This window comes from Saccoglossus kowalevskii, chromosome 6, assembly GCF_978046115.1.
Source record: "Saccoglossus kowalevskii chromosome 6, keSacKowa6.1, whole genome shotgun sequence".
NCBI lineage: Eukaryota > Metazoa > Hemichordata > Enteropneusta > Harrimaniidae > Saccoglossus > Saccoglossus kowalevskii.
This window is the reverse complement of record NC_140646.1, coordinates 13302889-13447067: the sequence shown is the minus strand read 5'-3', so window position 1 is coordinate 13447067 and position 144179 is coordinate 13302889. Positions and strand designations below refer to the sequence as shown.

The following is a 144179-nucleotide window of genomic DNA, read 5'->3' as shown; positions in this document are numbered from 1 at the left end:
TAATGTGTAATATCGACATATTATGTTGTGTGTAATGTGTAATATCGACATATAATGGAGTGTGTAATGTGTAATATCGACATATAATGTAGTGTGTAATGTGTGATATCGACATGTTTTGTAGTGTGTAATGTGTAATATCGACATATAATGGAGTGTGTAATGTGTAATATCGACATATTATGTTGTGTGTAAAATGTAATATCGACATATAATGGAGTATGTAATGTGTAATATCGACATATAATGTAGTATGATATGTGTAATATCTACATATAATGTAGTGTGTAATGTGTAATATCGATATATTATGTAGTGTGTAATGTGTAATATCGACATATAATGTAGTATGCAATGTGTAATATCTACATGTAATGTAGTGTGTAATATTTAATATCGACATATAATGTAGTGTGTGATGTGTTATATCAATATATGATGTAGTGTGTAAAGTGTAATATCTACATACAATGGAGTGCGTAATGTGTAATATCTACATTTAATGTAGTGTGTAGTGTGTAATATCGACATATAATGTAGTGTGTAATGTGTAATATCTACATTTAATGTAGTGTGTAGTGTGTAATATCGACATATAATGTAGTGTGTAATGTGTAATATCGACATAGTATGCAGTGTGTAATATGTAATATCGACATATAATGGAGTGTGTAATGTGTAATACCGACATATTATGTAATGTGTAATATCTACATATAATTGAGTGTGTAATGTGTAATATCGACATATTATGTAGTGTGTACTGTGTAATATCGACATATAATGTAGTGTGTAATGTGTAATATCTACATATAATGTAGAGTGTAATGTGTAATATCGACATATTATGTAGTGTGTAGTGTGAAATATCGACATATAATGTAGTGTGTAATGTGTAATATCGACATATAATGTAGTGTGTAATGTGTAATATCTACATATAGTGTAGTGTGTAATGTGTAATATCGACATATAATGGAGTGTGTAATGTGTAATATCTATATGTAATGTTGTGTGTAATGTGTAATATCGACATATAGTGTAGTGTGTAGTGTGTAATGTGTAATATCGACATATAGTGTAGTGTGTAATGTGTAATATCCACATATAATGCAGTGTGTAATGAGTAATATCGATATATAATGGAGTGTGTAATGTGTAATATCGATATATACTGTTGTGTGTGATGTGTAATGTCGACATATAATGTAGTGTGTAATGTGTAATATCGATGTATAATGCAGTATGTAATGTGTAATATCGACATATTATGAGTTTGTAATGTGTAATATCGACATATAATGGAGTGTGTAATGTGTAATATCGACATGTTATGTAGTGTGTAGTGTGTAATATCGACATATAATGGAATGTGTAATGTGTAATATCGACATATAATGGAGTGTGTAATGTGTAATATCGACATATAATGTAGTGTGTAATGTGTAATATCGACATGTTTTGTAGTGTGTAATGTGTAATATCGACATATAATGGAGTGTGTAATGTGTAATATCGACATATTATGTTGTGTGTAATGTGTAATATCGACATATAATGGAGTGTGTAATGTGTAATATCGACATATAATGTAGTGTGTAATGTGTGATATCGACATGTTTTGTAGTGTGTAATGTGTAATATCGACATATAATGGAGTGTGTAATGTGTAATATCGACATATTATGTTGTGTGTAAAATGTAATATCGACATATAATGGAGTATGTAATGTGTAATATCGACATATAATGTAGTATGATATGTGTAATATCTACATATAATGTAGTGTGTAATGTGTAATATCGACATATTATGTAGTGTGTAATGTGTAATATCGACATATAATGTAGTATGCAATGTGTAATATCTACATGTAATGTAGTGTGTAATATTTAATATCGACATATAATGTAGTGTGTGATGTGTAATATCAATATATGATGTAGTGTGTAATGTGTAATATCTACATATAATGGAGTGCGTAATGTGTAATATCTACATTTAATGTAGTGTGTAGTGTGTAATATCGACATATAATGTAGTGTGTAATGTGTAATATCTACATTTAATGTAGTGTGTAGTGTGTAATATCGACATATAATGTAGTGTGTAATGTGTAATATCGACATAGTATGCAGTGTGTAATATGTAATATCGACATATAATGGAGTGTGTAATGTGTAATACCGACATATTATGTAATGTGTAATATCTACATATAATTGAGTGTGTAATGTGTAATATCGACATATTATGTAGTGTGTACTGTGTAATATCGACATATAATGTAGTGTGTAATGTGTAATATCTACATATAATGTAGAGTGTAATGTGTAATATCGACATATTATGTAGTGTGTAGTGTGAAATATCGACATATAATGTAGTGTGTAATGTGTAATATCGACATATAATGTAGTGTGTAATGTGTAATATCTACATATAGTGTAGTGTGTAATGTGTAATATCGACATATAATGGAGTGTGTAATGTGTAATATCTATATGTAATGTTGTGTGTAATGTGTAATATCGACATATAGTGTAGTGTGTAGTGTGTAATGTGTAATATCGACATATAGTGTAGTGTGTAATGTGTAATATCCACATATAATGCAGTGTGTAATGAGTAATATCGATATATAATGGAGTGTGTAATGTGTAATATCGATATATACTGTTGTGTGTGATGTGTAATGTCGACATATAATGTAGTGTGTAATGTGTAATATCGATGTATAATGCAGTATGTAATGTGTAATATCGACATATTATGAGTTTGTAATGTGTAATATCGACATATAATGGAGTGTGTAATGTGTAATATCGACATGTTATGTAGTGTGTAGTGTGTAATATCGACATATAATGGAATGTGTAATGTGTAATATCGACATATAATGGAGTGTGTAATGTGTAATATCGACATATAATGTAGTGTGTAATGTGTAATATCGACATGTTTTGTAGTGTGTAATGTGTAATATCGACATATAATGGAGTGTGTAATGTGTAATATCGACATATTATGTTGTGTGTAATGTGTAATATCGACATATAATGGAGTGTGTAATGTGTAATATCGACATATAATGTAGTGTGTAATGTGTGATATCGACATGTTTTGTAGTGTGTAATGTGTAATATCGACATATAATGGAGTGTGTAATGTGTAATATCGACATATTATGTTGTGTGTAAAATGTAATATCGACATATAATGGAGTATGTAATGTGTAATATCGACATATAATGTAGTATGATATGTGTAATATCTACATATAATGTAGTGTGTAATGTGTAATATCGACATATTATGTAGTGTGTAATGTGTAATATCGACATATAATGTAGTATGCAATGTGTAATATCTACATGTAATGTAGTGTGTAATATTTAATATCGACATATAATGTAGTGTGTGATGTGTAATATCAATATATGATGTAGTGTGTAATGTGTAATATCTACATATAATGGAGTGCGTAATGTGTAATATCTACATTTAATGTAGTGTGTAGTGTGTAATATCGACATATAATGTAGTGTGTAATGTGTAATGTGTAATATCGACATATTATGAGTGTGTAATGTGTAATATCGACATATAATGGAGTGCGTAATGTTTAATATCGACATATTATGTTGTGGGTAATGTGTAATATCGACATATTATGGAGTGTGTAATGTGTAATATCGTCATATTATGTATTGTGTAATGTGTAATATCGACATATAATTGAGTGTGTAATGTGTAATATCTACATATAATTGAGTGTGTAATATGTAATATCGACATATTATGTAGTGTGTAATATCGACATATAATACAGTGTGTAATGTGTAATATCTACATATAATGTAGAGTGTAATGTGCAATATCGACATATTATGTAGTGTGTAGTGTGAAATATCGACATATAATGTAGTGTGTAATGTGTAATATCGACATATAATGTAGTGTGTAATGTGTAATATCTACATATAATGTAGTGTGTAATGTGTAATATCGACATATTATGTAGTGTGTAGTGTGAAATATAGACATATAATGTAGTGTGTAATGTGTAATATCTACATATAATGTAGTGCGTAATGTGTAATATCGACATATAATGTAGTGTGTTATGTGTAATATCGACATATAATGTAGTATGTAATGTGTAATATCTACATATAGTGTAGTGTGTAATGGGTAATATCGACATATAATGGAGTGTGTAATGTGTAATATCTATATGTAATGTTGTGTGTAATGTGTAATATCGACATATAGTGTAGTGTGTAGTGTGTAATGTGTAATATCGACATATAGTGTAGTGTGTAATGTGTAATATCCACATATAATGCAGTATGTAATGTGTAATATCGACATATTATGAGTTTGTAATGTGTAATATCGACATATAATGGAGTGTGTAATGTGTAATATCGACATGTTATGTAGTGTGTAATGTGTAATATCGACATATAATGGAATGTGTAATGTGTAATATCGACATATTATGTTGTGTGTAATGTGTAATATCGACATATAATGGAGTGTGTAATGTGTAATATCGACATATAATGTAGTGTGTAATGTGTAATATCGACATGTTTTGTAGTGTGTAATGTGTAATATCGACATATAATGGAGTGTGTAATGTGTAATATCGACATATTATGTTGTGTGTAATGTGTAATATCGACATATAATGGAGTGTGTAATGTGTAATATCGACATATAATGTAGTGTGTAATGTGTGATATCGACATGTTTTGTAGTGTGTAATGTGTAATATCGACATATAATGGAGTGTGTAATGTGTAATATCGACATATTATGTTGTGTGTAAAATGTAATATCGACATATAATGGAGTATGTAATGTGTAATATCGACATATAATGTAGTATGATATGTGTAATATCTACATATAATGTAGTGTGTAATGTGTAATATCGACATATTATGTAGTGTGTAATGTGTAATATCGACATATAATGTAGTATGCAATGTGTAATATCTACATGTAATGTAGTGTGTAATATTTAATATCGACATATAATGTAGTGTGTGATGTGTAATATCAATATATGATGTAGTGTGTAATGTGTAATATCTACATATAATGGAGTGCGTAATGTGTAATATCTACATTTAATGTAGTGTGTAGTGTGTAATATCGACATATAATGTAGTGTGTAATGTGTAATATCGACATATTATGAGTGTGTAATGTGTAATATCGACATATAATGGAGTGCGTAATGTGTAATATCGACATATTATGTTGTGGGTAATGTGTAATATCGACATATTATGGAGTGTGTAATGTGTAATATCGACATATTATGTATTGTATAATGTGTAATATCGACATATAATTGAGTGTGTAATGTGTAATATCTACATATTATTGAGTGTGTAATATGTAATATCGACATATTATGTAGTGTGTAAATATCGACATATAATACAGTGTGTAATGTGTAATATCTACATATAATGTAGAGTGTAATGTGCAATATCGACATATAATGTAGTATGCAATGTGTAATATCTACATGTAATGTAGTGTGTAATATTTAATATCGACATATAATGTAGTGTGTGATGTGTTATATCAATATATGATGTAGTGTGTAATGTGTAATATCTACATACAATGGAGTGCGTAATGTGTAATATCTACATTTAATGTAGTGTGTAGTGTGTAATATCGACATATAATGTAGTGTGTAATGTGTAATATCTACATTTAATGTAGTGTGTAGTGTGTAATATCGACATATAATGTAGTGTGTAATGTGTAATATCGACATATTATGCAGTGTGTAATATGTAATATCGACATATAATGGAGTGTGTAATGTGTAATACCGACATATTATGTAATGTGTAATATCTACATATAATTGAGTGTGTAATGTGTAATATCGACATATTATGTAGTGTGTACTGTGTAATATCGACATATAATGTAGTGTGTAATGTGTAATATCTACATATAATGTAGAGTGTAATATCGACATATTATGTAGTGTGTAGTGTGAAATATCGACATATAATGTAGTGTGTAATGTGTAATATCGACATATAATGTAGTGTGTAATGTGTAATATCTACATATAGTGTAGTGTGTAATGTGTAATATCGACATATAATGGAGTGTGTAATGTGTAATATCTATATGTAATGTTGTGTGTAATGTGTAATATCGACATATAGTGTAGTGTGTAGTGTGTAATGTGTAATATCGACATATAGTGTAGTGTGTAATGTGTAATATCCACATATAATGCAGTGTGTAATGAGTAATATCGATATATAATGGAGTGTGTAATGTGTAATATCGATATATACTGTTGTGTGTGATGTGTAATGTCGACATATAATGTAGTGTGTAATGTGTAATATCGATGTATAATGCAGTATGTAATGTGTAATATCGACATATTATGAGTTTGTAATGTGTAATATCGACATATAATGGAGTGTGTAATGTGTAATATCGACATGTTATGTAGTGTGTAATGTGTAATATCGACATATAATGGAATGTGTAATGTGTAATATCGACATATTATGTTGTGTGTAATGTGTAATATCGACATATAATGGAGTGTGTAATGTGTAATATCGACATATAATGTAGTGTGTAATGTGTAATATCGACATGTTTTGTAGTGTGTAATGTGTAATATCGACATATAATGGAGTGTGTAATGTGTAATATCGACATATTATGTTGTGTGTAATGTGTAATATCGACATATAATGGAGTGTGTAATGTGTAATATCGACATATAATGTAGTGTGTAATGTGTGATATCGACATGTTTTGTAGTGTGTAATGTGTAATATCGACATATAATGGAGTGTGTAATGTGTAATATCGACATATTATGTTGTGTGTAAAATGTAATATCGACATATAATGGAGTATGTAATGTGTAATATCGACATATAATGTAGTATGATATGTGTAATATCTACATATAATGTAGTGTGTAATGTGTAATATCGACATATTATGTAGTGTGTAATGTGTAATATCGACATATAATGTAGTATGCAATGTGTAATATCTACATGTAATGTAGTGTGTAATATTTAATATCGACATATAATGTAGTGTGTGATGTGTAATATCAATATATGATGTAGTGTGTAATGTGTAATATCTACATATAATGGAGTGCGTAATGTGTAATATCTACATTTAATGTAGTGTGTAGTGTGTAATATCGACATATAATGTAGTGTGTAATGTGTAATGTGTAATATCGACATATTATGAGTGTGTAATGTGTAATATCGACATATAATGGAGTGCGTAATGTGTAATATCGACATATTATGTTGTGGGTAATGTGTAATATCGACATATTATGGAGTGTGTAATGTGTAATATCGTCATATTATGTATTGTGTAATGTGTAATATCGACATATAATTGAGTGTGTAATGTGTAATATCTACATATAATTGAGTGTGTAATATGTAATATCGACATATTATGTAGTGTGTAATATCGACATATAATACAGTGTGTAATGTGTAATATCTACATATAATGTAGAGTGTAATGTGTAATATCGACATATTATGTAGTGTGTAGTGTGAAATATCGACATATAATGTAGTGTGTAATGTGTAATATCGACATATAATGTAGTGTGTAATGTGTAATATCTACATATAATGTAGTGTGTAATGTGTAATATCGACATATTATGTAGTGTGTAGTGTGAAATATAGACATATAATGTAGTGTGTAATGTGTAATATCTACATATAATGTAGTGCGTAATGTGTAATATCGACATATAATGTAGTGTGTAATGTGTAATATCGACATATAATGTAGTATGTAATGTGTAATATCTACATATAGTGTAGTGTGTAATGGGTAATATCGACATATAATGGAGTGTGTAATGTGTAATATCTATATGTAATGTTGTGTGTAATGTGTAATATCGACATATAGTGTAGTGTGTAGTGTGTAATGTGTAATATCGACATATAGTGTAGTGTGTAATGTGTAATATCGATGTATAATGCAGTATGTAATGTGTAATATCGACATATTATGAGTTTGTAATGTGTAATATCGACATATAATGGAGTGTGTAATGTGTAATATCGACATGTTATGTAATGTGTAATGTGTAATATCGACATATAATGGAATGTGTAATGTGTAATATCGACATATTATGTTGTGTGTAATGTGTAATATCGACATATAATGTAGTGTGTAATGTGTAATATCGACATATAATGTAGTATGTAATGTGTAATATCTACATATAGTGTAGTGTGTAATGGGTAATATCGACATATAATGGAGTGTGTAATGTGTAATATCTATATGTAATGTTGTGTGTAATGTGTAATATCGACATATAGTGTAGTGTGTTGTGTGTGATGTGTAATGTCGACATATAATGTAGTGTGTAATGTGTAATATCGATGTATAATGCAGTATGTAATGTGTAATATCGACATATTATGAGTTTGTAATGTGTAATATCGACATATAATGGAGTGTGTAATGTGTAATATCGACATGTTATGTAGTGTGTAATGTGTAATATCGACATATAATGGAATGTGTAATGTGTAATATCGACATATTATGTTGTGTGTAATGTGTAATATCGACATATAATGGAGTGTGTAATGTGTAATATCGACATATAATGTAGTGTGTAATGTGTAATATCGACATGTTTTGTAGTGTGTAATGTGTAATATCGACATATAATGGAGTGTGTAATGTGTAATATCGACATATTATGTTGTGTGTAATGTGTAATATCGACATATAATGGAGTGTGTAATGTGTAATATCGACATATAATGTAGTGTGTAATGTGTGATATCGACATGTTTTGTAGTGTGTAATGTGTAATATCGACATATAATGGAGTGTGTAATGTGTAATATCGACATATTATGTTGTGTGTAAAATGTAATATCGACATATAATGGAGTATGTAATGTGTAATATCGACATATAATGTAGTATGATATGTGTAATATCTACATATAATGTAGTGTGTAATGTGTAATATCGACATATTATGTAGTGTGTAATGTGTAATATCGACATATAATGTAGTATGCAATGTGTAATATCTACATGTAATGTAGTGTGTAATATTTAATATCGACATATAATGTAGTGTGTGATGTGTAATATCAATATATGATGTAGTGTGTAATGTGTAATATCTACATATAATGGAGTGCGTAATGTGTAATATCTACATTTAATGTAGTGTGTAGTGTGTAATATCGACATATAATGTAGTGTGTAATGTGTAATGTGTAATATCGACATATTATGAGTGTGTAATGTGTAATATCGACATATAATGGAGTGCGTAATGTGTAATATCGACATATTATGTTGTGGGTAATGTGTAATATCGACATATTATGGAGTGTGTAATGTGTAATATCGTCATATTATGTATTGTGTAATGTGTAATATCGACATATAATTGAGTGTGTAATGTGTAATATCTACATATAATTGAGTGTGTAATATGTAATATCGACATATTATGTAGTGTGTAATATCGACATATAATACAGTGTGTAATGTGTAATATCTACATATAATGTAGAGTGTAATGTGCAATATCGACATATTATGTAGTGTGTAGTGTGAAATATCGACATATAATGTAGTGTGTAATGTGTAATATCGACATATAATGTAGTGTGTAATGTGTAATATCTACATATAATGTAGTGTGTAATGTGTAATATCGACATATTATGTAGTGTGTAGTGTGAAATATAGACATATAATGTAGTGTGTAATGTGTAATATCTACATATAATGTAGTGCGTAATGTGTAATATCGACATATAATGTAGTGTGTAATGTGTAATATCGACATATAATGTAGTATGTAATGTGTAATATCTACATATAGTGCAGTGTGTAATGGGTAATATCGACATATAATGGAGTGTGTAATGTGTAATATCTATATGTAATGTTGTGTGTAATGTGTAATATCGACATATAGTGTAGTGTGTAGTGTGTAATGTGTAATATCGACATATAGTGTAGTGTGTAATGTGTAATATCCACATATAATGCAGTATGTAATGTGTAATATCGACATATTATGAGTTTGTAATGTGTAATATCGACATATAATGGAGTGTGTAATGTGTAATATCGACATGTTATGTAGTGTGTAATGTGTAATATCGACATATAATGGAATGTGTAATGTGTAATATCGACATATTATGTTGTGTGTAATGTGTAATATCGACATATAATGGAGTGTGTAATGTGTAATATCGACATATAATGTAGTGTGTAATGTGTAATATCGACATGTTTTGTAGTGTGTAATGTGTAATATCGACATATAATGGAGTGTGTAATGTGTAATATCGACATATTATGTTGTGTGTAATGTGTAATATCGACATATAATGGAGTGTGTAATGTGTAATATCGACATATAATGTAGTGTGTAATGTGTGATATCGACATGTTTTGTAGTGTGTAATGTGTAATATCGACATATAATGGAGTGTGTAATGTGTAATATCGACATATTATGTTGTGTGTAAAATGTAATATCGACATATAATGGAGTATGTAATGTGTAATATCGACATATAATGTAGTATGATATGTGTAATATCTACATATAATGTAGTGTGTAATGTGTAATATCGACATATTATGTAGTGTGTAATGTGTAATATCGACATATAATGTAGTATGCAATGTGTAATATCTACATGTAATGTAATGTGTAATATTTAATATCGACATATAATGTAGTGTGTGATGTGTAATATCAATATATGATGTAGTGTGTAATGTGTAATATCTACATATAATGGAGTGCGTAATGTGTAATATCTACATTTAATGTAGTGTGTAGTGTGTAATATCGACATATAATGTAGTGTGTAATGTGTAATGTGTAATATCGACATATTATGAGTGTGTAATGTGTAATATCGACATATAATGGAGTGCGTAATGTGTAATATCGACATATTATGTTGTGGGTAATGTGTAATATCGACATATTATGGAGTGTGTAATGTGTAATATCGACATATTATGTATTGTGTAATGTGTAATATCGACATATAATTGAGTGTGTAATGTGTAATATCTACATATAATTGAGTGTGTAATATGTAATATCGACATATTATGTAGTGTGTAATATCGACATATAATACAGTGTGTAATGTGTAATATCTACATATAATGTAGAGTGTAATGTGCAATATCGACATATTATGTAGTGTGTAGTGTGAAATATCGACATATAATGTAGTGTGTAATGTGTAATATCGACATATAATGTAGTGTGTAATGTGTAATATCGACATATTATGTAGTGTGTAGTGTGAAATATAGACATATAATGTAGTGTGTAATGTGTAATATCTACATATAATGTAGTGCGTAATGTGTAATATCGACATATAATGTAGTGTGTAATGTGTAATATCGACATATAATGTAGTGTGTAATGTGTAATATCTACATATAGTGTAGTGTGTAACGGGTAATATCGACATATAATGGAGTGTGTAATGTGTAATATCTATATGTAATGTTGTGTGTAATGTGTAATATCGACATATAGTGTAGTGTGTAGTGTGTAATGTGTAATATCGACATATAGTGTAGTGTGTAATGTGTAATATCCACATATAATGCAGTGTGTAATGAGTAATATCGATATATAATGGAGTGTGTAATGTGTAATATCGATATATACTGTTGTGTGTGATGTGTAATGTCGACATATAATGTAGTATGTAATGTGTAATATCGACATATTATGAGTTTGTAATGTGTAATATCGACATATAATGGAGTGTGTAACGTGTAATATCGACATATAATGTAGTGTGCAATGTGTAATATCGACATGTTATGTAGTGTGTAATGTGTAATATCGACATATAATGGAATGTGTAATGTGTAATATCGACATATTTTGTTGTGTGTAATGTGTAATATCGACATATAATGGAGTGTGTAATGTGTAATATCGACATATAATGTAGTGTGTAATGTGTAATATCGACATGTTTTGTAGTGTGTAATGTGTAATATCGACATATAATGGAGTGTGTAATGTGTAATATCGACATATTATGTTGTGTGTAATGTGTAATATCGACATATAATGGAGTGTGTAATGTGTAATATCGACATATAATGTAGTGTGTAAAATGTAATATCGACATATAATGGATTATGTAATGTGTAATATCGACATATAATGTAGTATGATATGTGTAATATCTACATATAATGTAGTGTGTAATGTGTAATATCGATATATTATGTAGTGTGTAAGGTGTAATATCGACATATAATGTAGTATGCAATGTGTAATATCTACATATAATGTAGTGTGTAATATTTAATATCGACATATAATGTAGTGTGTGATGTGTTATATCAATATATGATGTAGTGTGTAATGTGTAATATCTACATATAATGGAGTGCGTAATGTGTAATATCTACATTTAATGTAGTGTGTAGTGTGTAATATCGACATATAATGTAGTGTGTAATGTGTAATATCTACATTTAATGTAGTGTGTAGTGTGTAATATCGACATATAATGTAGTGTGTAATGTGTAATATCGACATATTATGCAGTGTGTAATATGTAATATCGACATATAATTGAGTGTGTAATGTGTAATATCTACATATAATTGAGTGTGTAATATGTAATATCGACATATTATGTAGTGTGTAATATCGACATATAATGTAGTGTGTAATGTGTAATATCTACATATAATGCAGTGTGTAATGTGTAATATCGACATATAATGGAGTGAGTAATGTGTAATGTCGACATATAATGTAGTGTGTAATGTGTAATATCTACATATATTGTAGTGTGTAATGTGTAATATCGACATATAATGGAGTGTGTAATGTGTAATATCTATATATAATGTTGTGTGTAATGTGTAATATCGACATATAGTGTAGTGTGTAGTTTGTAATGTGTAATATCTACATATTATGTTGTGAGTAATGTGTAATATCGACATATAGTGTGATGTGTAATGTCGACATATAATGCAGTGTGTAATGTGTAATATCGATATATAATGTAGTATGTAATGTGTAATATCGACATATTATGAGTTTGTAATGTGTAATATCGACATATAATGGAGTGTGTAACGTGTAATATCGACATATAATGTAGTGTGTAATGAGTAATATCGACATGTTATGTAGTGTGTAATGTGTAATATCGACATATAATGGAGTGTGTAATGTGTAATATCTACATATAATGTAGTGTGTAATGTGTAATATCGACATATAATGTAGTGTGTAATGTGTAATATCGTCATATTATGCAGTGTGTAATGTGTAATATCGACATATAATGGAGTGTGTAACGTGTAATATCGACATATAATGTAGTGTGTAATGAGTAATATCGACATGTTATGTAGTGTGTAATGTGTAATATCGACATATAATGGAGTGTGTAATGTGTAATATAGACATATTATGTTGTGTGTAATGTGTAATATCGACATACAATGGAGTGTGTAATGTGTAATATCGACATATAATGTAGTGTGTAATGTGTAATATCGACATGTTATGTAGTGTGTAATGTGTAATATCGCCATATAATGGAGTGTGTAATGTGTAATATCGACATATTATGTTGTGTGTAATATCGACATATAATGGAGTGTGTAATGTGTAATATTGACATATAATGTAGTGTGTAATGTGTAATATCTACATATAATGTAATGTGTAATGTGTAATATCGACATATAATGGAGTGTGTAATGTGTTATATCGACATATAATGGAGTGTGTAATGTATAATATCGACATATAATGTAGTGTGTAATGTGTAATATCTACATATAATTGAGTGTAATGTATAATATCGACATATTATGTAGTGTGTAATGTATAATATCGACATATTATGTAGTGTATAATGTGTAATATCGACATAAAATGTAGTGTGTAATGTGTAATATCTACATATAATGTAGTGTGTAATGTGTAATATCGACATATAATGTAGTGTGTAATGGGTAATATCTACATATTGTGTAGTGTGTAATGTGTAATATCGACATATAATGTTGTGTGTAATGTGTAATATCGACATATAGTGTAGTGTGTAATGTGTAATATCTACATATAATGCAGTGTGTAATGTGTAATATCGATATATAATGTAGTATGTAATGTGTAATATCGACATATAATGTAGGGTGTAATGTGTAATATCTACATATAATGTAGTATGTAATGTGTAATATCTACATATAATGTAATGTGTAATATCTACATATAATGTAGTATGTAATGTGTAATATCTACATATAATGTAGTGTGTAATATCTACATATAATGGAGTGTGTAATGTGTAATATCGACATATAATGTAGTATGTAATGTGTAATATATACATATAATGTAGTATGCAATGTGTAATCATTTAGTTTGTACTTTGTACTTTGTAATATCGAAATATAGTGTAGTGTGAAAAGTTTGTTATCTACAAAAAGTGTAATGTGTAATATCTACAAATAGTGTAGTGTGTAATGTCGACTTATAAATTAGTGTAACTTTTTTATTTAATGGAAAGTTTTCAAATTCGTTCTAATTTTCTCGAACAATTTGTTGATACTGTCGACACGTAGTGGGTTTTACGCTGTTAACGCACCGTGCAAAGTTGTTCAAGGTGGTCGCAAAGTTGTCGCAAAGTTGGTAGATGCATTTGTAAATATGACCTGAGTTGATGGCATATAAAAACGCGCAGTTGTAAAGTCGGGAAATTTAATAAAAGCCCGTTGAACGCAGCCTGTAGATGTTCGTTCACATGAAGTGACTGTAAAATGTTAGAAAACAGCGTGCAAAGTTTGAGAAAACGAAGGAAATGTTGGCGGAGTTGCTTGTATATTTAGCCAAAGTCATTATCATGACAACCCCGCAGTTAAATTTTAAAAGCATTAAGTAAATGTTCTGGGAATGCCTCATATATAAGCAGATTATCACAACAGTCAACCGAGAAATCGACAACAAACTGCTTAAAAAGTCGTGAAAAGCAATTGCAAAGTTGGTAGTTTCATTCGGGATTGTTACCTGTGATATCATATTAACAAGTCCCGTTGTTGAACATTCGAAAATGTGAATAAATATTTCGTGAAATGCTGTAAAATTACCGTAGTGTTACTCCAAGTATGTAGAGGTCATAGGTCAATCTAGACGATACGTGTGCAAGCGATATCGATTTCAAACATCCAAACACATGAAATAGCCGCAAATTCGCCATAATTTCAAATAAGTCATGCAGCTGTGGGGTTAGATACTCGACAAATGTATAAACTAAAGCACATTCTGGCTTGGTTAGTACTTGCATGCGAAACACTCTGACAAATCGACCTGTTGAATTTATTTTGTTTGTTTCAACGTACACATGGAAAAGATATATGGCAACGTTCCGGTATGTTTTTTGTACTGTTTTGTCAAACATTTATAGTAGAAAATCGTGGCATTTTTTTTTAACTTTTTTTAATTAATGGAAAGTTTTCAAATTCGTTCTAATTTTCACGAACAAGTTGTTGATGCTGTCGGCACGTAGTGGGTTTTACGCTGTTAACGCACCGTGCAAAGTTGTTCAAAGTGACACGTGACATAAAACATGGAGTAGCACGCAGTTACTTGCTCTCAACAGCAATCACTTTTTACACGGAGTAAGATAGCTTAAGTCCCGCAAAACATAAATTAATTCACGGTTAAATGCAGTACGACTTAATAACATAATTCGTAAGCTTTAATTATGACTGGGCGAAGCACAAGAGGTTCAAGAAAGAAATCCGGTAAGCAAATCGACATTGTCAGCATGGACAATTACGTAACTACAGTGGAGAGGAATGAAGACGACACTAGTGCGGGTGGGGAGAAAAGCACATTTGAACTATTCGTGCGTCAGACAATGATGCGTTTAGAAAAGAAAATAGACGATTTTGCAAGCGAGCAACATGCGCAATTAGAACAAGTCAACTTGGTTGAAAATAGATGTAAGGATTTAGAAAAGGCCTTGGAATTTAATGAAGAATCTTTCGTCTATTTTATAGTCATATTTATATTTTTATGTACTGTAGTTTATTTTTAATTATGTTATTTGCACTGTTTTGTATAAGAGACTACAAGTTATCTCATCGTGAGAAATGGTACCAAAAATTAAAATTGTGACGTTAAACGTCAATGGTATAAGAAATATCGTCAAAAGAAAGAAAGTATGGAATTGGCTAAAAAGAAAAAAAAGTGAATATTATTTTCCTCCAGGAGACCCATAGTCTCTCCACAGATCAGTATAGTTGGTCGTCGCAACTTAGAGGTCAGGGTTTCTTTTCACATGGTACTAATAGTAGTAAGGGAGTGCTTACTGTTATTTATGATATAGACTTTGATGTTAAAAACACTGTCATCGACCCCGATGGTCGTTTTGTTTTTATACATATGTTAATTGAAAATAACCCTTTCTTGTTGCTTAATATGTACGCCCCAAATGACGAAAAGTCACACTGTTTTTTTCGGAACATATTCAGTCGTGTATCGACAACTTAGATTATGATCCTGACACTAAGATTATCATTTGGGGCGATTTTAATTTTACCTATGATATTAACATTCACCGTCAGGGAGGCAACCCCCATACCTGGTTTAAATCTAAGAAATCATTTTCAAATTTGCTAGAAAAACATGATTTGGTAGATATATGGCGTATCCGAAATGTAGATACTCGACGTTTTACTTGGAGGAGAGGTGGGACCACACCTATTGCCAGTAGGATTGATTATTTTCTTATATCTGACCACATACAAAACATTGTTGACTTTAGCCCAGTTTCATTTAGCGACCATTCGGCCGTTGCTCTTGTTTTAGATTCACATGATTCACCACGTGGAGCTTCCTTTTGGAAATTCAACTGCAGTCTTTTAGATGACGACAATTATCATAACCAAATTAGCGAACGTTTTGTTGAATGGGAAAACAATTGTAGTAACATAAGTGATAAGGAGCTTCTTTGGGATCTGTTGAAGTATGAAATACTCAAAAAGCACGACAACGTCGTTCAAAAATCGAAGAATTGGAACATAAATTGAATGATCTTGATATTTTATGTGGCTTAAATCCCACCCCTAAAAATATTGAATATTTAAACGACATAAAAGCGGAACTTGATTCACTGTATGATTATGCTGTAAAGGGTTTAATTGTTCGGTCAAGGGCCCAATGGATGGAAGAGGGCGAGAAGAGCACACAGTTTTTTCTGGGGCTGGAAAAACGAAATCAACATAGATCTCATATTACGAAAATTATAGGCTCCGACAATAATTTAAAACAATCTAAATCTGAAATTTTGGCAGAATTGAAAAAAATATTATGCCACCCTTTACAGTTCATATCACACAAATATAACTTTAGATGTAAATTTCTTTTCGGGGTTAAGCATACCAAAACTTTCGAATGATGAAATGAGTGAGTGTGAAGGACATATTTCACTCAGGGAGGCGCATCGTTCCCTGTTATCCATTTCAAAAGGCAGGACACCTGGAAACGATGGTCTCCCAGTAGAATTTTATATTGCTTATTAGTTCTTATGTACTTAATTCCATTAACTATGCCTATGACCATGGCTGTCTGTCAAACTCCGAGCGCCAGACTATAATCACTTTGATCGAGAAAAAGGGTAAAGGCAAACAATATATTAAAAATTGGCGGCCAATATCGCTCATCAATGTAGATGCTAAAATTGGTTCTCTTTGTATTGCAAAGCGGATGGAAAAGTTTTTATCAAAACTTATTCACTATACGCAATCAGCTTTCGTTAAGGGGAGGGACGTCACGGATTTAATTAGGTTAATTGAGGAGGTACTGCTTAGTACAGATGAGAATAATATCCCAGGTATTTTAGTTGCCATTGATTTTGAAAAGGCTTTCGATTCTTTAGAGTGGGCTTTTTTGTTTGACTGCCTGAAAACTTTCAATTTTGGTCCATATTTGATTCGTTGGGTGAAATCGTATTACTGAAACGTGGAAAGTTCCATTATCAATAATGGTTTTACCACGGGTTATTTTAAAGTTCAGACAGGGGGACCCTTTGTCCCCTACATTGTTTATTCTGGCGCTGGAAGTGTTTTTAATCTCCATGCGGGAAAATCCAAATATTCAAGGTATTAAGTTGCGTGATGAACTTGTAACAGATGTAACATTTGCTGATGACCTATCATGTTTTTTGCAAGATGAATCTGCTGTATTACATTTGTTTCAGCTTTTGAATTGCTTCCAAAATGTATCAGGGTTAAAAGTAAACACAGAAAAAACTGAAGCCCTTTGGCTTGGGCCCTGGAAAAGTCGAAAAGAAACACCTTTAGGTATTAAATGGCCTAATGAGCCAATCAAGATTGTTGGTGTTTATGTTTCCTATGATACAAATTGGGCTGCTACTTTAAATTATGCCAAGCCAATGGAAAATTTACAGTTAACCTTGAATTTGTGGAAGCAAAGAAACTTAACTTTAATTGGTAGAATACAGATTGTGAAGAGCTTTGCTATATCAAAGTTTGTGTATCTTATGAGAATGGTCTCTGTACCAAAGAAAGTTTTACTTGAGGTAAATACAAAGTGTTTCATTTTTATTTGGCAAGGTCATGACCGGGTTGCCCGCAATGTTATGATCGCAGACATAGGAGAAGGTGGTCTGAAAGCCCCTGATATCTTTACAATGTATGGTACATTTCGTATAATGTGGTTGAAAAGGTACTTTGACCTTTCAGTGACCCATGTATGGAAAAAAAATATTCTTAAAAAGGTTAAAGCCTGTTGGAGGCAACTTAATATTTAGTTGTAACTTCGGACTTGAATATTTGAAAATCAACCTGTCCGAATGTTATCGTGAAGCCTTGGTAGCTTGGTCAACTCTTAAAAATTTATATATTAAAAATCAAATATCACATTATATAATTTGGAATAACAAGGATATCCTAATTGATAACAAATCTGGGTTTTTCCCTACAATTGCCAATAAGGGTATCAGTTGCATTGGTGATTTATTTCCAAATAACACACCCGTTAGTATTGCTGTCGTATCTGCTAAACATAACCTAACCAGACTTGAAATATATCTTGTGAGTTGTGTTTTTAATGTAATTACAAAAAACATGAGGGAAGCTTGGTCACATGTTTCTTATCCTATCCGAAGGTTTTCGTACGATTCAGTGCCAAATATTTGTATTGATGCTAAGAATATACTGACATCTGTGCTTAATAAAAATGGTATAAAAAATAACTTTCTTCGTGCAAAGACTATTCATCCAAATAGTTCAGAGTATTTTATAAAAGATTTTAAACTCAACTTTGATGCAATGTCTAAATATTATGTTTTACCATTTAGGACAGCAATTGACACGAAATCAAGAGAATTTCAATTTAAGTTACTACATAAAATTTTGTTTACTAATTATGATCTTTTAAAAATGAAATCATCAAAAGTTAGTAGTCCCAATTGTTCGTTCTGTCATCAGGAAACGGAAACTACTTACCATATTTTATTATTGTAAATATACAAAAATAATGTTGGTTTGCCCTTAGCGATGTATTTAAAAACATCTTCAGATGCTCTTTCCCTCAGGCAGATCATTTTAGGCTGTACTGATTTTTCAGTGTTGGCGAATTATTTGGTACTTTTAGGGAAGCAATATATTTATAATTGTAAAATGAGTAAGAGTATACCGAGTGATGTATATTTTCGTAAGGTGGTAACTGAAGCATGCGAGATTGAAAAGCATATAGCTATATCTAAAAACAAATTGGAATTACATTTACGGAAGTGGTCTATTATCTCTGATAGTGTGTAAACGTTTTTCATTTCAGTGCATTAGCAATTAACATTGTTTGTTTTGTTTTATTTCTGTCACTCTTGTTTGCTTGTCTTTGTCGTTTTGTATTATGTAATTAATATTTACTGTAATGTATGTAATAAAATGAAATAAAATTTTGTAAAGAGAAAAAAAGAAGTTGTTCAAAATGATCGCAAAGTTGTGCAAAGTTATTGCAAAGTTGGTAGATGCATTTGTAAATATGACCTAAGTTGATGGCATATAAAAACGCGCAGTTGTAAAGTCGGGAAATTTAATAAAAGTCCGTTGAACGCAGCCTTTAGATGTTCACATGAGGTGACTGTAAAATGTTAGAAAACAGCGTGCAAAGTTTGAAAAAACGAAGGAAATGTTGGCGGAGTTGCTTGTATATTTAGCCTAAGTCATTATAATGACAATTCCGCAGTTCAATTTTGAAAACATTAAGTAAATGTTCCAACAATGCCTCATATCTAAGCAGATTATCACAACAGTCAACCACAAAAATCGACAACAAACTGCTTACAAAGTTGTGAAAAGCGATTGCAAAGTTGATAGTTTCATTCGGGATTGTTGCCTGCGATATCATATTAACAAGTCCCGTAGTTGAACATTCGAAAATGTGAATAACTATTTCGTAAAATGCAGTTAAATTACCGTAGTGTTACTCCAAATATGTAGAGGTCATAGGTCAATCTAGAATTTACTTGTGCAAGCAATATTGATTTAAAACATCCATGTAATGTGTAATATCTACATATAATGTAGTGTGTAATGTGTAATATCTACATATAATGTAGTATGTAATGTGTAATATCTAAGTATAATGTAGTGTGTAATGTGTAATGTCTACATATAATGTATTGTGTAATGTGTAATATCTACATATAATGTAGTATATAATGTGTAATATCGACATATAATGTGCGGTGTAATGTGTAATATCTACATATTATGTAGTATGTAATGGGTAATAGCTACATATAATGTAGTGTGCAATGTGTAACACCTACAGATTATGCAGTGTGTAATGTGTAATATCTACATATAATGCAGGGTGTAATGTGTAATATCTACATATAATGTAGTGTGTAATGTGTAATATCTACATATAATGTAGTGTGTAATGTGTAGTATCTACATATAATGCAGTGTGTAATGTGTAATATCTACATATAATGTAGTGTGTAATGTGTAATATCTACATTTAATGTAGTATTAATATCTACATATAATGCAGGGTGTAATGTGTAATATCTACATATAATGGAGTGTGTAATGTGTAATATCGACATATAATGTAGCGTGTAATGTGTAATATCTACATATAATGTAGTATTAATATCTACATATAATGCAGGGTGTAATGTGTAATATCTACATATAATGCAGGGTGTAATGTGTAATATCTACATATAATGTAGTGTGTAATGTGTAATATCTACATATAATGCAGGGTGTAATGTGTAATATCTACATATAATGTAGTGTGTAATATGTAATATCTACATATAATGTAGTGTGTAATATGTAATATCTACATATAATGTAGTGTGTAATGTGTAATATCTACATATAATGTAGTGTGTAATATGTAATATCTACATATAATGCAGGGTGTAATGTGTAATATCTACATATAATGTAGTGTGTAATATGTAATATCTACATATAATGTAGTGTGTAATATGTAATATCTACATATAATGCAGTGTGCAATGTGTAATATCTACATATAATGCAGGGTGTAATGTGTAATATCTACATATAATGCAGGGTGTAATGTGTAATATCTACATATAATGTAGTGTGTAATATGTAATATCTACATATAATGTAGTGTATAATGTGTAATATCTACATATAATGCAGGGTGTAATGTGTAATATCTACATATAATGTAGTGTATAATATGTAATATCTACATATAATGTAGTGTGTAATATGTAATATCTACATATAATGTAGTGTATAATGTGTAATATCTACATATAATGCAGGGTGTAATGTGTAATATCTACATATAATGTAGTATGTAATATGTAATATCTACATATAATGTAGTGTGTAATATGTAATATCTACATATAATGTAGTGTGTAATATGTAATATCTACATATAATGTAGTGTGTAATGTGTAATATCTACATATAATGCAGTGTGTAATGTGTAATATCTACATATAATGTAGTGTGTAATGTGTAATATCTACATATAATGCAGGGTGTAATGTGTAATATCTACATATAATGGAGTGTGTAATGTGTAATATCGACATATAATGTAGCGTGTAATGTGTAATATCTACATATAATGTAGTATTAATATCTACATATAATGCAGGGTGTAATGTGTAATATCTACATATAATGCAGGGTGTAATGTGTAATATCTACATATAATGTAGTGTGTAATGTGTAATATCTACATATAATGCAGGGTGTAATGTGTAATATCTACATATAATGTAGTGTGTAATATGTAATATCTACATATAATGTAGTGTGTAATATGTAATATCTACATATAATGTAGTGTGTAATGTGTAATATCTACATATAATGTAGTGTGTAATATGTAATATCTACATATAATGCAGGGTGTAATGTGTAATATCTACATATAATGTAGTGTGTAATATGTAATATCTACATATAATGTAGTGTGTAATATGTAATATCTACATATAATGCAGTGTGCAATGTGTAATATCTACATATAATGCAGGGTGTAATGTGTAATATCTACATATAATGCAGGGTGTAATGTGTAATATCTACATATAATGTAGTGTGTAATATGTAATATCTACATATAATGTAGTGTATAATGTGTAATATCTACATATAATGCAGGGTGTAATGTGTAATATCTACATATAATGTAGTGTGTAATATGTAATATCTACATATAATGTAGTGTGTAATATGTAATATCTACATATAATGTAGTGTATAATGTGTAATATCTACATATAATGCAGGGTGTAATGTGTAATATCTACATATAATGTAGTATGTAATATGTAATATCTACATATAATGTAGTGTGTAATATGTAATATCTACATATAATGTAGTGTGTAATATGTAATATCTACATATAATGTAGTGTGTAATGTGTAATATCTACATATAATGCAGTGTGTAATGTGTAATATCTACATATAATGTAGTGTGTAATGTGTAATATCTACATATAATGCAGGGTGTAATGTGTAATATCTACATATAATGTAGTGTGTAATATGTAATATCTACATATAATGTAGTGTGTAATATGTAATATCTACATATAATGCAGTGTGTAATGTGTAATATCTACATATAATGCAGGGTGTAATGTGTAATATCTACATATAATGCAGGGTGTAATGTGTAATATCTACATATAATGTAGTGTGTAATATGTAATATCTACATATAATGTAGTGTATAATGTGTAATATCTACATATAATGCAGGGTGTAATGTGTAATATCTACATATAATGTGTGTAATATGTAGTATCTACATATAAAGTAGTGTGTAATATGTAATATCTACATATAATGTAGTGTATAATGTGTAATATCTACATATAATGCAGGGTGTAATGTGTAATATCTACATATAATGTAGTGTGTAATATGTAATATCTACATATAATGTAGTATGTAATATGTAATATCAACATATAATGTAGTGTGTAATATGTAATATCTACATATACTGCAGGGTGTAATGTGTAATATCTACATATAATGTAGTGTGTAATATGTAATATCTACATATAATGTAGTATATAATGTGTAATATCTACATATAATGCAGGGTGTAATGTGTAATATCTACATATAATGTAGTGTGTAATATGTAATATCTACATATAATGTAGTGTGTAATATGTAATATCTACATATAATGTAGTGTGTAATATGTAATATCTACATATAATGTAGTGTGTAATGTGTAATATCTACATATAATGCAGTGTGTAATGTGTAATATCTACATATAATGTAGTGTGTAATGTGTAATATCTACATATAATGCAGGGTGTAATGTGTAATATCTACATATAATGTAGTGTGTAATATGTAATATCTACATATAATGTAGTGTGTAATATGTAATATCTACATATAATGCAGTGTGTAATGTGTAATATCTACATATAATGCAGGGTGTAATGTGTAATATCTACATATAATGCAGGGTGTAATGTGTAATATCTACATATAATGTAGTGTGTAATATGTAATATCTACATATAATGTAGTGTATAATGTGTAATATCTACATATAATGCAGGGTGTAATGTGTAATATCTACATATAATGTAGTGTGTAATATGTAATATCTACATATAATGTAGTGTGTAATATGCAATATCTACATATAATGTAGTGTGTAATATGCAATATCTACATATAATGTAGTGTATAATGTGTAATATCTACATATAATGCAGGGTGTAATGAGTAATATCTACATATAATGTAGTGTGTAATATGTAATATCTACATATCATGTAGTGTGTAATATGTAATATCTACATATAATGTAGTGTGTAATATGTAATATCTACATATAATGCAGGGTGTAATGTGTTATATTTATATACAATGTAGCATGTAATGTGTAATATTCATATACAAAGTTGTACATAATTTGTAATGTATACTTGTAATTCGTAATGCGTAATATTTACATATAATGTTTTAAGTTATGTGTAATATCTACATATAATGTAGTAAGTAATGTGTAATATTCATATACAATGTAGTATGTATTGTGTGATATTCATATGCGATGTAGTATGAAATGTGTAATATTTACATATAATGTATCAAGGAATGTGTAATACTGACATATAATGTAGTATGTAATGCGTAATATCGAAACATACTGTTTGGTATATATATTATCGTTGTATAATGTAGTGTGTAATGTATAATATAGAAGTATGATACAGTGTGTATTGTGTTATATCGAGGTATATAATGTAGTATATATTGTGTAATACTGATATATATTGTCGTGTGCAATACTGATATATTATATGTAACACAAATATTAAAAATTAAAAATATTGTTTGTTTTCTGACAAATTAGTCTGCTTGGTGGATTATGTATATACAAGTGTGATTGATACGCCGTGAAATGAAAAGAGGCTTTCTCTTGCATTATGGATTCACTTTCCACGTCCCCGTTGAGCTATAACTCCACAACACACAAATAATCTTGAAATACAATTACCATAAGCATATAATATTGTTTATTTATGTATTCAATTACATTTCTAAGCTTATCAGTGAACAGACGGATATCCGAACTGGCTTTTTATCACAAGAATTGATATGAAATCAGTAACATAACTTTTCATATTTTCTTTCTAAAACTTCGAGGAGACTTATTTTGTTGTGAGAAAGCATAACAAATGAACACATTAATGACTCTGCTATGGATATTTTTCTAGAGCCACGAACAAGGTCGGGGAATGATGGCGAAATGAGTCACTGAATAATATGTAACAAAACAGTATCACTAACTTTGTTGAGGTATTAAGACAACGAGGGATAGAATTATTTAGTTTGCAAGATGCTACGTTGTACTCGAGGAAAACAGTTGTGCATATGTACACTTCACGGTGTTCATGTTAGTTTAACGTAACATGTGGTTATACTGGTTACCGCACCATACGTAATAAAGATAATCTAAATCTATTTCCCCCCAGTCTATAAAATATAGCAACAGGTAGTAAAGGTACTGTCTTAACCAAGATCCGTATATTCGATATATGTTACACATTCGACCAAAACGTCAATGAGCCCCTAGCTCAGTGGTAGTTTGAGACCAGCAGAATTGATCCCTAAGTTACCAAATAAACGCAAACTAGAATGAATTGAAAACGATGCTGTTGGATTGTTGTCAAATCTGCTTGTGTATGTGACTGTTGAATTGTCAAATAACAAGTATTACAATGTGGCAGGGTAGATCAACAAATCTCCAAAAAATTAGGGGATATCGAGCTTTTTTCCCTACTTTGCTGAAAAGCCGACGAGCAATTGTGTAATGTGCAACGCATGTGAAGGACGCCCTCAATTCCGACATGAATTTTCGAGTGGCCAGTCACGTTGGCACAGCGACACTTACAACATCAACACGATCATATACACGTTGACGCTGTTCTGTAATGTGTATCCGTGAGTCAGAAATGAAATGTAATATAAAGCGACGATAGTAGAAAAGTGATAGTCTGTGTACAGTGATGTAGAGATGAATGTATGAGAGCGCCATCACGGTAGAGGTAGTTCTATCTATTGTTTTTATTTCAATAAACTGTTGTGAATTACTAACACAATTTACAAATTCATTAAATATATTCATATACATTGTAACCACACATATTTAGTTCAGAGTGGTCGATTTTTGAATAATCAACTTTCTCATTTTATATATTAATGAGATCAATAAAATATATTAAATGTTTTATTGTTTTTTTTTTTTTTTAAATGTCGCATTCAACATTATTGTCACATAATTATGCAAACACTATTTTACTACTGTCAGGTTTACGATTTGAAATTGCTACCAGAATTAAAAATATCTATTTTAACAAATCGATTTAAAACTTCAAGAGAGGTCATTTTATTACTGGTTAATTCTTCCGGAAATTGTTGAAAACACCAGTTATTGTAGTCTTCATTGCGTCAACGAATCCTGGATTTTTCAGTAGAATGGCCGACACTGCAATCAAGATGGCGGACGTGGATACGAATCGCAAGACACCCGACACTGAGGGCAATATTTTTTCCAGGGCACTTGGCTCCAGTCTCACTTCCGGGACATCCTGTGTATATTAAAAAATGAAAGAACGAATAAATTCTGTGAGTAGCCTAGTGTAATAGAAAAACCAAAAAAAAAAATGACAGTAAGGCTATTTAACGATTACTATAATCATACCAGTGATTCCGGTTCATCCTGATATATTTCATCTGTAGATATTCGCCCCATTGCCTGCAAAATCTAGGAAAACAAAGGTTAAAATACAGTTGTGGTGAAAATGATCATGTAACCAATTTAAGAAGGATACTCCCAAATAACGTTAAATTGTACAAGCAACATTATCAATTTTATATATCATGGCAGAAATCTGAATAATGTAAAAGGTACAAATAAAAAAAACACTTGTGGGAACTCATGTCTCAAGGTAGCTGCAAAGTATCTGCAACTACGACATACTCTATAACTTAGCATGTATTTTAAGGGAGCAGAGTTATTTTCATTAATTCTTGATAATGAATATGTGTGCAATGCAATACATAAAGAAACAATGGAATACATTTATATTCAATAGAAGTATATTTTATAAGAAAACTATTTAACTTGTTCAGTCACTGTGATATAATATACAGAAAGCAGAAACTATAATGAAATTTGAATATTGGTATTTTAGAGGATGTATGTCAAGTCTATTATTAACACATCCATTAAGTTAGAACATTTACCTCCCTTGCAGCCCTTTCACCAGCCTGTACACCACCGTCCATGTAGCCAGCCCACTCAGTGGCAGTCTCAGTACCAGCAAAATAAATATGACCATGTGGAGTTCGTAAGGTTCTGTTAACAACATTAATATTCATTGTTGTACACATTCAAAAGTTATTGTGTTTTCAGTGAACGAAGAGAATAATATAATATAAATGATGTGTGTTACTTCACCTTCCGAACTGCGTAAGAACACCTGGAGGCATTAAACCAACGTAGCACCCGCCAGAATACTCCTCAGCCAACCAGTTATTATCCATATAGTTTATAGGCTGATCAAAAAACAGAATTATGTGAATATATCGGAATGTGTGTAGTATACATTAATCACACTAACAAACAAAATTATTTGTTATTTATCAAAATTGGAAATAAATGAATTGCATGGGAACAAATGAAGGCCATGCATGATACACTGATCAACAAGCTGCAACTTTAGTTGACGAAAAATGTTGCAATTGAGTGCCATCAATAAACTTGTTGCAAGAAATAGAACATGTCTCAATTTCAATCAACAAGTTGCAGCATGTTGACAACAGTCTGTCAACGTGCAAATGTTGTCAACACAAGTTGTCCCATTCCTATTCTGGCTTTTACTGACAGTTATTGTCTTCCACGAGTTTGTTAGTGTCACACCCATAAGTTGCCTAAAACTAGATTAGCTCAAATCACAGGTGGACAGATAGGGAAAATTTATATGAAGGGCAACTAACTGGTATCTCTACAATAACAACCAGGGATCTCTTACTCCGGTCGAGACGATTCGACAGTCCAGTGGTAAACCGAGGTAACGACGTACATCGAATATTATAATCAAGGAGACATTCACACCATTAATTAACGACGCAGACAGGTCAAGTAAACAACAACTTCTATTCAATATTCATAAAGGTGAACCAAGGTCAACAGTGGGCACATATAATTATTTGTACATAACACAATAATTGGCACCTCGCTCACTGAAGTATAAACTAACAATAGTATGGTAATAAACACTACAAATGCATGAATCGGCAGTAATACACACAATAATAATCACTTCCGGTTAACAGAATTAACAGCAATGTTCATCACAATAATTACTAAAGTTGTATGACTCAATAGTTAAATACACAATGTCCATCAATATACATGTAGCGTAAACACAACAATAACTATAGTGTTATGAAAATCTCTCGTTGGGTAAATACAACAACAGTTAACTGGTACAACAACTCAATAAAATTCTGCATGAACTTTAGTACAACGTACAGCCTAATAAAACTATACATGTCATGAATGTACCAACAGTAAAAGCCCTAACCCTAGTTAACTGATTACATGTAACCTCTAATTAATATTCACTTCAGACGAACATCACACAGATACGCACAATCTTTGCTGTCTTGTAGGGCACAACACACGAAATTGCTAACTTTAACAACAAGCTAAACGAAAAACGTCCCTCCAGGCGCAAAGATTCAAACACACAAAAATCATACAGTCGCGCGTGTACATGTGAGTAACGGAACTGATCACTGTTCGAAATCGTATGACAGTTTGCACAAAGTTAACTTTTGTTAGTCAATAACGAGTATCAAACCTGATCTTCAAGTTCCTTACGGTAACGGCGAGTCCCTCAGTGGCGTACTGGTGTCGATCACGTCAAAATAGCGGCGAAACCCTCACAACTGTAGCGGCGGAGCGTAGGTCCCTTTGACTTTCAAGTAGCCCCACGCGCTTACAGTAGTTTCACAAACTTGACAAAACCAGTTCACTTCACTCGCCCACAACTGCTTCTATCAGTCGTTCGACTCGAAATACTCCGGCCCCACGGGTACCTGTCACTCAGCAAGGACTTCAACTCACAGTCCCATCGGCAATGGCCTTTTCTGGTCGCGCTGATCGGCTCAGGCAGCGTTTCAACCAGTCAACTCTGGACGGCGTGGTTCCACTTTAACGAGCAGCCATTGTTCCCCGTCTTCACTACGCTGACGTCATCCGTTCCACGAAGTGATCACGTGATACTCGCATGTCAAATGTATTCACTCAGGAGCCAAAATAAGTTTCATAACTCCATTACGGCTATCCCTGTTAGTATAGTGTATGCAAAAAGCACATCCACACAAATCACTGCATGTCATGTCCGTCTGACAATCTATAAAATGTTCTAATTACACAATAAAAATACAACTCAATGGCGTCAAATTTACCAGGCGACACCCTCCCTCCCCAAAACATGTCATCCCCTCTCCTCCACTCCCATAGCTAACCATAAAACAGCTAATGGGAGAGAGAGCAAGGGAGGACATGTAACTAACTAACCCTCACCGGGACCGTCTTCTCATGGTGGATGTACCACTGTACTCTTCGTCGTGGCTTTAAGTAATAGCTGAACTTCATCTTAATACAGGTCTGTTACATCATGGCCCAATAAGAGTGCATCTGCTCTTCCCTGGCAATCTGGGAGTCCAACCTGCAAGTAACCACCCTAGCAAACAAAAGTGTACCAGGTATACTCTCTCAGGAGCGAGGCGCAAATACATGCAGTTGTACAGTTACACAATCACACATGTCCACAGATATGACCAAGGGTTCACCAAGGGCGATCCCAATAAGTGTCTTCAGAGTGTCTCCACATACCAATGACTCTGCAAATAAATACAATGTTCAACGTCACACTAGCCTGCTCCCCAGGTACATGTACATTGCACCAGTCGTCACCTCTTCACTATATTGTAGTCCATCTCCCAACTTGTTGAGCCATATGGGAAGGATAATACCAACTCGAAACCTCACAATACGCTGAACTACAACGTGGTCGGAGATAATACCACATATGCGAAGTCCCACTCTCCTCTCAGGTGGGTGTTGTCATTCGGAGTTGCTCAACCAAATCCTCATCCTCGACAACCTCACTATACGACAATCTGGTGACATACATATACCCGTAGCAGGTAGGCATGTTCCAAACGTATCCCGATTACGATTAGTAACACCTCATCGGTTGTCTATCACTAACCGTCGGTAATAGTATTCCTCTCCAATCAGATACTGCTGAATTACTATCCAATGCAAGTAGATCTGTCAGGGAATGTTGCAAATTCTGTACATGTCGAATTCCATATCTCCTACAGCTCTTAGCATCATCTGGCTTACTCAACTTATCTTCTCTCGTGGTCCGCAGACTAGTGAATGGGAGATGATTAGACGCTTGTTTGTTCGCTACCCTGGCTAAAGCTATCTTCCGTGAACACCCGGGTAATTCCCACGGGCACACCGGTCTTCTCCCGCGTTAAAGGATAGAGTCGCGCCCCAAGCGGTTCACCATCAACCATTCGATCGTTCGGTATGAACGTTGGTGTGGCTGCATTCAACCTAAAATCCACGGTGTGATTCATGTCACTAAAGCCATAATACTGTGTTCTTCGTCTATTTCTCATAGGGTACCTCCTCCCTGTCGTTACATCATCTGTCGGTGCCTCAGTTGCCGTTTCACACGGCATCACTCTTTCTTCCGACATTACATCAGCAGAACCCTCCATGTTCTCACTATTAGTATGTGCCAATTCAGCGTCTTGGCTGGATCCAGATGCCTGGCTCGCATCCCCAGTCACGCAGTCTTGGTCATGTACTGAACTTCCCACACTCTCAAGGACGACAGTACCCTCATCCAAAGTGCCACTTCCAATACATGGCATATCAGCGGTTATAGTCCCGTTGTCACTCACTGTATTGTCAAGGCTAACAGTTACGATAGCTGGTGATGCATCTATTTCAGTCACAACTGAACTATCAACAGGTGGCATAACTGTCTCATCCTGTGACCGGTCAGTCTCTTCACTGCTACTATTAGACATCGCCTCTGTCACAGGCAAACCACTTTCGCTATCTCTCGCTCGTGTTCTCTCTAATAATATCAGATCATCAGAAGAACTCTCTATTTCGGTATCGCTAGACTCCCTGATCACTCTATTGGTCTGCCGAGTGCGAGTCCATCTACAATGATTCCGTCTAGGTACGTTTGGTGTACGCATTGGACGATCCGGTGGAACTGCTGGCAGGGCATAGCATGGCATCAACAAATTACGATGAATCGTCCGGCGCTTCCCTCCACCCTCTGGCTTCAGCACGTAAACAGGGATGTCAGGATTTACTCTCTTGACTACCAAGTAAGGCTCATGTTCCCACTTGTCTGCAAGTTTCTGTTTACCTCGGATAGATACATTGCGTATCAAAACACGGTCGCCAGGTTCCAAGTCGGCTTCTTTCGCCTTTTTATCATACAGATATTTGTTCTTCCTCGCTCTGTTTGTCATCTTGCTCCCCGCTATCTTATACGCTGTCTGTAAGTCTCTGCGTACTCTCTCTACATATGTTTCATAGGTCTCTTTGTCCTTGTCACTCGGCTCCAAACCTAGATAGATATCAATTGGCAATTTCGGATGATGTCCATGCATCAAATACCATGGTGAGTAGCCAGTAACTTCATGTGTTGTGCAGTTGTATGCATGTGTTAATGTCTTGACTTGTTGGGCCCAGTTCTGTTTCTGTTGAGGTTGTAACGTACCCAACATACCCAACAAGGTTTGATTGTAACGTTCCACAATCCCTGCACCCTGAGGATGGTACGGAGATGAATGCGACTTCTTTACTCCAAGCAGTGTACAAAGGTGAGCAATCAAGCGACTCTCAAAATTCCTTCCTTGATCTGAATGGATCCTAGTTGGAATCCCTATCTCTTGCATGAAAGTATCCACCAATACCTTTGCTGTCACCCTTGCCGTCTGGTTTTTGGTTGGCGTATTTGGTGAAATGGTCTGTCATGACCAGAATGTCTTGGTACCCACCCTTTGAAGGTTCAAGGGGACAAGAAGTCTATACACAATAACTCTAACGGCATTGTTGTCAATATAGGCACCATGGGAGCAACCGCTCGACCTGTTGCATTCAACTTTCGTCGGGTACACCTCTCACATCGACGAATTCGGTTGATGATGTCATCTGTCATACCTGGCCAATAAAACCGCACACGCATCAGTTCCACACTGCGTTCCTGACCTAGATGACCCATCTCATCATGCAACGCATACATTGCTGTCTCTCTGTGGCTAGGCGGTAAGTACAACTGGTTCACCATATTGCCATTCATGTCAGTCTTCCGCCTATACAACACACCATCACGTATTTGGTACTGTTTCCACTCCCTCAATGCAGCAGATACTTGACGCGTTTCTAAGGCTCGTTGTCTGCGTTCAGGTGGTGTACCACTCAATACATAATTATATACCGTACTAATCGTAGGATCTGCCAACTGTAAGTCCTTCCACTCAGCAGGACTAATCGTGGGTAAAGTCACTGAGCCTTCTGGGATATTATCATCTACGGACAACGCACAATATCTCGGAATGTTCCCAACCATTTCCGCTGCTGGTACCATAGGAGTAAGTTTACTCTCAAGGACTGCTACTACAGCCTGACTGCTGATTACCGTCAAATCTTCAGGTTTTGGGGGAACCCAATCCAACCAGTGGGGACGTCCTTCCTCACCTGTGGTGTAACCGACCTGTGGCCTCCTCGAAAGAGCATCTGCGTCTCCATTGAGCACCCCACTGCGATATGATACCCGAAAATCATAATCCGCCAACCTTGCCATCCACCGATGACCAGTTGCGTCCAGCTTAGCGCTAGTGGTGACATACACCAACGGGTTGTTGTCAGTTAATACCTGGAAGTGGTGACCTAACAGCAGATCAGAAAACTTGTCTGTCACCGCCCATTTCAAGGCTAAGAACTCCAATTTATGCGCAGGATACAGTCTCTCACTCTTTGAGAGCCCGAGACTGGCGTAAGCTATCACTCTCTTCACATTCTTATCTTGTATTTGGTACAACGCTGCCCCAAGTCCCAGCAGGCTGGCATCCGTGTGAAGTTCAAACGGCAGTGAATAATCCGGATACCCCAGTACTGGTGGATTCGTGAGTCGCTCAACTAAGGTATCAAATGCCACCTGGCACCTTTCACTCCACTTGAAATCAGGAGGTTTTTCACGTACCATTTTCCCTCCCTTTGTGCGATGTTTCGAATATAATCCAACGGTCAAGTCGTTCAAGGGCTTCGCTATTTTAGAAAAGCCTTTCACAAATCTACGATAATATCCGCATACTCCCAAGAACACTTTAGTTTCTTTAGCACTGCGAGGTACAGGCCAAGTCCTAATCGCCTCTGTCTTGGCAGGATCAGTCTTAATGCCCTCACGCGACACAACATGTCCCAAAAAGCGGACTTCTCTACGGAAAAACTCACACTTTGAGGCCTTCACTTTCAAATCATGTTTCTTTAAACGTTTCAGAACTTCATCAAGCCTCTGGCAGTGTTCCTCAAAGGTTGCTCCAAATATCACGATATCATCTAGATAAACTGTACACGTACGGTTCACCAGATCCCCCAAACATTTCTCCATCGCTCGCTGGAAGCTACTGGCACTGTTGCAAAGCCCCATAGGCAAGCGAAGGCACTCAAAGTGTCCCACCGGCGTCACAAACGCGGTTTTCTCAATGTCATCTTTGTGCATCAACAGTTGCCAATATGAAGACTTGAGGTCAACAGTAGAGAACCAATCTGCTCCCTTCAAACACTCCATGCTCTCCTCGATCCGCGGCAGAGCGTATGCATCCCGGATTGTCTTACTGTTCAAGCGCCTATAATCAATGCACAATCGTGTTGTGCCATCACGCTTCCCGACCAACACTACCGGTGCAGCATATGGAGAACTGGATTCTCTTATGACGCCACTCTCCATCATGTCTTCTATCAGTCGGCGTAATTCAGCATACCTTGCTGGAGGTAAACGACGATGCCTCTCTCGTATGGGTATGTCATCCGTGAGTCTAATGCGATGTTCTACCAGACTGCATTTACCTAGGTCTCTGTCACCTTTAGAAAATGCATCAAGGTTTCTTCTGAACAATTCACGTGCCTCCTCCGTCTGTTCTCGGGTCAATTGTTCAGTAGCCAGGTTAAACTTAATACCCCTTACAATTGTACCATCAATATCGTTACACGAGTCACTGTTAGTATCAGCCTGGATACTGTTCATCATCGCGTCTGGTCTACTGGTCGATAAGGCCTCTACCTTGGTCACTGCGTTAATTTCAGCAATTACACTACCTGGTCTGATTGTGATATTACGACTGTTGCCATTATATAACCTCACTGGAACTGTTGACTGATCTACTTGACAGCGCATCACTGTAACAATCGGGCTGGCTGTCGCTGTACAGCTGGGTGTCGACGCTGGCTCGACAGTTACTACATACTCATCATTAGCGGTCCCACGCGGTAATCTACCAGTTACAATAACACTGTCCTCGGGACGAATAGTAACAGGTTTCTTTATCAAGGCACGAGCAGATCCCATATGACCGTTAACACCAGCAAAGCAATGTCTAGACCTCAACTTATCATATGTCCTTTTCCCAGGTGTAGACATCTTACCAACTTCATTGTGATTCTTCTTTCTACTGTCCGCAGCAGCTCGCATACATGGCTCCAACACATTTGTACCCAATGTTATTGGTACTCGATTTCCATACTCTGTATCTGGAACTACCACTACCATGGCATCCATGGTCTGCTCTACACCATATATCGACGGTGGCAGTCCTAACTGTACTTCCAATAGTCCCAATACTGGCACAGCTTGGTCACTAGCACCCAGTATTCGCAAATCAGCAGCAGACATGTCCAAGGGAAAACCAGAGAAATGAGCATCATAAAACCACTTACTCAATGTAGTTACTTGTGAACCTGTATCCATTAGACAACGTGCGCTATGGCTGCTCACTGTGATTACTTCCTCATATGCCGGTCCTACGACTCTGCGACGAATATCTGCCTGCATCAGTTGCAGGTTGGGGGTGGAGTCATCTACACTCAGGGGTGTCCTATCATTTCTCATTCTTGGGCGGTTACGTTTCCGCTGTCGAACTCTTCTTTGTTCATATCTCGCAGGCTGGTCACGCGTCTTGCAATCAGACTCACCAGAAGTGGATGTTGTCTGTTTAGCATTATTCTCCTTTTTCTGAGGGCAATTCCTTGAGTAATGTCCCTCCTCTTTACAATAGAAACATCTCTGTGCCTGCTGTTTCTTGTCTGGACAGTCTCTGGCCATGTGGTCTGGGTCACCACACACATAACAATGTCTAGGCACTCTGGCCTTACCTTTATACTGTCTCTTGGAACCGGGGTCATCATTTTCCCGTGTAAAGCCTGTTGTCTGTGTGCCATACTCAAGCGTTGATTTGACTTTCATCTCCAACCTATCCAAGCGTTCAATAACAGACGATAGCGTTGGTTTCAATTGTTCAGCAAATTCTCTAGCTACTCCACTCACAACATCTGTTTCGCTAAACCGCGTCTCACCAGAGTTGTCTTGTGCCTGCATGGCATCATCAGTAGCCATCAGTCGGGTCATTGCGGGTTTCGACCGTGACAGGGGTTGGCATGGTTGGCGTCTCTCATTAACTTCTTCCTGAGCTTCTCTCGCCAGCCCTACCATCTCATCAAAATCATACACTCTGTTTACACGATGTCTGATAGCGTCTCTGACTGCTTCATCTCGCAAACCTCTCCAAAACGTATTTCTCAGGCGTTGGTCCATGGCCGATTTAAGTATACCACCCTTCTGCTCTACTTTGTTTAACTCTTCCTCTAGTCTGTTAGCAAAGTCAGCAATGGTTTCTTTTTCTTTCTGTAGCCCCTTACTATAAAAGTTCGCCAGAAGTGTCTCAGTGGATTGAACATCACCATAGCGCTTGCGTAGCTTTCTCAGTAACTGGTCAAACGTAACATCAGGTCCCATCCCGTCTATGAGCCGAACCGCGCCTCCTTTCAATGAGGCTCTTATTGTTCGCAGCATCGATATGGGGGACTCTTTATTACCATGTAAGTACGTCTTCACCTCCCCTTCCCACGTCAGGAAGTCAACATCAGATGTTCGACCAACATCTCCAGAAAATGTACTCAACTTGTGTCTGTCTCCCAGATATACTGCAGTGTAGCTACCATCTCTATCAGTGCGGGTGTCAACCACAGCGTCATTGGTACCACACCTTCTACCATAGGGGCCCAATGACATTTTCTCATTCTCTAATTCACGATCCAAGCGGTCGATATCGTTCCCAAACAAATCTGAACGACTAGTCTTCCCAGTACCTACCATAGTTCTAGATGACTCAAGTCGCTCTCGTCTAGTGGGTGTATTCTCTCGGCTACGCCCCCCTCGTACAGAACTATTGTTGTCACGCTCATAATCAACATCCCAGTTTTCACCAGCGAGTCTAGACTGTTCTCTATGTCTCCATTCACACTGTTCAGCTTCTCGCTGTTCATACCTTTTCTCTATCTCTTTCTGAAATTTCTCATGTCTCTCATCCTGCTCTGCATGCATGGCCACCATCCAAGCCTCTCTTTTCTGTTGTTCATCTAACAACCATTGACTCTTGGCTCTGTTTAAACGTTCGTCCTCTTCGAGTCTCCATTTTATTTTCTCTTGATCAATTCTGCACAACACTTCTCTTTCTCCACGTATTTGTGCAAAGCTTAACGACCTATCAGCAGTGCCTGTCCTGTCTGGTGACGTATCTACGGAGTGTCTCTCGCCACCATCGCTCACATCACCCCATGCTACCTTGTCCTCCATTATAGTAGCAATACTACTCAGCACTGCAAAATGTCTGCTCCTGAAAAAATACTCAAAATGATCTCATTAACTAACAACTGTTTACCACTCAGACTGGATACTGGATACAATCAAAATCCAGTCAATGCCTAACACGTTGGGCGCCATTTATCTGTCACACCCATAAGTTGCCTAAAACTAGATTAGCTCAAATCACAGGTGGACAGATAGGGAAAATTTATGTGAAGGGCAACTAACTGGTATCTCTACAATAACAACCAGGGATCTCTTACTCCGGTCGAGACGATTCGACAGTCCAGTGGTAAACCGAGGTAACGACGTACATCGAATATTATAATCAAGGAGACATTCACACCATTAATTAACGACGCAGACAGGTCAAGTAAACAACAACTTCTATTCAATATTCATAAAGGTGAACCAAGGTCAACAGTGGGCACATATAATTATTTGTACATAACACAATAATTGGCACCTCGCTCACTGAAGTATAAACTAACAATAGTATGGTAATAAACACTACAAATGCATGAATCGGCAGTAATACACACAATAATAATCACTTCCGGTTAACAGAATTAACAGCAATGTTCATCACAATAATTACTAAAGTTGTATGACTCAATAGTTAAATACACAATGTCCATCAATATACATGTAGCGTAAACACAACAATAACTATAGTGTTATGAAAATCTCTCGTTGGGTAAATACAACAACAGTTAACTGGTACAACAACTCAATAAAATTCTGCATGAACTTTAGTACAACGTACAGCCTAATAAAACTATACATGTCATGAATGTACCAACAGTAAAAGCCCTAACCCTAGTTAACTGATTACATGTAACCTCTAATTAATATTCACTTCAGACGAACATCACACAGATACGCACAATCTTTGCTGTCTTGTAGGGCACAACACACGAAATTGCTAACTTTAACAACAAGCTAAACGAAAAACGTCCCTCCAGGCGCAAAGATTCAAACACACAAAAATCATACAGTCGCGCGTGTACATGTGAGTAACGGAACTGATCACTGTTCGAAATCGTATGACAGTTTGCACAAAGTTAACTTTTGTTAGTCAATAACGAGTATCAAACCTGATCTTCAAGTTCCTTACGGTAACGGCGAGTCCCTCAGTGGCGTACTGGTGTCGATCACGTCAAAATAGCGGCGAAACCCTCACAACTGTAGCGGCGGAGCGTAGGTCCCTTTGACTTTCAAGTAGCCCCACGCGCTTACAGTAGTTTCACAAACTTGACAAAACCAGTTCACTTCACTCGCCCACAACTGCTTCTATCAGTCGTTCGACTCGAAATACTCCGGCCCCACGGGTACCTGTCACTCAGCAAGGACTTCAACTCACAGTCCCATCGGCAATGGCCTTTTCTGGTCGCGCTGATCGGCTCAGGCAGCGTTTCAACCAGTCAACTCTGGACGGCGTGGTTCCACTTTAACGAGCAGCCATTGTTCCCCGTCTTCACTACGCTGACGTCATCCGTTCCACGAAGTGATCACGTGATACTCGCATGTCAAATGTATTCACTCAGGAGCCAAAATAAGTTTCATAACTCCATTACGGCTATCCCTGTTAGTATAGTGTATGCAAAAAGCACATCCACACAAATCACTGCATGTCATGTCCGTCTGACAATCTATAAAATGTTCTAATTACACAATAAAAATACAACTCAATGGCGTCAAATTTACCAGGCGACATTAGGTTTATGATGTATTCCACCAAATTTCATCTCTATGTTAATTTAATTCAAACAACAACAAAAAATATACTTACATGCAATGCCTCATCAGAATCCAACACTTTTGCATAAAATTCACAGAGTTTGTTTTTCCTGTGATATTTAATAAAACCATGGTGATTACATATTATCTGTATTACATGCAACAAAATAAAGTACAAATATTACCATCTATTGTCGTGGATATGTATTATTTTATATCAAAATTAAAATATGTGTTTTACCTCTCTTGTTTAGTCAGTGATGACATCATTCTTGCTTGGTTGCCTGTCACGAGCCTGTACAACAAAACGTGGATCACCATTGTAAACAATTACACAAAGTGCATCAAGGATACAGCGCCCCTTATTTTGCGCAAGACGACATTTTCGTTTTCTGTAATTTATGTATTGTTATGTGAATAAATAGGTGTTGAATGTATCAAGTGTCAGTATGCACACTCAGAAAAACGTTGTATTTCATCAAAATAAATGTTTTTAGACTATAATTACTGTATTTGTTACTGGGCATCTACATTATTGCGGCGGCGTTGAAATTAAATACATCATACAATGTCGTTTCAAGGTGTAGTAAACATCAGCTCGGCTTACTGTTCGACGATAATTTGGCGGAGTAATCAATATTGTGATTGGGCAGTTAACAATCAATGTACATTGAAAAGGGAGAATTAAGTACAACACAGAAGCAGGCCATTATAACTTGTCTGCCTAAACCAAACAAGAACAGATTCTCTTTGAAAAACTGGCGTCCGATATCTTTACTGAACACGGATTATAAGATTGGCTCAGCGTGTTTGGCAAATAGAATGAAATTAATATTACCATCAATTATTAATGAGAACCAAAAGGGATTTATGAAGGGCAGAAGCATCAGTGATAATACCAGACTAATTTATGATGTGCTGTTTCTTGCAAACCAACAAAACATTCCCGGCATGTTACTTCTCTTAGACTTTGAAAAGGCTTTTGATAGTCTAGAATGGGATTTTATTCAAAAGGCAACGATCAGTTTTAATTTCGGGCCAACTTTCCGTAAATGGGTATCAACTATATATGCTAATGTTACCAGCTGTGTAATTAATAATGGACATTTTACTGACTGTTTTCAAGTTCATAGGGGAGTCAGACAAGGTGACCCATTGTCACCATACTTATTTATTCTTGCCATTGAAACTTTAGCAATCTACCTTAGAAATAACGAAAAAGTAAAAGGGATTACCCTGTTAAAAAATGAATATTTGCTAGGGCAATATGCAGATGATGCCTTTTTATCTTTAGATGGAACTGAATGGTCCCTGAGGGAAGTGTTCAATACCTTAGATAAGTTCTCTATCTGTTCAGAACTTCGCCCTAATTATGAAAAAAACTAGTGTTATTTGGATAGGGCGTAAACGACATTGCCTCGATAAGTTTTAACAGACAGAGGTTTAAATTTGACGAACAATCCATTTCAAGTACTGGGGTTCACATTTGATGTGAATCTAAATCTACTGTGTGACCTTAATTATATTCCTGCTATCAATGATATTAAAAGGTTGTTTAAGTCATGGGAAAAGAGGCACTTGACACTCATAGGAAAAGTTACAGTGGTAAAAACATTAGCAATTTCAAAACTGGTTCATTTGTTGACAGTTCTTCCAAACATGCCGGCTAATATCATCAAAGACCTGGAAAAAATAATTTACAATTTTATTTGGAACTCTAATTATGATAAAATTAATAGAAAAAGAATGTGCTTAGAATACAAAGAGGGTGGCTTGAAATTGACCCATTTATTATCATTTATGAAATCTATGAAATCATCCTGGATTTATAAACTACTCAGTGATGACTTTTATACATGGAAACAACTATTTAATAGTCAACTAAAATTTAAACATCACTTGCTCAAGCGTATGGAGGAAGAACAAATACGTTATATTAGACATACAGTATTGAGTGACAATCCATTTTAGAAAGATGTATTTACTGTATGGGAAGAAATTTGTATTACCAAAACAGAAGCAGATTATATTGTAAATCAACCACGTTGGTATAACCCAGCAATATTGGTAGGAAATAACACTATAATGTATAAGAATTGGCATCACAAAGGAATTGATGTAATTGGGGATTTATTGGATGAAAGTAAAAATATTATGTCATTGAATGTATTTGGCCAAAAATGGAATATTACACCAAAGTTTCTTCAATATCAATCTTTAATTGCTGCAATCCCGAAAAATCGGAAAACAAAACTAAAAAAAAATAAACAGACAACATGCAAGACGAATGTCTAGATCTGTTATATTCCCAATGGCAATAAGAAAATATCTAAAACTATTTATAGTTACTACATTCGTCAATTAGGACTAAAAACAAAACCACTTACTGCTGTAAAAAAGTGGAGCGAGTTCTTTTCTTTGCAAAATGAAGAATTTCAAGATATTTTCATTCTGTCATATAAAACTACGGACGATGTATCAATGAGAAATGTTCAATTTCGATTATTACATAGAATTACACCAACTAACAGATACTTGCATTTAAGAAATTTGGTAGAGGATGAAAGATGTTCTTTTTGTGGTCTGTTTGTAGAAAGATGTCATCATTTGTTTTTTGAATGCCCCCATGTGCTTGAGCTTTGGACACAGGTAGAAAATTATTTAGAGGTAAACGGCAATATTTACATAAAATCTTCTCAGAAATATATATTTTTGGGCATACCTTTAAATTCAAACAGAAATCATCTCTGCCTTTTAAATTTTCTGATACTTTTTACGAAATTGTATATTATGCGGTGTAAATGGAAACAGGTGCAGCCAAGTATACAGGCATGGAAAAATACTTTGATTTTAACCTTTAATATTGAGTATTCCAAGTCCACACAGAAAGATTCTCTACATGAATTCAAAAGTACATGGGACCCACTGTTTGATTCAATGGAGTTACTCTAAATTGTTTTGTTTTTTCATTTTAATTGTTACGTTGTTATGTTATTTTGTATTTGTACTGTTTTAATATCATATAATAATAATAATAATAAAAAAAAAAACAAAAAAAAACGTAGTTTTGTTAGTACTGGACCACATATCGAATATAATCCAGTACACTGTATATCTGGGAATCACATATTTCTCAATATAACACAATGTTTCAACAAAAAACACACGTGTATCATTAAACATCTGCATTTCAATCAAAAAAAAAACAATCAATGTACATGTATCTCTCCGCTGAGTTTTCTGTCCGTTCAGGAATTATTTCTTGGCTCTGTGATTCGACTATATAACCACAGATTACACTTATCAATCGATGGTTAAACAAGATTAAACATGTAAAGTAAGTCGTTTGGGTCATTTGAAAATATCATGGCGTTATAACTCTATCTAAATTGACTCATTATGTACAGAAATGAAAAAAACGTGACTGTGATAACTTGCCCAATAATGGATGGATGGGAGCCGTCAGCTTTAGTATCGTCAAATGCCGCACTTACCAATCCATCTGATGCAATCATTCCACAGTATCCTGGAAAGATAAACAGTCAGTATACTGCCGAGTTTATGTTACTCTGGCTAACTTTTTTTTTTAACATGCCGTTTCAAGGCTAGATAGTTACGTTCACATTTTGTAATTCTTGTCATAAGCAAAGAATTAGAAGGTGTGACAGAGAATAGGGGTTACCTTTTTCTCTCCAAAATGCGGTTTTGTAATATAAGTTAGTCTTAATAACAGACCCCATCGGCACACGCTGAATCAACTGGAGAATATAACGACATTTCTTTAGACGCAAATCATTAACAAAAACTATGTATATTTTATTAATTATGATGTTCGATTCAAAGTTGTATTAAAATAACACCAACAGACCAATACAGGCAAAGAATAGCCTGAGCATCGGAAGATGGTAGAACACCATCTCACTGCAAAATGTACGAGGCCCGTTGTCACATATATTCAAGATCAACAAATACGTTTTTTTTTTAGTTGGCAAGCACCAAATATGAAGATAAATTACAAAATCAAACGTATATTCTGTACTCAAATCTGCAAATAAGTTGAAACTAACGATCAATGTAAATATCAATATGTCGCTGTGAACGGAACAATTATATTCGCAAAATATGAAAACCAATCATCGTGCCATGAAATAATAGAGGGAGAACCATTCACGCTACCTGTCATCAAACATGAAAACAATCAATAACGTACATTTGGATGAGAAGTTGAAAAATATCGATTATGAGCTAAACTAATTATTGAAGCTGCATCACCTAAAAGTAATCTAGTTTAGCCAAATCAACGCGAGGGTCAGTTTGGATTGGGCCAATCGCGATTTTTTTTCTGGTATCTCAAGCCCGAAATGAATTTTATTTTAGCCTTGCGTGTTTGGCAAATAAGTCGAACATGCATACGACGGGAAGTCAATAGCGGTTGTGATGGTGGTACCTCTATTAACAGGCACAGTGTTTATTTGGAATTTACTACAATTTTATGTATTTAATAATTACAGTACCTGACTCTTAAGTGGTGACAACGGTGGGTCAAAACTTATCTTGTTAAGCAGGGTGGGACTGACAGCAGACACCACATACTGTGCCTGTAAATAAGGACACCTGTCATGAGTTGACGCATTTATATATAATTTTAAAATAATACTGCTGAATATAAACAATTTATAATTAATATGGAGTGCAATTAACTGAAGTTGTACCTTGATTTGACGTCCACTCGCTGTTTATACTATCACGCCATCGTCATTTTGCTCGATTTTGACAACGGGACTTTTGTAAAGAATTTTATCTGAAATAAAGATAATCATTTTTAACGTATTATTTGTAAATATTCTATCAAGAAAATGATATTGTATAAACCAGGAAAGAAGTTATTAGCCCGTGTATGTAAACACCTATCAATATGTCTGTAACCTGTGGTTAATACATGTATGTTCTAATGTTCATTGCAAATGACAAGACTCAAAAAATGTAAATCACCTTTTCCAATAAGGTCCACTATTTTTTCACAAATCTGTTGTGAACCTCCCACGAATTTTCTCTCCTAGAAAACACAGACAACACGCAGTATGAACAGAAAATATATCACAAAACTGGATGGAAATAAACAAAATTAATAATTTCAATATTTCCGCATTTTTTCAAATATATGTTTTACGTACTTAAAAAAAAGTTTATACATGAATCTAAATAATTAAAATACTTGAACAACATAAATACAATGTTTGCGAAATCAATGATAATATCTCTATTATATATTGTATTTTCGTATAGAGTAAACATTAAATTATTTTTAACACTTCTAACCTGGGCTCCTTTTTCAGTACTTGATATTCTCAACGTTCCTATAGTAACATAAACAATTATTCATAAATGCCGCAATTTGGCAAGTATATATAATTTATCACTACTAAAGAAGACATTCAGCAGTTTTCTAGATTGGTTTATATTATAGAATTTAAAACACAGACAATTGTAACTTTGAAAGCGTTTAAATATACACTAACCAGCTCCAGACTTGATGTACCACAGAAAATAGAGTAACGATAACTCCTCTGGTTCACATGCGTGTATAGAGTGTAACAGTATTCTTATAACATCCTTTGCCGTGTCTGTCCAACAGACTTTGTCAAGCCAAGCCTTAGTCGAAATACTGTCCCATTCTTTGGCTTTCGGGCAATTCCATGGTTCTAATAGAGGGACCTTTGTAAATAAAAATATTGTATCTTTTATTATATTTTTCCAAATGCATGAAGATTGGTAAATGGTAGATTGCGTCGTGTCGTGACATCATTTTATTGTGTTATGTGGTATTTACATTCACAGAGGAAGTTATAAAATCTCAGGCGCTGACGCGAGATTGTCAAGACTGGTCTGTTGTGAAGCGCCCTCTATAGTTGTCACCACGTCGTCAATATGCTATCAGGGAGATAGGATTTTTTAGCTGCAGGAAATGGTAAGGCATGATGGGAAGGCACCTTTTGATTTGACGTAACTACGCACGCGTGACTCTAACGAGTAGAATTTCGCGCACGGATGCACTTTTGAAAGAGTTCAACGCCCAGATTTTATAACGTTACTGTATATCATGAAAAAAAATTAATATAATTCTAAGAGAATTTAATCTTGTAAATATATATAATTGTATAAATGTTGTCTTGCCTCATTTCCATATTCGTCAATGTTTCTTGTCACATTGTTCAAATCCAGCGCAACAATCGGATTGTATATTGGTGGAAGACTACCGTTATATGCCATTTTATTGCCCTACGTGTGAAACAAGTGAGTTAGATTTACTTCAAGAAAACTTCTTTTTATGGTGCAAACAATTGACAACCCACATTCCTTCGTATGCATTGATAGATGTTACAAAGTCATTCAACTAAAGCGGATAATACATACTAATAAGCATATATCAATATAATCACACTGAATAACATGCTGAAATATTACATAAAAGAGTCTTTTTGTGTATTACTACAAAACAGTACGAAATGTTAGACAGTGTTAAATGACGTTCTGCCAAAGCAATTTGAATGTGTCCACGTACACACGCCTCTAGTATAGTTCTCCCCTTCATGATAATACAGTAAGTTTCCACACCAAGGTCTTTTGCCATACGCAAAATTCTGTTCTGTGTTGGGCCAACATAAGCACCGCCTAAATCAACATAGTCAACAGAGGGGTCCTGGAAGAAAGAACAATATAACGTTATCAGTCATAATTCGTTTTCCAAGTACGACGAAGTATACTCTATCAAAATTTGAACAACTTTAAGTTCAATATACTATGCTCTTATATGTGTTTATAAAGAAAAAAGTGAAAACCGCATAGAAAATAGATGATTTTCGAACAATAAATGCAAAACAGTGACAAATCAGCATAGCCCAATCACAATCACCTAATTAGCATACATCAGGTACTATCCAATCATACATGGACCATCCTTCATCAGCAACCACCAACACATTCCACAGTAGCTAAATACCAACACCGAACCACCAACATCAACCAAACACAGACACCGAACCAGCCTGTAACACGACCACGTAACGCAACTAACCATAAACCAACCATCATTATCTAACCAGCCTGCATCGTGTACCCATAAACCAGTCACGCTTCGTAACACAACCACGTAATGCAACTAACCATAAACCAACCATCATTATCTAACCAGCCTGCATCGTGTACCCATAAACCAGTCACACTTCGTAGCACAACCACGTAATGCAGCTAACCATAAACCAACCATCATTATCTAACCAGCCTGCATCGTGTACCCATAAACCAGTAACGCTTCGTAACAAAACCACGTAATGCAACTAACCATAAACCAACCATCATTATCTAACCAGCCTGCATCGTGTACCCATAAACCAGTCACGCTTCGTAACACAACCACGTAATGCAGCTAACCATAAACCAACCATCATTATCTAACCAGCCTGCATCGTGTACCCATAAACCAGTCACGCTTCGTAACACAACCACACAATGCAACTAACCATAAACCAACCATCATTATCTAACCAGCCTGCATCGTGTACCCATAAAACCAGTCACGCTTGGTAACACAACCACGCAATGCAACTAACCATAAACCAACCATCATTATCTAACCAGCCTGCATCGTGTACCCATAAACCAGTCACGCTTCGTAACACAACCACACAATGCAACTAACCATAAACCAACCATCATTATCTAACCAGCCTGCATCGTGTACCCATAAACCAGTCACACTTCGTAGCACAACCACGTAATGCAGCTAACCATAAAGCAACCATCATTATCTAACCAGCCTGCATCGTGTACCCATAAACCAGTCACGCTTCGTAAGAAAACCACGTAATGCAACTAATCTTGAACAAACCATCATTATCTAACCAGCCCGCATTGTGTACCCATAAACCAGTCACGCTTCGTAACACAACCACGTAATGCAACTAACCATAAACCAACCATCATTATCTAACCAGCCTGCATCGTGTACCCATAAACCAGTCACGTTTCGTAACATAACCACGTAATGCAACTAACCATAAACCAACCATCATTATCTAACCAGCCTGCATTGTATACCCATAAACCAGTCACGCTTCGTAACACAACCACGTAATGCAACTAACCATAAACCAACCATCATTATCTAACCAGCCAGCATCGTGTACCCATAAACCAGTCACGCTTCGTAACACAGCCACGTAATGCAACTAACCATAAACCAACCATCATTATCTAACCAGCCTGCATCTTGTACCCATAAACCAGTCATGTTTTGTAACACAACCACGTAATGCAACTAACCATAAACCAACCATCATTATCTAACCAGCCTGCATCGTGTACCCATAAACCAGTCACGCTTCGTAACACAACCACGTAATGCAACTAACCATAAACCAACCATCATTATCTAACCAGCCTGCATCGTGTACCCATAAACTAGGCACGCTTCGTAACACAACCACGCAATGCAACTAACCATAAACCAACCATCATTATCTAACCAGCCTGCATCGTGTACCCATAAACCAGTCACGCTTCGTAACACAACAACGCAATGCAACTAACCATAAACCAACCATCATTATCTAACCAGCCTGCATCGTGTACCCATAAACCAGTCACGCTTCGTAACACAACCACGTAATGCAACTAACCATAAACCAACCATCATTATCTAACCAGCCTGCATCTTGTACCCATAAACCAGTCATGTTTTGTAACACAACCACGTAATGCAACTAACCATAAACCAACCATCATTATCTAACCAGCCTGCATCGTGTACCCATAAACCAGTCACGCTTCGTAACACAACCACGTAATGCAACTAACCATAAGCCAACCATCATTATCTAACCAGCCTGCATCGTGTACCCATAAACTAGTCATGCTTCGTAACACAACCACGCAATGCAACTAACCATAAACCAACCATCATTATCTAACCAGCCTGCATCGTGTACCCATAAACCAGTCACGCTTGGTAACACAACCACGCAATGCAACTAACCATAAACCAACCATCATTATCTAACCAGCCTGCATCGTGTACCCATAAACCAGTCACGCTTCGTAACACAACCACACAATGCAACTAACCATAAACCAACCATCATTATCTAACCAGCCTGCATCGTGTACCCATAAACCAGTCACACTTCGTAGCACAACCACGTAATGCAGCTAACCATAAAGCAACCATCATTATCTAACCAGCCTGCATCGTGTACCCATAAACCAGTCACGCTTCGTAAGAAAACCACGTAATGCAACTAATCTTGAACAAACCATCATTATCTAACCAGCCCGCATTGTGTACCCATAAACCAGTCACGCTTCGTAACACAACCACGTAATGCAACTAACCATAAACCAACCATCATTATCTAACCAGCCAGCATCGTGTACCCATAAACCAGTCACGCTTCGTAACACAGCCACGTAATGCAACTAACCATAAACCAACCATCATTATCTAACCAGCCTGCATCTTGTACCCATAAACCAGTCATGTTTTGTAACACAACCACGTAATGCAACTAACCATAAACCAACCATCATTATCTAACCAGCCTGCATCGTGTACCCATAAACCAGTCACGCTTCGTAACACAACCACGTAATGCAACTAACCATAAACCAACCATCATTATCTAACCAGCCTGCATCGTGTACCCATAAACTAGGCACGCTTCGTAACACAACCACGCAATGCAACTAACCATAAACCAACCATCATCATCTAACCAGCCTGCATCGTGTACCCATAAACCAGTCACGCTTCGTAACACAACCACGCAATGCAACTAACCATAAACCAACCATCATTATCTAACCAGCCTGCATCGTGTACCCATAAACCAGTCACGCTTCGTAACACAACCACGTAATGCAACTAACCATAAACCAACCATCATTATCTAACCAGCCTGCATCTTGTACCCATAAACCAGTCACGTTTTGTAACACAACCACGTAATGCAACTAACCATAAACCAACCATCATTATCTAACCAGCCTGCATCGTGTACCCATAAACCAGTCACGCTTCGTAACACAACCACGTAATGCAACTAACCATAAGCCAACCATCATTATCTAACCAGCCTGCATCGTGTACCCATAAACTAGTCACGCTTCGTAACACAACCACGCAATGCAACTAACCATAAACCAACCATCATTATCTAACCAGCCTGCATCGTGTACCCATAAACCAGTCACGCTTCGTAACACAACCACGCAATGCAACTAACCATAAACCAACCATCATTATCTAACCAGCCTGCATCGTGTACCCATAAACCAGTCACGCATCGTAACACAACCACGTAATGCAACTAACCATAAACCAGCCATCATTATCTAACCAGCCTGCATCGTGTACCCATAAACCAGTCACGCTTCGTAACACAATCACGTAATTCAACTAACCATAAACCAACCATCATTATCTAACCAGCCTGTATTGTGTACTCACCACCCAAACAGACTCCGTAATCCAACCAGCATCACCCAACTCACCCTTCTGCATTGCTAAATTTAACTAGCAACACATTCCACAGTAGCTAAATACCAACACCTAACCACCAACATCAACCAAACATAGACAACGAACCAGCCTGTAACACGACCACGTAACGCAACTAACCATAAACCAACCATCAATATCTAACCAACCTCCATCGTGTACCCATAAACCAATCACGCTTCGTAACACAACCACGTAATGCAACTAACCATAAACCAACCATCATTATCTAACCAGCCTCCATCGTGTACCCATAAATCAGTCACGCTTCGTAACACAACCACGTAATGCAACTAACCATAAACCAACCATCATTATCTAACCAGCCTGCATCGTGTACCCATAAACCAGTCACGCTTCGTAACACAACCACGTAATGCAACTAACCATAAACCAACCATCATTATCTAACCAGCCTGCAACGTGTACCCATAAACCAGTCACGCTTCGTAACACGACCACGTAACGCAACTAACCATAAACCAACCATCATTATCTAGCCAGCCTGCATTGTGTACCTATAAACCAGTCACGCTTCGTAACACAACCACGTAATGCAACTAACCATAAACCAACCATCATTACCTAAGCGGCCTGCATTGTGTACCCATAAATCAGTCACGCTTCGTAACACAACCACGTAATGCAACTAACCATAAACCAACTATCATTATCTAACCAGCCTGCATTGTGTACCCATAAACCAGTCACGCTTCGTAACACAACCACGCAATGCAACTAACCATAATCCAACCATCATTATCTAACCAGCCTGTATCGTGTACTCATCACCCAAACAGACTCCGTAATCCAACCAGCATCACCCAACTAACCATTCTGCATTGCTAAATTTAACTAGCAACACATTCCACTGTAGCTAAATACCAACATCAACCAAACACAGACACCGAACCAGCTTGTATACATACTGGTCAATTATCTTTCTCTAACTGTCTTGTAACTTGCCTTGAGGGTGTAAAGTCGACCTCCCACTCTGTCACGTGCTTCCAAAAGCAAGACATTTAGTCCTTCTTCGTGTAACAGTTTGGCAGACGATGTACCTGAACTATAATTATGCATATTTATATAGAAGTATAGAAATGATGAATCACCTTTTAATTACACTTTCAGTCGCTGTGTGGATAGATATTTCTAGTAATATTTACATTAAATCACGATAAAGGTATTCACGTGTAATCGGTTATTATGATAATTATTATCGTTGTGATATGGAATAAATTTCGTTATTAATTACCATTGATATAGTTTTGAATGGCTCCGTTCAATTTGCGTGTCCGTTACCTGGTCTCTGAATTCTCATTTTCATTATATTAGAGTCTTTTTTTTTTGTTTAATCGAAGTCGAACAAAATATGTACCCTTACTGGCAAACCTTTTTTTCTATATCACTCTTTTATTCTCAAGAGTACACAATGCTGGGTCGACGTCAACTCAAAGTCAAACATCAAATTGCTCACAAACGATCTTAATTTCCCTACGGTGAGAACCATTTAAAGAGCGGTGGTCTTCCCGGCACGCATGCGCGAGATATATGTCTCATATAATGAAAGATAGCGACATTGATTGTTGCGCAGACCAATGGGTACACACCGTGACGTCACCAAACTTGAATTAGGTAATTTCTGCGGTGATTAGAAGGTATCGGCAGTAATTAGTGCACGTCGCGCCCAGGTCAAAACTCGTACTCGTAATTTCCATTAGAAGAGCGTATTGAAATCTGGGAAAGTCATATTTATCAGCAGAAATGGCGCACATGCGCGGCGCGACGACCACCACCCTTTCATGACATGGACAAAAATATATCAAGCAAGTTCATGTGTTAGTGATTCGTAAAATTAGATAGATTTGTCAGAATCATGAAAAATACATTAACCTGACAACTTTTCATCATATTATTGCTAACTGGTGTCCTTTTAAAGTGTTAAAGGGGAACCGCTCAAACCCATGGATTGCACCAAAGAATCGTGGGACACTATTGTTTATGTTGTTTATAATGTTAATCTATCTTTTGTTATCCACTGTTATTTTAATCCAGAAAGTAAATTTGTTGTGAGATTAGGCTTAAGTGGAAGGTGCCCCTTTAAGATAATAATAATTTAGTATCGGTAGCAATGTGATTAAAATCTGGTGTATTGTGTTATGAACAAGAGCTTTCTGTTCGGGGATCTGGGAACTTCGTCTCGCTTGGCTGATAACACTTACACGCAGAGATACCGGATTCGACCCAAATGAATGCACATTAGTTCATTACAGATAGTCCAGCTTCTATTTATCGAAGTCCTGAAATACATGTTTATAGTCTCCACCCTAAACATGCAAGTTGTTGATTCTAAACAGTGCAACGACGTGTGGAACCGAATGTGCGAACGTGAAGTCGCTATCATAACAATTGTACGACGTGAATTTGATTTATTTTATATTTTATTTTTACTATACATTGTTATTATTTTGTAATATGACAGAACTCCACACCCTCCCCGTGGCTTTCGTTGCGTATGGCAGTTATTTCGCTTCGCTCGTGAAAGTACGGCCGCAGAATACACCGCATCTCGAGAGGCAGAGGCAGAGGCGGCGTCATGAAATTTCGCATGAGGGTGCAAAATCTGAAGTCTGGACTCTCTGAAACGCTATTTCCTGCATTTTGAGGGGCAAATTTTGCTGACACAAAGGGTTTCAACTTGACGCCCCCCCCCAATGTTTTTTTCGGGTGGGCGACCGCCACTAACCTGACTAGTTTATGACTTCGTACAGTTTTGCAGCTCCATTCGAACTCCATGCATTTTACGTTTATTTACCTTCATTTGTCCTCGAAAATCCCTGCTCCGAGGCACAATGTTGCCACTTCTACACTGCAATGAGTAAATCCATATAAAACGGAGTATACATACCACTGATACCAGCTCCAATAACAACCACATCGTATGTGTCTCCTGTCATAGCTGCTGCTGGGTTATACCAAAGGGCAATCGGTGTTGATAGTAGTGTATGGCGATATACATGCCACTGAGAGGTCAACACACTTCAGAACTCAGGCCTGTTACCTATAAACACTTACAATCGCCGATTGTCGTGCAATATATCACATACACAAATAAGGTCAAGCTCTCATTTGTTTAATTCATGCAAACCGTGGCCTCCATTACCTCCCTATTTACACTCTGTTCTACGCAAACTCCGTCGCTGATGGCGCGGTTTTCAGAATAGCCCTCAATTATGCAGTAGGTAAATTATTTTATTGCACTTAATCTTCTTACGAATGACTATTTATTTATGTGTAATTAATTGCTGCTGGTTGTGGATGAACTTGGTACAGTATGAACGAATCTATTTTTTGTTGTCCCGTACAATTGTTAATAATATCAGTTTACTGTGTCAATAAATCCTGGAATCTTTAGTACACGATTCTACAAGATGAAGGCGAGGCGTCTAATCACACAACACCTTCTCTTCAACGCATTTTTGGTTTAATAGTTTTAAGAATCTGTGAGAAGATGCCACTCAAATGGATAGGGATTAGTTGCCATGGCCACTGTGCTTCATTGTGCATTGTCGCATACATCATAGGAGAATTTCATCATATTACATTTTGCCAACATTCGCACCACTTTGGTTACCCAATTAAGAATTACAGTTATTACAACCTAGCTCGTACATTAGGTATTCCGATTCGATGTCTTAATAAAGTCGTGCGTTGGCAAACAGCGCCAACTATGGCGAATGCGAGATATGTTCGCTTATAGACGAGACAATAAGAACGTTGGTTAACATATACGATATTCAAAAAAGTGAATTTCACTAAATGAATACATTTCTTTTTAATAATCAAATAAGAGCGCATTTCCCTTTCTATTAGCTGGGTTGTACGCGTTAATGGTTAGCATATTTATACAAAATTGATCAACTAAACCCTAAAATACACTTTCTCTGCGTATCGCTAACTCGCGTAATTTATCATAAGTAAGTGTAACGTTCGATATACAAATTGGTCACAACAATACTGAAATGTCACATGTCTATGTCACATGTCAGGTAATATATTTCTGAAATGGCTTACTTATTTCAGAAAGAGACTAGAAAAATAAAAAAAAAATAAAAATATGCGATATACGAGTGAGACAAACAATCAGCACAACACAAGTAAGTTGATTTATTTACTATAAACTGTGAAACACTTCACTATTAAACAATGCACACAATGTAGTTGTGGCTCGGCCATACTAATGGTACAACTCAGACCCGAACGAAAACATATTCAAGAAGAATTTAGCCTGAAAGTGTTATATTTTGCTTCGGATGAGTTTAATCAAAAGCAGATTTCAAACATTCATTTTGTAAGATTTGTTCAGTCCAATATCTTCTCAACAAAAGGCTTGAAAATCGTTAGTGTGATGTAAACCGCCTTCAGGTCTATTGCGGCCATCTTTGATTCCGTCCAAAAAATGGCTTTCGACGCCATACTGCTTACGAAAATTTACTCGAGAATAATGTAATACAGCCTACTTTAATTCATTCAAAGCGTGAGAGTCGTCACCTGCGCATGCGTCAGATGGCCATAGCGTGTCATTGTTTACAAACAAGCGTGTGTTGTTATCGTCTCTTGGGACTCAATTCCCGTGCGTGCGCAAGTGACGACCCCGCCGCGTTAACTGATCGAGTTGAATTGGCGACATTGTTGTCTTTAAAGTTTGTAATGATGGTTTTCTGTCAATTAGTCCATATAAAGTCCTGTAATGAAGTATTCTGATTAGTTCAGAGACTGTAGGTAAATGTTAAAACCTGATTACGAGTGTGATACACAACATATGCATCTTTCGGATTTCAATCAATAACATATTTTACAATTTTCATTGATTCTGATTTGCTTGATTATTATAGAAACTCGAAACTTCCTTTTCACCATTTAAAATAAGTCTGTCAGCTTATTTTTCACCTGTTCAATAATACTTCGATTTCTCATTAAGATAGCAGCCCCAGCAACGATTAACGTAGACAGTGACAGAAAACGGAGAAATCCAGGGATAGATGGTATGTGCTTCTCTATCAAAGATTCCTCGAATGGCAAAGCAGGGACATCCTAGAAAATAATTGATATACATTGAGCTTACTAGTGATTTATACACCACACGTACGAATAAAGAGATTAGAGAGATTCTGCTACAAGTTTTACGTGTACCCGTGAAGTCACTCATTTCGGTGTTGGCGTCATTGAACACTTAGAATGTCCTCGCGTACGCGAAAACAGATCCTCGGATTTTTCTTGTGGGCAGTTGATTTCACATAACGTGTGCATTTATTTTTTTTTGGACAAAAAAGTGTACACACACAGTTACACAGTTGATTGGTTAATGTCAGCTGTATCTTAGATTGCATTGTTATATACTTAAATAATATCTAATACATAATCAATAAGTATATATGAAACTGTCCCAACATCGACGTTTATTATGAATGTTAACGATGATTGTGTATGTCTCCATATTTAATCTACCGTACCGTCAGAAAGTCCAGCGGTCGCCGCACCTCACCGAGGACATGCTCTCCCAATAACATAATATAGGCCCTCTGAAACGCTGTTTCCTGCATTTTTAGGGGCAAATTTTGCTGTCACAGAGGGTTTCAGCTTGATTTTGGAGGCGCGACGCCCCCCCCCCCCTAATTGTGTTTTTTTTTCGATTTTCCCGCTCCTTTGCCCCCGCCACTGCTTCGATTGACAATCTTGATATGTAGGTCTTCTTGAACCGAAAATGTCCTTAAAGTTGATCATAAGCCATCCTATCCAAATGGAAACGCGGTGCTATGGTTCTATCATAGGCATTGCAATTAGCACTGAAAGCGAGTGCGAACAGTTCACACTCGTATAATGGTGGCCATCATTGTGTCCAATAAATTGCGCGATTTACACTGAACGGCTAGGTCAACGCGTAACCAAACGATTGGTCACCGGGAACGTCCACGTCAACGTGAACGCGGAATCTGCGCAAACAGGTACAAGTAAAGCGTGTAGCAGAACCTGTCTAATATTACATTCGCGCAAATATGACAATGCTACACACGTATAGTGGACGTGCTACCTACCAATGACTCGGGTTCAGATTGCCAGATTTCGCTCTCTTTTATCTTGCCCATCGCATACATGATCTGAAAAAGCGTAATGAATACTGAAATAAAATAGCTCCTTAAATAACCGATTTGTGTGTTTGATATTATTACCAAACGCTTCAGCGTGGTATTAAGAGTTTGTTTTCAGGGGTGGGTGATACCAAGGTGGGAAATGGATGCACATATGGGGTTAATTCCTTGAATTGCAATATAGAGGGTTCAGGCTGAAATACAATATATAGTGTTTTCATGTTTCGTCTGATATTTCTGTGGTATTCTGCTGCTGTAAGTAATGCACCATTTGTTCCGAAATTCAGTATATTGTGTGTATTCCAGGGTTATTCGTTTTTTGCTGAAAACAGTAGGCGTTGTTGCTGTAATTGACACGTGTAGTTAACATGTGCATGTTTATGTTTGTTAAAAATATATTCCTACATATTCCTAGACGTGGGAACATCACCCCAATTTCACACGTCAGATTAGAAATAACACGGTGTTTGAACACACCGACATATTTGGAATGTGCACAACGACAATCATATAGGAGTTTATATATTGATTCGCAACTTATTATTGATTTAGGATGATGTCATATTTCTGGCATGTTGATGAGAGCATTGAACTGTAACGCATCGTGACTAACACCCGCATAATAAAACAAGTTACGGCTGAAGTTATTGTGTTCTGTTGCGTGCATCGAATTAAATACTGCACCGATCATGATTATTTGTGAATTACACAAGTCGTAACTGTATTTTCATACATATTACGCTTCCTATGTAGAAGCCGTACCTCCCGTGCAGCCCGTTCGCCAGACTGTACAGCACCTTCCATGTACCCAGCCCACTCCGTTGCTGTCTCCGTACCAGCAAAGTGAACACAGCCATGTGGAGTACGTATAACACTGGTTTAAAAAAAAACAATAATAATGATAGTGCCACGCTCAAGAGTAGGTGCAATTATCTCCAGTTGTACGCTTCATGAGACAAGCGCCAATGTATTAAAATAGTGTATATTTCTGAACACGCGTGTGACTAATATATGTGTTATTTTATAATATATCAGGATATATTTCCGCACCTTATATGGGATTCAAGTACAATGAATAAGTATATAATAATAACAACTGTGCATGAGACTATTACGAAACAAGTAACCAATACATACAGCTGAACATTCATTGACAGCGAATTACAGGGAGCACTATCTTCTATATAGTCGTGACATACACCTAATATTGTAACTATCATCATGGGGCATTCCGCAAATATAATATTAACCTGTCACTATTTTTTTATTATTGATGGATTACGCTCACCTTCCAAAAGATGTAAGAACACCGGGAGGCATTACTCCAACATAGCATCCACCTGAATATTCCTCACTCAACCAGTCGTTATCTATGTATTCTATCGGCTTGTAAAATAAATAAATAATTAGACAATTAAAATTTACTTTTTGTAAGCAAAGATAATTAATTCCATCAGCTACTAAAAGAAAGAAAATCTCAACATTTCTGTACGCGTATGAAAATATATTTTAGTATCTGGAGACCAACGTTAATAAGTATAATAACTGTGTTGTAAATTGTAATGCAATGAATAGTTTGTGGAATATTATGTTATATGATAATCCAGACGTGTATACGTCCACTGCATTGCATGGGAAGTCAAGCGTAAGTTGTCTTATTTTAGATACAAAACAGTCGCGTTTTGAATGGGTGAGGCACGGGTTAATGAACTGTATTCCGTGGATGCCATATTATAATGAGCATAGTATAGTTTATTTAAATACAAATAACACAGTCTTAAATGTAGTACTCACATGATTAGCTTCATCCGATTCGAAAATTTCTGCGTAGAATTCTGCGAGTCTCTTTTTTCTGTCATGAGATTTAAATGCAAATAATTTCAATTAAAAGTGTCATTTGTTATTATATTTCATTATGTTGATTGCAATTAAACTACATTCATGATTTGAATCATGCAATAAAATGTATTACTTTTCAGTTTTGAAAATATATGATTAACATCTGAGTGTGCATTTCATTTGTTTGTTTGTTTGTTTACCTTTCTTCTTTGGTCCAGGTAGTCATTATCCGTGCAGGTTCACCTACAATTAGTCTGAAACAAACATGATAATTGTATATCATTATACACATACCATAGAGTAGTTTGGTGGCATTGGACAGATCTCTGCTAGAGCAATACAATGAACTTTATTTGATGAAAATCAGAGTAACCGTTCTCGAGATAAGGTACTTTGTAGCTTCAATTAGCATCTCTTAATTTTGGACAAAGGATGACACAACAAAGCACTACTGAATAGTAAAGACAACAGCACCATTTTGGAAGAATAAGCACTAATTATTTAATTGGAGCTGAAATTAAAACTGCCATATCTTTCCCCTTTTTTATCGAATTTTCACCAAATTTTCAACAAATGAACTTTATATCAATGTTTATCTAATGTCATTAGAGAGCAACATATAGACCATCTGTTACCATGGAAACAGGCAATATTCAAATTTCATTTTAAATCATCTGTCAGTGTCAATAAAGATAAACAAGTTATACTTTCGTTTATGTTGCTTTCGTTTTTATTCCTATACAAATGCATTGAAAACGCCATCATCGACCGGCTATGCGTTCTACCAGGCTTTGCTTATTTTTACGCTATAATAATACTTATGAAACAAAAAGCATTGACACGAATAAACAAATCTAAGATATAACATTATAGCATAATATACAGCTTATTTTTTGGCAACTTGGAAAAGAAGTAAGCGTGAAAAACATAACTGGGAGCTGCCCGGAAAATTTGAAATCTCTGTGCATGATCGATCCATTTTTATGCCAAAATAACCAATAAATCATCTCAATTCTACAGCTGTGAATGCTCTAACATGTACAATTCGTTTTACTTTGCATTTACGCTGTATTTTCGACATGTTAAAAACAAAATAAACGTATTTTGCCGTAAATAAAAGTGAAGGAGAGAACGATTCTCTTCGTACATGAGAGTGGCGTCCATGTAAACAAAGTACCGGGGTGGAGGTACCACTTTTAAAATGGGCTTGTCGCACTTTATAAATTGATGTCAAACTCACAAAACCTTGATTTGTGACTATTAAAATATATATTCTTTTCAAATTATGAGTGATAGATATGCCAGAAAGTTGTAAGTCGATACGAAAATTGCCGTTTAACTTTTGTTTTTATTGGCGTTTCGTCAATTTTCGGCCGATTCTCAAAATCGTATGGTCCATTCCAACGCAGGAAAAACGCAGCAAACTTCTCTGGATTTGGAACACCGGGTCAAATTTAGAGGACACGCTCGCGTTCAAGGCGCTTGCCAGGATTGTCAAATGTTTCAATTTTTATTCTCCCGTATTGTCAAAACGGCTACTCGCAATGTGTTGCAATTTTCAGAAAATGACCATAAGATATAGAGCTAGAATTCCTGGTAATGTTAATTTTTTTTTGCCTCTAGTTTTGCTGACGTATTTTGTAGTTTTTGAAAGGGTAGCTGCCCACACCCACTTCTTCCGATTTCATTAAAGAAGTGACTGAAATCCCTAATTTAAATGTGCTTTTGCAGCTGAATATGTTCTTGGGCTATTGAATACGACGGTTATATAACACTCAGATTTTAACACTTTTTTCTGTTTATAAGTGTTTAAAAACAATATATAATTAGACTTACAATTTAAAACAGTATAAATAAATCTTCACACTTTCACTTAAAACATTATGTTTAATTTTGATTTTATGTGAGTAAGCCATATTTTTATCTGAAATTGATGAACCATTCTCGAATGCGTTCAATCAAGGCTAATTAGCATATGGATTGTTGATGTGATGTTGGTTTAACAGTTTGTAGCATATATAGTACAACAGTTGACAAACTTGAAGACAATTTTAGGGCTTGAATATGTTTCAGATGTAACTTTTTTTATTCAAACATGAATTCTTTTTATTTTCAGTTGATCTTCACTCACCCGATGATACATGGGCATGAACCATCTGGTTTTGTATCATCAAGAGCTATGGCTACTAATCCACCTGTGACTGCCATTCCATTGAAGTCTGTAATGACATACATTTTATAAATTACTAAATGATTTCACATTCTTATTTAACGTAGATGACGGAATGGTTAGATTATGTAACTAGCTAACGGATGGAATTGTGTTTTTTTCTGTGTTTTTTGTGGTTATATAAACACACACATGAAAACTAATGTGTATAATTCACACAATTAAGCTTATCGAACTCGTACAGTAATACGAGTGACTTCACTTTTATATGCCATCACTGAATCCAGTTTTGCTACCAAGTATGAATATTTATCATATTCATACAACAATTATGTATACTCACTTTTCTCCCTCCAGAATGTTCTTTTATAATACAAATGCGACTTGACAGCCGAGCCCATTGGTACACGCTGAATAAACTGAAAAAAATGTTTAACATTTCATTACAATTTCTACTCTTGAAAAAAATACATAATCAAAAATGAAATGCTTAATCATCTAATATGGTACGTCTACCTGGATTTTCTTTGGTGGCAGTGGTGGGTCAAATGTCATCCTACCAAGTAAACATGGAGTAACAGCACTGATGGCGTGTTTTGTCTAAAAAAAATAAACGTTCATTACTAGTTTGATATCTATAAGCCAATATATGACATATACAAATACAATGCCTCGATGACGATTCAACCACGTGCACTGCATTAAAAAGAAGAAATATCGACAGATAAATCGGACATCTACTAAATCAAGCCTACGATGGAGCGATCTAGTACATACATATGCTATATGTTACTAAGATAGCTGAAAACACCAACTAAGCTATTAAATGCAGGATTATTTTGTTTCCAAGCTGCTTACCTTAAATTGTTCACCACTTGCTGTTGTTATTATGATGACGTCATCGTCAGTATTTTGTTCAACTCTCACCACAGGGCTGTTAAACTTTATTTTGTCTAAAAGAAATATATGATGATCTTTATATATAGGAATATGTAACAGCAAATGCTGGCGTTGACCTTTGTTTGTGGGAATGATACATGACAGGTAATATTTCGAGAAATTTAACATCGAATTCCACCCACCCGTAGACACGTGTACCAGGTACCGTAACAAATCATGTTATCATTCGTAACATAATTGTAGCACTATTCCGGCATGTCAAAATCTCAGTATCGTGGGATATCAAAGAATAATTCCAGTGGCATGTCTGAATACTGTCATAGTATGTCAATAACTTCGTCTCGTAGTGTGTCGGTATCTTAGTATTATGATATGTCAGTATCTTTAATGGCATGTCAGTAAGTTATCGTTATGGCATGTCAGGAAATTAATCAGTGTTTCAGAATTATGAGATGTATTTTATAATTGTGGTATGTCTTAGTCTTGTAGTAAGCAAGGTCGCATACGATATACCTTTGCCAATACGTTCTATTATCTTCTCAGATATGGTTTGACTGCCGCCAATGAACTTTCTTTCCTGCAATGCAAATACAGATGAATTATACTTTAGCGATGTAAATAACTATTATATTTTGAAGGTACTGTGATCATCAAGTCAAGTGTTTCCTCTTACCTGGCCTCCATTATCTGTGCTAGCTAACCTCATGATTCCTTTAAAATTAGAAGATGATTGATATGCATCAATTAAATATTCAAAAATATTTGTTTTTAAATCACCATAATAACGCAATATATATTAGTTTGAGTGCTGCAAAATGCGCTCACCTTTTCCTGACTGGGTATACCAAAAGAAATAGAGAAGAGATATCTCCTCCGGTTCAGCTGCATATAATAGACGTGTCAGAATTATGGTCCACTCTTTTGCCGTCTTTGTCCAGCAGATTTTATCAATCCATTCCTTGACAGTCATTTTGTCCCACTCTGCAGCTTTCGGACAATCCCATGGTGCAGCAGGAGGCACCTGGTTGAAAAAAATATATTACTTGGAGCTTCCCAGGTTTATATGTACTCGCATGTTACCATTATGCAAAGATGTGATATTTCCTATATATCATGCGCATACTGCCTACCTCATGTGTATAAGGCGTATTAAAAGATTTGCTTTATGATTATTATGCTTCAAGTGCGGTGGTCGTCGCGTTGCGCATGTGCGACATTTTGTGTTGAGAAACATTGATTTTCCCACAATCCAATGCGCTCTTATAACGGAAATCACATGTATAAGGTTTGACCTAGGCGCGACTTGTACTAATCACCGCCGGTGACTTATTCGATACCTTCCAATAACATAAACAAATAATTAAAAGCTTGATAACTTCTTAAGTTTGTACTCGTTGATCTGCGCAACATTCAAAGTCGCCATCTTTGTTTATATAAGATCTATATATCTCGCGCATGCGTGGCGCGTCGACTGCTGCACACAAGACCCACAATGTTTACCTCATCATGCAGCACGCATGACCCCACTCCTTGCCTGTATCCGTTCTGTGATGTCACTGCATATCATGAATAAATAATAGCAACAGATTAGCTGCAAATAAGACCAGTCTGTGGTGATTTCGCGTTCACCACACCTTTCGCAAGACTATTTTTTCCAATTTGTTTAATTGAAAAAAAAATCACCACAGCTGGGTCAGTCTAATGTATGCCCCAACTTTTTCAACGCCATGTCTCTCCAAATGATCTTTATCCGTATTTGCTAGAAATAGATCACTGAATGGGGGTCCACGTGCAGTGAATACATTTATTATGAGATTCAATTTGGACAAGAGAACTGGTGATGGTTGTAGAACCATAACTGCCCCAGCTCAAAGATTGTTATGTAATACAGGGGAATGTGAAGGAAAATGTATTGTAGTGTTACCTCTGTGTAATTTACAATATAGCTGCATTAACCTCCACTGTGAAGGACAATATGGGAGTTGACTTAAGGTAGAGATGCAGTTTACTTGACAGGTATTTTAATTAGTTAATTAGGAAACCAAGATGACCTCCTTTGTCCACAAAACTATATATTTTTGGAAAGCTTATGACTGGTAGAAGCAAGGCTGGTCAAATTTTGCGAAACAGTAGTTTCCAGATACGCAATCAACACATTGTGGGATATCAAAATATAGATGATAATAAACAGTAAGTGATATTTCCATAGATGTACAATGTAGTTGGAATTGAAGCAAAGGAGTGGCCTATTAATCCATGAAACATATTCACACATATCCGTACATATTATCCTGTCTTAATGTGTGTGGGCAAAGCTGTCATGCACATAATCTGTATTACTGTAAATATGTATTACTGTAAATAATTATGAACAATACAAACTGAAATTTAGAAAAACAACAATTAATAAGGAAAATATGTGATTTGCTGTACAGTTTCCAGAAAATTATTACAAGTCCCAGAAGTGCATACGAGTCGTCAGAACGTACAGTTTGGCGACAGTTAAGAATGATACCAAGATTTAACAATTCCATGAGAATATCGCAACGTTCTTTTAACACATGAAACAGATGTGCATTGGTCGAATTTTGTATAGTTTCAATAGGCATTCAAGCAACTGTATATATTTTGACAATAAACCCCTCATTCGCATTGTGCAACTACAAACAAGACATTAAACCTTCTTGATAGTAACAAGTAAGTGTTGTATAATCCCGAATGGAAAGTCTGGTGTCATGGCGAATACTTCTAGCGAGTCACCCCTACAAAAACGTCATTACTGTGCCAATGACATTGAACTTTGCTCTACCATAAAGCAGCAGTTTCCATCTTCAAATAATCAAAATATCCTTGATACCCTGGCGAAGCATGTCCATTGTTTCACAACGACTGTCCCAAGGGATTTTCGTCTTCTCAATGTCTCAAGATAAACGTCCCATGGTGTTTTGTTTACTAGAAGAACATGTTTTTTGGTAGCATTGCTCAAAAAAGTAGCAAATACTGTCACTGAAACACAGGATTTGCATGATGTTTTCTCCCCAACCATTCACGCAAACTGCAAACGAAGTATTTTACCTCATCCATAGTTGTTGACACTTTGCAACCGCCTTGATGGATGTATTGTGACGTATTTTGACCCCGGATTCTGACCTTGCATGCTGGCTAAATTTACTGCCCTTTCATACCAGCTCAATTTCCTTTAATTATTACATCCAAATTTCATGATGTTTAATATTTAAAACCAACCTTTATTTCACAGTCACTTTAGTTGTCACTTTTCTAAAATTATTTTACAGATCAAAAGAATTTTCACTCCCATCATGCAATCTCCCATAGTACTTCCGCAGACACAGTGGCGATCGCCAACATATCTACAATTAACCTCGCTCTCAGGAGCTGAGGAATAACCAAATGTGGCCATTTGATAATTAATTTTATGTGATACGATCCAGGAATAAAACACATTCAGTGGTGAAACCCTAGACAGCATATACGTGAGTTGAACACATATAAGATTAGCAGATAACTCACCATTGCTGCACATTCATCCATTACTTTACATACGTTGTTTATGTCCATGACAACAAATGGGTTATAGAAGTTAGGAATACTCCCTTGGAATACGTATTTCGTACTTGGACCCTACGAGGAAATTGAGTGTTGACTTGGTTATGTGTATTGTATGTATTACATTTGTTCAAACATTGACAAAGGCAACTTAATTAATGTACACATTAAGCGTATTCCATGACATATGAATAGTTGCATTTAGTGGTGCACAAGTGCATATTCGATTGGGAAAATGTTAATAGGCTCAAACATATCACCATATACTTTTGCGCATTATCGCAACACTTCAATATACTGACATACGGATGAGTAACTGATGATAAGTTGTTATGCCATTGTTTGATGAAATAACTCTGTGATAATTACATTCGAATACACAGGTCAAAATCACTATATTATCGATTTAACAGAAATTCTGAGAATGAAAGTTAGTAAACTAAACCAACATTGCAACGAGCCAAATTTGTTAGATATGTTGAAAAAGTTATTGCATGGAAACAAAATACAAAAACCAATACTAAGTTGGACTCTCATTCAACAATTTGACATATAATCGACAGTTCGGCTCAAAAAAATATGTTAAACCTAATTAATGTTGTTCATGAAGACTATTCGTTATTAATGCTGTCATATTCAGGTCACAGGCGATTAACTAGTTGGTGACCACCACCAATGACACTCTGAGATATTATGTTCAAGCAGATGTTTAAGCTCGGGTGCATGTACTATAAAACATGTGACTTCAAGTAGATGATATTTCAGTAATTTATATTAAATGACATAGAATTTTGGAATTACTCACTCCAGCTTGAAATATTGTTCTCTCTTTTACATTCACTCTGTAGGTGTCAACACCAAGATCTTTTGCCAATCGCAGAACTCTGTTCTGAGTTGGACCAATATATGAACCGCCCAAATCAACATACTTGAATGATGGAGCCTATGGGTAGAATTTAATATACCGTGGTTAGAACAACAACACTCTTGACATGTCAATATGTATGTGTTTGCTTGCTATGTGCGAAAATGTTGCTTGTTTTGCGGTTGTCTGAGGTTGCTTTCATTTTTCCTGCTGCTCTATGATTTATGCCGTCGCGTCGTTTTATTTCAATTTGATCTCTCCGCCAATAAGTCCGTTTATTGGCGATCCGCTCCGCTAGGATTGCCCTTATAATCACTTTTGTCGTTTTGTGTGTGTGTGTGTGTGTGTGTGTGTGTGTCTGTGTGTGTACATTTCCAGTGTTCACTATTATTTCTTCTGTAATTTTTTTGGCTTGGCCGATTTCGTTCAAACTTGGCAGGTAGGTCACACCTTAACCCTAGTTATAAGGAAAAATCTGAAAAAATTTTTTGGCCCACCGTTGCCATAGCAACAGCCAAAAAACTGATTTTTGGATAGCTTTGCGCCAAATGTATCTCCTCCTACAAATTTGGGATAAAATACTTGAGACATAGCTCATTCTACTCAGCTTGAGTGTGGGCACAAAGTTACCATTTGAATTTTTGATATCTGTTTTCATTACCGAGAAATTTGACCCTAAAGTTGGGGTAACTTTTCACCAGCAACGGCTTTTAACTCCTCTGTGATTGTTTCGGCTCAGCCGGTTTTGTTCATACTTCACAGGTAGTTCGTGCCGTCACTAATTGGAAAACAATCCTGGCCCACCATTGCCATTGCAACATCCAAAAACTGATTTTTGAATACTTTCGCCCCAAATGTATTACCTCCTACCAGTTTTATCGGTGTCGCTGGGTGTATATGATAAAGGGAAGTTGTGCAACCAAATTTGCCGAGTTCGCAGTTTTTCGCCAATAAAAAAATAACTAAGGCAACAACTCACGGTTTTTCAGCATTTTTGTAATAAAGACATTATTCTCCATCAATAATCCGCCCAAAACAGGAACATTTCTACTAATTCTTGTGTTTTTTCGACGTTTTTCGAAAAACCTGCGATTAGGCTGTGAAAGTAGAACATTCCGGAGGGGGCGAAATGGAAGAGCCATATTTAACGCGTAAAAATAGAACACGTATTTTGACCTCCATGCGGTCGTCGCCAAAGAGCCCCGCGTCCATCGCGTTGCGTTTTTTTGGCTAAAATTTGGGCAGTACTGTCAGTCACGAAAATTGATGAATAAATTAATACACATAAAATATGAATTACGGGCTAATTCAATGGTCACCGAACACTCCACTGTGGCAAGATAGTAGCGTACTGTATATTTGACCCAGATTTGACAAGCGTGGTACAGTTTTTTGCGCGTGTCCTGTAATAACGCGCACAAAGGATTGTGGGACAGAGTCCTTTATTTGCTGGCATTCTTGACTTTTGACTGCAGTTCTTTTTTATATTTTAGAGTAAATGCTTTTGATATGCTCTTAGGTTTCTTAATATCCGTCTGAAATTCTGGACTGTGGTCATATTTTTCGATTAGGAGTCGTATATTTAAATAACTCACCGTGACTAATGTTTTGCATTATGAAGTATATTTTTATGAAGGTCAACACACTGTACTTTAGGTAAATATTTACCATCTCGTTATTTCATTATTTCGCTTTCCAGCATTTACAGGAAACGCTTCATTCTAGAAAATGCTATCGCAAAACTGTTGGAAATAATAAATGTAACAGCAGAATACGTCCTAGCACAGTCACTCGACTAGGAGAGTGATTGTGGTCCTAGTAATAAACTAAGTGACTTCCAAAAACTGAATGGTGTTTGCGAACTTCGTATTAGTTATAAACCGACGTTAGCTTCACGTTTATGTCACACCATGGAAACAGCCAAAAACATGGTGCTTGTTTTTGAGCGGAGCGGATCGCCAACCAGCCTACCGGCTTGTAAATAATAATAGTGATGAAGAATTTCAAATGGAAACAGTTACACTTCCTTGCAACAAGAAAACGTTAAAAATCAAAGCATCTTGATATAGAGAAACAATCTTATTGAACACGCTACGTAATGTAAGAAAATATTTAACGAAGGTAAGAGACCCATTGATAAAATAAAAGATGTCTAATGAAAATATCGGTACCAACTATTTCTTTCATTGTGGTAAGATCTCGCCTAAATCCCTTAGTAGGTCTCGCCCGCCTCGTCGCTTTGTCAGTAAGTGGTTCATGAATCCCCCATCGTGTTTTTTTTAAGTTGTAGTACGAACTTTCAGAAAATTTCAGTGAGGGGAGTGGGGGCTTTTTGTAAGTCTTGAATTTCCCGCGATTTATTTCCTTCATTCTTCCCATGTTGCAACATAAATGACGATTGACAATACTAGTTTATAGCCACTGTAGCCTCAGCGGAAATGGCTAGTGATGATGAAATAAAAAAGAACAGTGAATCTGAGGGAAATGTCATGGCAGATATATCCGCTGTGACTGAATCCCGCACAACCATTGAAGCTGTTAATTTTAATAATTCGAGCAATTTGGTAACTTATAAATGATTCATATTCAACAACTCACTGACACAATAATTAGGGAAATATACACTAATGGGGTCATACTGCTGATTATTAACCGACTCGACTTCTGCATAAACGGTATGGGCTGTAACTTGTTATTCTCTAAAACAAGTTGTTATGGCAACATACATTTATGGAGCAACATAAAATGTTAAACCATATTTCTACATATGTCCTTTGTCGTCTCAAAAACTGGAAAATAAAATAGCCTGTTTTTGTTGGTGACAGTTGGGAATGATACCAAGAGTTAACAATTCCATGAGAACATCGCAATGTTCTTTTAACACATAAAACGGATGTGCATTGGTCGAATTTTGTATAGTTCCAATAGGCATACAAGCACCTGTATATATTTTGACAATAACTCCCTCATTCACAATGTGTAAATGAAACAAGACATTAAACCATCTGCATAGTAACAAGTAAGTGTTGTATAAACCCGAATGAAAAGACTGGAGTCACGGCGAATACTTCTAGCGAGTCGCCCCTCTGAAAACGTCATTACTGTGTAAATGACATTGAATTTTGCTCTTCCATAAAACAGCAGTTTCCATCTTCAAATAATCAAAATAACCTTGATACCCTGGCAAAGCATGTCTATTATTTCACAAAGATTGTTCCAAGGGATTTTCGTCTTCTCAATTTCTCAAGATAAACGTCCCAAGGTTGCTTTGTTTACTAGAAGGACATGTCTTTTGGCAGCATTTCTTGTATTAATTTCCATTGCACAAAAAAGTAGCAAATACTGTTACTGAAGCACAGAGTTTGCATGATTTTTTCTCCACGGCCATTCATGCAAACTGCAAATGAAGTCTTTTACCTCATCTATAGTTGTTGACACTTTGCAACCGCCTTGATGGATGTATTGTGACGTATTTTGACCCCGGATTCTGACCTTGCAGTCTGGCTACATTTACTGCCCTTTCATACCAGATCAATTTCCTTTCATTATTACATCCAAATGTAATGATATTTAATATTTGAAACCAACCTTTATTTCACAGTCACTTTAGTTTTCACTTATCTAAAATTATTTTACTGAGCAAAAGACTTTTCACTCCCATCATGTAATCTCCAATAGTACTTCCACAGACACAGTGGCGATCGCCAACATAACTACAAATAACCTCGCTCTCAGGAGCTGAGGAATTACAAGATAAATGATTTGCTTCATTGAACACAGATAACAATGCATATTTCCACTGAGATCAGTGACCTTTGAATGTGTGTCACCAGTGATCAGTCAAGTAGAAACAGTCAAAACATTTTCTCAATTTGTGCATGATATTTTCATACAGGACATCTGTTGTTCCTACTCAGGGAAGACTTTATACTAATGAATATGGTGACCAAGTTTGATAACATTTGGAATAGAATTAGTAAAGTTATTATTGTGCCATAATAACTATTATTAACGACGACAACGACGAAGACGACAACGCCGGTCAGAAATGTTTCCCTTAATATACCTTTCCCTTTCATCTTTGATGCTACGGGCAAGGTACAAATCACAATACAACACAAAGTAAATACCCTTGCAGTATATGTTCTACCGCCAACTCTGTCTCTTGCTTCTAACAATAGCACATCAAGTCCTTCTTCGTGTAGTAGTTTGGCCGCAGACGTACCTAGAATGGAAAATTACACTATAATATGCGCACTACTGCCATTCAACATATAGACTTCAAACGATAAATTAATTTAACAATACTATTGCAAGACGCCGGGACATTCAAACCCCTCGTGTTGCCCTTATGTATGAACTATGAAGGGATTGTATATTAAGATTAATTAAGGAATCGTCTTTGAGAATGAATGTTTTAATTAGAGCATCTGACGTAATCAGGTGATTTAACAGACTACAGCATATCCTAAGAATTAGCAGCATAGGTAGTACTATATTAACCGAATTTATTTTTCTCGCCACAAAAAAACGTAATACAATTATTTTGGTCTGACAGTTCATGTTCTTTTCATATTATCTTGTTCTTTTTCAGTCACTGTAAAATGACATTGTCCTCTGTAACATGTTATGTAATTGCAATGAGTATACCTTGAGGCCGGAGGCCTACAGTATTATGAATACATTTATTATAGTTAATAACCGAATGAAAGTACACTTAGATAGAAATATTACCACTAATGTCCTTAAAACGAGCGCATTATATGTTGCAGTTACTGTGTCGGGCTAGGAAGTGAATAAATGGACGGTCCCGAACGTAAATATAAAATTAGAATTATAATGTAAATAATACATTATTTATAAACTCATCTCATTGTAACTGATGGTCATACCGTATGGCATCCAGAGTTAGCGAGACCAGTGCAATACAAACGTGACCTTGATAATAGGATTGTGTTCAAATAATAGAAGCTGACATTTTTGGACTAACATTATGTAATTGAAACACAAAATATAAGTATTAGAGGGATTACAAAAGAGGCTATAGTTAATATGGGCAGATGATTTGCTGGAGCTGTTGGTAAATTTATGTAATTGATTTTGCTGTGACAATGTATACATGTATGAACAATTATGTGAATATGGTGTTGTGTGTTATAGGAAGTAGGTGATGTCTTACGTCTTTTGGTTATGTCATTTGAATCAAGAGGGTTAAAGTACTTGATCGGAAAGAATGATTATATTTGTTCTTTGGCAGTGAATGGCTTATTTGTACTTGACTGTGACCCACCCACCACTCGATTGTAATTTGGCCAGCTGCTATTAGACATCACTCAGCATGACTAGTTGGAAGACAACCATGTAAAAATAGTGTGAATAGAATAAACGTCTGTAATGAACAAGGAAACAATATTTTTTTTTTATTTTTTATCTTAACCATCAATATACAACAAGTTTACAAAAAAATTCGAGTAAGAATAAAGTAAAAAGTTGAACCAATAGGAGATACAGGTGATGGTTGAATTATCTCGCCTGGAAGAAAATAATAAAACAAGTGGTAAGGATTATATATTGTAATGAATGATTTGAGTAAGGTGTTGAGTAGAGGAATGTTCAATAGGAAGAACATTGTTGAAATGCTTTGGATATGATTGGACTTTCCATAAATTAAATCTTGAGGCACATTGTAAATAACTAGTGAGAGGATGCTGAAAGCACTACCGTGCATTCAAGCATCCTCTCAATGAAAACACAGGTTATGCACATTATAATGAGGTAAATTAGTGTTGTAAACAGAGTGTCATGATTAAATCTGGTATGATGTGCATGGAACGACATGGTGCAAAAGCAGATGAGTTTCGACGGAAGACCCAAATGATAGGTATCACCACCGACCAATTTGGTAGTAGTCATATTGCCGAAAATACTATATCTTGTTGTTAAGTATAAGTGTAGCAACAATAAACTGTACAAAACCAGTAGTTAACTGTTTACAAGACAGTATTATAGACCCATATCATGCAAAGTTACAGGGTGTTGTACAAATATACCCCCTTACTTTTAGGCTATTGTATGTTCATCCAACTGTCCATTCAGAATGAATAAGAAATAAAGTAGGTGCAAAGAGACTATATGGAATGTAATTGTACTTCATAGAGTTATCAATGATGATATCAATTCCATCAGACTGATAGAACCGGTAAAAGTAATGAAATTATCGCATGGCAATGGCAATGGTAATGTCAACTGACATATAACCAGAGTGAATTGACCATGTGCAAAAACAGCATTGTTGGTTTGCATACGACAGACCACACACATGCTATAAGGAGTAAACTTCTTGTATCACCAATGACAGGGCTGTAAATGAGTCAACATCAAACCAGAAACATAGAATGTAAATGCATGGACCTGTTTGTACAGAATCCCAGTTCATCCCTCATTATTTATGTGGATCATGTTAAAAAAGATCTCAAACCATTATGAGGCCAATGAAAAACAAATTTGGTGTTTCCAGTATTAGGGTAAAAACTATTGGGTAGTTAGGCAGGGATTTTATTATTTTAGATTTATTTTTTTCCCAACATGTTCAGTCTATATCAAATACAATCATTTTAATTTTTTTTTTATACATGATGATATTACTATCAAATATCAATTTTTTTTTATTTTAGAAAAAAGTAACTCATTTCCATAATAATAAAATTAATAACAAATAACAACACATGTCGTTGTTTACGGTTGCGGTGAGTGGCATGAACTGTTGATCGGTGGCACCATTTCAAAAATGGCAGCTGGCAACAGAAAAACCTTCACTGATGTACATGTGTATGTAGTGAGCACAAGGAATTGGCCCCTATCAGTTTCTGCCTAATAAATGACAGTTATGTACATTCCTGATGTGGCCATTTACCTACAATAGCAACATCACAAGCATGATAAAAGCCCCCTGATGTACACATTGCAGCTCTTGCTGTTTCTTGCATGTGACAAAAATCCACCTAAATCACAAGAAACTTGTAGTGAGCCAAACAATGATCATGAAAACGTAAGAATGAATACAGCCAGCCATGCCAATGTGGTGAATCAAATGCAATTTCTTGCATGACTTTCTGCTCAATATTATGGTGTGTGGCAGCCTATGCCGGATAATCAATGGTGTGGTCACAAATGATCATGAAGATTAATCATGATCACATACTTCATATACATTATAACATTACATTAATGGGCAAAGACTATAAATCATATCCATGCCTCTAGACAGCTACATCCGAGGTCATCATTTTGCCAATGCCATTCTTGCATGTCGTTATTGCTGGTTGCATAGACTAGACTATTAATGTACAAGTATTTACACATATCGGCCTTAATTGGTTTTAGATGCTATTTTATTGCGACGCATCGCAACAACTGTGGCCGTGAAGAACCGGTAGGTTAGGTAATTGTTACTAGTCGCACCGTGTACACACATCATATGAGTTCACAGGCCATAGGCATAGTAAATCGCTGTCATCATTTATATACGATGCAATATTTATTTTTGGTCATTAGTTTCTCTGATTCATGACATCATGTGCCAATAAATCCTGAAAATTGGCTTTGCTAAGCGATGAGTCGTTTAGTACAAAACACTGAATGATCATAGCATGGTGTGCAGAGTTTTAGAGGTAAAGCAATTGTTAAGAATATATTAAAATTTGTGAAAAAGGGCAAAGGCTCTTACCTTAGTACAATGTCTGTACGGCGTCCTGGGCAGGCTGGCAAAATAATCACGTCATCGAAAGATGCGTGTACGTGTACTGTAGACAATTTCCATGACGCTGCATTGCATGCGTAGAGTCAACGTCACGATTTTTGCGTATCAATTTTTCTCCGCCTTTTTCAACAAATAATTCACTTTTTTCTCATGGGAAAACGTCGTCAATCATATTTTATTAGTCTGAACTTTGTCTTGACAGTGCAAATTATACCCAAATAAACGTCTTTGGATGATTTCTGGCACCCAAAATTGATTCTCGACTCAGTCCTAATTACGCGTTTAGGAATGACCAGGTGATCCAAAATTGACCTCCGATGAAAATACTGCCGCCTACGGCGGGTCCCGGGATCATTGCGTCCAGGGTTCTAAAATATACCAGACGCTGTCTTTTGAGTCACGTTTAATTACCATATTGCCAGTTCCATTCTTCTTTGAAATAGCATAGCGATCATCGTAATTATTATACTAAGTATGTTTATTAATTAAATAAACAGACACGTTTCTAGTTTTTTGCGAGGGCTGACGTGCGAGTAACTAGCTGTCGTCCTGTGAAAGACCTGCAACTCTTTGCGATTGGGATTTGCATACGTAGCCGACATTTTGTATTCTTCCCTGTTCGATATAACGTCGTTCTAAACCTAATAAAGTGTATTTTAACCGATGTACCTATTCCTACGTATAGCGCTGTGTTGATCGGGCGAACTATGTACAATGCACCTATCGTCTGTCCGTATTGTGATATTAAGCCCCGACACAGTCCTTGTACGCAGGGCTACCGATATGGTATGCCCAGTCATAAATAGTGTAATATTGCATATTCTCCTTCTCAATTGTATTTTTCATGTCGTATTTAAGTCACGACACATATTGGGTCAAGCCTCTTTGAAATGCAGTGGAGATTTCGAGTCACGTCTACAGTCCTTCCGCTTTTATTGCGTTATAAAAAACTATAGGTTACGAGGGAAAGTGTAAAATGTTCATTAATGTCCGTATTCACTCGTACGTTACCGCTAGATGCAATCAGACAGATTAAAAAAACTCACCACTTATCCCTGCTCCAATTATTATTACGTCATGAATGTTATCTGACATTTTGACAAGATCAGAAATTAATCCGAACAATAAGTCAAGTCTTAGAAGACTTGGAACTCTTACACGAATCAACAATGTCGCCGCCAACTAGTGACCTTTTCAATTTATGTGTGCAGCCTAACTAACAATAAGATGACCTACAGAATGTGTGTCACACAATACTTAGGGATGGACCATTTATAATACAGGGGGAACGACCGGTGGGTTTGTTTCAATAAGATATTACAGGGAAGTGTCTTGTTATTATGTACCATAATAGTTATTTTGCAATCGATCGACGTAGCTTTACATTCTGCTGCGTACAAACCGGCATAGATTATATATCGATCATAGATCGGCATATATATATATATATATATATATATATATATATATATATATATATATATATATATATATATATATATATATATATATATATATTCAAAGTATCAAATATTATGCATGACTGTCTGCCTGCAAACCCATGACAACGTGCAAATGATCGCGGTTTTGCGTTGACAAATTGGATATACTAATTACAGTGGAAGCAAATAGATTTGTGCAATTAGTGTAACCATAGAATCGGCACGTATATCCTTTCAAATTATTAACGTACAGTACAAATATATATTTGTATTTCAGACCTGGTTATCACGTGATTGTGTCAGTGGCTTGCATCCATTGGCTTGATTGACATTGCCTCGCCGCTGATATATATATATATATACGGTGGCCCTCGCTAAGTCGCGGGTGTCGGGATCCAAGCAAAAACCGCGATTTATCGAGTACCGCGACTTACCGGGGAACCTCATGAAAGAGGGGGGGGGGGTCGTGCATTGAAAACATATAAACCTATGGTTAGAAACATATTTACAAATTGTATGATTTATCATCATATCTGTCAGGTACTAATATGAAGGATTGCAACCCGCCTGGAAACAGAGGATTGGAGATAGATTTTTTCAATCTGACAGGAGTCTGGGTTGATGACGAGGTTAGTAAATAAACGGTAGAGACGGGGAGTCGGTTGGTAATAAATCTGAACTTTCTGTGATTCGTCTAATACCTCTACAGCGTGAGGGCACCATGAAACACGCCCGCGACGTCCTTTTGTAAAAACAGTCTGTAAATTGTTTATTAAAGAAAGAGTATTTTCAGTAAAATTTCCAGATTTATTTATTCCCCCTCAAATGACATAGTAATGTGTGGTTAGCTACGCCCCACCTACGACAGCCCCCAACGTACTGTGCTTGTTAAAATAGAATATCATACGACGGACAGCGGGTCATAGTCTGTCTTATGTTCGAAATTTGACATTTTGTAGTCGGGGAATTGTGAGCAGCGACACCATGGCATTTATATCCTCACTGCAAGAATTTCAAATCACCAGGTGTAACGCTGTCGCTATATGGCTACTCGCACTGTCCATTACTTTGCTGAGTGTACAAACATAATGAGACTATTTATAACACCTTGTTTATAATTTGTGAAATCTAAGTGATAATTTTCACAAATAAAATAAATGTTGATTTATCAAAAACATTGGGTATAATTCTCGAGGATGCATGGGAGTTGAGTGTTTGTTGGGCATTCTCTGGATTTTCAGCTTAGAGATATATGGTCTGAAGCTCCAACACCATACTACATTGTGAAGCATCCATGATTTAGTATGTAAGCTTTAAACCTTGAAACGCAGTGCATTACGGGGCTCAAATTTACGGGTAAAGGATACTTAAAATCCCGTAGAAGCAACAAAACTCTCAAAACTAAGGCTATTTTTTTAATAAAATTACCACCAATCGCCCATCTTGAATTGAATCATCAAATGCTGACGGTGTGTGTTTGAAATTGAACCAGGTATTATTTACTAAAACTTCCCTTAATTTCTGATAGTTCTTATCATATTCAAGTTGGTTTTCATAACAAATTACAACCGAGAATTTGTATCACAATGCACTGAATGTAAGTGTCAGTGTTTTCAGAATTTTTTGTATTTTTTTAGTGTTCTTTCTATAGCAACAAATCTTGTCGTTATGTTACGATATTCTATTTTTGCTGTAAAATAAATGTATTTTGATAATGCCCAGTTAGCTAGCGAGGCTTGCCCAGCTGCGGAATTAGAATAGTATTGTCATTGCTAATTAATAATATTTTGTTCGTGCTTGTGCAAGACGAACGTGAACACGAGTTAGTCAGTTGTCACCCAGCTTCCGACCAGTGCAGTGCAGTGCAGTTCAGTTCAGTTCAGATGCAGCCAGCGTATGTCTCACGATAATGCCTGTCCAATTCGGCATATAGGCCTAATAGATGCAAGACAGCCTGCTGTGGTTCTGCGCTGTAAAACCAACTTTATTTAAAGACCTGTACATGTGTTTCGCCAGAAAGCATGGTTTGCTGATCTTGGTCCTTTCTCTGCACGGACGGTATGGAAGTCGCGTAACATTACGGTCAGAGTCGTGTAGTTTTGCAATTCTTGAGACCTCGTAGTTTGGAGCTGTAGAACTGATATCGTCGTCGACGTTGCTGTGAATAACTGTACTATCGCTGAAACTACGCAGTACGAGTTCTGCACCTAGGTAGGATAGGCAATTCCGAACTGGGCTATTATCATTGTTATTATTGTGAGCTATATTGCTGACCGGTTTGTGATTTATATTATCCCTGTTAATGATTTACGCTTATTGTATTAAGTTAGTATTATTTGACATGTTCTGGCTGTGTGGTTTGTTTGACCTTTAGTGCTGCGTCCTGGAGTGCGGGATATTGGCGTCTCGTATTCCCGTTCGTAACAGTTGTGAAAAATGTGTTGACGTGTGTGTTGTATTTAGTGGCATACCAACAAAATAAAAGTGAACATCACGAAAAAGATCAGTTTAATTCATTCAATATAATAATTTTGTTTAGACAGGCGTCCCAATTTATCACCGCTGTTTTATGGGGAGAGCCGTTATTTTGAAATATGGGCGTGCTTTAAAAAATATTTCTAGTAACTATTAATTTTACATGGTCAGTTTATACGGTACAGACGTCGTGAATCAGTGATACGTGTAGGGAACATCAATTTCGCCTTTGTATTGTGTGGCTCGCTTATCCTTCTGTAATGAATGTTGTTATGGGGCCATCAGTAACAAAACAACATACTGTCAACTAAACTCAAAGTAAACAATTATCACGAACCTCAGATTGAGTTCAATCGTAAAAAATTCCAAGCAAACAGATCATGGAGATGGGTACATCAATAAACATACTGCAAAGTAGTGATAAATTTGGTATTTTTTTTGAAATAAGTGATGTTAGAGGAATGAGTGTTGCATGTATAGCGCCATCAGTGGTGAGGTAATTGGTTCGCAGAATTTTAAATCTGGATCGAGACTAGATGAACCAACTTGATACAACCCGACCCCCTATATTGATGTCACGCCTGTGATTTGCAACATAAAAGGGAAAAAATAAATTCAATGAATAAATTTATTGGTTTGTTGGTCGCCACTCTATTTAGGGATTTTGCGTGGTAAAGATAGAGAAATCCACGTGTGTAAACTAATAGCAGAAAACAATAACTCTCCCTCCGGCAGCAACTCTCATACAGGAGCTCTTAATCCCAGGGTTCCACAGGGCGGGGTGGAGTAATGCAGCTTGTCAGGGCGAAAGCTCTGAAATACAAGACTACATGCAATGCTACCAGTCAAAAAAACAAAAAAAACAAGGCTGGTTCCCTACAAGTGGAGTAAACACATAACATCAAATATTGCAGACTCTTCACACATCCAACGCAGTGAATAGGATACTTGCCAGAATATTCAAATGCGATAGAAAAATTTACTAAAACATCCGCCCTGCTAAAATCAACAGAAATGCCAGTTGGATCCAACAACAACAAATTCATAATGGGAAACTAAAGTCATGAACAAGCAGTACTGGCTAAATAGAGTCTTTAGTACAGCTAACAATCGTTCAGTAATAACCGTGTTGACACAATAAATAAAAGATATAACTGTACACTCGTCGATAACTCGTCACTGCGTGAAACTGTAAATATGCCTTTTATGGGTCAAAGGTCATCTATATAATCGTTGAAACCACGTGTGTGGACAGAAAGTCAACACGTAAAATAAAATACCTAGAATCTCAACATCAAAGAAGAATAAATGCATATGAAACTCATGATTGCTGTCATTGCCTAATATTACAATCGAAAATACAGCTTCTGTTCACAAAACCTAAATCAAACGATGACGCAATGTCACTCAAAACTCCCCGTAAACAGCAACGACTATAAAATAAAATCTATACGTAACAGCGTTTCCATCCACAATTTAGCTATGAAAAAACTCGCTAAAATAGCTAATTATGTGGGCTAATCCCTGATCGATTGCTTCGAGAAAGGGCTCTCTTACATCAAGTCAAAACGTGTTCGCAGGGAACGACTGAGAAAAACAATGACGCGGCAATTTAGTCACTTCATTCGAAACAACAAAAACACAGCCAAGCTCACTTCAAACAATTTTAACTCACTCCTATCTCTCTCATACGGGTCAGGGGTCTCACCAAAATAAGTACTACCCTGTCAAGCAAATACATAATTATTAGTAAAAGACACACATGACATTGATAAAAGACTCACAACAGATATGTTCATTGACCACAAAGGAATAGCAACACATCTATATTTCTCCCTCTAGAAAACGAGTTGTCACCATTCTGACCTCCACCAGTGCACGCGTTCTGGCGATCTGAACGAAAAAACCTTATAACCCGTCTTCCGAATCCATAAAACTGCGTAGGACGACAATTACATTGTGGGTAAGCTTTACGTGTCTTTTCACCATTCTGCCTCTCCTCATTGGCGGATACACTTGTGTCGTCCTTTAGTGACACTCTGGGCTCAGACAATGCTGCGGTCGCTGTTTCTTTTCACTTGGATCTATTCCCAGAAAGAGGTCTAAGGGTAATCGGGGGTGCTGCCCACGCATTAAATAGAATGGAGAATATCCAGTGACATCGTGTCGGGTACTATTATATGTGCTGACCATGGTCGCTATATTCCGATCCCAGTTACACTTCTCATCTGGATCCAATGTCCCACGCATGTTTATAAGGGTTTGGTTAAAACGCTCACTGATGCCCTGGGTCTGCGGGTGGTATAGGGTGCTTTTACTCTTCTTAATGCCAAATTCACGGTAAAGTTTCCTGAGCAGCTTATTCTCAAAACTACGCCCCTGATCAGAGTGGATTCTCACGGGAAAACCCCCGACAACCTCCATAAGGTCTTCATCAGTGTTGTTACCGTGTTCTTTAGTCTGGGGGCCCAGGGTGAAAATTTTCACAGACGTAGCACACCCCCTTTGTGAAAAGCAATAACCATGTTTTTTTCATAGAAGTGTCCTTTGGGAACTTATTTGGGGGGATGTGTCCCTAAAAAGTGGTAGCAAGGTGTAGATTTCGAGGGTTGTTGTGCACTGTTAAAAAACGATTTTTGACAAACTCTAAATTTCACCATAAAATAACGAAAATTGTTTGGTTTGAATATGGAAATACATATGACTCGTGTACAAGATATATTATAATTCTAAATGATAGCACACAACCTATATAGCTATACAATAATAATGCCATTATCATAACAGCTAATATTACAAGTATTTTATATGTCCATATCCATATCAGAGTCATCCGCTGTATCTGATTCTTCTGGGTCAACACTAATAGCGACTTTATGTGGATTATTACAATCATCACCACTCATACATAAACAGGTATCTATGCATGCCATGTTTTGTCTCGCACAACTGCAGTTTCGTTCACACTTTGTTTTCTTGCACCCACATGTAATGAGTTCTAGAAGAGCTTCAGGGGCAGGTGACTGTGTCATTCGTGTCGGAAACATGTGACCATCGCCACTGTAATACCATCCATTACCAATAGGGGAGTGAATGACTGGCTGAGCCTCCAATGCTTACTTCCATATATCAGTTTGGTAGTTTGCACGTTTGGAATGCTGCTCGAAACTATCAGATGTTGGTGGAAGGGCTTCATTCTTTGCTTGTCTGTGACAGAAAAGTTTATGCCACCAACCATTCACATCTGCCGAGTCAGCTGTCGCATCATAGATAATGGTTATCAGAAGTTCTATCAGAGGTATATCAACATGTGTGCCAAAGTCCATAAGGCTTCCAAACTTGTCTGGGTTCTTTCTGACAAACTTCCATGGCTTAAGTTTGCCAACCCTTGCAAGACTGCAGGTGGAATCACATCCAGTTAATGTGTGCACTGCTGGCAACAGTTTACACAATTGTTGACCTAATGCATCAGATTTGGAATGGGTGGGTATGAATCGAGATTTATCCTTCATACCAGAATGGAACCATAGTTTTTGGATTCCAAGGAGTGATTGAAGTATACACAGAGTACTGCAACATCAGTATCTGGAGACCACACCACGACTCGAGACTATTCTGAAGCATGTGCAACATGAAGTAAAAGCCTGGTATCTGCTTCTTCATGTGATGAGAACAGATCTTCGACATCAACAACTCCACCAGTAGATGCCATGCGAGCAATGAGACCATCCTGCAACTATAATTTTCTCATCTGGTTCAAGTAACAATTGTGCCATTTTGCACCATGATTCTGATAAGAAGTCTACCAGTTGTTTTTTTATTTCTAGGATTACCAATATACTTACTCCACTGTGTTGGTATCGGTGTGTTGGGGCCATGGATTTTAACTTCATAGCTCTGTGAGGATTGCCTTCGGGCTCTCTCGAAAGCCTTGATGGAATCTTTTGCATCGTATCCATCAAAAACGATATCTACTCTTGTACAACATTCATATCTCTGTAGAGGTTGGTGAACTATTTTGAAAAGCACCTCAGCAAGTTCTCTGAAGCAGGATGCACCTCCTTGTTTAACCATCTGCAGAATAGCCATGCCGTCTATCATCCATGCTGTTGGGATGTTGGATGCTGGCAATTGGTGTTGTGATTCCGCTTCTTTCTCTAATTCAGGCAGTAGCTTACTTTTTGTTGTTTTTAGCAGAGAACCATCCGCATGGGCCAATGCATATGGAACAGTGGACAGCTCATGTTTGAAAACATCTTTGAGATTAATTTCCCTTGTCTGAGCAGCCACTACAAGCCGACTAAACAACTCTCTATCTGCATTGATGGCCACTGTCTGCTCTCCACCAACCTTCTTCTTTATTTTCTTGCCCATAGATGCGAATGTGTTTATGTTATGTCTATTGAATGGTAAAAAAATCCTATTCTGTTTGTATTTAGTCTGTCTTCCACAAACTGATCCATTGCTTTCATTCCTATGTCTCGGGCATTTATAAGCAGAGTAGAAATTGCTGGTGGTACCACTATTCCAGGTCCACTTCTATGTCAAAGGGGTCTGCCATGTAGTTAGTGACAGTGCTAATTATCTTCTTGACATCTCCTTCATCACGCTGTATGCGGCCTGGAGTAGCTTCTTTGTGCTTTGCATGTGTTTCTCCCACCATATCACACATCACTTTCATAGAGGTTGTAATAGATGTGCATTCATGAGCAGTGATAAACCATCTAGCAAGGGCTCCTGGTCGTAAAGTAAACCCAACAATCCCACCTTTTACCTTACTATCACGGTTTACTGTTTGTTCGAGTGCCATATCTGTCTAGACTTCACTAAACTTATTGAGCATGTACTTCGGGGGAACAATCTGGTAGAAGCTTCATGTCACTTATATACACTGACACCCATCGGGCATAGTTGGTACGGTCAAAGGCAAAGAATAGTGGTAACATCTCTATAACTGCTGCCAGATGTAGTTCCCAGTTGCTTGCTCATTCAGCTCTTATGAATCGCAATAGTATATTAACCATTTCGATGTAATCTTTCCAGAAAGTGAATGTTTGTGATGATGCACTTCTTGTAATGCAGAATCTGTTAAGTGCATCATGCACAATATTGATGGCGTCACTTAACTGAGAGAGCGCTACTTCCAGACTAGGTATGTTATCATTCAAAACAGCAGACTGACACTCTTGAAGTTTGTCGTAGATGAAGTCAACATCACAATCTATCTCATTGCCTTGTATCCACTTACAAAATGCCTGCTACCTTAGTCTGAACAGGGCCTCAATTACCAGTTTGTGAGCTCTTACTCCACAATTGTAAGTTTTGCCTTTCAGTAGATTACTTGTTGTAGTGCTGCCATACGCCTGTGATTCTATAAGGATGTCTTCAATACCACTGTCAGCATATTTCTTTCTAATCACTGCCAGGAATGTGCTATGTGGAAACCACCCATTGTCAATACTGTTTTGTTAAACTCTTCAGTACACCTCCACTGAATTTCTTTGGCTTTACAGTATATAGCCTTGTCGAATGTCAGGACACTGTAATCTTGCCAAGTATCCTAGTCATCTTGCACACATTTGTCATCACTGTATACACAGTGCTCCATTTAGTAGGTGATGCTGGAAGCATTGGGCAGTACCCAATTGATGTTACACAGTGCTCCATTCAGTAGGTGATGCTGGAAGCATTGGGCAGTACCAAATTGATGTTACACAGTGCTCCATTCAGTAGGTGATGCTGGAAACATTGGGCAGTACCAAATTGATGTTACTTTTGGTACTGTAGAGGAAATCATTGAACTGTAAGTTGTCCATCCAGGGATTTGCTGGGCAGTAAGCCTTTCAAATTCAACTTCAAATAGCTTGATTGGACAACACCTAACAATAAGCCATTGTAAATCAATGTTTGCAGCTTGCTGACATGATTCAATATCAGAAAACCATTTACTGTTTACTTTTCCAAGAAGATTTGGATTAGGACGTCTTCCATGACGATTGTACTGTAGGATTGTGTGACAAATTGTTGGGTTACTAAGTGCTCGTTGTCTAGGTGGTATTATTGTCCCCTGCATCTCAGATGGTACTATTCCAAAAAAGCCTTTCGTAATTACTGGATTCTGGCGCTGATACACTACCATAGTTGTGGCATGGGTTGTGTGTTTCCCATCTAATGTTTCTTCATTGATATCATAATTGTCTGCAGCAAACTGAACAAAATCTCCATGCTGTATATTTGATGGAATTATGACACCATCTGCAGCTGCTTTCCTCTGTTGATCCATTGCAATAGCAGTGTCAATTCTCTCCAGCTCTTCATAACTGACACAGTGTGCTAGCTTGTGTACCATTGATAATACCTGCTTCGATCCTGTCGTATGTCGTATGCACATTGCTAGCGCAACATGTTTAGGGGTACAATTTGCACCTCTGGATACTATATGGATCATGTCCTGACCAACTGATAATATCTGTCTGTGTAGATTCCTGTTGTTGGATGTTCTCAAAGGACAGTGCTAATCTATAGGTTCATCACCATCATTCCCTTTGAAGATCCAATGCAAAAATCTATACACATTATCTGGAATCATGTTAACTGCTTGTTCTAACGTGATTGTGGAACTATCTACTAGATTAATCTCCAACCCCTCACACTTTCTGAATTCTTTGCGAATTATCTGTGATGTATGGAAAAGTGTAGATGTGGTTGAAATCATATCAATATCACTCATCATGTGCTCACAGAAGTCTCATCTTCATATTGTAACTCTGAATGGAATTCGGCAGCAATGTTTATGACATCTTCGAGCAATACTTTATTGCTGTAGACCAATTCAGGCTTACTTGGGTCAGGCTGTTGTTGAAACAAGATGTTTGTACCAAAATAGTTTGAAAGTCTCTATTTTAACTTTTTGCTTTGATAACTTTCACTGCCTGTCACTTTGTCTTTCAGAAGATCACTATATCTATGTAGCAAGTAGGACATAGAAAATGATTTTCTGTTTATAAGAATGTCGTTTTCAACCTCATAAATTAGTTCACAAAAACATTCTTGATATATATCCTCGTCTTTTTTGTCACTGGTAGGTGACAATTTAGATTCTGTGTTTCGTTTTATGGTGAAACTCTTAAAGCAACGAGCTTGCACACTGACTGGAGTCCACGGATATGCTAGGTTCTGCCATTGGACATGGACTGGAACTTCTTCCTTGATGCATAAATTGCTTTAGGTTGGTTTTGCTGCAGTACGACTGGTGACATCGTGCATGATAATGTACTTGTGGCAATGTCAATAATGAATCAATATCCAAAGACTGTAATCTCTGATAAACATGGTCTCTTCTAGCATGATATGCACAATGAAAAGACTTTAGTCCTGCTGGAGTTGCAGTCCTAAGCTGTTCGCAAATTATACACTTAGACCAGTCACTAACCACGACTTTGTCGAGCGGAGCTTATCATATGAGTGATTGTCCGTCATCGCCGTCCGTGTCAATGTTTTACTTTTTCGACTTCTTCTTGAAAACTACAAGCCTGAATGCTTTGATACTTGGTGTATATGTTCCTTGGGTAGACCTCTCTTAGGTTTGTTCATTTCATGTTGATATCTTCAATTCTCGAATTTTTGTGAATATTTTTGTCATTTTTGGTAAAAAGTGACATTTTCGACTTCTTGTTAAAAACTGCAAGTCCAATTGCTTTGATATTACATATATAGGTACTACTTGTAGACCTCTATCAGATTTGTTCAATTTGTAATGAATATTTTTGTAATTTTTGGTAAAAAGTGATATTTTCTACTTTTTGTTAAATAACGCAAGTTTGATTGCTTCTATATTACATATATAGGTACTACATGTGGACCTCTCTCAGATTTGTTCATTTTGTAATGATATTTTTAATTCTCTAATTTTGATGAATATTTTTGTAATTTTTAGTAAAAAGTGATATTTTTGAATTCTTGTTGAAAACAGCAAGTCCCATTGCTTGATACTATACATATTGTTCATTTTCTAATGATATCTTCTGTTCTTTAATTGAAATGTGCATTGCTAACAGCGGAGCTATCTCAGCCGACTGGCTGCTTGTTTTGTTAGAAGGGTCAAGGTCTCAGGAAAGTCATCAGCCATTATTGTATTTCTTTATGTTCTTGCTGCTATCTGAATGGAGATTCAAATAAAACATAGAGTTACATCAGATTGTCATGACATGCAAAATTATTATATTTGTTCACTTATTTCTTATATCATGATATAAAGCCAAACAAAATTTGCTTCGGCATAGTAGAGACAAATGATGATGCCATACATGATGCAGTTTTAATTTGTTTCCATATTAGGATTATTCAATACCTGAACAAGATACATGGGCTACATTTAACATGTATTTTAATAATAATAATAATAATAATAATTAATACTAATTTAAAAATACTACTTTCAAATATATGCCATATCTCAAACAAGTTCGTGGTGACACAGAGCATAACGATGATATACCACAACTAATGGGGTACTTCCGAGTTATATCAAACTTTTGAAGATAAAATATATTGCTTTGCTCAATGGATTTATTTTCATATCACAGTTATTGAAACTATTTTGCCAATTTCCTCAAAAAAATAGCACATTGACAGACAACTGAATGTTGTAACTGTGACCAACTGCACATATGATTTTGAATACTTATCATTGACCCATTATATTACATGTGACTAATTAAAGTCGTCTTGAATTTTTGATTATTATTACATGCATTTAAAAGCTAAATTTTGTACTGCCACACATGTTACCAAACATGGTATATATCTGTATAAAACAAGATCAAAATGGATGCAATGTGGAAGAATTGAATAACAAATTTACTTACCTATACAAGCAGTATACATTAAAAGGTTACAATATCGCCTTCGCACTGTGAATTTAGTGAACAATTTGTGTATAATGAAATATATAGTTCAGTTGGGTAATATTATCTCCGATTAACTGGCTTTAGGTATGTGTCTAAACATGATATTTGCACGCATATACCAAAGGGGTAATCAGTGTCTTACAGGGATAATTTTCATTGGATTCTAGAAATATGAATAAATTGATAAATATGTCATGAAGAATATTGAACAAGTTCACCATTATAAGAAGAGTAACAACGTTATTTAAATAAAAGGGCAGGGCTTCTATGTTTTTATAAACTATATGGGGATTATATATTTTAAGACAGTATTTTAAATGAAAAGATAAATTTAAATCATAATTGAGTCTATAAATTAAATGCACATGATGATAGTATGTACATTGAAAAATCATCGCATTTACCGCATTTTTTCAGGAATGAAAAAAATAGAATTTTCATATGATTCAGAAAATCGTCCATACTTATAATTGTTACCACTGTGACAGACCACATCCACCCTAGATTCACTCATGGGGATCTACACAAACAAAAAAAGTGTCAAACCTTTTTCACAGGGGGGATGCTACGAATTTCATTTTATAGGGGGCTTTGGCGTTTTGGCCCCAAGACTACTTGGCTGTTTGATTTCTGGTGGGTACCGCCATAGCCTACTTCGTAAAATGGTCCATCATAACAAGTATATCCCTGCGCCCCTACTTGATGGTTCTAAAGAAAGGTAATATATACACAGCCGACATATCACGGGTCTCTTGCGCCCTGTGATACCGATCCGATGGACTCCCATCTTCCATCTTCCACATACCGCAAAATCGTACTGATCATTGGGTCAGCTCGTTGCACAAATCGCCAATCCGCAGCCGTCATGCTTGGCAGCGTCGGAGTACCATGTAAATGCCCATCAACAACTGTTCTGGCCAACACTTTCGCCATGTATCTCATCTGTGGTACCTGTAACTTCCGCATTGCAATCATGTCATCAGGGGCTTTATCCTCAAGTCCCTCATCCAATACTTCATGAAGGGAGTCATTGCTGATCAACTGGACATTATCTTCATATCGCGGTCTCTCTCCTGGTTCATCTTCTTTATCCGAATGGGGTCGGTGACTCAGTGCATCTGCATCAATATTCTGCTTCCCTGATTGGTATTTGATACTGAAATTGAACTTAGACAACTTTTCCATCCACCTATGTTCTGTCGCGTCTAGTTTAGCTGTAGACACCAAATATAGTAAGGGGTTATTATCTGTCACCACCACCAATTCCTTGTCCTGCTGAAATAAATATTCAAACTTTTTCACAACGGTCCATTTCATTGCCAAAAACTCTAATTTGTTAACTGAATAATTCCTCTCGCCTGACGTCAAACCTCGACTTGCGTATGTGACTGGCTTTAATCTGCCATCATATCCCTGGTATAGTGCGGCACCTAGTCCCTGGAAAGATGCATCCGTGTGTAACTCAAACTCTCGATCATGGTCTCCCTGGTCAGGCTCTTATTCAACGTCTCAAAGGCCTTCGCACACTCTTCGGACCATACAAACGACGTAGGCTTTGGTCGTACCAATTGACCTCTGGCATTTATCGTCTGGATCCAATGTCCCAAGCATGTTTATAAGGGTTTGGTTAAAACGCTCAGTGATGCCCTGGGTCTACGGGTGGTATAGGGTGCTTCTACTCTTCTTAATGACAAATTCACGGTAAAATTTCTTGAGCAGCTTATTCTCAAAACTACGCCCCTGATCAGAGTGGATTCTCGCGGGAAAACCAACAACATCCATAAGGTCTTCATCAGTGTTGTTACCGTGGTCTTGGCTGTTCGATCTCTGGTGGGTACCGCCATAGCGTACTTCGTGAAAAGGTCCGTCATAACAAGTATATCACTGCGCCCCTTCTTGACAGTTTCAAAGAAAGGTAATCTATACACAATAATTCTAACAGACGAGTCAAAATAATAGGCTTAAGCGGTGCTTTTCGCACTTTGCTGGATTAACTTTACGTCTTAGACAGCGCTAACATCGGCAGATCCTTTCAGCAATTTTGCGTGCCATACCGAGCCAGTTAAAACGCGACTTCACCAGTTCTATGCAGTGACCCTGTCTCAAGTTTACCATGTTGTCATGAGTCAATATCATAACACTTTCAAGAATTTCCCGTGGCAACTATCGCTTATTTATTATATAACCATTTGCATCTGTGACTTTTCTATGTAGTATACCATCTTGAACATTAAACTTCTTGAATTCTCGTAGAGCAGCCGACACATCACGAGTCTCTTGCGCCCTGTGATTCCGATCCGGTGGACATACATCTTCCATCTTCCACATACCCTGAAATCGTACTGATTGTTGGGTCAGCTCGTTGCTCACATCGCCAATCCGCAACCATCAACTTGGCAGCGGCGGAGTACCATGTAACTGCTCATCAACAATCGTTCTGGCCAACACTTTCGCCATGTATCTCCTCTGTGGTACCTGTAACTTCCGGATTGCAATCATGCAGGGGCTTTATCCTCAAGTCCATCATCCAATACTTCATGAAGGGAGTCATTGCTGATCAACTTGGCATTATCTTAATATCGTGGTCTCTCTCCTGGTTCATCTTCTTTATCCGAATGGGGTCAGTGACTCGGGGCATCCGCATCAATATTCTGCTTCCCTGATTGGTATTTGATACTGAAATTGAATTTAGACAACTTTTCCATCAACCTATGTTCTGTCGCGTCTAGTTTAGCTGTAGACACCAAATATAGTAAGGGGTTATTATCTGTCACCACCACCAATTCCTTGTCCTGCTGAAATAAATATTCAAACTTTTTCGCAACGGTCCATTTCATTGCCAAAAATTCTAATTTGTTAACTGAATAATTCCTCTCGCCTGACGTCAAACCTCGACTTGCGTATGTGACTGGCTTTAATCTGCCATCATATCCCTGGTACAGTGCGGCACCTAGTCCCTGGAAAGATGCATCCGTGTGTAACTCAAACTCTCGATCATGGTCTCCCTGGTCAGGCTCTTAATTAACGTCTCAAAGGCCTTCGCACACTCTTCGGACCATACAAACGACGTAGGTTTTGGTCGTACCAATTGACCTCTGGCATTTATCGTCTGGATCCAATGTCCCAAGCATGTTTATAAGGGTTTGGTTAAAACGCTCAGTGATGCCCTGGGTCTACGGGTGGTATAGGGTGCTTCTACTCTTCTTAATGACAAATTCACGGTAAAATTTCTTGAGCAGCTTATTCTCAAAACTACGCCCCTGATCAGAGTGGATTCTCGCGGGAAAACAGACAACATCCATAAGGTCTTCATCAGTGTTGTTACCGTGGTCTTGGCTGTTTGATCTCTGGTGGGTACCGCCATAGCGTACTTCGTAAAAAGGTCCGTCATAACAAGTATATCACTCACCCCTTCTTGACAGTTTCAAAGAAAGGTAATCTATACACAATAATTCTAACAGACGAGTCAAAATAATAGGCTTAAGCGGTGCTTTTCGCACTCTGCTGGATTAACTTTACGTCTTAGACAGCGCTCACATCGGCAGATCCTTTCAGCAATTTTGCGTGCCATACCGAGCCAGTTAAAACGCGACCTCACCAGTTCTATGCAGTGACCCTGTCTCAAGTTTACCATGTTGTCATGAGTCAATATCATAACACTTTCAAGAAATTCCCGTGGCAACTACCGCTTATTTATTATATAACCATTTGCATCTGTGACTTTTCTATGTAGTGTACCATCTTGAACATTAAACTTCTTGAATTCTCGTAGAGCAGCCGACACATCACGAGTCTATTGCGCCCTGTGATTCCGATCTGGTGGACATCCATCTTCCATCTTCCACATACCCTAAAATCGTACTGATTGTTGAGTCAGCTCGTTGCTCACATCGCCAATCCGCAACCGTCAACTTGGCAGCGGCGGAGTACCATGTAACTGCTCATCAACAATCGTTCTGGCCAACACTTTCGCCATGTATCTCCTCTGTGGTACCTGTAACTTCCGGATTGCAATCATGCAGGGGCTTATCCTCAAGTCCATCATCCAATACTTCATGAAGGGAGTCATTGCTGATCAACTTGGCATTATCTTAATATCGTGGTCTCTCTCCTGGTTCATCTTCTTTATCCGAATGGGGTCGGTGACTCGGGGCATCCGCATCAGCATTCTGCTTCCCTGATCGGTATTTGATACTGAAATTGAACCTAGACAACTTTTCCATCCACATATGTTCCGTCGCGTCTAGTTTAGCTGTAGACACCACATATAGTAAAGGGTTATTATCTGTAACCACAAGCAATTCCTTGTCCTGCTGAAATAAATATTCAAACTTTTTCGCAACGGCCCATTTCATCGCCAAAAATTCTAATTTGTTAACTGAATAATTCCTCTCGCCTGACGTCAAACCTCGACTTGCGTATGTGACTGGCTTTAATCTGCCATCATATTCCTGGTATAGTGCGGCACCTAGTCCCTGGAAAGATGCATCCGTGTGTAACTCAAACTCTCGATCATGGTCTCCCTGGTCAGGCTCTTCTTCAATGTCTCAAAAGCCTTCACACACTCTTTGGACCATACAAACGGGGAGGTTTCGGTCGTACCAATTGACCTCTGGCATTCATAGTCTTTGCATACAGTCCATTCGTTAAGTCTTTCAGCGGCCAAGCAACCTTCGAAAACCACTTTATTATACACTTTCTTAAGTACCCACACAAACCAAGAAAGCATTTTACTTCATTACCATTTACTTGCATTGGCCACCAATCTATTGCTCGCGTAGTCTCTGGATTAGCTCTCCTTCCTTCACCAGATACCACGTGCACCAAGAACTTCTCTCTGAAATAATTTTGACGCCTTGGCCTTAAATCTTTCCTTCTTCAATCTCGCCAGCACCTGATCTACATGTAGGCGATGATCATCAAAAGTCCTGGAATAGACCACTACATCATCAATATGCGCGACACAGTGCATAAAGAGCGCCCGGTGCGATAAAAGCGGTCTTGTAAATGTCTGTCTCCTTCATTCCAATCAGCCAATACAACTGTTTCAAATCAATTGTTGAAAACCACTGTGCACCATTAAAAGCTTCGAAAGCTTCATCTATTCGGGGTAGCGGTCCAGCATTAAGAACTGTTTTAGCATTTAACCATCGATAATCAACACATAGTCTACTGCTTCCGTCCTTTTTAGAAATCATTACGACTGGGGCTGCGTAGGGTAATGTCGACTCTCTTATCACTCCACACTTCAACATGTCCTGCAATAAACCCTGGAGTTCTTCATACTTCTTAGGAGCTAAGTATCGGTGACGTTCACATACTGGAACCGTGTTAGTCAAATCAATCGCAAGTTTAACCTTGGTGAAATGTCCAAGATCTGTGTTGCCCCGTGAAAAAAACATCAATATTGTTCTCTACCAGTTGCCGAATCTTTGCCTTCTCAGCCCATTGAAAACAGCCTATATATGTTCACATCAGGTGACTGTAAAATGTTAGAAAAAAGCGTGCAAAGTTTGAAAAAAACGAAGGAAATCTTGGCTGAATTGTTTGTATATTTAGCCTAAGTCATTATCATGACACCCCACAGTTAAATTTTGAAAAAAATAAGTAAATGTTCCGAAAAATCGACAACAAACTGCTTACAAAATTGTGAAAAACGATTACAAAGTTGGTAGTTTCATTCCGGATTGTTGCCTGTGATATCATATTAACAAGTCCCGTAGTTGAACATTCGAAAATGTGAATAAATATTTCGTAAAATGCTGTTAAATTACCGTAGTGTTACTCCACGTATGTAGAGGTCATAGGTCAATCTAGAAGATACTTCTGCAAGCGATATCGATTTCAAACATACACAAACATGAAATAGCCGCAAATTCGGCATAATTTATAATATTTCATGCAGCTGTGGGGTTAGGTGCTTGACAAATGTTTAAATTAAAGCACAATCGGGTGTAGCTAGTACTTGCATGGGAGACTCTCTGACTAAACAACCTGTTGAATTTATTTTTTTTTTTTCAACACACACATGGAAAAGATATAAAGCAACGTTCCGGCATTTTTTCCTACTGAAATGTCAATCATTTAGAGTAGAAAATCGTGGCATTCTTGTAACTTTTTTAATTAATGAAAAATTTCAAAAATTGATAAAACGGTTACTTTAGACCTTGATACATCACCCCAGGATTACAAAAGATCGAAATTGCGAAATAACGTTTCTCAAATTAGTGTTTTAAAACACTAGCAGAAAAAAACTACAACTGGCGTTTCGTGGATATTTGCATAATGTTTATCTTTGAAAGGGTTTAAATGATAACATCTTATCTGTATACTCTGTTGTTGACGATTCTGATATAACGGGTGATAAGCTTCCTGTCGCAAACAATGCGTGTTTATCTAACGTCTATTTTCAGCATTATTGTCAGTCGAGACTTCGTCGGAGAAACATGGTCACGCGGTCTTGTCCAACCGGAAACCGACCGCATTTTAATCGCGTTTTTTTTTTCGCTCACTCGCTCATTGAAAACATTGACCGCTCGCCCAAACACTGATCACTGGTACATGGGTGGTCGAAATGGTGGTTTTGATAGTAAAGTGTGAACATACAACTAGTATTAACTATTATTACATTTTGAACGACACTTCAAATCTTAGACTAATAGTTGTACTACACTTGTATCGTGAAAGCAACTGAACTGGGACCTCTTGTTTTGGGTGCTTGTTCTAGTTGTAATATTTTTTTTTATTTTAATGAGACAGTTACGTGAAAAAAAGCCTAGGTAACTCCTTTTGATAGAGCAGAGAAACGAGGAAATGTTAGTGATTAATTCCAAAAATAACGATACCGAATCCACATCGGTCCACGTCTGGTAAAATTTGACATTGAATTTTTAAAATTAAGTCACGATCAGAGCTTGACATGTATGAATAATTTATTGGGCTTAAAAGAAAAACGTGTCAAAATTAGTTATAGCCATAACTATTTGGTGGCCAGTCGATGAACAATTCGAAACTCAGGATTCACAGGGAAGTCCTTCAAGGCTGAAAATCATCGACCCTACTCTGGTTTACTTTATTTCACAACTTGCAGAGAAAACTGATTCGCGTGAACTCTAATGTATCTTAGCCTAGTATTTTCTTTTTGAACTAAGGTCAAATTCCACCAATTTGTCAAAATATGTGTTTTTCAGCGAATAATTTTGAAGCCTGTCACAGCATCGACGCCGGAGATTGCATGGTACGACGACCCTTCAATTAGCGTCAAATATGCTTTGTTACAACATCATTGATTGGCTGAGAGTCACCTGGTCGGAGCACGACCTGGGTCACAGAACCATATTTGTCCGTATTATCAACAAGACTTCGCAAGATAACCATACCCACATTTTCAATTTTTTTTAGCGCGGAAGTTGCCAACAAATGTAAAAAAAAAATCGTGAATTTTATGGATTCGAATAAAATAAAGCAAGCGATTGATAAGGATGATTATTAATATTTTCCCTGATGCTCTTCGAATTTTTATTTTTTTTATTTCAAGGTAAGAAATGGCTAGTTGAAGTTGCATCGTCTTCAATGCGGTTTTTTCACCGCAAACAACTCTAGCTCTGTTTTGGGCATGGTTTAGTTTTGCGATGTAAAATAAAATATATATTAAAATAATAATACTTGTTTAATTATTTGGGGTTTCAGTCCACAAATTACGGACATGATCCCCATGAATTACGGTCAATGTTTGTCTTCTCTCGGCTGATTGTCACGGTGTTGATCGACGCCCTACCTGAATTCAGTATGGAGAAACCAACGGGGATCGACATTCCAAACAAACAATCGAAGTTATCAACGAAAGACGAGACTTTTCTAGATATTTACAAACATACTGTCATGACAAACATATGTAAAATTAACAAATACACAAAGAGGTGTAATATTAGGTTTTATTTTAGGCTAAGAAATATTTTCTTTCACTCAGCCCATGCATGTAACTGCCATTTAGCTTTACGGTCTTTCAGCATCGGGGGAAAACAACAATAATTATACAAAACACATTGCGAAGACTCAACAATCAGGAAAGAACCATGTCGAACTTGTGTTGAAATACATTTTGTATTTCACGTCAGAATATTGTTTAAAATAAAGTATTCAGTCCAAGCCAAATCGAGGTCAAAGGGTCAGGTTGCGTGCATATAATTATAGATAGTTAAAACAAAAAGTATTTGAACTTTTGTCAGCTGTTCAACATCTATAAAAACCAGAAAGACAATTATAAGACAATGTGAACCTCGGAAATTATTCTGTTAGTCCGAATTTTAAATGCGCGCGAGCGAGTAGGTGGGCGGTGATATTTCGCTGTTTGCGCGGTCAAAAATAAAGCGGAAAATGTCCGGTCGAGTTCAACAAGCGGTCGCAAAGGCGAGAGAAAAAGGTGATTGAAAAGCGGAATCGGCCGGGAGGTTGTGTGAAAGCAGTACTGTAACTTTGCACAACTTTCTTTTAAATTGTTTTATTTTCCAAGTCAATATTCTATTTTACTAATACATTTTTTTTTCTAACGCAATAGCGAAGAAAAAAGAGAAAGCGTTGACAGACGAGGCAAAGAAAAATCTGCCACTCAGTGTCGCACTCTGACACAGCAATTTTTTTTTCAAACATCGGCCATTTTGTTTCACCGTGAAAATCGTTTTATTAGTTGTCTTATCAGAGACACTTGAATGATTAGCTTGTTTGTAAACTGTCAGCGTGTACAGTGGGACAGTAATGTTTGTCCGAGGTTTATCCCTCGTTGTTCGTTTGCGTAACAATGGAAAACCCGAACGTTCCTGGAGTACGAACTCAAATGCCAGCAGTTTTCTTCATTTTTCACGCTCGAGCTTGAAATTATTCATTATCTGACACTCTTTATGAGTTCTATGATATCAGTGGTTAATATGTTTGGCCATTTTTAGTGTATATTTATAATAATGCAGCAAATCTATAGTGTTTTATTAACCAAAACTGTTTTTCGCGTTTTTCTTGATTTGAAGTTTTGATCGAGTACGACTCATTGGGATCGCCGCCAAATCACGTGCGTTCGGACTAGGACATTCAAACTCGCAGTTATCGTTCAAAAGATAATGATGGTGCGAAATATGTCTGGGTTTTTAAAGAAAATGCTTTGTCACAGAATAATAGTCTGTTAAAGGTGCTAAGTATGAAATAATTTGGGGACAAAAAAACAAACCTGCATAGAAATCGGAATAATAGGTCTTTTGAATATCGGAGACGCATTTCAATGGACTTGATTACGGACAATGTATGACGTAAATTTCACCAGGAAATTCCGCAGTGTGCTCTCGCAATCGCGGACTTAGTCATTTTTACAAGGTTCGCCATTTTTGATGTAACGTGATAATTATGTAAACAATGACTGTCCAGTTTGTGCGAACTTGCACCACTATACTTAGTCTTTTGATATATATATAACCTAAATTACTGTTCTGAACGAGACCACAGACAGAGAATATTTTATTTAAAAACGTCACAAAATCCTTCTCGCTACCTTAACATCCAAAAACATGAAATAGCCCCAAATCTGGCATAATTTCAAATAATCCATGCAGCTGCGGGGTTAGGTGCTCGACAAATGTAAAGTACAGCACAATCGGGCGTGGGTAGTACTTGCATGGGAGACTCCCTGACTAAACGACCTGTAGAATTTATTTTTTTTGTTTCAACACACACTTGGAAAAGATATAAAGCAACGTTCCGACATTTTTTTCTTACTGTGATGTCAATCATTTATAGTAGAAAATCGTGGCATTTTTGTAACTTTTTTAAATAATGGAAAGTTTTCAAATTCGTTCTAAATTTCACGAACAAGTTTTTGATGCTGTCGGCACGTTGTAGGTTTTACGCTGTTACCGCACCGTACAAAGTTGTTCAAAGCGATTTCAAGGTTATTGCCAAGTTGGTAGATGCATTTGTATATGTGACCTAAGTTGTTGGCATATAAAAACGCGCAGTTGTAAAGTCGGGAAAATTAATAAAAGCCCATTGAAAGTAGCCTATATATGTTTACACAAGGTGACTGTAAAATGTTAGAAAAGAGCGTGCAAAGTTTGAAAAAACGAAAGAAATGTTGGCGGAGTTGCTTGTATATTTAGCCTAAGTCATTATCATGACAACCCCACAGTAAATTTTGAAAACATTAAGTAAATGTTCCGATAATGCCTCATATCTAAGCAGATTATCACAACATTCAACCAACAAATCGACAACAAACTGCTTACAAAGTTGTGAAAAGCGATTGCGAAGTTGGTAGTTTCATTCGGGGTTGTTGCCTGTGATATCTCATTAACAAGTCCCGTACTTGAACATTCGAAAATGTGAATAAATATTTCGTAAAATGCTGTTATATTACCGTAGTGTTACTCCACGTATGTAGTGTGTAATGTGTAATATCTACATATAATATAGTGTGTAATGTGTAATATCTACATATAATGTAGTATGTAATGTGTAATATATACATATAATGTAGTGTGTAATGTGTAATATTTACATATAATGTAGTGTGTAATGTGTAATATCTACACATACAATGTAGTGTGTAATGTGTAATATTTACATATAATGTAGTGTGTAATGTGTAATATCTACATATAATGTAGTGTGTAATGTGTAATATCTACATATAATGTAGTGTGTAATGTGTAATATCTACATATAATGTAGTGTGTAATGTGTAATATCTACATATAATGCAGTGTGTAATGTGTAATATCTACATATAATGTAGTGTGTAATGTGTAATATCTACATATAATGTAGTGTGTAATGTGTAATATCGACATATAATGTAGTGTGTAATGTGTAATATCTACATATAATGCAGTGTGTAATGTGTAATATCTACATATAATGCAGTGTGTAATGTGTAATATATACATATAATGTAGTGTGTAATGTATTGTGTATTAATTCGTAATACGTACATGTAATGTGTTATATTTACATACAATGTAGCATGTAATGTGTAATATTCATATACAAAGTTGTACATAATTTGTAATGTATACATGTAATTCGTAATGCGTAATATTAACATATAATGTTTTAAGTTATGTGTAATATATACGTGTATTGTGTAATGTGTAATATTCACATATAACGTAGTATGTAATGTGTGATATTCATATGCGATGTAGTATGAAATGTGTAATATTTACATATAATGTATCAAGGAATGTGTAATACTGACATATAATGTAGTATGTAATGCGTAATATCGAAACATACTGATTGGTATATATATATTATCGTTGTATAATGTAGTGTGTAATGTATAATATAGAAGTATGATACAGTGTGTATTGTGTTATATCGAGGTATATAATGTAGTATATATTGTGTAATACTGATATATATTGTCGTATTCAATACTGATATATTATATGCAACACAAATATTAAAAATTAAAAATATTGTTTGTTTTCTGACAAATTAGACTGCTTGGTGGATTATGTATATACAAGTGTTATTGATACGCCGTGAAATGAAAAGAAACTTTCTTTTGCATTATGGATTCACATTCCACGTCCCCGTTGAGCTATAACTCCACAACACACAAAGAATCTTGAAATACAATTACCATAAGAATATAATATTGTTTATTTATGTATTCAATTATATTTCTAAGCTTATCAGTGAACCGACGGATATCCGAACTGGCTTTTTATCACAAGAATTGATATGAAATCAGTAACATAACTTTTGATTGTCATATTTTCTTTCTAAAACTTCGAGGAGACTTATTTTGTTTGAGAAAGCATAACAAATGAACACATTACTCTGCTATGGATATTTATCTAAAGCCACGAACAAGGTCGGGGAATGATGGCGAAATGAGTCACTGAATAATATGTAACAAAACAGTATCACTAACTTTGTTGAGGTATTAAGACAACGAAGGATTGAATTATTTAGTTTGCAAGATGCTACGTTGTACTCGAGGAAAACAGTTGTGCATATGTACACTTCACGGTGTTCATGTTAGTTTAACGTAACATGTGGTTATACTGGTTACCGCACCATACGTAATAAAGATAATCTAAATCTATTTCCCCCCAGTCTATAAAATATAGCAACAGGTAGTAAAGGTACTGTCTTAACCAAGATCCGTATATTCGATATCTGTTACACATTCGACCAAAACGTCAATGAGCCCCTAGCTCAGTGGTAGTTTGAGACCAGCAGAATTGATCCCCAAGTTACCAAATAAACGCAGACTAGAATGAATTGAAAACGATGATGTTGGATTGTTGTCAAATCTGCTTGTGTATGTGACTGTTGAATTGTCAAATAACAAGTATTACAATGTGGCAGGGTAGATCAACAAATCTCCAAAAAATCGATAGGGGATATCGAGCTTTTTTCCCTACTTTGCTGAAAAGCCAACGAGCAATTGTGTAATGTACAACGCATGTGAAGGACGCCCTCAATTCCGACATGAATTTTCGAGTGGCCAGTCACGTTGGCACAGCGACACTTACAACATCAACACGATCAAATACACGTTGCGCTGTTCTGTAATGTGTATCCATGTGTCAGAATTGAAATGTAATGTAAAGCGACGATAGTAGAAAGGTGATAGTCTGTGTACAGTGATGTAGAGACTCCAAGCCCGCCAGCATGAATGTATGAGAGCGCCATCACGGTAGAGGTAGTTCTATCTATTGTTTTTATTTCAATAAACTGTTGTGAATTACTAACACAATTTACAAATTCATTAAATATATTCATATACATTGTAACCACACATATTTAGTTCAGAGTGGTCGATTTTTGAATAATCAACTTTCTCATTTCATATATTAATGAGATCAATAAAATATATTAAATGTTTTATTTTTTTGTTTTTTTTAAATGTCGCATTCAACATTATTGTCACATAATTATGCAAACACTATTTTACTACTGTCAAGTTTACGATTTGAAATTGCTACCAGAATTAAAAATATCTATTTTAACAAATCGATTTAAGACTTCAAGTGAGGTCATTGTATTACTAGTTAATTCTTCCGGAAATTGTTGAAAACATCAGTTATTGTAGTCTTCATTGCGTCAATGAATCCTGGATTTTTCAGTAGAATGGCCGACACTGCAATCAAGATGGCGGACGTGGATACGAATCGCAAAACACCCGACACTGAGGGCAATATTTTTTCCAGGGCACTTGGCTCCAGTCTCACTTCCGGGACATCCTGTGTATATTAAAAAATAAAAGAACGAATAAGTTCTGTGAGTAGCCTAATGTAATAGAAAAACCAACAAAAATGATAGTAAGGCTATTTAACGATTACTATAATCATACCAGTGATTCCGGTTCATCCTGATATATTTCATCTGTAGATATTCGCCCCATTGCCTGCAAAATCTAGGAAAACAAAGGTTAAAATACAGTTGTGGTGAAAATGATCATGTAACCAATTTAAGAAGGATACCAAATAACGTTAAATTGTACAAGCAACATTATCAATTTTATATATCATGGCAGAAATCTGAATAATGTAAAAGGTACAAATAAAAAAAAAACACTTGTGGGAACTCATGTCTCAAGGTAGCTGCAAAGTATCTGCAACTACGACATACTCTATAACTTAGCATGTATTTTAAGGGAGCAGAGTTATTTTCATTAATTCTTGATAATGAATATGTGTGCAATGCAATACATCGAGAAACAATGGAATACATTTATATTCAATAGAAGTATATTTTATAAGAAAACTATTTAACTTGTTCAGTCACTGTGATATAATATACAGAAAGCAGAAACTATAATAAAATTTGAATATTGGTATTTTAGAGGATGTATGTCAAGTCTATTAACACATCCATTGAGTTAGAACATTTACCTCCCTTGCAGCCCTTTCACCAGCCTGTACACCGCCGTCCATGTAGCCAGCCCACTCAGTGGCAGTCTCAGTACCAGCAAAATAAATAAGACCATGTGGAGTTCGTAAGGTTCTGTTAACAACATTAATATTCATTGTTGTATACATTCAAAAGTTATTGTGTTTTCAGTGAACAAAGAGAATAATATAATATAAATGATGTGTGTTACTTCACCTTCCGAACTGCGTAAGAACACCTGGAGGCATTAAACCAACGTAGCACCCGCCAGAATACTCCTCAGCCAACCAGTTATTATCCATATAGTTTATAGGCTGATCAAAAAACAGAATTATATGAATAAATCGGAATGTGTGTAGTATACATTAATCACACTAACAAACAAAATTATTTTTTATTTATCAAAATTGGAAATAAATGAATTGCATGCGAAAAACTGAAAGCCATGCATGATACACTGATCAACAAGCTGCAACTTTAGTTGACAAAAAAATATTGCAATGTGACAGAGTGCCATCAATAAACTTGTTGCAAGAAATAGAACATGTCTCAATTTCAATCAACAAGTTGCAGCATGTTGACAACAGTCTGTCAACGTGCAAATGTTGTCAACACAAGTTGTCCCATTCCTATCCTGACTTTAACTGACAGTTATTGTCTTCCACGAGTTTGTTGGGTTTATGATATTCCACCAAATTTCATCTCTATGTTAATTTAATTCAAGCAAAAACAAAAAATATACTTACATGCAATGCCTCATCAGAATCCAACACTTTTGCATAAAATTCACAGAGTTTGTTTTTCCTGTGATATTTAATAAAACCATGGTGATTACATATTATCTGTATTACATGCATCAAAATAAAGTACAAATATTACCATCTATTGTCATGGATATGTATTATTTTATATCAAAATTAAAATCTGTGTTTTTACCTCTCTTGTTTAGTCAGTGATGACATCATTCTTGCTTGGTTGCCTGTGACGAGCCTGTACAACAAAACGTGGATCACCATTGTAAACAATTACACAAAGTGCATCAAGGATACAGCGCCCCTTATTTTGCGCAAGACGACATTTTCGTTTTCTGTAATTTATGTATTGTTATGTGAATTAATAGGTGTTGAATGTATCAAGTGTCAGTATGCACACTCAGAAAAATGTTGTATTTCATCAAAATAAATGTTTTTTAGACTATAATTACTGTGTTTGTTACTGGACATCTACATTATTGCGGCGGCGTTGAAATTAAATACATCATACAATGTCGTTTCAAGGTGTAGTAAACATCAGCTCGGCTTACTGTTCGACGATAATTTGGCGGAGTAATCAATATTGTGATTGGGCAGTTAACAATCAATGTACATGTATCTCTCCGCTGAGTTTTCTGTCCGTTCAGGAATTATTTCTTGGCTCCGTGATTCGACTATATAACCACAGATTACACTTATCAATCGATGGTTAAACAAGATTAAACATGTAAAGTAAGTCGTTTGGGTCATTTGAAAATATCATGGCGTTATAACTCTATCTAAATTGACCCATTATGTACAGAAATGAAAAAACGTGACTGTGATAACTTGCCCAATAATGGATGGATGGGAGCCGTCAGCTTTAGTATCGTCAAATGCCGCACTCACCAATCCATCTGATGCAATCATTCCACAGTATCCTGGAAAGATAAACAGTCAGTATAATGCCGAGTTTATGTTACTCTGGCTAACCTTTTTTTTAACATGCCGTTTCACGGCTAGATAGTTACGTTCGCATTTTGTAATTTTTGTCATAAGCAAAGAATGAGAAGGTTTGACAGAGAACAGGGGTTACCTTTTTCTCTCCAAAATGCGGTTTTGTAATATAAGTTAGTCTTAATAACAGACCCCATCGGCACACGCTGAATCAACTGCAGAATATTAAGACATTTCTTTAGACGCAAATCATTAACAAAAACTATGTATATTTTATTAATTATGATTTTCGATTCAAAGTTGTATTAAAATAACACCAACAGACCAATACAGGCAAAGAATAGCCTGAGCGTCGGAAGATGGTAGAACACCATCTCACTGCAAAATGTACGAGGCCCGTTGTCACATTCAAGATCAACAAATACGAGAATATATATATATATATATATATATATATATATATATAAGCGCCAAATATGAAGATAAATTACAAAATCAAACGTATTTTCTGTACTCAAATCTGCAAATAAGTTGAAACTAACGACCAATGTAAATATCAATATGTCGCTGTGAACGGAACAATTATATTCGCAAAATATGAAAACCAATCATCGTGCCATGAAATAATAGAGGGAGAACCATTCACGCTACCTATCATCAAACATGAAAACAATCAAAAACGTACATTTGAATGAGAAGTTGAAAAATATCGATTATGAGCTAAACTAATTATTGAAGCTGCATCACCTAAAAGTAATCTAGTTTAGCCAAATCAACGCGAGGGTCAGTTTGGATTGGGCCAATCGCGATTTTTTTTTTCTGGTATCTCAAGCCCGAAATGAATTGTATTTTAGCCTTGCGTGTTTGGCAAATAAGTCGAACATGCATACGACGGGAAGTCAATAGCAGTTGTGATGGTGGTACCTCCATTAACAGGCACAGTGTTTATTTGGAATTTACTACAATTTTATGTATTTAATAATTACAGTACCTGACTCTTAAGTGGTGACAACGGTGGGTCAAAACTTATCTTGTTAAGCAGGGTGGGACTGACAGCAGACACCACATACTGTGCCTGTAAATAAGAACACCTGTTATGAGTTGACGCATTTATATATAATTTTAAAATAATACTGCTGAATATAAACAATTTATAATTATATAATAATCTTTTCTATCATTAATATGGAGTACAATTAACTGAAGTTGTACCTTGATTTGACGTCCACTCGCTGTTGATACTATCACGCTATCGTCATTTTGCTCGATTTTGACAACGGGACTGTTGTAAAGAATTTTATCTGAAATAAAGATAATCATATTTAACGTATTATTTGTAAATATTCTATCAAGAAAATGATATTGTATAAACCAGGAAGGAAGTTATTTGCCCGAGTATGTAAACACCTATCAATATGTCTGTAACCTGTGGTTAATACATGTATGTTCTAATGTTCATTGCAAATGACAAGACTCAAAAAATGTAAATCACCTTTTCCAATAAGGTCCACTATTTTTTCACAAATCTGTTGTGAACCTCCCACGAATTTTCTCTCCTAGAAAACACAGACAACACGTAGTATGAACAGAAAATAGATCACAAAACTGGATGGAAGTAAACAAAATTAATAATTTCAATAATTCCGCATTTTTTTCAAATATATGTTTTACGTACTTAAAAAAAGTTTATACATGAATCTAAATAATTAAAATACTTGAACAACATCAATACAATGTTTGCGTAATCAATGACAATATCTCTATTATATATTGTATTTTCGTATAGAGTAAACATTAAATTATTTTTAACACTTCTCACCTGGGCTCCCTTTTCAGTACTTGATATTCTCAACGTTCCTATAGTAACATAAACGATTATTCATAAATGCCGAAATTTGGCAAGTATATATAATACATAACTACTGCAGACAGACATTCAGCAGTTTTCTAGTTTGGTTTATTTTACAGAATTTAAAACACAGACAATTGTAACTTTGAAAGCGTTTAAATATACACTAACCAGCTCCAGACTTGATGTACCACAGAAAATAGAGTAACGATAACTCTTCCGGCTCACATGCGTGTATTGAGTGTAACAGTATACTTATAACATTTTTTGCCGTGTCTGTCCAACAGACTTCGTCAAGCCAAGCCTTAGTCGAAATGCTGTCCCATTCTTTAGCTTTCGGGCAATTCCATGGTTCTAATAGAGGGACCTTTATAAATAAAAATAATGTATCTTTTATTATATTTTTTCCAAATACATAAAGATTGGTAAATGGTAGATTGCGTCGTGTCGTGTCATCATTTTATTGTGTTATGTGGTATTTACATTCACAGAGGAAGTTATAAAATCTCAGGCGCTGACGCGAGATTGTCAAGACTGGTCTGTTGTGTGGCGCCCTCTATAGTTGTCATCACGTCGCCGATATGCTATTAGGTAGATAAGAATTTTTAGCTGCAGGAAATGATAAGGCATGATGAAAAGGCACCTTTTGATTTGACGTAACTACGCGCGCGTGACTCTAACGAGTAGAATTCAGCCCTCGGATGCACTTTTGAAAGAGTTCAACGTCCAGATTTTATAACGTTACTGTATATCATGAAAAAAATTTAATATAATTCTAAGAGTATTTAATCTTGTAAATATATATAATTGTATAAATGTTGCCTTACCTCATTTCCATATTCGTCAATGGTTCTTATCACATTGTTCAAATCCAGCGCAACAATCGGATTGTATATTGGTGGAAGACTACCTTCATATGCCATTTTATTGCCCTACGTGTGAAACAAGTGAGTTAGATTTACTTCAAGAAGACTTCTTTTTATGGTGCAAACAATTGCCATCCCACATTCCTTCGTATGCATTGATAGATGTTACAAAGTCATTCAACTAAAAACGGATAATGCATACTAATAAGCATATATCAATATAATTACACTGAATAACATGCTGAAATATTACATAAAAGAGTCTTTTTGTGTATTACTACAAAACAGTACGAAATGTTCGACAGTGTTAAATGACGTTCAGCCAAAGCAATTTGAATGTGTCCACGTACACACGCCTCTAGTATAGTTCTCCCCTTCATGTTGATACAGTAAGTTTCCACACCAAGCTCTTTTGCCATGCGTAAAATCCTGTTCTGTGTTGGGCCAACATAAGCACCGCCTAAATCAACATAGTCAACAGAGGGGTCCTGGAAGAAAGAACAATTTAACGTTATCAGTCATAATTCGTTTTCCAAGTACGACGAAGTATACCCTATCAAAATTTGAACAAGTTTAAGTTCAATATACTATGCTCTTATATGTGTTTATAAAGAAAAAAGTGAAAACCGCATAGAAAACAGATGATTTTCGAACAATAAATACAAAACAGTGACGAATCAGCATAGCCCAAGCACAATCACCTAATTAGCATACATCAGGTACTCTTCAATCATACATGGACCATCCTTCATCAACAACCACCAACATATTCCACAGTAGCTAAATACCAATACCTAATCACCAACATCAACCAAAAACAGACACCGAACCAGCCTGTTTTGGGTACCCTGTGCCAAAACCCGATATTTAATCTAATCACCATCGCCCCAACTGGACTTACTACATTATTTACCACCACGCCATCATACACTAACTACTATTAGCCTACCAGCCTGCATCGTGTACCCATAAATCAGTCACGCTTCGTAACACAACCACGTAATGCAACTAACCATAAACCAACCTTCATTCTCTAACCAGCCTGCATCGTGTACCCATAAACCAGTCACGCTTCGTAACACACCACGTAATGCAACTAACCATAAACCGACCACCATTATCTAACCAGCCTGCATCGTGTACCAATAAATCAGTCACGCTTCGTAACACAACCACGTAATGCAACTAACCATAAACCAAACATCAATATCTAACCAGCCTGCATCGTGTACGCATAAACCAGTCACGCTTCGTAACACAACCACGTAATGCAACTAACCACAAACCAACCATCATTATCTAACCAGCCTGCATTGTGTACCCATACACCAGTCATGCTTTGTAACACACCACGTAATGCAACTAACCATAAACCAACCATCATTATCTAGCCAGCCTGCATTGTGTACCCATAAACCAGTCACGCTTCGTAACACACCACGTAATGCAAATTACCATAAACCAACCGACATTATCTAACCAGCCTGCATTGTGTACCCATAAACCAGTCATGCTTCATAACACAACCACGTTATGCAACTAACCATAAACCAACCATCATTATCTAACCAGCCTGCATTGTGTACCCATAAACCAGTCACGCTTCGTAACACAACCACGTAATGCAACTAACCATAAACCAACCATCATTATCTAACCAGCCTGCATCGTGTACTCATAAACCAGTCACACTTCGTAACACAACCACGTAATGCAACTAACCATAAACAAACCATCATTATCTAACCAGCCTGCATTGTGTACCCATAAATCAGTCACGGTTCGTAATACAACCACGTAATGCAACTAACCATAAACCAACTATCATTACCTAAGCAGCCTCCATTGCGTACCCATAAATCCGCCACGCTTCGTAACACAACCACGTAATGCAACTAACCATAAACCAACCATCATTATCTAATCAGCCTGCATCGTGTACCCATAAACCAGTCACGCTTCGTAACACAACCACGTAATGCAACTAACCATAAACCAACCATCATTATCTAACCAGCCTGCATTGTGTACCCATAAACCAGTCACGCTTCGTAACACAACCACGTAGTGCAACTAACCATAAACAAACCATCATTATCTAACCAGAATGCATCGTGTACCCATAAATCAGTCACGCTTCGTAACACGGCCACGTAATGCAACTAACCATAAACCAACCATCATTATCTAACCAGCCTGCATCGTGTACCCATAAATCAGTCACGCTTCGTAACACAACCACGTAATGCAACTAACCATAAACCAACCATCATTATCTAACCAGCCTGCATCGTGTACCCATAAACCAGTCACGCTTCGTAACACACCACGTAATGCAACTAACCATAAACCAACCATCATTATCTAACCAGCCTGCATCGTGTATCAATAAACCAGTCACGCTTTGTAACACAACCACGTAATGCAACTAACTATAAACCAACCACCATTATCTAACCAGCCTGAATCGTGTACCCATAAACCAGTCACGTTTCGTAACACAACCACCTAATGCAACTAACCATAAACCAACCATCATTATCTAACCAGCCTGCATCGTGTACCCATAAACCAGTCATGCTTCGTAACACAACCACGTAATGCAACTAACCATAAACCAACCATCATTATCTAACCAGCCTTCATCGTGCACCCATAAATCAGTCACGCTTCATAACACAACTACGTAATGCAACTAACCATAAACCAACCATCATTATCTAACCAGCCTGCATCGTGTACTCATAAACCAGTCACACATCGTAACACAACCACGTAATGCAACTAACCATAAACCAACCATCATTATCTAACCAGCCTGCATTGTGTACCCATAAACCAGTCACGGTTCGTAATACAACCACGTAATGCAACTAATCATAAACCAACTATCATTACCTAAGCAGCCTGCATTGTGTACCCATAAATCAGTCACGCTTCGTAACACAACCACGTAATGCAACTAACCATAAACCAACCATCATTATCTAACCAGCCTGCATCGTGTACCATAAACCAGTCACGCTTCGTAACACAACCACGTAACGCAACTAACCATAAACCAACCATCATTATCTAACCAGCCTGCATTGTGTACCCATAAATCATTCACGCTTCGTAACACGGCCACGTAATGCAACTAACCATAAACCAACCATCATTATCTAACAAGCCTGCATTGTGTATTCATAAATCAGTCACGCTTCGTAACACAACCACGTAATGCAACTAACCATAAACCAACCATCATTATCTAACCAGCCTGCATCGTGTACCCATAAACTAGTCACGCTTCGTAACACACAACGTAATGCAACTAACCATAAACCAACCATCATTATCTAACCAGCCTGCATCGTGTACCAATAAACCAGTAACGCTTTGTACCACAACCACGTAATGCAACTAACTATAAACCAACCACCATTATCTAACCAGCCTGAATCGTGTACCCATAAACCAGTCACGCTTCGTAACACAACCACGTAATGCAACTAACAATAAACCAACCACCATTATCTAACCAGCCTGCATCGTGTACCCATCAATCAGTCACGCTTCGTAACACACCACATAATGCAACTAACCATAAACCAGCCATCATTATCTAACCAGCCTGCATCGTGTACCCATAAACCAGTCACGCTTTGTAACACAACCACGTAATGCAACTAACCATAAACCAACCATCATTATCTAACCAGCCTGCATTGTGTACCCATAAATCAGTCACGCTTCGTAACACACCACATAATGCAACTAACCATAAACCAGCCATCATTATCTAACCAGCCTGAATCGTGTACCCATAAACCAGTCACGTTTCGTAACACAACCACCTAATGCAACTAACCATAAACCAACCATCATTATCTAACCAGCCTGCATCGTGTACCCATAAACCAGTCATGCTTCGTATCACAACCACGTAATGCAACTAACCATAAACCAACCATCATTATCTAACCAGCATTCATCGTGTACCCATAAATCAGTCACGCTTCATAACACAACTACGTAATGCAACTAACCATAAACCAACCATCATTATCTAACCAGCCTGCATCGTGTACTCATAAACCAGTCACACATCGTAACACAACCACGTAATGCAACTAACCATAAACCAACCATCATTATCTAACCAGCCTGCATTGTGTACCCATAAAGCAGTCACGGTTCGTAATACAACCACGTAATGCAACTAATCATAAACCAACTATCATTACCTAAGCAGCCTGCATTGTGTACCCATAAATCAGTCACGCTTCGTAACACAACCACGTAATGCAACTAACCATAAACCAGCCATCATTATCTAACCAGCCTGCATCGTGTATCCATAAACCAGTCACGCTTTGTAACACAACCACGTAATGCAACTAACCATAAACCAACCATCATTATCTAACCAGCCTGCATTGTGTACCCATAAACCAGTCATGCTTCGTAACACAACCACGTAATGCAACTAACCATAAACCAACCATCATTATCTAACCAGCCTTCATCGTGTACCCATAAATCAGTCACGCTTCATAACACAACTACGTAATGCAACTAACCATAAACCAACCATCATTATCTAACCAGCCTGCATCGTGTACTCATAAACCAGTCACACATCGTAACACAACCACGTAATGCAAGTAACCATAAACCAACCATCATTATCTAACCAGCCTGCATTGTGTACCCATAAACCAGTCACGGTTCGTAATACAACCACGTAATGCAACTAATCATAAACCAACTATCATTACCTAAGCAGCCTGCATTGTGTACCCATAAATCAGTCACGCTTCGTAACACAACCACGTAATGCAACTAACCATAAACCAACCATCATTATCTAACCAGCCTGCATCGTGTACCATAAACCATTCACGCTTCGTAACACAACCACGTAACGCAACTAACCATAAACCAACCATCATTATCTAACCAGCCTGCATTGTGTACCCATAAATCATTCACGCTTCGTAACACGGCCACGTAATGCAACTAACCATAAACCAACCATCATTATCTAACAAGCCTGCATTGTGTATTCATAAATCAGTCACGCTTCGTAACACAACCACGTAATGCAACTAACCATAAACCAACCATCATTATCTAACCAGCCTACATCGTGTACCCATAAACCAGTCACGCTTCGTAACACACAACGTAATGCAACTAACCATAAACCAACCATCATTATCTAACCAGCCTGCATCGTGTACCAATAAACCAGTAACGCTTTGTACCACAACCACGTAATGCAACTAACTATAAACCAACCACCATTATCTAACCAGCCTGAATCGTGTACCCATAAACCAGTCACGCTTCGTAACACAACCACGTAATGCAACTAACAATAAACCAACCACCATTATCTAACCAGCCTGCATCGTGTACCCATCAATCAGTCACGCTTCGTAACACACCACATAATGCAACTAACCATAAACCAGCCATCATTATCTAACCAGCCTGCATCGTGTACCCATAAACCAGTCACGCTTTGTAACACAACCACGTAATGCAACTAACCATAAACCAACCATCATTATCTAACCAGCCTGCATTGTGTACCCATAAATCAGTCACGCTTCGTAACAAGGCCACGTCATGCAACTAACCATAAACCAACCATCATTATCTAACCAGCCTGCATTGTGTATTCATAAATCAGTCACGCTTCGTAACACACCACATAATGCAACTAACCATAAACCAGCCATCATTATCTAACCAGCCTGAATCGTGTACCCATAAACCAGTCACGTTTCGTAACACAACCACCTAATGCAGCTAACCATAAACCAACCATCATTATCTAACCAGCCTGCATCGTGTACCCATAAACCAGTCATGCTTCGTAACACAACCACGTAATGCAACTAACCATAAACCAACCATCATTATCTAACCAGCCTTCATCGTGTACCCATAAATCAGTCACGCTTCATAACACAACTACGTAATGCAACTAACCATAAACCAACCATCATTATCTAACCAGCCTGCATCGTGTACTCATAAACCAGTCACACATCGTAACACAACCACGTAATGCAACTAACCATAAACCAACCATCATTATCTAACCTGCCTGCATTGTGTACCCATAAAGCAGTCACGGTTCGTAATACAACCACGTAATGCAACTAATCATAAACCAACTATCATTACCTAAGCAGCCTGCATTGTGTACCCATAAATCAGTCACGCTTCGTAACACAACCACGTAATGCAACTAACCATAAACCAACCATCATTATCTAACCAGCCTGCATCGCGTACCATAAACCAGTCACGCTTCGTAACACAACCACGTAACGCAACTAACCATAAACCAACCATCATTATCTAACCAGCCTGCATTGTGTACCCATAAATCATTCACGCTTCGTAACACGGCCACGTAATGCAACTAACCATAAACCAACCATCATTATCTAACAAGCCTGCATTGTGTATTCATAAATCAGTCACGCTTCGTAACACAACCACGTAATGCAACTAACCATAAACCAACCATCATTATCTAACCAGCCTGCATCGTGTACCCATAAACCAGTCACGCTTCGTAACACAACCACGTAATGCAACTAACAATAAACCAACCACCATTATCTAACCAGCCTGCATCGTGTACCCATCAATCAGTCACGCTTCGTAACACACCACATAATGCAACTAACCATAAACCAGCCATCATTATCTAACCAGCCTGCATCGTGTATCCATAAACCAGTCACGCTTTGTAACACAACCACGTAATGCAACTAACCATAAACCAACCATCATTATCTAACCAGCCTGCATTGTGTACCCATAAATCAGTCACGCTTCGTAACAAGGCCACGTCATGCAACTAACCATAAACCAACCATCATTATCTAACCAGCCTGCATTGTGTATTCATAAATCAGTCACGCTTCGTAACACAACCACCTAATGCAACTAACCATAAACCAACCATCATTATCTAACCAGCCTGCATCGTGTACCCATAAACCAGTCATGCTTCGTAACACAACCACGTAATGCAACTAACCATAAACCAACCATCATTATCTAACCAGCCTTCATCGTGTACCCATAAATCAGTCACGCTTCATAACACAACTACGTAATGCAACTAACCATAAACCAACCATCATTATCTAACCAGCCTGCATCGTGTACTCATAAACCAGTCACACATCGTAACACAACCACGTAATGCAAGTAACCATAAACCAACCATCATTATCTAACCAGCCTGCATTGTGTACCCATAAACCAGTCACGGTTCGTAATACAACCACGTAATGCAACTAATCATAAACCAACTATCATTACCTAAGCAGCCTGCATTGTGTACCCATAAATCAGTCACGCTTCGTAACACAACCACGTAATGCAACTAACCATAAACCAACCATCATTATCTAACCAGCCTGCATCGTGTACCATAAACCAGTCACGCTTCGTAACACAACCACGTAACGCAACTAACCATAAACCAACCATCATTATCTAACCAGCCTGCATTGTGTACCCATAAATCATTCACGCTTCGTAACACGGCCACGTAATGCAACTAACCATAAACCAACCATCATTATCTAACAAGCCTGCATTGTGTATTCATAAATCAGTCACGCTTCGTAACACAACCACGTAATGCAACTAACCATAAACCAACCATCATTATCTAACCAGCCTACATCGTGTACCCATAAACCAGTCACGCTTCGTAACACACAACGTAATGCAACTAACCATAAACCAACCATCATTATCTAACCAGCCTGCATCGTGTACCAATAAACCAGTAACGCTTTGTACCACAACCACGTAATGCAACTAACTATAAACCAACCACCATTATCTAACCAGCCTGAATCGTGTACCCATAAACCAGTCACGCTTCGTAACACAACCACGTAATGCAACTAACAATAAACCAACCACCATTATCTAACCAGCCTGCATCGTGTACCCATCAATCAGTCACGCTTCGTAACACACCACATAATGCAACTAACCATAAACCAGCCATCATTATCTAACCAGCCTGCATTGTGTACCCATAAATCAGTCACGCTTCGTAACAAGGCCACGTCATGCAACTAACCATAAACCAACCATCATTATCTAACCAGCCTGCATTGTGTATTCATAAATCAGTCACGCTTCGTAACACAACCACGTAATGCAACTAACCATAAACCAACCATCATTATCTAACCAGCCTGCATCGTGTACCCATAAACCAGTCACGCTTCGTAACACACCACGTAATGCAACTAACCATAAACCAACCATCATTATCTAACCAGCCTGCATCGTGTACCAATAAACCAGTCACGCTTTGTACCACAACCACGTAATGCAACTAACTATAAACCAACCACCATTATCTAACCAGCCTGCATCGTGTACCCATAAATCAGTCACGCTTCGTAACACAACCACGTAATGCAACTAACCATAAACCAGCCATCATTATCTAACCAGCCTGCATCGTGTACCCATAAACCAGTCACGCTTTGTAACACAACCACGTAATGCAACTAACCACAAACCAACCATCATGATCTAACCAGCCTGCATTGTGTACCCATAAACCAGTCACGCTTCCTAACACAACCACGTAATGCAACTAACCATAAACCAACCATCATTATTTAACCAGCCTGCATCGTGTACCCATAAACCAGTCACGCTTCGTAACACGGCCACGTAATGCAACTATCCATAATCCAACAATCATTATCTAACCATCCTGTATCGTGTACTCACCACCCAAACAGACTCGGTAATCCAACCACCATCACCCAACTAACCGTTCTGCATTGCTAAATTTAACTAGCTACTAATGTATGCTGGTCAATTATCTTTCTCTAACTGTGGTGTAACTTGCCTTGAGGGTGTAAAGTCGACCTCCCACTCTGTTACGTGCTTCCAATAGCAAGACATTTAGTCCTTCTTCGTGTAACAGTTTGGCAGACGATGTACCTGAAATATAATTATGCATATTTATATAGAAGTATAGAAATGATGAATCACCTTTTAATTACACTTTCAGTCGCTGTGTGGATAGATATTTCTAGTAATATTTACATTAAATCACGATAAAGGTTGTCGCGTGTAATCGGTAATTATGATAATTATTATCGTTGTGATATGGAATAAATTTCGTTATTAATTACCATTGATATAGTTTTGAATGGCTCCGTTCAATTTGCGTGTCCTGGTCTCTGAATTCTCATTTTCATTATATTAGGGTCTTTTTTTTTTGTTTAATCGAAGTCGAACAAAATATGTACCCTTACTGAGTACACAATGCTGGGTCGACGTCAACTCAAAGTCAAACATCAAATTGCTCACAAACGATCTTAATTTCCCTACGGTGAGAACCATTTAAAGGGCGGTGGTCTTCCCGAGCCGAGATATGTGTCTCACATAAACAAAGATAGCGACATTGACTGTTGCGCAGACCAATGGGTACACACCGTGACGTCACCAAACTTGATTTAGGTAATTTCTGCGGTGATTAGAAGGTATCGGCAGTAATTAGTGCACGTCGCGCCCAGGTCAAAACTCGTACTCGTAATTTCCATTAGAAGAGCGTATTGAAATGTGGGTAAGTCATATTTATCAGCAGAAATGGCGCACATGCGCCGCGCGACGACCACCACCCTTTCATGACATGGACAAAAATATATCAAGCAAGTTTATGTGTTAATGATTCGTAAAATTAGATAGATTTGTCAGAATCATGAAAAATACATTAACCTGACAACTTTTCATCATATTTTTGCTAACTGGTGTCCTTTTAAAGTGTTAAAGGGGAACCGCTCAATCCCATGGATTGCACCAAAGAATCGTGGGACACTATTGTTTATGTTGTTTATAATGTTAATCTATCTTTTGTTATGCACTGTTATGTTAATCCAGAAAGTAAATTTGTTGTGAGATTAGGCATAACTGTAAGGTGCCCCTTTAAGATAATAATAATTTAGTATCGGTAGCAATGTGATTAAAATCTGGTGTATTGTGTTATGAACAAGAGCTTTCTGTTCGGGGATCTGGGAACTTCGTCTCGCTTGGCTGATAACACTTACACGTAGAGATACCGGATTCGACCCAAATGAATGCACATTAGTTCATTACAGATAGTCCAGCTTTATTCTTCCCATTTATCCCTTTCAACCTCTCTTTTACAAAAAGGTTATAAACTTCCTATCTTAAAAGTCAAGTCTCTAAGCTAATCTCTGCATGCAGTCATTGGTACAATCACGTGATTACAAGGGACGTGTCTTACGGTTAAAGCCTTGCACAGTTGCCACAACTAAATACAATAAGTAAACAATCTATTTATCGAAATCCTGAAATACATGTTTATACTCTCCACCCTAAACATGCAAGTTGTTGATTCTAAACAGTGCAACGACGTGTGGAACCGAATGTGCGAACGTGAAGTCGCTATCATAACAATTGTACGACGTGAATTTGATTTATTTTATATTTTATTTTTACTATACATTTTTATTATTTTGTAATTGCTTTTATTATTATTATTACGTACATCTATCACCACATACATCTGAACCAACGCCTATATAACGAGATTTCAACAAGATCCCCTCTGACTGGCTTAGTCAACCAATCATAGACGCGCTCCAAATGACGTTACCGGTCAGAAACAGAAGACTGTGACGTTTTGTTGACGATCGGGTCAAAATCATCTACGGTTTTGAAGCAATAGCTATAAATAATCATTAAAATGTATCAACATAATGTACAATAGCTCTTTATTAAAGTAGTTGAGCTGATTTGGGTTGGAATTACATGTAAATATTTCTTAATTTTTGGAACACGTCGCAATTGATCAGTAAATATTATTATTTTTGCTCCAATATTTAGCATGGACGCCGTGTGTCGGTAATTATGTATGCAAATTTCGTATCGCTATTAATATCAATATGGTGATGACTCGTTAGCATTATGGTGATGGTACCGTTAATATTGTTAATAGTCTATGATGTCAACGCAAGGATTGCACTATCAAAGGCAACCCCCGGAGGTCACTCTCCGAATTCCATGCGACAAGATTACAAATAATGGCTGACAGTTGCTTAATTAATTATACTTCAACGTGATCACACAGGGTCGATTAGCTCCTCAAACTACCGTATATCTGCTGCAGTAAACAACAAATGGTGACGTCATTCACGCATGATGTACATTGTCTATGAACAAATTTTTCTGACACAAAGTGTTTCAGCTTGATTCGAAGGCGACTCCCCCCACCCATTATTTTACCGATGGGCGACTGCCTCGGAACCGCCGCCACTGACCTGACTTGTTTATGATTTCCTACAGTTTTGCAGCTCCATTTGTACTGAACTCCATGCATTTTACGTTTATTGACCTTCATTTGACCTCGAAACCCCTGCTCCGAGGCACAATGTTGCTGCTTCTACACTGCAATGAGCAAATCCATATAAAACGGAGTATACATACCACTGATACCAGCTCCAATAACAACCACATCGTATGTGTCTCCTGTCATAGCTGCTGCTGGGTTATACCAAAGGGCAATCGGTGTTGATAGTAGTGTATGGCGATATACAGGTCACTTAGAGGTCAACAACGCACATCAGAACTCAGGCCTGTTACCTATTAACACTTACAATCGCCGACTGTCGTGTAATATATCACATACACAAATAAGGTCGAACTCTCATTTGTTTAATTCATTCAAATTGTTTGCAAACCGTGGCCTCCATTACCTCGTTCTTGACCTCCCTATTTACACTCTGTTCTACGCAAACTCCGTCGCTGATGGCGCGGTTTGCAGAATAGCCCTCAATTATGCAGTAGGTAAATTATTATATTGCACTTAATCCTCTTACGAATGACTATTTACTTATGCGTAATTAATTGCTGCTGGTTGTGGATGAACTTGGTACAGTATGAACGAATCTATTTTTTGTTGTCCCGTACAATTGTTAATAATATCAGTTTACTGTGTCAATAAATCCTGGAATCTTTAGTACACGATTCTACAAGATGAAGGCGAGGCGTCTAATCACACAACACCTTCTCTTCAACGCATTTTTGGTTTAATAGTTTTAAGAATCTAAGAGAAGATGCCACTCAAATGGATAGGGATTAGTTGCCATGACCACTGTGTTTCATTGTGCTCTGTTACCAGCTTAAGTTACCCAATTAAGAATTACAGTTATTATAACCTAGCTCGTACGGTGGGTATTGCTATTCGATGTCTAAATAAAGTCGTGCGTTGGCAAACAGCGCCAACTATGGCGAACGCGAGATGTGTTCACTTATAGACGAGACGATAAGAACGTTGATTAACATATACGATATTCAAAAAAGTGAAATACATTTCTTTTTAATAATCAAAAGAGAGCACATTTCCCTTTCTATTAATTGCTGGGTTGTACGCGTTAATGGTTAGCATATTTATACAAAATTTATCAACTAAACCCTAAAATACACTTTCTCTGCGTATCGCTAACTCGCGTAATTTATCATAAGTAAGTGTAACGTTCGATATACAAATTGGTCACAACAATTTTGAAATGTCACATGTCTATGTCACATGTCAGGTAATATATTTCTGAAGTGGTTTACTTATTTCAGAAAGAGGCTAGAAAAAAAATATGCGATATACGAGTGAGACAAACAATCAGCACAACACAAGTAAGTTGATTTATTTACTATAAACTGTGAAACACTTCACTATTAAACAATGCATACAATCATGTAAATTGTAACAAACAGGGTTTGTTTTTAAAATTAACATTTGGAAAGAATTCAGTAACATGCAATTACAAATATTAAGTTTTATCCATACTAGTACTTTCAAATTGTGCCAAAGCTGTGACAAACTGTGCAAATTCGGCATGTCAGACCAATGTTATTCAGTAATTTCCGATCATGATTAAAAGTAATAGAGGGAATAGTTCATTTGGCATTTAACTGATCATACCTGGGGCCAGAAACTGTCAATAAAATATTCTCTTAATAATAGAACCTTTTACACACAAAAAGAGCAAGGATAATTATAGATCTATATGTATAATCCCAAGGCTCAATACGTTATTCAAACGCTATGTCACTTCATACAGTCCCAGTACTGGCGTAGTTGTGGCCCGGCCATACTAATAATACAACTCAGACCCGAACGAAAACATATTCAAGAAGAATTTAGCCTGAAAGTGTTATATTTTGCTTCGGATGAGTTTAATCAAAAGCAGATTTCGAACATTAATTTTGTAAGATTTGTTCAGTCCAATATCTTCTCAACAAGAGGCTTGAAAATCGTTAGTGTGATGTAAACCGCCTTCAGGTCTATTGCGGCGATCTTTGATTCCGTCCAAAAAATGACTTTCGAAGCCATACTGCTGGTGACCTTACGAAAATTTACTTGAGAATAATATACTACAGCCTACTTTAATTCATTCAAAGCGTGAGAGTCGTCACCTGCGCATGCGTCAGATCCATACCGTTTCATTGTTTACAAACAAGCGTCTACCCATGAGCCTTTGCGTTTTAGCGTGTGTTGTTATCGTCGTTTGGGACTCAATTCCCGCGCGTGCGCAGGTGGCGACCCTCCCGCTCTAACTGATCGAGTTGAATCGGTGGCATTGTTGTCTGTAAGGTTCGTAATGATGGTTTTCTGTCAATTAGTCCATATAAAGTCCTGTAATGAAGACTAGTATTCTGATTAGTTGAGAGACTGTAGGTAAATTTTAAAACCTGATTACAAATGTGATACACAACAGATGCATCTTTCGGATTCCAATTAATAACATATTTTACGATTCTCATTAATTCTGATTGGCTTGAGCATTATAAAAACTCGAAACTTTTCACCATTTAAAATAAGTCTGTCAGCTTATTTTTCACCTGTTCAATAATACTTCGATTTCTCATCAAGATAGCAGCCCCAGCAACGATTAACGTAGACAGTGACAGAAAACGGAGAAATCCAGGGATAGATGGTATGTGCTTCTCTATCAAAGATTCCTCGAATGGCAAAGCAGGGACATCCTAAAAAATAATTGATATACATTGAGCATACTAGTAATTGTTGACGTCATTGAACACTTAGAATGTCCTCGCGTACGCGAAAACAGATCCTCGGATTTTTCTTGTGGTCAGTTGATTTCACATAACGTGTGCAATTATTTTTCTTTTTGAACAGAAAATTGTACACACTCAGTTACACAGTTGATTGGTTAATGTCAGCTGTATGTTAGATTGCATTGTTATATACATAATTAATAATTATTTATGAAACTGTCCCAACATCGACGTTTATTATGAATGTGAACGATGATTTTCATATTTAATCTAAACCGTCCGTCAGAAAGTCCAGGGTACGCCGCACCTCACCGAAGACGATTAACACAAGCAGCGTTGTATATTGCAGTGTGGTCACAAATGTGACGTCATTTGCTAATTTGTACAACAAAACAGCGAAATGTTAATTTTCCTCTTTGAAATACTCCTGTAAAAGAATATATTTTGCTTGGCAGAGGATACAGAGGCGGCGGCACGAAATTTGACATGGAGGGGCGAGATCTGCTCACCTGCTTCCGGGTCATGCCATCCCCCACCCCATTAACATTTTGAAATATAGACCCTCTGAAACGCTATTTCCTGCATTTTTAGGGGCAAATTTTGCTGTCACAGAAGGTTTCTGCTTGATTTTGGAGGGGCGACCCCCCACACACACATTTGTTTTTTCGATTTTCGATTTTTTCGCCCCTCTGCCCCGCCACTACTTCGATAGACAATCTTGATATGTAGGTCTTCTTGAACCGAAAATTTACTTAAACTTGATCATAAGCCATCCTATCCAAATGGAAACGCGGTGCTATGGTTCTATCATAGGCATTGGAATTAGCACTGAAAGCGAGTGCGAACAGTTCACACTCGTATAATGGTGGCCATTGTGTCCAATAAATTGCGCGATTTACACTGAACGGCGAAGTCAACGCGTAACCAAACGATTGGTCGCCAGGAACGTCCACGTCAACGTGAACGCGGAATCTGCGCGAACAGGTACAAGTAATGCGTGTAACCGAACCTCTCTAATATTACATTCGCGCAAATCTCACAATGCTACACACTTAGACTTGCTACCTACCAATGACTCGGGTTCAGATTGCCAGATTTCGCTCTCATTTATCTTGCCCATCGCATACATGATCTGAAAAAGCGTAATGAATACTGAAATAAAATACCTCCCTGAAGAACTGATGTGTGTGTTTGATATTATTAACAGTAGGCGCTGTTGTTGTAATTGGCACGTGTAGTTAGAATGTGCATGTTTATGTTTAGGTTAAAAATATATTCCTACATTTCTAGACGTGGGAGCATCACCCCAATTTCACACGTCAGATTAGAAATAACAAGATGTTTGAACACACCAACATATTTGGAATGTGAACAGCGACAGTCATATAGGAGTTTATATATCGATTCGCAACTTATTATTGATTTAGGGTGATGTCACAATTCTGGCATGTTGATGGGAGCATTGAACTGTAACGCATCGTAACTAACACCCGCATAATAAAACAAGTTATTGTGTGCTGTTGCGTGGATCGAATGAAATACTGCGCCAGTCATGATTATTTGTGAATTACACAACAGGTCGTAATTGTATTTTCATACATATTACGCTTTCTATGTAGAAGCCGTACCTCCCTTGCAGCCCGTTCGCCAGCCTGTACAGCACCTTCCATGTACCCAGCCCACTCCGTTGCTGTCTCCGTACCAGCAAAGTGAACACAGCCATGTGGAGTACGTATAACACTGGTAACAAAACAAAGCAATAATAATGATACGTCCATGCTACGCTCAAGAGTAGATTTAATTATGCCCAGTTGTACATAGCTAGCGCTTCATGAGACAAAAGCCAATGTATTAAAATAATACATACTTCTGAACACATTAAGTATATAATAATAACTTTGCACGAGACTATCCTCTATATAGTCGTGACATACACAGAACATTGTAAATATCATCATCGGGCATTCCGCAAAGATAATATTAACTTGTGAATATTCTTTATTATTGATGGATTACGCTCACCTTCCAAAAGATGTAAGAACGCCGGGAGGCATTACTCCAACATAACATCCACCTGAATATTCCTCACTCAACCAGTCGTTATCTATGTATTCTATTGGCTTGTAAAATAAATCAATAAAATAAACAATTAAAATCTAAATTTTCGTGTTTTTCCCTTATAGAATCTTGTAAGAAAAGTGAATTAATTCCATCAGCTACTAAAAGAAAGAAAGAATATCTCAACATTTCTCTACGCGTATGAGAATATATTTCAGTCCCTGGGGACCTACGTTTATAAGTATAATAACTGTGTTGTAAATTGTAATGCAATGAATAGTTTGTGGAATATTATGTTATATGATAATCCAGACGTGTATACGTACACTGCATTGCATGGAAAATCAAGCATAAGTTGTCTTATTTTAGATACAAAAAAAAACAGTTAGTCGCGTTTTGAATGGGTGAGGCACGGGTTAAGGAACTGTATTCTGTGGGTTCCATATTATAATGAACATAGTATAGTTTATTTAAATATAAATAACACAGTCTTAAATGTAGTACTCACGTGATTAGCTTCATCCGATTCGAAAATTTCCGCGTAGAATTCTGCGAGTCTCTTTTTTCTGTCATGAGATTTAAATGCGAATATTTTCAATTAAAAGTGTCATTTCTTATTATATTTCATTATGTTGATTGAAATTAAACTACATTCATAATTTTGAATCATGCAGTAAAATTTATTATTTGTCAGTTTTGAAAATATATGATTAACATCTGAGTGTGCATTTCATTTGTTTGTTTGTTTACCTTTTTTCTTTGGTCCAGGTAGTCATTATCCGTGCAGGTTCACCTACAGTTAGTCTGAAACAAACATGATCAATGTATATCATTTTTTTACCACAAATCAATGATTTCCTACCATTTCAGAAGATCAATTAACGTGCCTCACAAGTGCATACACGTTCGAAACAATCTTCACATGACTAGTGGCAGTATTGATGTAATTATTTTGCAATAATTTGAAAATAGTGGCTGGTGAATGATATCTGGCTAAAATTAATTATATTATTAAGGTTTTTCTAAGAATACTAATACGGAAGAAAACCCATACTATTAAGGACACTGTGTTTATTAGAGCTATTTCATGATGTCGCAATACGATGAATATATTTCTAAATATTTTGAATATTACAAAAACAAAAAAGAGTTGTATTTGAATGTGCTTTCGCAGCTGAATATGTTCTTGGGCTATTGAATACGACGGTTATATAACACTCAGATTTTAACACTTTTTTTTCTGTTTATAAGTGTTTAAAAACAATATATAATTAGACTTACAATTTAAAACAGTATAGATAAGCCTTCACACTTTCACTTAAAACATTATGATGATTAATTTTGATTTTATGTGAACCAGCCATCTTTTTATTTCAAACTAATGAACCATTTTCGAATGCGTACAATCAACACTAATTAGCATATGGATTGTTGATGTGATGTTGGTTTAACAGTTTGTAGCATATATAGTACACCAGTTGACAAACTTGAAGACAATTTTAGGACTTGAATAAATTTCAGTTGTAACTTTTTTTATTCAAACATGAATTCTTTTAATTTTCAGTTGATCTTCACTCACCCGATGATACATGGGCATGAACCATCTGGTTTTGTGTCATCAAGGGCGACTGACACTAATCCACCTGTGACTGCCATTCCATTGAAGTCTGTAATGACATGCATTGTATAAATTACTGAATGATTTCACATTATTGTTTAACGTAGAAGGAATGGTTAGATTATGTAACTGGCTAACTAATGGAATTGCTTTTTTGATTTTGTTGTGGTTATATAACACACATGAAAAATAATATTTATAATTTACACAAATAGGCTTATCGAACTCGTACAGTAATACGAGTGGCTTCACTTTCATATGCTATATTTGAAGCCAGTTTTGCCACCAAGTATGAATATTTATCATATCCAAACAACAATTATGTAAACTCACTTTTCTCCCTCCAAAATGTTCTTTTATAATACAAATGCGACTTGACAGCCGATCCCATTGGTACACGTTGAATCAACTAAAAAAAACAAACAAACAAAAAACATTTTTTTAATATTTCATTACAATTTCTACTCTTGAATAAGTTACATGATCAAAAATGAAATGCTTAATCATCTAATATGGTATGTCTACCTGGATTTTCTTTGGTGGCAGTGGTGGGTCAAAGGTCATCCTACCAAGTAAACATGGAGCAACAGCACTGATAGCGTGATTCGTCTAAAAAACAAAATAAATAAACGTTCATTAGTAGTTTGATATCTATCTAAACCAATATATGACATACACAAATATGACACATGGACACAAGATGTGATACAATGCCTCGATCACGATTCAGCCAAATGCACTGCAATAAAAAGAAGAAACGTCGACAGATAAATCGGAAATCTTCGCAATCAAGCCTACGATGGAGCGAGCTTTACGCGCATCTAGTACATATATATGGTATATGTTACTAAGATAGCTGAAAATACCAACTAAGCTATTAAATGAAGGATTATTTTGTTTTTAAATTGCTTATCACCTTAAATTGTTCACCACTTGCTGTTGTTATTATGATGACGCCATCGTCAGTATTTTGTTCAACTTTCACCACAGGGCTGTTAAACTTTATTTTGTCTAAAAGAAATTATATAAGATGATCTTTATATATAGGAATATGTGACAGCAAATGCTGGCGTTGAGCTTTGTTTGCGGGAATGATACATGACAGGTAATATTTCGAGAAATTCCAGTGGCATGTCAGAATATTGTCATAGTTTGTCAATAACTTCGTCTTGTAGTGTGTCAGTATCTTAGTATTATGATACGTCAAAAACTAGGCTTGCGATATGTTAGTATCTTAGAATTTAGTGGCATATCAGTAAGTTAACGTTATGGCATGTCAAGAAATTAATCAGTGTTTCAGAATTATGAGATAGTAGTATCTTAGTCGTGTGGTGTGTCAGTATTTTAGAATTGTAGTCTTAGTCTTGTGGTAAGCAAGGTCGCATTCGATATACCTTTGCCAATACGTTCTATTATCTTCTCAGATATGGTTTGACTGCCGCCAATGAACTTTCTTTCCTGCAATGCAAATACAGATAAATTATACTTTAGCGATATAAATAACTATTATATTTTGAAGGTACTGTGATCATCTAGTCAAGTGTTTCTAAAAAACGTTTCCTCTTACCTGGCCTCCATTATCTGTGCTAACTAACCTCATGATTCCTTTAAAATTAGAAGATGATTGATTAAATTATTCAAAAATATTTGTTTTTAAATCATCATAGTAACACAATATTTATTTCCTCGACTCGTGGGTGTTGTAAAATACGCTCACCTTTTCCTGACTGGGTATACCAGAAGAAATAGAGAAGAGATATCTCCTCCGGTTCAGCGGCATATATTAGACGTGTCAGAATTATGGTCCACTCTTTTGCGGTCTTTGTCCAGCAGATTTTATCAATCCATTCCTTGACAGTCATTTTGTCCCACTCTGCAGCTTTTGGACAATCCCACGGTGCAGCAGGAGGCACCTGGTTGAACAAAATCTATTACTTGGAACTTCCCAGGTTTGTATGTACTCGCATGTTACCGTTACCCAAAGATGGCGCGTAGACTACCGCCCTTTCAATATCATGCATCATGCGCACCATGAATATAATTTACAAATGACAGACATAATACTTGTATACCCTCAACGTTTTCAATGTCATGTCTCTCCAAATTTTCTCTTACCCGTATCTTCTAGACATAGCTCACTGAATGCGAATACACGTGCAGTGAATACATTTATTATGAGATTCAATTTGTTTAACCAAATGTGGCCATTTGATAATTAATTTTATGTGAAACGATCCAGGAATAAAACACATTCAGTGGGGAAACCCTAGACAGCATATACGTGAGTTGAACACATATAAGATTAGCAGATAACTCACCATTGCTGCACATTCATCCATTACTTTACATACGTTGTTTAAGTCCATGACAACAAATGGATTATAGTAGTTAGGAACACTCCCTTGGAACACGAGTTTTGTACTGGGACCCTATGCGGAAAAAAAGTGACGACTTGGTTATGTTTATGGTATGTGTTAATTTGTTCAAACATTGACAAAGGCAACTTAATTAATGTACCCATTAAGCGTATCCCATGACATGCGACTAGTTGCACAGGTGCACATTAGATTGGGAAACGTTTAATAGAATACATATAACCATTACTTTTGCGCAATAACATAACACTTCAATATACTGACATACGGATGAGCAACTGATGATAATTTGTTATGCCATTGTTCGATGAAATAGCTCTGTGATAATGACATTCGAATACAAAGATCAAAATTACTATATTATCGATTTAACAGAAATTCTGAGAATGAAAGTTAGCAAACTAAACCTACATTGCTGTTGACCGAATCTTAATTTGCATACAGTCAACACGATTAACAGGTTCACGCAGGTTAAGTTCACGCCGAATTGCATATAATGAAACAATACCATCTCATGTCAATGACAACATATTATGTTTTTAGCCTACGTCACGAGCCAAATTTGTCAGATATGGTAAAAAAGTTATTGCATGGAAACCAACTACAAAAAAATACTAACTTGGACTCTCATTCAACAATTTGACATATAATCAACAGTTCGGCTCAAACATGCAATAATGTTAAACCTAATTCATGTTATTCCTGAAGACTATTCATTATTAATGCTGTCATATTCAGGTCACAGGCGATTGCCTAAGTATGTGACCACCACCAAAGACACTCTGAGATAAGATGTTTAAACAGATGTACTAACTCGGGTTCATGTACTATAAAACATGTGACTTCAAGTAGATTATAGTAAATGAATTAGAATGTTGGAGTTACTCACTCCGGTCTGAAATATTGTTCTCTCTTTTACATTCACTCTGTAGGTTTCAACGCCAAGATCTTTTGCCATTCGCAGAATTCTGTTCTGAGTTGGACCAATATATGAACCGCCCAAATCAACATACTTGAATGATGGAGCCTATAGGTAGAATGTAATATACCATGTTTAGAATAACAACACTCTTGACATATCAATGTGTATGTATTTGCTTGCTATGTGCGAAACTGTTGCTTGTTCTGCGGTTGTCTGAGGTTGTTTCCATTTTTCCTGTTGCTCTATGAGAATTTATGCCGTCCCGTCGTTTTATTTCAAATTGTCTTTCCGAGCAACAGTTCCGTTCATAAATAATAATAGTGATCAAGAATTTCAAATGGAAACAGTTACACTTCCTTGCAACAAGAAAACGTTAAATATCAAAGTATCTCGAAATAGAGAAAAAATCTTATTGAACACGTTACGTAATGTAAACAATACTTAACGAGGGTAAGAGACCCGTTGATAAAATAAAGATCTCTAATGAAAATGTCGGTACCAACTCTTTCTTTCATTGTAGTAAGATCTCGCCTAAATCCTTTAGTAGATTTCGCCCGCCTCGTCGCTTTGTCAGTAAGTGGTTCATGGATCCCCCATCGTGTTTTTTTAAAAGTTGTAGTACGAACTTTCAGACAATTTCAGTGAGGGGAGTGGGGGCTTTTTGTATGTCTTGAATTTCCCGCGATTTATTTCCTTCATTCTTCTCATATTGCAACATAAATAACGATTGACAATACTAGTTTATAACCCCGGTAGCCTCAGCGGAAATGGCTAGTGATGAGGAAACTAAAAAGAACAGTGAATCTGCGGGAAATGTTATGGCAGATATATCAGCTATGACTGGCACTGAACCCCACACAACCATTGAATCTATTAATAATTCGAGCAATTTGGTAATTCATAAATGATTCATATTCAAGAACTCACTGACACAATAAATAGGTAAATGAACACTAATGGGGTCACACAGCTAATTATTAACCGACTCGACTTCTGCATAAACTGTATCAGCTGTAACTTGTTATTCTCTTAAAAATTGTCATGGCAACAAACATTTATGGAGCAAAATAAAATGTTAAACCATATTTCTACGTATGTCCTTTGTCGTCTCAAAACTGGAATGTAAAATAGCCCGTTTTTGTTGGTCTTGAATTTGGCGGAGGGGCGTCTGAACTAAACTAATAGCCTTCTTTTAATTAATAATAAAACATAGTTGAACTCTGGTGACCTTGCCCTTTGTAATATAATATTATTCACTTTATCATAGTTTGTTTCAATTTGAATATGCATTGTCATAATTAATTTTGAATACAAACAAGTTTTGGGGTTGAAACAACAGTGGGAAAGCAGTTTACCGAATGTCCTTGATTCATAAATCATGCAAGATACCAGAAAATCTTAGCTGGCTTTTGCCCAAGCTTTTTGTACAGGTGTCTGTCAAAACGTAATGATTCACTGAGACAAATATGAACTGACGTATTATATTCATTGTGTGACTACTGTATTATTTGAAAAGTAAAAAAAAAACGCCCTCTATCATGTTGCAAGCTCTGTTTTGTAGTGCAAATCAACTTAAATAGTTAGTTGGTGTCCAGTGAGAGAGAAGTCAACAGTACGTTTGCCTCCTGAGATTCTACATCTTCAAACTTTGCAATCTAATAAATGATTTGCTTCATTGAACACATACAACAATGCATGTTTCCACTGAGATCAGTGACCTTTGAATGTGTATCACCAGTGATCAGTCAAGTAGAACCAGTCATAATATTGTATCAGATTTTCTCAATTTTTGCATGATATTTTCATACAGGACATCTGTCGTTCATACTCAGGGAAGACTTTATACTAATGAATAAGGTGACCAAGTTTGATAAAGTTGATAAAATAGAATTAGTAAAGTTAATGTGCCACAATAACAATTATTAACGACGACAACGACGACGACAACGCCGGACAGAAATTTTTCCTATAATATACCTTTCCCTTCCATCTTTGATGCTACGGGCAAGGTAAAAATCACAATACAATACAAAGTAAATACCCTCGCAGTATATGTTCTACCGCCAACTCTGTCTCTTGCTTCTAACAATAGCACATCCAGTCCTTCTTCGTGTAGTAGTTTGGCCGCAGACGTACCTAGAAGGGAAAATAACACTATAATATGCGCACTACTGCCATTCAACATATAGACTTCAAACGATAAATTAATGTAACAACACTATTGCAAGACGCATGTCCCGACATTCAAACCTCTCGTGTTGCCCTTATGGATGGACTATGAAGGGATTGTAAATTGAGATTAATTAAGGAATCGTCTTTGAGAATGAATGTTTTAATTAGAGCATCTGACGTAATCAGGTGATTTAACAGACTACAGCATATCCTAAGAATTAGCAGCATAGGTAGTACTATAATAACCAAATGAAAGTATACTTAAATAGAAATATTACCACTAATTTCCTTAAAACGAGCGATAAATTTTACTGGCGCATTATATGTTGCAGTTACTGTGTCGGGCCAGGAGGTGAATTAAATGGAATGTCCCGAACGTAAATATAAAATTAGAATTATAATGTAAATAATACATTGGTATCTCGAGCAGATCTCAGGAAGTATATAAACTCATCTCATTGTCACTGATGGTCATACCGTTTGGCATCCAGGGTTCTAAAATATACCAGACGCTGCCTGTTGAGTCACGTTTAATTACCATATTGCCAGTTCCATTCTTCTTTGAAATAGCGTGCAATGAGCGTAGCGATCACCGTAATTATTCTACGAAGGGTGTTTATTAGTCAGATATTTCTAGTTACAAATTTGGGCTCCCCGGCTTTTGCGAAGGCTGACGTGCGAGTAACTAGCCGTCATCTTGCGGAAGACCTGCAACTCTTTGCGATGGGGATTTGCATACGTAGCCGACATTTTGTATTCTTTCCTGTTCGATATAACGTCGTTCTAAACCTAATAGAGTGTATTTTAACCGATGTACCTATTCCTACGTATAGCGCTGTGTTGATCGGGCGAACTATGTTTAATTCCCCCACCGTCTGTCCGTATTGTGATATCATACCCCCGACACAGTCCTTGTACGCAGGGCTACCGATATACTATGCCCTGCTAGTGATAAATAGTGTAATATTGCATATTCCTTCTTAATTGTATTTTTCGTGCCGTATTTTAGTCACGACTCATATCCTCCTATCAGGTCAAGCCTCTTTGAAATGCAGTGGAAATTTCGAGTCACGTCTACAGCCCGACCGATTTATTGCGTTATAAGCAACTGAAGGTTACGAGGGGAAAGTGTAAAATGTACACCAATGTCCGTATTCACTCGCACGTTACCGCTAGAAACAACCAGACAGATTAAAAAAAACTCACCACTTATCCCTGCTCCAATTATTATTACGTCATGAATGTTATCTGACATTTTGACGAAATCAGGAATTAATCCGAACAATAAGTCAAGTCTTAGAAGACTTGCAGCTCTTACACGAATCAACAATGTCGCCGCCAACTAGTAGTGATCTGAGGTGACCTTTCAATTTATGTGTATAGCCTAACTAACAATAAGATGACCTGCAGATTGCGTGTTATACAATACTTAGGGATGGACCATTTGTATTACAGGGGGGACGAGCGTTGGGTATGTTTCAATAAGATATTACAGGAAAGTGTCTTGTTATTATGTACCATAATAGTTATTTTACAATCGATCGATGTAGCTTTACATTCTTCTGCGTACAAATCGGCATAGATTATATATCGATTATAGATCGGCATATATATATATTCAAATTAACACATAATCTGCATGACTGTCTGCCTGCAAACCCAACGTGCAAATAATCGCGGTTTTGCGTTGACAAATATTAAGAAATTGGAGATACTGATTACAGTGGAAGCGATTTGATTTGTGCAATCAGTGTTACCATAGAGACGGCACGTATATCCTTTCAAATAATTAACGTACATCATGAATATATATTTGTATTTAAGACCTGGTTATCACGTGATTGTGTCAGTGGCTTGCATTCATCGGCTGGCAAGACATTGCCTCGCCGCTGATATATATATACTAATATGAAGGATTGCAACCCGCCTGGAAACAGAGGATTGGAGATAGATTTTTTCAATCCGACGGGAGTCTGGTTTGATGACGAGGTTAGTAACCCAACGGTAGAGACGGGGAGTCAGTTGGTAATAAATCTGAACTTTCTGTGATTCGTCTAATACTTCTACAGCGTGAGGGCACCATGAAACACGCCCGCGACGTCCTTTTGTAAAAATAGTATGTAAATTGTTTATTAAAGAAAGAATATTTTCAGTAAAATTTCCAGATTTATTTATTCCCCCCTTTTCCTCCCATAAATAGGATCAAATTAAACACTGTCTGCTTTAATTTAATTTGAAATACTTGCCAAGGTCAACGTAATTTCCCCTTCCACAGCAACAAATCATTCAGTTCACTAATTTCCAACATCTGTTGACACTGGCCACTCCGAATCTAGAACCACGCCTGCGTTACGACTTCAATGTTAACTTAAAGTAACTCCACCTCTGCAACATCACAATACAATTTTCAGGCCAGCTGCTTTTTAGTTTGTAGTTGGTTTAGGGGTAAAGGATACTTAACAATTCTGTAGAAGCAGCAAAACTCTCAAAAGAAGGCTATTATTTTTTTTAATAAAATTACCACCAATCGCCCATCTTGAATTGAATCATCAATATAAATGATGATGATGTGTGTTTGAAATTAAACCAGGTATTATTTACTAACATTTCCTTTAATTTCTGACATTTCTTACCGTATTCAAGTTGGTTTTTCACCCAACTTCCGACCAGTGCAGTGCAGTGCAGTGCAGCTCCGGTGCAGTGTCGATGTGGCAGCCAGCGTATGTCTCAAGATGATGCCTGTCCAATTCGGCATATGGGACTGATAGATGCAAGACAGTGTGCTGTGGTTCTGTGCTGTAAAACCAACTTTATTCAAAGACCTGTACATGTGTTTCGCCAGAAAGCGTGGTTTGCTGATCCTGGTCCTTTCTCCGAGTCTGCACGGACGGTATGGAAGTCGCGTAACATTACCGTCAGTTTCGTGTAGTTTTACAATTCTTGAGACCTCGTAGTTTGGAGCTGTAGAACTGATATCGTCGCCGACGTTGCTGTAAATAACTGTACTATCGCTGAAACTACGCAGTACAAGTTCTGCACCTAGGTAGGGTAGGCAATTTCGAGCTGGGCTATTATCATTATTGTTATTATTATTGTGAGGTATATTGCTGACCGGTTTGTAATTTATATTATCCCTGTTAATGATTTAGATTGTAGGTGTAAAAAATACCTAATAATTTGACAAAAATCAATTATTAGCAAAATCCATGCTTAGAGGTGAACTCGTAGGAACTTGGGGGGGGGGGCGAAGGCAAAAAGCAAAATATTGTTTTTCATTTTTCAGGATTTACAAAGTTAGGATTTGAGTTATGTGTGATGGGTCCTAAGGAAGTCTTAGTCCCATCTAATCCCCATCAAATGCAAGAGATACAGAATGGGGCATTTTAATCATGAATCTCATTCTGGTTAAAAAAAAGGTGAAAGGTGAAGGGTGAGGTTGAAGCAATGGTGCGATGGAAGAATCTAAAAAAATGCACAGGGAAAAAATCTTGCAGAGATCAACCAAAAGTTTCTGCATGCCTATTTCTTAGAGAAAAATATTACAGAGGAAGGAGAGAAAAAAAACGGCGCAAAAAGGAGAAAAAATAATTTTGCCTTTGCCCCAGAGTTCCTAATGGTTCACCCCTAAACAGGGATTGTTCCAAATTATTGGGTATTTATATAATCACAATTTTTACAGGACTGACATATCGATTGGTATAAACAGAAATGTTTACCATTACTACGATTTGAAAGCATTTTTTTATACCTACGGAGATCATTTTGGAAGACCGATCAACACGGCGTTGGGCTAAACAAAACACACCCCAGTTGACCGCCCCTCGTCCAGCACATGCTCTATGCATCTGATACATAGAATCTCGTCAAGTGATTTAATGTTATGCCAGTCATATTTAAAGGATAACTGTATTTATTTATTTGCGAAATTGGTCGAACCACCCGAGAATCCACCATCGGTAAAAAAATAATCACCAAGCTAGGGAGTCAGTTTGTATCGAGTTTTTTCATTCTGCCTCATTCGTTGACCCGGAAGTACACTCAGAAATCTCGTATTCGTTTTTCTCATCTTTATAATGCCGGTAGTGCTAGCTTATTGGGCCATCAGAGGCGTGAGTATTACTGATATATCTCCAACTGTGTGAATCGCTGTAATGATTGGAAAAAATTGTTTCTTCCCGCCAGTTATTATACAACCAGTATGTTATTTTTGATTTCACACTCCACTCTTCTAAATAGTTTACCTTCGAGATATTTTTTCAAGGAATACAATGCTCTGATATCACAATAGTTAGCCTTATATATTTATGAATCTTATTTTGATAAAAGCCGAATGAATGCTTTCGAAATGGCGAACTAAAACACCTGAGAGGGCGTGACACATTTTCCAATGTTATTTGTTCTAATGCCACGTGGTTGATTAAGGTTCTTTTTATAGATACGTTTGATAAACTACATGGCATTTACAACTAGCCTGTTTGACCTATCAGCTAAACTAGTTGCCTGTTTAATTCGTGCTGATTAATGATCTATTGTGGCATGCCCTATATATCATATTACATACTTATATAGAGCTGTCGATCCTTTGCAAACACGTTGTGTATTGGAGTTCGGTAGGCCATGAACGCACAACAAGAAAGTAGCAAATGTTTTTTGTATGTTATTTAGTAATAAATAAAAATGGACTATTTATTGCAACGGTTTCGGAGTTCGGTTCGATGGCCAGGATGTTCCTATGATCGTCATTGCGTGGACAATATGATAATTTAATTAAATGGCGGTGGTTGGCGTGAAGCACGCGGTAGAATTTTGTGTGAACAAAAAATATATATATATTTACACTCCATATCGAACGCGACGCGGCACGATCAAGTGCGATGATCATTGCATGTCTTTACGCATGGAGCCGAGAATAGCCACTGGTGGCACTGTATACAATCGAGACCTTTTTCGGCTAGCCGTAGCTCATTTAGTCTTCAAATAACTACAATAGACAGAGTGGAGGTCAAGACCGAATATACGTGATTCTGGCGTTTCATACTAAATGCTTTCTGAAGCCCACGCACAAGCGACCCTACTAGAAATATACATCAGGTAACTGCTGCGACTGCTGAGGATATGTTCACACTCCCACCATGACATACGCTGTAATATGCAATGACAATCCTGGTTTAAACATAACTCTGGGTCGTTCGTGTTTCGGACCGCCAATCATTAAAAAGTACGCGTTCGATAAATGAGGAGAGGCTTGCAAGACGTTGTTAGATGTTATGATGAAAAAGAAATGTCAAAGTGTCAACAAACATGTTTATGGCCATAAAAACTCAATTATAATGCTGGAGCCGCGACTCTTAGTGATATAAATATTGACGTAATATAATCTAGCACGATTTGCTGTGTACAAATAAAAGATAATACAAAATCAGTGCAATTAGTTTTTTTAATAAAAGCATAATTTATTGATGATAATTCTGACTTTTTTAATATGTACATTTTTAATGTGAATACATATGCTTTTGCAGTTATTGGAAACAATCGCCTTTCATACAGATGATTGAAAAGAAATACTTAGTAGTACAGAGCTGTATTTCCTGTTTTCAAAATGAAATGCATAACCTAGTTATATGTGTTAGTATAAGGAGCACGAGTGACGTGCGGAATAAACGATAATATCCGTGTTTTCTTGTAACGGTCGGTGATTTGCAAGACAGGCGTTACGAAATTAATATATTATGGAAGTCAATGAATATGAGACAGTAGTCACATTTGTTCCCATTAGCGTAATTATCTGCATTTTCATTTCAGCTTGCCCAGCCTATCCGCCTTCTCTTGGAATATTCTGGAATTGATTATGAAGACAAGAAATATGTAGTTGGTCCAGGTGAGTACCAACCTTCTTATTTCCTAGTTTTTAATAGGTTCAATCAGCCGTTAAAGGCACGTGATTCTCAAAAACGAAACCGCAACTTTGAATTTGGTCGAGAATCGACGTGAGGTCAACTCGACGTCAAATAATGTTTTATGTACTAACGCAAAGACCCAAATACGAGTCGAAATTGTGACAATGGTAACACACGTGTCATGGTGTAGTTTGCATACATATATTTCGTAAAATCAACACATAATAAATGCACATATACTTATATTCAAAAGTGCATTAGTAATGTTTTTTTCAGAGCAAATTTGAAAGCTTTATTGCATAATTACGCATGCATACAAAATAAGTTTTGCATTTGCAGACGCAAATTAAACGCGACGATAATGGTCGGTCTTCAATTCGACTATTTATTACTTATTTTAATATTGACACTTCATTTCTGATGAATGCAAGTTCCATCAACAGTCTTCGACAATCTGTCAAGTTTTGTTTGTTTACGTCAAGATGCCGAAATTTCCAATTTATTTATTTATAATTTCAGGAAACAATCGTGAAGTCTGGACAAGTGTAAAGCATACTTTGGGACTCGATTTCCCTAACGTAAGTAACACAGAATTGTACATATGTCTCCATGGTTTAATGTGAAATATGTTAAAGCTGTATTCATAACATCATAAATTATGTGAGCGATCCAAATCTTTATAAATAACTTTTACACTACACACACTATTGTTAAATATTTAATACATCGTGTGTTTAAATTTGTAGTGAGATTAAAAGTTACTTGAGATCACGTTAATTTAGTAAACACTGGTTGATTTATGGAATTGTCACGTTTATACACAAGTGCGCTAGTCCAGATTCATTTATTTTCACGTGATCAAAATGTCAAATGCCGTAGTAGTGGGCAGCTCTACCTGATGTAAAATAGGGTTGTTAGGTTTCGCAGAAACTACTTTTGTGTAAGTTGGTCGTTTTCTTCCAGCTGTACATGTGCTACTGTGCATCGGTCTCGAGCAAGCCTTGTGTATAATACCATTGAACATTGTATAGCGAACAGGAATGACTATACTCGCAAGAAACTTGACACTTAGATGCCATGATTAGGTTAAAATATGTGTATATTAATTACCTAATTAGCATAATATTCAGTTTTCAGCCTATCCATCGATATCTCAAGTACTATTCGTCGCATTTCAATGAATCTTAGTAAATAAATAAATTGTACGAACAAACAGATAAATATTACAACCTGTCAGAAGTCAAACTCACGACCACGACTGTCTCGACACTGCAGGTAGACCCGCTGCCTTCTACACCAAGACAATGCTAGTCTAAGTAAAAATATGTGCATAATAATAATCTAATTTTGCAAAATAATTTAATTTAATGTTCAAATCCATGCATGTTTCCTACATAATTTATAATAGGGCATTTCTGATATCTCAACAAATCTGATTTAAATTAAACTTGTGGTAAAGGTGCTCTGAAATATATATGCAAAACCACACATGTACAACCGAATTTATTTCATGTGAATATTATATATCTGAAATAGCAGACCTATATTAGTCACCAAGCTTCTAGAATTTTTAATTAATTTTAAATACTTCCAATACTTTCTGCACAATGCTGAGTTTTCTTTATTACCCGTTTTGCCCATATCTCTTATTGAAGTCAGTATTTCCCCCAAACTCCGAACAGTTCGACACGCGTTACTTATCGTCACTGCACAGCTTTGCATTTGCATATTCGAATATGTTAGAACTCCTGTCGAATTAACAAATTTATGTTCAAGTCACCTGGTTACGTTAATCAGATTAATAAAACGTTTTACACCCTAATCTGAACCATTCGGTTAATTAAATTAAAACATGCAAGATTCACGCCAGGAAACTGTAATCCTTTCAAAGCTATCAAAACATTAGATTGTACAATAAATGACTAACTTTATAAACTCACTAAAACCTTTCTGTTCTATAGCTGTTAGACGCGGAAAATCTAACCCGATCAAGCCAGAAATAGTATTGAAATACTCATCAGAATACAGGATGAACAGAAATGTTAGGAAACTCCTTTCAGAGAAAATAGTGTTTAATGTTTCTTTTCCAACAATATACGTTAACAAAACGTTTTTTTTTTGTTTTTTTTAAAATCCCAGTTGTAGTATATCACGTGCGCCAGTTCACTACAATAACATTACCTTGCAAAACATAGTCCGCCATAAAATGGTTCGTCTTTTTATTGAAGTCTGACATCACATGCATTTTTTCCATTTTTTGTAGTACGTTTTCAGATGTAACAACTACAGAAAAATGACCTTGCATAGTGGGGTGATTGATCACAAAATTGAAGGCTGCCTGTGCAGAGGTACTATTGCGTAAAGCGCAAAGACCTATGGGAAGGAGATTGTATCTCCCCCAGACTGTGTTTATCATGTTTTACGTGATCGCAGATGTGTACGTTAATTTGTAAAAGAATTATATCGTATATTACGTCTGTAGTTGCCGTATTTGGTTGATGGAGACATTAAAATAACACAGAGCAATGCTGTGCTGAGATATCTTGCAAGAAAAGCCAATCTGTGTGAGTATATTCTAAAACACTTAGTAGCTCTCGAATTATTTGAAATGTTCATTGTGTAACATGTTTATTGTCACGGACTGTGATTGATAAACTTGAATCCCTCTTGAATTCTTCATCAATAACTACACATTTATTGTAGCGGGAAGTTCTGAAAAGGAAATTGTGAAAGTTGACATTATGGCTGAACAGTCGATGGATCTGCGTAACTATATGGTTCGTCATTTCTACAATCCTAAATGGGTAAGAGTAAAAACTTAGTGTTCGAATTTGATTTTGTCGCATTGTAATCACTGGGGAGTGCGTGGTAATTATGTTCTGATAATATACATGTGAATGTAAGAAAAAAGACAAGTTCAATGTCGAGTCCGATGTCCATTGACACTTATTTTCAAACCTTTCATTCCCATGTATTGCATAAACTTGAGTTGATTTAGTAAAAAAACATGTCTTATAATATTCTTTGTCTTCGTTTTTCAGTAGTAATCATTGGAAGTATCAATTTCGATTTTTGATTAAAGGACTGATTTTTTTTTCGAATGCTTAATTTCTTTATTATGGAAAAGTATTATTAAAAAGTCGATTAAAGGGTTAGGGCCGACTTATGGTATTTTGAATTACTTAATTATTGAAATGAAATAGAAAATGCTAATTTTATTACACAACTAGCTGTGGCATTGGCAATGTGAAACATGAGAATTAGTGGAAAAACATTTCTGTTAAATAGTACATGTACATACTGATGAGGTTGATTCCACAAAGTAGTATACATTTTTTTTAAATGAGCTCATTAATTATGCAAATTGTATGTGTAGGTCATTATTTTTTTTCCATTTGACAACTTTTTGTTAATCATTTCTTTTTAATTATTCAATGTGAGATAATATATCAAAATATTTATTCAATACATCGGACTGTATGTAGTACTAGTAAAATCGATTCACACAAGATATAGAGCCATACATGAGCGTATAAGTTTATTATAAGTAAAATATGTGTATGTAATTGCGTTACTTTTTGTAACCTCTATGTTAAATTTGTGTATTTGTATATATTTGAATAGGAAGAGATGAAATACAATTTTTTGAAGACCATAGATGAGATGCTTGCAGCTTTTTCTAAATTTCTTGGTGATAACGATTGGTATGCAGGAAAAAATGTAGGTTTTAAATTCCCGTTGTGTTAGATACTCGCTATTTGAGACAGCGTTGAACATCACAAAGAAATAAACATTTATATTTAGTTTTTAATGGTCTACTGTTAGTTATTTACTTTCCATCATACTGCATATTACATATCATGTGCGTCATGACGTGTATTTTTAAACTCCGTTCCTTTGATTATTCTGTGTATAATTAAAACATTATAATAAGAAGAAACACGTAGCAATGTAGATATGTCAAAATGTTGGTCGTTTAATTTGAATGTAATAGTATTATGCGCCATTAAATAATAAGGCAAAATCATTATGAACGTCTTTGGATTGGGGTTGTAGTTGGGATTTAGATTGGGGTTGTGATTGGGATAAAGTTTGGGCTTGTAGTTGGAGTTAGGGTTGTAGTTGGAATTTGGTTGTAGTTGAGATTTGGTTGGGTTTGTAGCCGGGATTGGGGTTGTAGTCGGGATTGGGGTTAAGATGGTAGTTGGGAATGGACCTTGGCGTTGTAATTGGGATTGGGGATGTGGTTGTAGTTGTAGTTGGGGTAGGGGTTGTAGTTGGAAATAGTGTTGTGGTTAATGTTGTAGTTGGAATTGGGGTTGTATTTGGGAATGTAGTATTGTAGTTGATGTTGTTGTTGTTGGAATTAGGGTTGTAGTTGGGGGTTATCATTATGAACGTCTTTGGATTGGGGTTGTAGTTGGGATTTAGATTGGGGTTGTGATTGGGATAAAGTTTGGGGTTGTAGTTGGAGTTAGGGTTGTAGTTGGAATTTGGTTGGGGTTGTAGTTGATATTTGGTTGGGTTTGTGGCCGGGATTGGGGTTAGAATGGTAGTTGGGAATGGGGCTTGGGGTTGTAATTGGGATTAGGGATGTGGTTGTAGTTGTAGTTGGGGTAGGGGTTGTAGTTGGAAATAGTGTTGTGGTTAATGTTGTAGTTGGATTTGGGGTTGTAGTTGGGGATGTAGTGTTGTAGTTGATGTTGTAGTTGGAATTAGGGTTGTAGTTGGGGTTGTAGTCGGGGTTGTAGTTTGGGTTAGGGTTGGGGTTGTGATTAAGGGTTGTAATTGAGTTTGGGGTTGTAGTTGTGATTGGGTTTGTAGTTGTGATTAGGTTTGTAGTTGGGATTAGATTTGTAGTTGAGATTGGGTTGCGTTTGTAGTTAGGATTTGGGCTATGGTTGTAGTTGGGGTTTGGGTTGTAGTTGGAACTGTGTTGGGCTTGATGTTGGGATTGAAGCTGGGGTTGTAGTTGGAATCGAAGTTGTAGTTGGGATTGAGTTGAGGTTGTAGTTGGGATGGGGTTTAGGTTGTAGCTGGGATTAGGTTTGTGGTATGGGTTTGAGTTGTAGTTGGGATTTGGTTGGGGTTATAGTTTGGATTGGGATTAGCATGGTAGTTGGGAATGGGGCTTGGGGTTGTTGTTGGGATTGGGGATGTGGTTGTAGTTAGGATTGGGGCTGGGATTGTAGTTAGGGATTGTACTTGGGGTTGAGGATGTAGTTGGGGATGTAATGTTGTAGTTGATGTTGTAGTTGAAATCGGTGTTGTAGCTCAGTTGGGGTTGGAATTTAGGGTTGTATTTGGGTTTGGGGTTGTAGTAGGGATTGGGTTTGTAGTTGAGATTGGGTTGGGTTTGTAGTTGGGAATGGGGTTGTAGTTGGGATTCGTGTTATGATTGTAATTGGGATTTGGGTTGTAGTTGGCATTGGGACGGGGTTGTTGTTGGAATTGTGTTGGGGTTGATGTTGGAATTGTGGATGGGGTTGTAGTTGGAATTGGGATTAGGGATGTGGTTGTAGTTGTAGTTGGGGTAGGGGTTGTAGTTGGAAATGGTGCTGTGGTTAATGTTGTAGTTGGATTTGGGGTTGTAGTTGGGGATGTAGTGTTGTAGTTGATGTTGTAGTTGGAATTAGGGTTGTAGTTGGGGTTGTAGTTTGGGTTAGGGTTGGGGTTGTGATTAAGGGTTGTAATTGGGTTTGGGGTTGTAGTTGTGATTGGGTTTGTAGTTATGATTAGGTTTGTAGTTGGGATTAGATTTGTAGTTGAGATTGGGTTGCGTTTGTAGTTAGGATTTGGGCTATGGTTGTAGTTGGGGTTTGGGTTGTAGTTGGAACTGTGTCGGGCTTGATGTTGGGATTGAAGCTGGGGTTGTAGTTGGAATCGAAGTTGTAGTTGGGATTGAGTTGAGGTTGTAGTTGGGATGGGGTTTAGATTGTAGCTGGGATTAGGTTTGTGGTATGGGTTTGAGTTGTAGTTGGGATTTGGTTGGGGTTATAGTTTGGATTGGGATTAGCATGATAGTTGGGAATGGGGCTTGGGGTTGTTGTTGGGATTGGGGATGTGGTTGTAGTTAGGATTGGGGCTGGGATTGTAGTTAGGGATTGTACTTGGGGTTGAGGATGTAGTTGGGGATGTAATGTTGTAGTTGATGTTGTAGTTGAAATCGGGGTTGTAGCTCAGTTGGGGTTGGAATTTAGGGTTGTATTTGGGTTTGGGGTTGTAGTAGGGATTGGGTTTGTAGTTGAGATTGGATTGGGTTTGTAGTTGGGAATGGGGTTGTAGTTGGGATTCGTGTTATGATTGTAATTGGGATTTGGGATTTGGGTTGTAGTTGGCATTGGGACGGGGTTGTTGTTGGAATTGTGTTGGGGTTGATGTTGGAATTGTGGATGGGGTTGTAGTTGGAATTGGGATTATAGCTAGGATTGGGTTGAGGTTGTAGTTGGGATTGGGGTTGAGGTAGCTTGGATTGGGGTTGTAGTTGTTATTAGGTTTGTTATTAGGATTTGGGTCGTAGTTGGGATTGGGGCTGGGTCTTCGTTTGAATTAGGGTTGGGGTTGTATTTGGGGTTGGCATTAGGGTTGTTGTTGGGGTTGTTTGGTTTAGATCGGATTTGTCTAGATTAGGGTTGTTAGGGTTGGGTTTGTGGATGTTATGGGATATGTGATGTTGTTGTTCGAATGTTAACATGTTCAGCAAATATTAGACCTTTGTAGGCAGTTTGAATACGGAATCAATGAGTTTCTTTATCGTGTTTTCCTTACAGATCACATTCGTTGACTTCGTAATGTACGAATTAGTTGATCAACTTCTTTACGTTGATCCCAAAGTTTTGGATAAGTACAACAACTTGAAGGTATTAAGTTCGTTACATAATATTATAGTTTGGTGTTATATGGCAGATTAGTGGTAATTGTTAATGTACATACCTAACTCTATGTATTTTGTTTACAGGCATTCCAGAGCCGTTTTGAGGTGAGTACACTGTGTCAATAAAATAAAATAAACAATGTGATTGTTGAAAATGAAAAAAAGTAATCATTTGAAATGAACAGTGTGATCATTTGAGACGACTAATGTGATCATTTGAAATGTACAATGTGATCATTTGAAATGCGTAATGTAATCATTTGAAATGTACAATGTGATCATTTGAGGAGACTAATGTGATCATTTGAAATGAACAACGTGATCATTTGAAATTTACAGTGATCATTTGAAATGAACAATGTGATCATTTGAAATGTACAATGTGCTCATTTGAAATGAGTAATGTAATCATTTGAAATGAACAATGTGGTCAATTGAGACGACCAATGTGATCATTTGAAATGAACAATGTGATCATTTGAAATGAGTAATGTAATCATTCGAAATGAATAATGTAATCATTTGAAATGAACAGTGTGATCATTTGAAATGAATTTTGTAATCATTTGAAATAAATTATGCAATCATTTGAAATGAATAATGTAATCATTTGAAATAAACAATGTGATTATTTGAAATGAATTTTGTAATCATTTAAAATAAATTATGCAATCATTTAAAATGAATAATGTGATCATTTGAAATTTACAGTGATCATTTGAAATGAACAATGTGATCATTTGAAATGTACAATGTGCTCATTTGAAATGAGTAATGTAATCATTTGAAATGAACAATGTGATCAATTGAGACGACCAATGTGATCATTTGAAATGAACAATGTGATCATTTGAAATGAGTAATGTAATCATTCGAAATGAATAATGTAATCATTTGAAATGAACAGTGTGATCATTTGAAATGAATTTTGTAATCATTTGAAATAAATTATGCAATCATTTGAAATGAATAATGTAATCATTTGAAATAAACAATGTGATTATTTGAAATGAATTTTGTAATCATTTAAAATAAATTATGCAATCATTTAAAATGAATAATGTGATCATTTGAAATGAACACCTGCCGTCAGAAGTGGACATTTTGCAGTTATACTATTTCCCTTAAAGTAATAAACTTAATAATCTTACACTGTATCTTCACACAACACATCTTCGCTAGCCAAAGTTCAATCATTCGGCCATTACCTCACCACTACTCTTTGGCAGATGGTATATAACCAACCCGTATTTAGGTGCGCGCTCTCTGGCAATACTTAAGATTTTTTCTTCAATTCTTTGTCCAGTCAAATTTCCTGGTATAGCTGCATAACGGGCAAAATTACAGTAGAAGTTTTCTTCCTAGCTAGAGATTGAGCTGACACTTTACAATATGAGGGCTAAAAATCCAATTATTTTTATGAGCTTGTTTCCCCCATTTTCACTATATTATACAAGAAACACAGACATGACATAAAGCCATCTGAAATGCACAGTAATATTCGTGTGCATGGTGCAAGCTATATGCTCTCAGTATAATGTGGGCATACATTTTCAACCGTTTATTTGAAAACATGGCATATATATGTCTCGGAGGCATTAACTGTGAACTGATAATTTGAACATGATTTCAATATTTTTGCACAGACTCACCCATGCCTGGAGCGGAGGCTCGATGCTGACCTCTTGTGTCCGACTTTGCGTTCATGCAGGTTTCCTTATCAAGTTTGTGTTATCGCTAAATCCCAAGATGTTTCTGACTGAATCGCCGGAGGCAGTGGTCAAAGTAATTGCAGTCAGAAACATCAAGGGGAATTAGTTACCATGACCACATTCACGGGCAGAAAAATTGGCTACTTTGACATGAAGCTCATTTTGTTCCAAATAGCCTTAATTACGAAGTACACGTTACCAGTATGTTCTGTCAGAACATCTGCTCCTTGTTCCTTTTGATTGAAATACGTAGTTTCAGAGAGCGCTGCGTGTTATGCAGAGCGGAGGGGGGGGGGAGTTAGGAGGTGTTGTTTTCATCATGGGTGAATAACCACATGTTCAGTTTTAGTTTTATGATCATCTTTATTTAAAAACAATTATCTATGATATCGACAGTGAAAACACTGACTACGATTTGTGATTTGTTTTCAGACATTACCAAAGATTGATGCTTACATGAAGTCTGACCGTTTTATGAAGAACCCTTTAAATAACCCAACAGCTTTTTTCGGGATGAATTGACAAGTGTAGAAAAATGTATTTCAATAAATGTTTAAATCGTGTGTCTATGTGTTTAGTATCGATTTCAATTGAGAGATGGCACAGCTAAGTTACATGTTTAAGTTTATTAGTTCGCTACAACAACACAGTGTTCTGAATGAAAGCATATTGGGAAGAAATTGAGCTGACATTTACTATCTGTTAGTAAATTGCTAAAAATCCAACTGATTAGATAAATTAATTTTATATATGAAATACGGGCACCTTGAAATGAACGGTAATATTCGTGTGCTTGATGCAAACTATATGCTCTCAAAATAATGTAAACACAGATTGTCAGCCGTCACACTTTTGAAAACATAGCAACTAATTATGTCTCTGAGGGAAAAACTGTGAACTAATAATTTGGGAATGATTTCAATATTTTGCACAGACCGACCCTTGCTCGGGGAGGAGGCTCCATGCCGGTGTACGTGCGGTGCTTTGAAGAAAGGGATACATGGAATCGACTGCGATGCCTGCATCAAATACGCATTGTAACCGAATCAAGTAATAGTAAATAAATCGTTCGACCAACTGTAGTATTTGTTCAGAACTAGGCCTGGCAAGTGGAAATTGTGAAAGGGCCGCCAAAAATTGCATCGGCGATTCTTCGCGATCGGCAACACAAAGCCAGTTGTCACATGTTACGCCAACCTTGATTGGGCGCATGCTTTAAAGGCGCCTCCAATCAGATCCATAGATTTTACTGAATCGGACGTAAAATGCGTGACTTATCAGTGCGTGGGGGTGAATGTTTACATCGAGCTCGCGAAACCGCGCGATTCGGAAAATGATAGTAATGATACTGATTTCAATTATCTTGCAACCGGGGATACCAATGAAATGCTATAAAAAAAAACCACTGCAAACAATTTGTAGTATTGGCGTCGTAATTCAGGAGTATATTAGTCTAGTAGGAAATAGGGGTTCCCATGCACCCCAATGATATATTTTTTTAACTTATATTTTTTGAATCCTCAGAATGTCTAGTACACGAATTTTGATGTTCCCATTGCCAAATTGTGTCCCATGACGTCACTGGGCGGCCATTTTGACGGCCATCTTGGATTTTTACAGAAAACAATAATCGGTTCAACTATTGAACTTGTCATCCTACAGAAACAAACAAATACATTTTTCCATTTAATTTGGTCATGGGGAATTCAATGAGAATGTTATTTGTATGATTTAAAAAAAATAAAACCATTTAAACCTGCAATAACTATTTTAAACACTGTATAATTTTCAATAAATGCCTGCACGGTAACGTATATTCAGCTTGACCATTAACAATGATAAACATGTCATTTTAGTATATGCAATCGAATGGCAGCCACATGTAGAGTGCGCGTATATACACGCATCGATGTACACATGTATTATCGCGCATCCATGCTGTAAGATGACGATTTTGTTATTTTCGAATATACGTCCAAAGTTCAGTGAGTTTTTCTTGAAATGAGGTATGTTTGTGTTCTCAGTACATTAATAAACCTTTCCATTTATTTAAAGTGGCATGATTTTGCATTGTCAACCAATGAGATCATAGCCCCTTCAGTGGGTCAACAAAACTGAATAGTCACCTCTATTGCAGTAACCATTTGTATATTCAATTTGTTTCAGTAATACAGAGGATATTAATCCACAGGCACACAACAAGTATGGTGTTGGTTGTGATAAAATCAGATAATATAGATATATATATATAGATTGGATTGTATAACCAAATTAGTAATATTGTTATATCAAATTGCATGGTATTTCATATTTTGTAGTCATCAAAGCAATATTTTTTTTCTGTCATCAGAGTTTAGTGTGGTGTAAAACATATAGTAATTGGTGGTGGTGCTTGTGAACAGTCGTAGCTAGTATAGAACAATAGTGTAGTGGTAGCCAAACATGCCTAAATCAAGTAAACGTAAGAGAGATAATGGTAGTGTGTCTGAAGATGTACGTAAGCGTCCTCATGTAAGATGCATTTTGCATGTAAGAGGCATTCATCATGGATATTTCACACCATTCAGTAAAATTAAAGGAACTGCAGCAGACAAGCTTGCTCAGCTGCATGATATTCGT

The 144179-nt window shown here is 36.4% G+C and overlaps 4 protein-coding genes and 1 pseudogene across 5 annotated transcripts; 1 reads left to right on the top strand and 4 right to left on the bottom strand.

The window, feature by feature from the left end:
- Positions 1-26229: 26229 nt before the first annotated feature.
- On the bottom strand, positions 26230-52450 carry LOC144356138 (amine oxidase [flavin-containing] B-like; annotated as a pseudogene).
- A 1160-nt stretch (positions 52451-53610) lies between these two features.
- On the bottom strand, positions 53611-73905 carry LOC100372044 (amine oxidase [flavin-containing] B). Its single transcript, XM_002740203.4, has 17 exons — positions 73763-73905; positions 69088-69182; positions 64898-65035; positions 64057-64167; positions 61351-61546; positions 61199-61236; positions 61039-61102; positions 60484-60578; positions 60142-60225; positions 59969-60044; positions 59587-59674; positions 57656-57709; positions 57411-57468; positions 56905-57002; positions 56379-56490; positions 55563-55625; positions 53611-54561 (listed from the first exon to the last, which is right to left on the bottom strand). Exons 1-17 carry the CDS (start codon positions 73809-73811, stop codon positions 54388-54390), a joined length of 1593 nt encoding a protein of 530 aa, XP_002740249.2. The 5' UTR covers positions 73812-73905; the 3' UTR covers positions 53611-54387.
- A 24323-nt stretch (positions 73906-98228) lies between these two features.
- Positions 98229-115594, bottom strand: LOC102802701 (amine oxidase [flavin-containing] B-like). The gene is made up of 17 exons (XM_085500742.1): positions 115344-115594; positions 112738-112832; positions 104183-104320; positions 103794-103898; positions 103138-103333; positions 102937-102974; positions 102610-102673; positions 102330-102418; positions 102109-102192; positions 101257-101332; positions 101014-101101; positions 100366-100419; positions 100176-100233; positions 99646-99743; positions 99432-99543; positions 98891-98953; positions 98229-98780 (listed from the first exon to the last, which is right to left on the bottom strand). The coding sequence occupies exons 1-17, from the start codon at positions 115390-115392 to the stop codon at positions 98589-98591; spliced, it is 1599 nt and encodes a 532-aa protein (XP_085356868.1). The 5' UTR covers positions 115393-115594; the 3' UTR covers positions 98229-98588.
- Positions 115595-116532: 938 nt separating this feature from the next.
- Positions 116533-128428, bottom strand: LOC102806201 (amine oxidase [flavin-containing] B-like). The gene is made up of 17 exons (XM_006825853.3): positions 128284-128428; positions 126947-127041; positions 124873-125010; positions 123927-124037; positions 123326-123521; positions 123176-123213; positions 123003-123066; positions 122525-122619; positions 122134-122217; positions 121942-122017; positions 121570-121657; positions 120741-120794; positions 120499-120556; positions 119955-120052; positions 119561-119672; positions 119002-119064; positions 116533-117899 (listed from the first exon to the last, which is right to left on the bottom strand). The coding sequence occupies exons 1-17, from the start codon at positions 128330-128332 to the stop codon at positions 117726-117728; spliced, it is 1593 nt and encodes a 530-aa protein (XP_006825916.2). The 5' UTR covers positions 128333-128428; the 3' UTR covers positions 116533-117725.
- A 2644-nt stretch (positions 128429-131072) lies between these two features.
- LOC100373796 (glutathione S-transferase Mu 4-like) lies at positions 131073-142123 on the top strand. 2 transcript variants are annotated; one of them, XM_085500741.1, is made up of 9 exons: positions 131073-131186; positions 132880-132955; positions 133494-133552; positions 135457-135538; positions 135678-135778; positions 136599-136694; positions 139745-139834; positions 139933-139953; positions 141993-142123. In XM_085500741.1, exons 1-9 carry the CDS (start codon positions 131151-131153, stop codon positions 142080-142082), a joined length of 651 nt encoding a protein of 216 aa, XP_085356867.1. In that variant the 5' UTR covers positions 131073-131150; the 3' UTR covers positions 142083-142123. The 2 variants fall into 2 exon arrangements, with proteins under 2 accessions (XP_085356867.1, XP_085356866.1); XM_085500740.1 differs by having other exon boundaries at positions 131110-131273.
- Positions 142124-144179: the final 2056 nt, after the last annotated feature.

Coding starts and splice junctions, on each gene's coding strand:
- LOC102806201 (XM_006825853.3), bottom strand. CDS start 128,332: ATGTCAGATAACATTCATGACGTAATAATAATTGGAGCAGGGATAAGT. Junction 125,011..126,946: donor GTAGAACATATACTGCGAGG/GTATTTACTTTG, acceptor TTCTACCTATAG/GCTCCATCATTCAAGTATGT. Junction 120,557..120,740: donor ACCTGGACCAAAGAAAAAAG/GTAAACAAACAA, acceptor ATCTCATGACAG/AAAAAAGAGACTCGCAGAAT.
- LOC100372044 (XM_002740203.4), bottom strand. CDS start 73,811: ATGTCAGATAACATTCATGACGTAATAATAATTGGAGCAGGGATAAGT. Junction 69,183..73,762: donor AATTGGAGCAGGGATAAGTG/GTGAGTTTTTTT, acceptor TTTCCATTCTAG/GTACGTCTGCGGCCAAACTA. Junction 56,491..56,904: donor GTTCTTACATCTTTTGGAAG/GTGAGCGTAATC, acceptor TTTTTAAACCAG/TGTTATACGTACTCCACATG.
- LOC102802701 (XM_085500742.1), bottom strand. CDS start 115,392: ATGACAGGAGACACATACGATGTGGTTGTTATTGGAGCTGGTATCAGT. Junction 104,321..112,737: donor GTCGACTTTACACCCTCAAG/GCAAGTTACACC, acceptor TCTTTCTTCCAG/GACCCCTCTGTTGACTATGT. Junction 102,674..102,936: donor GTACTGAAAAGGGAGCCCAG/GTGAGAAGTGTT, acceptor TGTGTTTTCTAG/GAGAGAAAATTCGTGGGAGG.
- LOC100373796 (XM_085500740.1), top strand. CDS start 131,229: ATGATTGGAAAAAATTGTTTCTTCCCGCCAGTTATTATACAACCA. Junction 131,274..132,879: donor CGCCAGTTATTATACAACCA/GTATGTTATTTT, acceptor TTTTCATTTCAG/CTTGCCCAGCCTATCCGCCT. Junction 139,954..141,992: donor CATTCCAGAGCCGTTTTGAG/GTGAGTACACTG, acceptor ATTTGTTTTCAG/ACATTACCAAAGATTGATGC.